Below are 144,179 nucleotides of genomic sequence, written 5' to 3' on the forward strand. Positions count from 1 at the left end.
GTGTCCGGGCCATTAAACAAATACAATGATAATAGTATAACTCGAACGCGCGCACGTCGCACACAATATAATATAATTATTATTATTAAACTCTGTTGAAAATTAAATGGAAATTCGTCGGGAAAATAAAATTTCTGATACAGCGGCGGCGTTATAATACTATTTTCTCTGTGCCCGCACAAATATTAATAATAACTAAATTGATAATTTTCCAAACGTGTTCAACCGCCAAAACAAACACGGTGACGGTGACGGATTAAGCCGACCGGGCCACACGTTTCATGGTCGGTCGCAGTGCATAAAATATAGGTAAGAGGTGCTCGTTTGGCGCAAGGACTGAATATTATTATTGCATCCAAGGGTGCGAGATAGCTATAATCAAACAATTTTTAGGGGTAAAGAATTAACTGATTCGCATTCGACTGTATAAAACGCAAACGCACGAGTCCCCGTCATTTATCCAGATCTATCCGTCTACACTTAATTTTTTTTTTTGGAAATAGTAGGTACATAACGCATATTATGAATTCCATCTACCTACTATGAATTGAAGAGTACAAGAAAAAAGAACACATTAAAAATCGCTTTAAAGGATTTTAGGAATTAACGATAATATAAGGATTTTTAATTATTATGAATAACAATTTTAAATCTTTTGCCTTGTCTTAGTACACTATTATCACATATGTTAATGTGTGGAAAACGTATTCGACGTCGTCTATTTCAACTACGACGAAGACTAGGGTGTAATTTGGTAATTCATAGAAAGACGTACTATGATACTATAATACTTATTATAATATATAATGTAATAATAGGCAATTACTAACTTGTATCTTTATCAGTCGTCATTTTTACTGTACGTTGACCTATCACTTTTGTTTCTTAGTTTTATAATCAGGTATTATGTGCATGCAATAATACATTTATAAACTCTATAATTGAAGAAAAATAATATAATATTTCGTATGTTTTTAGATATATTTTGTATTTGAGTTAATTAGTCATTTCAAGTATTTTTTTGAATTGTGGTGTGAGCCGATAAACGATTTATTCAACACGGCCTATAATAACGGTTCTAAACCGTTATTAACAATAGCTTTTGTTAAAACATAATAAAATAATGATGACAAAAACAATTTTGTAGTTTTTCTTATCGAAATTATTTTTATTGATGTTTTTTAATGTTACTATAAAGCTACCAATTTATTATTCCCCTTTTTAGTATTTCCACCAACTTTTAAAATTTTAATGAAAATTGTGTATTTAATTAACTTTGTAAATTAAGTTTATTTTCTACAAATGTTGACTGGTCGATAACCAGTCTTAAATTTTTATTTTTAAAGTTATTAAAGAATAAGACGAGTGAATGGGTAGAGTGTAGTATTATTTATATCTGCGTACACATATCTTTCCCGTACTAAATTTTAAACTGTAATAACTTTAAAAATAGTTTTCCAAAATTGATTATCGACCAGACAAAATTTAGTAAATTACCATTTAAGTTTCAAAAATTAATAGAGCTCTGTAATACTAAAAAAGATAAATATTTAATAATTGTATAATATTGTAAAATAACATAAACACACAGTTTTTCAAAAAGAAAAGATACCAAATTGGACCAACCTGTATAGTAGGTATACAGAAAATTATATTGAACTATTTTATTATGTGCATGTACTAAATTATATTTAATCCATTATTTCATCTAAATTTGTTTAAAAAATTACTGTAACGTATGTTTTGTTAATCATTTGTCCGGGTTTTAGTACTTTTAAAAAAAAAAGTAGTAGTTGATTCGTTATTATCGAAGTATTCTAAAATCATATATTATGTATTTTTTAAATTATTATATAATACATATTATATCAATTGCCTATGTTATATCGGATACAAACCGCGAAAGATTAAAACATTGGTAATTATAAATGTGTTTATTTATGACAGTTCACACTTCACACCCAAAGTTTCCAGTCAAACGGCTTCAGTGAGCGGAATGGCTAATTTTTTATTTTTATTTTATTGTCATCCCCAAAAGTACTGCGTGGTCGATTATGACAATTTCACTCTGTCGGCAAAATGGCCGAGGGCTCTCTAAACAATAGTCATCGAATACGACGTCAATCTAATCGATATTCAAGCGATGAATAGAAAAAGGGGACGCAGCCATTTTTATCCGCTTCCGGTTTAATATTTTAGCCGACAGCGTTGTGACCCACTGTAGAAAAAATAATGGCGCCGCACATGATTATTTTTGTTAAATAAGTTTAAAAAAAAAAAATTCTAAAAAAATAGTTTCAATTAAAAATACAAAATAACCGAAATCTTAATACAACCCGTACATAGTTATATTATTGTACATTAAATAGATTTTTCTTTTAAATAGTCATTAGAAAATGCCAAGTCAAATACAACGTAAACAAACATAAGTACTTATTAAAAACGTTATTTAACGACAATCACAATATTTCTGTATATTGATAGGCCAACATGGCAACATTGTACACACCTTGCTTTTGTTAAATGAAGCATTTTACATGTCTTCTAAAAAAATAATAACGCAGAGTGGCGATTTATTTGAGGAAATGTAAAATAATTGAAATTTAAGTCACTTCTAGTTTTCGAATTTCATAGTCCTAAAATGAGGAAAAATTGAATAATACATTTTTAGAACTCATAAATATAGATCTAGTGTATAAACAAATTACATTACAAAATAGTGAATGAATAAAAAACAAAACTATTTATTAAGTTGTTCTCATAATACATTTTAGTAGTGTGCTGTTGACGGGCGGGAGTGCTGCCATCTATCGACCCATGATGATGATAAATATGCAGAACAGTTGAGGGACCGCAGCGCTGATGACCGCCGTTCTAAGTACTATTTAATTTTTGTTCGTTAAAGTGTCCACTACGGTGCGTTAAGGGTGACAGTAGAAAGATAAAATATAAAGGGACAACAGCTAGGTATGTAAGAGTTTCTGTGTCTCTATTTTGAGTTTTTGTACAACTCAATTATATCATTGTGCCACGACGACTTTTAATAAAGATATTTTTTGTTTTTAATTGTATGATAAAAGAAGTAATTTTATAGAAGTTTACTTATTATCTCCAGTACTGAGTACATTAATCCCCCCTCTCCACACACTATTTAATTTTTTAGCTATACCTATTACTATGACAATAACAAAAACTCGAAAAAACAAAAAGGAATGAATAATTGTGACCTCACATCATACAATCACATGATATACCTAATATAAATATTATTTATAGAACATATTATTATAATTATAATTATTTTAAATAATTATTATTTATTTGTTGTTGCATTTATTAAATTTTAAGTTGATTTAAACTTGACACTTATAGACTATTGGAACTGTTGAGGCATAATATTGTTTAAATAAGGCTTAAAAACAACAAATTATAACTTAATAATTGTATTGTTTTTTTTTATTAGACTACAAAAGTTACTATTTTACTTGTAATAAAAAACGCAAAAGAAATGTTGTTAAACACATTTTATCCAAAAGATGATAATTTTATCTTCTCAGATTTAGCATACCAATATCAATTAGTATAGCTATTTTAAATTCTGCTTATGCTATGATTTGTGAGTCATTAATATGATTAGGCACTATTATTGCATAAAGATCACAACACATTTATACTAGAATAGAAATACTTAGCTTTTAGTGAAAAAAAACACAAGTTTAAAAATAATTATTATAAACGTGTAAAACCTAACCTAAGCTACCCTTCTAAAACCTTTTTTTTTTTTTTTTTCACATGCACCCATAGAATACTGGGGGGGACGCGCCCTGTGAGGAATTACTTCCCCCCAGTCTCCGATGCCATTTATTGGGTATACTAAACAATAAATACAATCATAAATTTAAAAACTAACACACCCACTTCGGGTGGTGGCCTAATAACAATATTCACATTAGGCCACAACGAAATTTAGTTACAAGTTTATTAGTCTATACAGGTTTATGTACAGTCGGTAGAATGTTTCCGGACCAGTGACTCGCGCACACGCCACCCTTGCACGCCGGGGCTCTCAATTGGCCGGCCGCTGTCTAGCCCTCTATGCTTCCTCCTTCTCTTTGAGGACCGACTCGGCAAAGCGGGCGACCGCGTTCCACGCATCAGAACTTGCATTCATGTTGGCGACCAGTGTCTCCGGGACAACTTCGCCGACGACGTCTTGGAGGTCCCGCCTTTGGGACTCCCAGGCCGAACACTCCACTAGCGTGTGATAGGCACTGTCCGCCATGCCTTCACAGTGTGAGCATGCTGGACTGGATGCTTTGCCGATCCTGTGGATGAATTCGTTGAAGCACCCATGCCCAGACAGCAACTGGGTTAGGCTGTAGCCCATCATCCCGTGCTTCCGTCCAACCCATTTCCGGAGGTCAGTGACGAGCGTTCTCGTCCACTCACCTCCTGTTGCTGTCCGAAGTCTGTCCTCCCACTTGCCGAGGGTAGCAGTCCTGAGGGGGGCCCGTTGTCCGGATCCTTCTTCTGCTTGCCGGCGGAGGCGGAACGCCTCTTCTCGCTCCCTCGCCAGCAGGTCGATCGGCGGTATCGCAGCCAGCACGTTGGCTGCGTCGTACGACACGGTGCGGTACGTGCAGACACTGCGGAGTACAGCTCTGCGCTGCACCTTCCTCAATTCCCCTACTCATGCTTGGTTTAGTCCGCTGGCCCAAACCGGTGCTCCGTAGAGGAGAATGGAGTGGACGACACTGACGAGTAGCCTCCGCCTACCCTTCTATAACCTGTTTTTATAGGAACTGTATTTTTCAAGGAGTAGACGATAGACAACAATACTACATGAATGAAATAGTAGTGACATACACACCGCCGTATAATGTTTAAGTAAGTATTTGTTCTCTGCGTTAAGGGTAATAAAAGCGGAAGATTTTTTTTAAGAGTTTTACATAGACATTATGTTCAGTGCTTGCAGATGAGTTATGAATGTGTGTGTATGCATAATAAATGATTCCTTCGATATTGTTTTTGTTTATAAATCTGCAAATCATAAATACTTATTGTATATCTGGCAACCCAGGTGAAATAAAACACTATGTATTTTGTTAGTTATTTCCTTATCATATTTGACGAGCACGGAGTATCTGGTCGGATACCGACAACTTCCCTAGTGATTGGCTACAGACTACAGTAAACTACTATGTAAGAGTAATTTTAGCAAAAAATAGTTGTGATTGAACCCTATAAGATCCAAACATTACTATTCTATTTTTAATATCTACTGTAATTTTTTTGGAAAAATCTGAACAATGTTGGCAAAAGTAGTATTTTTTTTTTTTGACAAAGTGAGCGAATTTAAGATGACGCTACATCGTCCATTATTAAGGAGTAAAGTATAAGCAATTTTTCGCAAAATCTTAATTTAAAGCTTGAACTATAGTGTGTACTTATTATTACTGAAATGAGGATTTTTTATTGGTTGTTATTTTTTTTGTCAGACTATCACAGCTATTTCTATAGGTTTAATTACGATCCTTTTCCCATCAAAACTGCTTTACTAGGAACAAACTTGGAGGGCAGTATTCACAGTAAATTTACCATATTATCTTCAAATAGATTACATAGAAGATAATTTTATCTGTATTGTAGCGTTTTTATTTTTGATATCAATACTCACTAATTTTTAATAAATAAGTAAAAAAAAAAACAAGTTTTACCAATAAATAATTTACATTGTGTTATGATCATCAAAAAAAAAAAAAAAACGTTATGACACAGGTTCTTATTTGAGGACTGTAAAAATCTTGTAGCTAATAATTCTTCTACGAATACAAACCCAAAAAACGTTGTCCCCTGCACAAAGAGTTTTGCGGCCAATATACGATCAGTGTGGCGTTCTCTTAAGAAGCATTTAGTATCTAATTAAATAACAGAAAACTGAGCTGTTTTCTAGTATAATCGCTGATGTACGACTTTTCATTTTAGGAAAAGATGCAATAGTTTTTTTCATAATGTTATTTTTCAAAGAAAATAAAATCAGTATATCATCGTGGGTGGTCTATATTATTTATTTCGATTATCGGAAATTGAATAATATTTATTTTCACGTAGACAACAATTCAATTGTAAGTTGATTGAAGAAAAATTTTAGATGTCTCCTTCTTAAATATTAATAAAATTGTTCTCTGTTTAGGTAATTTGAAACTCACGAACATTTATTCACAACATATCAAATTTTGTTACAGTTTTAATAGTTTATCGATTAGTATAATTTTTTTTTAATTTTGATCTTACATTTTTTAGAAAAGTTTATGTGGGTTTAAAAACAATTTTTCGGAATGTATATACGTGTTTCTCACAGCACAGGCTTTACTGATGTATCATAGATAAAATCTTATTTGGATATAATCGTACTTACTTTAATCGTATAAGGAGAGCAGAGAACAGAACGTTAAATATCCAAATCACAAGTATATTCTCATCATTAATACCTCAACTGTCAAACAGTAATATTATTTTTATTATTTTTATTAATTTAGTTATTTATAAAATATTAGTTTGTACACTTGGGTTGATTTAAAATACTTAACTTATTTTAGATAAAAGCAAAAAAAAAATCATTATTAGGCGAATTTAGTGTGGTTTACGACGTTTACCATAAAACAATTTGTTATGAACCATTTGTAAGTTGGTAAGTTATAGTGGGTATTATTAGAATCAATATGTGTGCTATCGTATAACATAATACAATGTTTGATTAAAACATTGTAGTAACTATAATTATTTTGTTATAGAAAAATCATCAAAATATGGAGTTTTCCAGGACGGCTAAATGCGTTTTGATTTACTAACAAATTTGCATGTGCTAACAACAGCTGAAACCCTATGCGAAGGACATCTTAAGAAGCGCGCGTGGACGTGCACAGAGAATGCAGTCAATCTTCTTTCTCCGCCGTGAATTGGAAACCTCTACACAAACTCACACACACACTTAGATTGCTTTTTTTTTTATAACCTTTCTAGCCGTGCCGTGTGTTTTATATTATTTTTTCTCCCTTCTCCCAACTCGCTCCTTCGTTCTTACATGCCTCATACACACTTAAACTTGTACATTTTTATTTCTCTTATTGTTTAGAAGCGATGTACACGTATTATACACTCGCACAAAGGCAATTGCGGTTGTGGTGTGTATGTGTGCTTTTTTTCTTTTACGATTATTTTTATTTATCGTCTACAATAATATGTGACCACCGCCGCTTCCGCCGCGAGTTTATTCTCGGTCACACCAAGGGAAGTCCGTCCGTAAAAAAGATTTAATATTCATTTTTACTTGTTCGCCATTCGACTAGTGTTACAGCAACGGGGCCCGAAGCCGACAAAGGCCGAAAATTGCAACCGCGTTTGCCAGCGTAACGCCAATTGTAAAATGTTTATTATTCAAAGTTATAAGAACATTATTATTATTTCCAAATATAATGTTGTATAAATACATTTTTTTTAATCGTTTTCCCTAGAGAAAGTTTATAGATTATTTTGACGTTTTTTTTTTTTTATATAATTGTGTCATTAACAGAAATTTAAAAACAAATTTTCGAATGAGCGAAGTTTGGTTTGGTCCGAGTAACTTCTGTAGAAATTCGTCAAAAAAGAAAACATAGACTTTGAACGCTGTCCTAGTGTTTTCAGAACAGATCATAGCCGTATACAAACACAGTTATATTATCAAAATATTAAAATAATATTACGACAATCTTCTTCTTTTTGTATTTAATCCTGAGATTGATTTGTAGCATTTCTCCACTCTTCCCTGGTACTTGCCTTCCTCTTTGTTTCTTCGTAAGAATTACACCCTTAGTCCTTCATTGTTTGTAATTGTGACCATATAATAATAATAATAATGATAAATATAATGAATGAAAATATTATAGTATTGACATAATATCGTATCATAAACTAAAAATATCTAATCATTTTTGGCGTAATATTTATTTTTGAAAGTAATTAATGCACTTTGCTTTACACCAAGCTAGTCAAAACTCTAAACTGCCTTAAGCATAGGTAAATTCAATGTTGATTTTAATGTTAGAAATATATTGTTAGTATAGTAATAAAAGGTGTTTTAGTAGTTCAACTTGAATTCTGTGTTAGAAATGGTTTTAACTAAGAAAGTTTTTGTTTCACAATGATGTGGCTTTTTGTGTCTATAAAGGCACAATAACATTTCTTATGTATATCGATGTATCCTTGTAAATCATTTAATGAAAGCTTATAACAGATCAAAAATCGTACCCGAAAAGTTCTTTGCAAATCCAAAAAAACATATTTGTTGTAACATTTTTTCCTTTTTGGAATACTACTAGGACTATGTTGCATAAGCGTTGCAATCGGGTACAAAAAAGCTTAGCACAAACAGGAGACATCTGTAATGATATTTTCCAAGGTGGAGAACGCACTTAAGAACACATAATCATATACATTTTTTACGATTGTAGTGGATTATCCATAAGAATTATTGAAAGGAATGGAAAACTCAATATTTCAATAAAAAAAGGTCGAAAAAAAATTATAGATAGTAGTTTTAAAAACTCCAAAAAAATAAAAAGCAATCAGTAAAAATGTGTTTTAAATGGGTTTAAAAAAAGTATATTTGCAACACTCGCTGAAAATTAAAATCTCATATTTATTTTTTAAAATGTATAATAAATTAGAAAACAGGACGTATTACTTATTAGATAAGGCTTATCAGGTAAGTTAGTCAAGGTAACTTTTTTACAATTTAGAAGAAAATGACTTACAATGTTTATTTATTCTGACTACCTATTGAAAATTACATTTCTATATGCTGTAATAAAAGTTTGAACATTACATTTATGCTTTGATGTGAAGTTATAATTTTAAAATTGTCTGTTTTTTATGTACATTTTATATTGTTTATAGTTTTTGGTGTTTAAATTAAATAATTTAAACGTTCCACATTCTAACCTCGATTTAGCCTTTAGGTATACTAAAAATATGCGTCAAAGCTCTAAAAATTAAACAAGTTAAGATAATGCTATACCACATCATATTATGTATAAAAGAGTAAACCTAATTGAAGAACTGAGCAGTTTTAATGTAAAAGTACATCATACAAAATATAAATTCTCCATTTATTTATGCTGATATTACATTTTAGTCAATTTTCTTTCACGTTTTCTTATACAAGTATAAGAAGTACTTAGTCTAGTTTATAAGTACTAACGGTAAAATGTCATACAATTTTGGTCGTAACAGAAAAATTTATATAAAACTGACAGTCGATACTTCTGACGTTGTACACTAATTTTGGTCTTGATCAGCTTTCGATAAAAATATCTAAAATCTAAGTATCTTGACAATTATCAATGACTGACAGAAATAATTTAAATTGTTTCGATGACATTTTTGTGTCTTACAGTTATTTTGTTTTTATAATAACTGAAAAAGTCATCGTAAAATTGTTATATAAAGGCAGTATTCGCAGTAAATTAATAATGATAATAATAATAGTCATAGTGTAGTTAAACGAGATCAGCTTTTATTCTAAATATATTTTGAATAAAAAAATTAAATATATGACGTGGAATACTTCATATAAACTCATTCCCATATAAAAATGTCAACCAATACGTTTTTACAATATGTTTTTTAAAATCTATTTGGAACCTATTTATAGGGTACTAACAAAGAGTAAAAAATACCGATCACCTTTAGTTTGTTTGCAACATAAATACAAAATTACCGATTAAACAGAACAACAAAAAATAATTTTAAAAGTAAAATACCCTCAATGCCCAACAACCCACCAAAAAGACTTAAAAGGAAGTGGTGCATAGACCTTCTCACTAATAATTAATTAAAAACGAAGTTAATAAGAGTGTCATCAGTGGACGGCTTTTCTTTTCATGCTTTCAATGTCTAAAATTTTACCTGTGCCATCATATATACTTATTGTACTAAAATTTTATATATTGTATATGTAAAATAAAGGAGAAAAAAAAGTAAATTATATTGTACTTATTTATTTTTTATTTTTTATTCCTCCCTTAAAGTATTTTTTTATAATTACATTTTTTAAAAGTTATTAATTAATTTAATAATTAATAATTAAAAAAATATTTGTCTTATATTTTTGTATTCAAATAATATAAGATGAATTTAAAATGTTAAGATTCGTATTTTTATAATAATAACCATAATTAATTTAGTTATTCAAGGCTTAAACTATCATAATAGAGTTAAAATAAATGTTTCATTACTCTTTTTCAAGTTTATGGGCCATTAAATGCTGTAACCCGTAATTAAAATGTATAAGTTTCCTCCAGCATTCCTTTTTGACGGATTACTTTTTTTCATCGCCTTAAGGTGAACCATAAATAAGTTGTAAAATAATAATATTTAAAAACCGCATGAACATGAACACGTTTATTTTAAACTCTAACACTTAGAAATTAATGAATACCGACCAAACTTGTTAAGGTCAAGATTGCTATGTTGTAACCAAACCTAATCCACTAAAGTACAACAATATCTAAAAAATAACGTTGCTTTATATTAACTAGCTGCTTGAGAATCGAACGTCTATATCCTAATGATAATCTTTTAAGGTTCTAAGATTTAATGGCCATTGTAAATTTTAATAAAATACGATTACATTGTACTGATTGTATTCTGTTATTCTCCTTTCTTAAAAATTACCAATATTATTATTCGTATTATAATTACTAATATTATGAAAATTGAAATATGACCACAATTTATTATCACAATAGTAATTATAATAATTTAAATAGTTTCCCTCATTGATGTTTTCATTGTTAAAAATGACATTTAAATCAATAATGTACAATGTATGGTTTTTTTATACATAAAAAGTTTATAGTGGTAGATGTAATATAAAAATTTAAATTAAATAGCATTGTGTTTTTAAAAATAGTATACATTCATAAAAAAAGCATGTATTGCTCGTGAATAGTAATTGTACGTGGAGATCAATAAATGTTTATCCGGTCATAATTATGCTTCCATAGCTAGTTCTTTTAGGTCAATACATTTATTCGGAAATTCACAATGTGGTTAATCATTGTAATTCTCGGGAGAACGATTTAACCTTTTTAAAGTAATATGAGAGGAACGCTTTGTATTGCAAATTCAATGCAATTATATTTCAATAAATCACGTAGAGCATTTTTTGCCTCAACATTTTTTAGTGCTTTGTCTTTGCTTACATCACAACACATTTTTAATCACAAAAGGTTTTTTCGAAGAACACGTTTTGCAAAATTAAGTTGTAAATCGGGCAAATTTAATTTGTTTTTTTGCCAATAAATTAAACAACTGGTATATAGGCTAAATATTTAATCACACAGTAATCGTGAAACCACTAAATTCTCAGCTCCACTTCAAAGCTAAAAGATACATTTTTGAATAAAGATTATTAAGATGTTTTATTATTCAGATTTTGTTCATCATAGGTGGTACGAAATGAATAATGTTTTTACAACTTCAACAATCCATTTTATAATGTTAAAAATATTTCATATTAACGTGCGTTAAAATAACAAACAATTTAATAACATTCAAAAAATGTATGCAACATTGATTGAAGCGCAGTGTATTTGTCATTACATGTTTAGTAATATCATAAACTTTCTAAAATTATTCAATTTTAATACTGAAATACAATAACTTTGAACTGTTGAAAGTGGAGGCCTCATAGATATATACCTACGGTATACATTTTACATATTTGCACTCTAGCAAAATAAAGATGTTAAAAGCTGAAACAAAAAACAGTTATTTGGAAACACTCGCCCAGTAGCGTGTGAGTACACTGAGAAGGGTCATTGTGCATTGCTGTGAAAATAAAAAATAAAATGGCTGCCGTCACCACCACTATCGCCACCCACTAACGGCTCCCCCGTGGACCTACACAGTATTGAAATCGCCCTCGTACGGACTTTGTGTGTACAAATACATCATAATATTCATACATTTATATTTAATATATATAATATACTACATGTCCAACGCAAAACGTATGTACATAATGGTATAAATTTATATTAATGTATTTACGAGCCCCAGTGTACATCGAAATGTTTTTATCGCCACTCGACACTCATCCTGGAAAATAATACGCCGGCCCTTAAATTATTTAATTTTAAAACTCGCGCCGGCTGTGATTTCTAGGCAGTTTTATTGGATAACGTCACATAAATCCCATTCATACAGTTGTTATTATCTGAGTCATAATAAATGATACAATATATTGTACCTAACGATATGGTGTACACGTAATCGATAGATGTTCAAACACAATCGCAAAAGGCAACCGCATATTTCATGGGGGTGAACTTTAACGATAATATTTCTTTTCCAATAAGGTTATAAAGCATTATCTATGACTAAAAATGTTTTCGGTGAAAAAATAATTTACAAAAAATAAAATGTATATTACTATCATAGAGGCTCAACTTAATCTCTTCTCTTACGTTTAACATCCGTTATTCCCACCGATCGAGACTTGGACGGTTTAGATTTGGCATATTTCGGCTTATAGCTGGCTGCCGACCTAACGCTACAACTTAAACGGCTCAACTTAATCTTAATAGTCTAAATATGACTAAATGTAATGTTATAATGACTTTGATTATTATGAAATTGAAGCTTTTCAAACCGAGCGTGCAGCCTCCAGGCACACTCTAGTTGAGTGGGTATGTTTTTGTTACACCGGTTTGAATTAAAATTATAAAATACAAAAATCATATCAATTCAGTACACAATTTTTAGATGATATGAATTGACGGTTGTAAATTATCTATATATATATATATATATATATATAAATGTCTGTTTGTCCTTTATGCATTAGTACACCATTCATCCGATCACCATGAAACTATAGGAAGTTGTTGAGTACACTCCCGCGAAGATAACTGGCATAGTATTTTTCGAAAATTTCACCCCTAAGGGTTGCCTCAAACACGAATTTTGTACTTAAAATACGAAATTTTTTTCGTTGCTAACCCAAAATAAACACTTGGTTTGTAACCATGGTAACCACGGTACTCGAGCGAATGATTATTAATTTTATGTTATACCCCCCAGTCGTCAATCGATTAGTCGATCTACACCTCAAGCACGAAAAAATAGGGCTTTTCAGAAACGACAATTCTATGTATTTCACAATTGAACCACATATTTGAGAAACAACGTAAGTCACCAAATATTGAAAAATGAGATAACACATGGGATACGTTTTATATTGATATACGCATCATGTGTAAAAGTTTTGGAGAGAAATATTTAATTTTAAGATAGTTTTTCATTGTTTTTAATTTTGTTTTCTCTTTTTCGAAATACTAAGTCTGTATATCAAATTTAAATTGAACAAAGCATTAATGATTTATATTATTTATCAATAAAAAATATTGTATTGCAGTAAATTAGTAGTTTTTTTTTACTCATCATTGGAATAAAGGTGAAAAATTATTAGCCTGTTTATGATTAACTACGTGTATTTCAGAGTGAACATAAGTCCAGAGTGTCCACTACAGTAATAAAACCACACATTTGCATGACGGAAAATCATGTATTTGAGAAATGACGTAAGTCCAGCAATTTCAAATGCATCCCCCAAGGCCAGAACGAGGTCAATATTTTTTTTTTGCCGATATATAACACTGGTAGCGTTAAAACAGTTTTTTGTTGTTTTCTCCTAATTACATTTTTTGGACTTACGTTGTTTCTCAAATATGTGGTTCAATTGGAACTAGATCTAGGACTGGGACTGGCACTAGGACCCTTGAGTAAGAGGGGGACTTAATCAATACAATGTAATGTACATATGTAGATCCAAAAAAAAAAGCCGAGACGGGGTATGGCTAAAGCTTTACAATTTACAGCCTGGAGAACTGACTTTTTTTTAATCTTACTTGTAATTATTTTACTCAGCCCTGGCAAACTAAATCTCGGGCAACGCCGGGTCTGGACAGCTTGTTAATGATAAATTTGTAAGGTAAGTTAAAATTGATGGGCAAAAAATTAAAAACTGCATTATTAGGTATATTATTTCCATAACACTTTATTATTGATAATTAAATTGAAATTTATATATAAAAATATATTAGCTGTTCTGTGTTATATTTCATATAATTTTGTTATCAAATTACATTAATATTGAATATTGATATTAGTGTGTACTTATCAGTTTTTATTGCAAATAAACCGTCATAGCTTTGCAATCAATGTTGATCTGAGAAAACTGAATACTTTAGCATCGTCCGGGATTCCATGAAATTTCGAAATTTCTATAAAGATGTATTTACGCTTCAGAAGTCAGAACGACTTACTTCATACGAGGTTAAACAGTTTTGAGATGGGAGCGCGTTTTGTTTATACGCGAAAACTCTATACATATAATATCATATCATCGTGGGTGTTCCAGCAAGAATAATATTATTATTATTATTATCACCCGTTAGGAATATTATAAGCATAGTATACGAATCGCATTTTGTTGACTCTTAAAATGTCGGTTTGAAACGTACATTTTAAATCAACAAAATATGTTCAGATTATAAAAACATGAACAGCTTATTAATTTAATGAACCAATCTACGGCGATTATTTAACGTTAAAAGGGTTATTAAACATTTTAAAATCAGTTAAAATCAAAGACGGGTTTGTCGATTGGTTTAAAACCTAATACGACAAATTAGCAATTAAATAATTTTAATTTAATTATACTATTACGTAATTTTCGAGCGTTATTCTCGAAAACTACTCTTTAAAATAACATTTTTTTGACAAAAAAATGTTAACACAAATTAATTAACAAACATTTTTCAACTAAAACAGTTATGTTATCGTATAAAGATATATGTTATTAGTACACGTCTAATCACCTATCATATTATGCGTAATTAAGGTGATTTAAATGTTCTTGGAAACCCTAGTTTGGGAATTAGAACCCCCAATTCCCCCCTAATATTGTTTGCCTTACTTATAAAAAGTTATTCGGGTGGGGTCTTTATAATATTTTCGGTGAATAAAGCCCCCACTACTTTTAGTGAAATTACGCCTCTGTCACTTTGTATAAATATATTAACATATATTATAATATTATACTATTTAAGTGTATATTTCGACTGTTTTTTTGTTGGATTTTCGGTAATTCACTTACGCTCTATCTAGTGCAGTATAAGTAGAATAAAACTCATAATAATCAACTGAATCAATACGAAAATTAGATTATCAAGTTGAAACTCCGATTAGAAGTTAATTTTGGTGCTTATAGTTTCTTCGACATCTTATTATAACGGCGAGTGCATTAAGTGGTATCCATTGATCTACAAATGTAAATGATCATATTAAATACATAAATAAAAGTTGCGTATAATAAGTGCTCAATGAAAGATAAGGAACGAACGGATAAAAATATTTTATCGATAATAGGCTTAAGGCGGTACTGGGAACAAACGACTTCGCGTGGAAGACGACGCTTGGACACTTTCATGAAAGCTTATAATGTATAGTATTATGAGATGTAATGTAGTGGGGGCAGATGCAACATCTACTAGACTGGAACATAGCAAAAGTAGCCGAAGGGTGAAAGGTTTCTTTTTTATAACATTAGGATGTCGACGTTAATAACCACCGCGGTATCCTGAGCGATATGCGCATGAGTGTCTCGACCCTATTAAAAACCTTTAACGCGCAGCAATATTTTATGATATTATGTTATGATAACATAGATGATACCTACGGAGGCCGAGATAAAAAAAACAATCCACGTTGTCCCGTTAAACGGAAAACGCCGTTATTGTCACCTCCACTGAATCATAAGAGGTTTATGAACTGAACGCTGCAATATCAGTTGTATGATGTATTCATGTATCGACTACAATTCGTGCTATTTAGGTATAGATCACAGTTACTTATAGTTTAGTATTATTGAACGGCGACGATGAAACATTAAGCCCCACTAAATATATTTACATAAATATATAAAAACATCTTTCTTAATAGAAAACCAATATGTTGCAAATTTTAACTAATTAATCAAAATTTATGATTTTTATTATGAGAGTATATAAATGTTTTTACGACACAATGCAAATGCAAAGATTGCATAGAAAATAATTGTACATTTATTGTATTAAAATATTGTATAAGTGTAATTATATAATATAAGTGTAATATATTATTAGGTACAATGCCTACATTATTAATCATCGAAGTAGCAAATTTTCAAACAAAAAAGCAGTTTTATCAACTGTTTATCAATTAGATTTGTTTTCAGAGGTATTATTATGAAATTGAAAACTAAAATGACCCCGAAACTCTATACACATTATGATTCATATACCGGAATAATAATTTCACGGTATCGTATATAAATATATCATATATTATATACAATTTCGGGGTAAACGATTTTGAATGATGACCGTTATTTTGCATACATATAAAGTTCAAGTATGTAATCAAACTAATATTATAATTTATTACATTGCTTGAACGATAACAAAAGTTTGCGGAAGTCGACGTTTCCAAATAATATCCATAGTCCGCACAACACACTGTCAAAATATTATCATTATAAATACATGCAGATATATTTCACAATAGATATTATATTAATGTACCACCATTGATGTGAGTTAATAATTTATTTTATACGTCAATAATGAATGAATGATTCAGTATAAAATAGCTTATATACAGATAAAGAAGTTACTCATCTGAGTATAAATAAATTTACGAAAATAAACAAAATATGCCGTTTGAAGCTTAGAAATCGTTAACCGAAAGTACATAATATAATGCCAATAATTTAAAAAATTACCCTTGCTCTTTAAAAATTTCGCTCCACAAAATGTATATATTTTTTATAAATTGAATCATACAAATATTGTATGAAAAAAAAACAAAATATAATAACTTATTTTGTTTGTTCACTAAATATAACTAGTCTACAGTCAAAAAGTAAGGAAAATATCTACAACACTTACTCTAACTTCCTTTATTTACATTCAGAGTTGTGCAAATTCTTATTCAAATAATTTTTCTACAATTTATTCAAAATAAAAATTATTTGAATTACTATTTTTTAAATTATTCGAATAACACACAACTCTGTTGAAATTTAATCATCTAGTAACAATTATTATACAATTCAATTAACTGAAATTCTTGGACACAATTTGTAAAAAGAAATGTTATAGATATTTATTTTATTAAAAAAATATATTGCAAAAAAATGATAGTTATAATTTTGGTAACTCGACTAACTAATTGACATTATTAGGTGCATATACTCTAATTCTATTGAGTATATATTGTACAATATATTATACTCAATGGTAATACTAAATATACATCAGTAGCAAATATTTAACCTTCTTATTACCCGATAAACATAAAAAAATGTACTGTTTGATAAACATATACATTTTTATTTATATGATTCCAAGAAATTAAATCGAGGGATAATATTTCAAATCCATAAAAGGACGTCAGTGATAAGGTTTCCATTTTCGTTTATCTCATTGACAGAATATCAAGTTCAGAAAAAAAAAATGGGAACTCTCATTGTTGGAAAAACGTTTACTGTACTATTTGTATCATTATTTATTTTGTATACCTAATAGCATAAATGAGGAAGAATTACATTTTAATACATAAAGTCACAATATAAAAACCAACATTTTTTTCCACATGCAGCCTTAGTTATATACTAAGACGTACAACTTAAATACTTCGTTTAATCATATTATGTTATAGAAAAAATATACGTTTTACCTTAAAGTCAATGTTGTTCTCTATAGTATGCTCAAAAAACAAAGAAAAAATGTTTATTATATAAATATTATTATACTATAAGTTATATAATATTATAGGGACACAATACTTGGACCAAATAATTGGAATAAATGAATTATAAGTAAATAATTATACTTGATACCTTATAATTAAATTGTAATTAAAAAAGAACCTAAGTCAAAACCATTTTGAAAACTCATATAAAAACTAAAGAGTTTTGAGTTATTCGAGTAGTTGTTGCCAGATTGTTGTTTGTTTACAAGTACAAAACCTATTTCATACCCGGATACCTCATTCTTAATCATACAATTTAATATCCTTGTATTTGTAGTTCTAAGTCGCTTAAAAATAACAAACGGTTTTGATACATATACACTGTGGGAAACAGGGGCCAAATAAAATGGTAAAAAAAAAATAACTAGCTACAGGCCACGTAGACGATGCGGCAAGTTTGATAATATATTATTAACCAGTTTTTGAAAAAAAAACTTGCTATTGAACTTCATCTGGTGAGGGTGAAACTATTTTCCAAGATTTCTTTTTTCCCGGCCGGTTACCGTCAAAATTCATTGAAGAATTCCCATGCACTCCAGTTCCCATGGAATTCGGAAAAAAATCGCGCTCCCCCACAATAAACGAGGGTGACCGCTACCGCCCCCGCACGACGGAGAACCGGTTTCAAGCGAGTCGCGCACGGCGGTAACACGTTACGACTGGGGTGAACTTTTTTTTGTTGAAAAAATTCCAGCTAAAATCGAAAAAATCCCCCCACGGCTCAAAGGGGGAACGGTCGCTGAGCGTCTTTTTGGCCACTCTCAAGTTTCACACGCGAGCCGCGAGAAAAAAAACTTTCGCCCACAACCGGTTCGGCGTTCCCGTCAAAGACAACGCATCCCTTAAACGCGCTCAACCAAACGAACGCGTAACGCAACAAAGACAGAAAAGCCAAAGGACCCCCCTTCCCCGTGCCCCCGGACAAGAATAGATGTATTGTTTTTTAGTTGCCGTAACCGCCGTGCGTGTGTGTGTGTGTGTGTTATTCAAATCGTCAAGAAAGAGAACTTACCCGCACACGGACACGGACACGCCGTTCTCCTCTTTCCCCGCGTCTGGTCCCCGCGTCTTTGTCTCGCTCTCCTACTTAGCCGCGGACCGACAAGCCCCCGCCGCGCCGTCTCCAGAGCACACCAGTCGCCGCGGTCCGCAATAACTGCATGTACACTCAAAACCCGGTCTGCGGCCGTCGCGTCTTATGCACAACAACTGCAGTGCATTGTGTATGCACCGCCGCCGTCGTCGAATTGCATCGCCGCCAAAAAGTGTCCGTTTGCCGCCGCCGCCGCCGCCGCCGAAGTTGCCTCCGTCGTTTTTAATAATATTATTTATTATAAAAATATTATACTCGGTCTATAAAATCGATAATCACAGTAATACAGTTCTGTTTTAGTGTGAATATATATTAGTGTAGGTAGGTACCCGCGTTTACCGTAAAACGCTGAGATCCGCGCGCACCTTCCCGGAAATCTATAATCTTCAAATACGGCCGACTGTATCAGTCAAAGAAGCCTGCAATAATCTATTACAAAGTCAGTGTCAGTGTCAAATAAAAAAAACGCACCCACGACTGGACATGGACTTGCGCCGTTTTCCCGCCATCGATACGCCAACATCGACGATCCCCGCAAAGGTACAAAGATTTTGCTTTCTTTTATTTTAACCCTTATAACTACACGCACTGGTGTATTTTGTACACTAAACTTTTATTAAACTTTTACCAAACTTTTATTTTACTTATTTTTTTAAAATTATTATTAGACAAACTAAATATAAAAACAAAAATCAGGTTCTTTTATAAGTGAATCATTAATAAATAAAACTACATTGGTGTATTAAATTATTAAACACACCACGCGTGTAACTTTTCATTAGTTTTCTATTAGTATTTAGGAATCGTCAAATATTACTGTTAAAGTCAATAAAAACCGTGTAACTATCTTTGTTATTATTTTGAACTTTCGTACACTTTTAAACAGCTGTTCTTTTTCTTTTTAACAGCTATACAGTGTAATATTATGTCATACAAATAAGACAAATAATAACTGATCTATAATAATGGGGGGAAAAGTTGTAAATAGACGCTTCGATAGTCCAAAAAAAAATTAGCTACTTGAAACTATACTCATTACCTAATGTTTTAAAAAAGCACACTAATGTTTTTGTTTCAGATTATTGAGAATCTGATAGCCAATCTTCAACACCTTAAGCGTGTGTGAAGGAGTGGCGTTTTAAATAAAAATAAAAGAGATATTGTTAATGCACTATTTTACTTAAATACTCGAGTTCAATTTAACCGTTTATAGAGAAAATAGCGTAGATCAAAATCAGAAAAAAGTACACTAGGTAGTAAAACAAAAAAACTCAAACAAATTTATCTGATTAGCTGTAATGTATTGTCTTAGAGTTGGACTATAACATTATTGACTTCAAATCTATATTTTGTTCTATACTATTTAAACAGTATAAGCATTTTTACACAATACTTAAACAGGTTACCCGTTGCATTTCTCAGCGGTTTAAAGAAACAGTCCAATTGTTAAAATTACCTGTTCTAAAATCAAGTGTTTTCGAGCATTAGGTATCAGTGTATTTCAATAATTGTGCTTAGTGAGAACTTATTGCACTTGGTTACACTGTGATTTGTTTTCATGATATTAGGTAACGATTAGCTATTATGGCGATAGTGAATATATTCTACATAACTATACTGTACATAAGTTTAGTATCATTACTTTAAATTTTATTATATACCATATTTTGCAGACAGTAGGTATATTTTTAATAATTTAATTGGAAACAGGCATCGTTGAATTTATTTGATAGCGTTTTCGCCTATCGATCATAGTAATAATAATAGTAATGGGATAACGGCCATTTTGAAATATACAAAAGGCAACAGCAGTAACATGTAAATAACAGTGAAATTTATATGCCCCCTACACATTGTCTGCCATGTGTGTGCGTTGGTAGGTCTCTGTGGATATTGATTAAAGCTCAGGGGGAGGTTTCTCACTAACTCATAAAACGCTGCAACCATCTAAATAATGAATACATTCCCATCAACGTACATTAATAATTGCATCATACACACATGTACATCCACCATATCAGCATTTTTTTAATGAATTGCCAAATTTGTATTATTATTATTGGTCAACATTTTTTGGTAATTTTGCGAGTTTTTAAATTAAATCAAACGACTTTTAAAAAAAATAGATTATCAAAAAAAATTTTTTTTTTTTAAGAAGGAATAATAATCCTATATTATTACAATCTGTATAATAAGCATATGTGTTAAGTGTATGAATAAGTACAAGAATATAATTTTGAAGAAAGAAAGCGCTCATTAGTAACCCTTCCCATGGTTTTAATTTTTATAATATTTAAAATAACTTATTTATATATATATATATATATATATATATATATATATATTTATTTATTTATTTATTTATTGATTTAATTTAATTATTAATATTATTAAGAAGAATTATTTAACCTTTAAAAATACAAAATATACTTAAAAAAATCGAACCCAATAATACAATAATTATAGATATTTTTTAAATAGGTACCCCGCAAAATATTTGCTTCACCTACTTGATGGTAAAATATGAAACATTGAAAATAAAAGGTTTTTTGTGTAATCTAAATTATCATTATCTTTCACTGTGAGTAGTGAATGTGGATTTATACATTAATTGTAGGAAAACCACCCTATACTCTCATTCTTCTTTAATATTAATCTAAGTATAAATACTCATTCGGTACTATATAATATTTATCATCTGCATTAGTTACCAATAAAATCATCAAATTCTTTAAACATTCGGACTTTATTTATTACTTCCTAATGATTAATTTATGTACAACCATTAATTTTATATTGTAGATACTATTTTCATATTGTAGATATTTGATATGTCATATTACTGTGTACCATCATTTTTAACCAGCATGCCTAAAATAAAAGAACTGAACAACAAGATTATTGAAAAATAGGCTTAACATTTTTAGAAGAGCTTAGTTTTATTTTTCATCGAGCGCTTTAATTAAAAATGTTAAGCAAATTATAATTAGTATTATTTTAACGACCCCAATAATAATTATATTAAAAAAGTTATTTTTATGTACCTATATTATATTTATTACATGACTAACCTTTACGATGCAATGTCCATTAACATAATTGTGAAGTAGTAAGTGCGTGTATAGATATTCCTTTTTTTTCAAAGAGCAAGATGATAAACTATATCTTGTAAATAAAGTTGCATAGATGTGTACTTGGTTGTTACATTTCAATACACATAAAGATAACATATTAAAGTGATCGATGCTCGAAGGTATAAATATATTATTATAGACCAATTGGCTATTAACGAGGCTGTTTTCATCAGCAGACCGAAGACTAAGAGTCATAAAACTATCTCGGAAATAACTAGTTGGCAATCCAATAATCGCACTTGATGTAATATAATGGAAACGTTATAAAATTCTGTGCATTTCACGAATCGCAAAAAGGATCATACCCCGACCGGTGTGTGCACTTAACACTCTGAAATGTTGAAAAACTGCAAAACGCATAATACATATAATATCTGATTTATAGCCAAACTCGTCTCCCGGCGGGGCAATAACTCGTTCATACGAAACACAGCGTATGCTTACATAATAATATTAGTATACCTACGGTGTGTTCAAAGTTAAAGGTAACCCCTAATTTATTGATTGTACACTAAAATTTTGAAAAATTAACCTACGTGAGACATTTTTCATTTTTATAATAAAATAATAACTGAAAGTTTTTGTATTTTTTTTTTCAGTCAGAAGTTAGATTTAGCGGAAGAAGGGTGGAGTGTAGTATTATTTTTATCATTATATCATTATTATTATTATTATATTATTATTATTATTTATACATTATATTCAGACTTTTATCGATATAATGCATAATATAATTTCTCGTCAGTGCTATAAGTAGAAAGTTCAATCACTTGTCTTCTTCTAAACATAATAAATTAAAAACGATATTTGTACGTAATTTTTGACGCCTCACAAATTGTTTTACTAAAATAGAAACACAAATCAATCTTATAGCTGTTTTTCTTTTTATTTCATCTGGTTATCCTCATGGGGAAATTAAAGCAAAAAGATAAATTTTAATTTAACAACAGGTCGTTGGTGTCAAACTTAAAAGGCTAGAAACAAAATATTAGCTATAAATTAAATTTTACAATTATTTTAATATTGTAGACTTATTTGTGCCACACCCATCCATGAACGGTTGGCCGAAACAGTGGGGTTTAATTACTATAACCGTCGTATTTTACTTTTCCACTTTTCGTTAATTAATCCTTTTAAGCAATGATACCTGTGTGCACGTCATGAATTAGTTATTTAAAATAATGTAGTAATAATTAATTAGACGGCAATGAAACACACTCAATTAGCAAGTGTTAGCACCGTAAGTGCATTATAACACACGTAGTAGTATACTAGGACTGTCATGCACGCAAATATAATATAACAAAAATTAATAAAGGACGCATACCATTTGACTATCTATTTTAAATTATACTATCATAATATGTTTGCATGGTAATTCGTATAATATGATGACTCTATTTTTGTCATAAATACCTAACTTCAAGTGGCATACGCTGAATGCTATAGTTTTTAATATCCCAAATTCGATACCAAGTAAATAAAAAATAATACAAATTTTGTATGTTACAGTTATTATAAAGTATACGATAACCGCATTGGCATATCACTTATGCATGGGTAGTGCAGACATTGATTTTGCATTACCTGCGGGGCCTACACGCAGTTCAGTGGCGGGCAATAGTTAAGCTCTGCACTAGTAAGTCATTCACCTTTCACATAATATATGTCCTCATAAATGTAATACCGTAGTTCTTTAATTTGGTATTAACATTTATCAAAATTATAAGGTACTTATTAATAATTATGTTATCCTACTAAAAATTAGCTACTGTCATGAAATGTGTTTTAAACGTACTTTCTTAAAATCACGGTTAATTGTGTTTGATTGTTTAATTTTTTTGTGTTGAGTTTAAAATTTTGTTGAATAGACTTAAGTAATTTTTTTTAATAGACATTGGCCACTTAGCATAGGCGTACATATAGGTAGGATACGCGGAGTATGCAAATACTGTGAGAGGTCCAATTATTATTGTTATGGAGCCGGTTTTCCTTAGCTCATGTTCAGTTTCTGTCTTCGATACGGAGTATTTTTTTTATATATATATATATATATATATAAAAGGATATGTTAAAAAATAACTGCACTCTTTATTAATAATAAAATGTCTATAGACGCTTGCACGCAAACCTTAGCTTAGCTCAACACATTGGCACAGCTTAATGTTGTACTGACAATTGTAGGTATACCTATAATGTACGTGTGGATTTATATTATATTCGTTTTGAATAAATAACGATTTTCTAACCATAATTAATAGTTCTAGTATAAAAATTAAAAGTATACAAACGCCAGTTCAAAAGTAAAATTCATATTAATTTATGTACTGCGGTCGACAGTGCAATCGTAACGGCTTTCAGTGGCTGTGCGATTCTCATTAACTGTCTTAAGACTGAAGCCTAATAATATGATTATTGCATGTTATCATTCGGGCCGATTGCGTGAGTATGTATACGCATTATATAAATTACTTGACGTTACGGCCCGGCCGTTTATGCAGAGTAAAAAAATAAAATAATAATATTGTTAATATTTGCCGCGAATCGTCTGGCGATGAGTTTTACCCGCACCCCGTTCACCGCCCAATGCCAACGCCGCCTCTTGTTCGGCCGTCAGACACGAGTGGTTTTATTTTTAACGCGAGTCGGGCCGTTGTAAAAAAAAAAAATAATAATAATAATTTGAAAGAAAAAAAGAAACGAACGAGACAAACTACACACGATATAGTCGACCGTCTGCTGCCGGCACGGCCGACGTCGCGTCTCTTCATTCCTGACCTAACCTAACCGTCACCTCATCGAGGCAGACCAAGTTAAAGTCTTGACGTGCTGGTAGAGGTGGAGATGATACGGGCACCTGGACACCTGCAGTCCGCGGCCACGCCTCCGCCACCTCCACGTCTCACCGCCCACGATTATTATTGATGACCGGTAAATTGAAATAAAATATTATAATACTGTATAAATGTTATAAATCGTTTCATGTAAAAAATTCACCACGACTCTATTGAGTTTTCTCGATCGGACTTATCTCAGCAGTTACAAATAGCTCGAACATTTTTTTTTACCGAGTAATATAATAATAATTATAAAAACAATATTTATAATAATATTATGTAATTCGGATATAAACTGGTACGTGCATACTGAAAACTATTAATGTGCCCACCAAAATTTTTTAGTTGCGACTTGGCTAATAAATAGTATTTTTGACTGAACATTTAGTTAAATCGTTAACTTAAACATTTAGTTAATTTAAGCTAATTTTAAATAGGGTCCCAACTATATGTGATATTCAATTTGCCAAATTCTTATCATTTACCACTTACATTTGGCATTTTTTTAATTGGATCGGTTTTTATAATAAATTATTGCTTTCTGTATTTATAACAATGAATTAAATTATTTTATTAATACCACTATACCAAAATCAATAAATACTGGCTGTATACATTGCGGTCACATTAACATGGAAGTAAAAGAGTTGGCTGTTATATAATTTTTATTATGCTTGGTTTATTTATACCATGTTAGATAAATTAAAATAGCATACTGCTTAGATAGTCCATTTATAAACTTCAATTCTACATATTATAAAGTTTGATGCAAAGAAAAAATTAAAATATGATAGTAAACGTGTAATTAACTTGAGTATTAACAATCGACAACATAATATTAATACAGGATGACCAACTTATTGCGAACCACTCAGTATCTCACTAGTTTTAATCAATAATTGAATTTTTAATTTCCATAATGTTTTTATACAATGTGATCTCAATTTCTCACAATTTTTTTTTTTTTACCTCCCTCCCAACTTAGTTTTTTTGATAGCAACTTTTGAAACTTAAATGGTAACGCATACATTTCATAACTTTTTAAATCTATGGGTATACTGATTTTATACTGCACAAAATGTACCTACATGGTTTATGATGTACTGGTAAATATTATAACGCCTGAATATTTTGCTAGAATTTTACTGTCCACATATTCGCGTCAAATCATTTTCCAGTGATTAAATCAGTTATAGATTTAATAAATGCTTTGAAAACTATCCAATAACTATCCATATATAGACGTATTCATATAAATTATTTGAAAAAATGTCAAGTGAAACTCTTGAAGTATTAATTTAACATGGTATATCTGTACAGATTTCATATTCGGTTGGCGGTACAAGTAGTGTATTTGGGAAGAGATAAAAAATGTAAAACAAATTATACTATTATTATCATTTACGCTTAATTTTGTTTTTGTAAATTAATTTTAGCTTCGGTTTTTATTCAATGCACTCATACTTGGAATAATGCAGTACTACTGCAGATATTTTTACACAACACAGAAATGGCCGAAAACCATTATCAAAATATTACTTTTTGTGTCACGCATCATCTGTCAAAGCCTTTGGCATCGAACGTTTAACTAAATTAATTGACAACAGAAATTGTTCTGACAGTCCTTTACCGTGCATTTATATAAACTAAAAAAATCTACAATAATTGGACGATACAACCAACGTTATAATTGTTAGAACTGTAATAATTATTGTGGAGTATTGTGTAGAATGTCTCGCTATATCATCACATTCTATACATACTATTTACAACAATGTAGGTGTATAATGTTGATAAATAATTGTAACTTGTAAACCAACAAGATTATTTTATTTGTTGCTGTATAGTTTTATCAGTGTAATATTATAGTTGAGAAACATTATTATTATTGTCATTATTACAGTCGTTATTACAACCCTTCCACTCACACAAACCGAGCTTTCTCGGGGTAGAATTAGAAATACTGTTGAATACACTGGAATAAATATGTATTTATGTATTCATAGGTTACTGCGTTCAAAGACTTGACTAAACCTACATATAGAAATGAAATAGGGGTAGACTTTTTTTTTTTATAAATTAAAAGAAAAGTGCAGTTTATAATATGTTTGCTTATATATTTTGATGCACTTTAACAAGTCCTAATTTTAACTAAATATAATATATATAACGTGGATATAGTTCTACTATTCAAAGACTTTTTCAAATTTTCATCAGACTAGTTGCCTATTTGACATAGTAGTCTGTATTTTTATGAGTTAACTTCACGTTCGTGAGTTGTGGGAATTTTGCGTACATAGCGAGTATGGGGTGAAACTACGCGGTAACATAAAATTCATCGACATTTAAAGCTGGCCTCTATGATTACAGTAAAAGCGAAATGGGACTTTGTGTTATTTTTGTAAATAGAGGGGAGAGAGATAAATAAATTAATCTCGGCGGTCCTATTATTCATAGAGATTAAAATATCGAATAACGGAAACTGACAGTAAATCGTATATTTTCGTTGAAATCGCCATTTTTTGACAAACGACTTGGATGTGTCGTGTGCCGCTAATATACGGTATTGGGCCACAATCGAATATATTATCCAGGCCGAACGCGTATGTTTCCTCCCTTTTTGGCCAACCCTTATCCTCAGCGGCGCGCATAATATCGCTAGGGTAAAGTTTGCCATTAGCTATCAAATGTGTGCGAACGCCTGTGTGTGTATTATATGGACGGCCGTGCTATATTGCGGAGAGCCATTTTGATCTCTCTCGTACTCACACCCAAACACACACTTTGATAAAACCCTCTGCTCGCTGATTGTGACGGTTTTCCCTGGGTCATCTCTCGCCGAGATGCGAGTGGAAACGACGGGGGCGTCATGGCGTGGCTTGCATAGATTAGGGGAGATTTTTTTATTATTATTTTTATTATAGTTTTGAACGAGCGCGTGTGTGCTCAGGCCTCTGAGAGTGCGCACAAACCGTCGCCCCGCCTACACTCCGTAAACCACCCTGGTGGCGGCGGCGCAATCCGGACGTGACTTATGGGAACATACACAGTCGGGGTGGAAACAAGGTGGTGGCTATTTTTTTCTCTCGTTTTTTTGTGCATGAATTTATACCTATTTTTTCCCCACACCACACACACATGGGCTGCGTTGCCAAAGTCCCCAGCAGTATATTTAGTACATTTTAACCGTATACCTGACTGATCTATACACATATTCACAGTACACATATGTATGTATATAGTATATACTTTGTATAACTAGACACCAAGCCGAGCGTTTGTATCGCTTCAGCAATTCTAATTATTACATTTAACTATTATCACACAATATGTTATAATAATGATTTAACATACAGTCAACATGTATCATTAAAAGAAAAAAATATTAAACCCAAACAATTGGACACTTAAAAGGTATTGCGCAACAACATTACGTTCAAGTTTTTTTTAGAAAGAGGAGAAACACGAAACAATTAGGTTCAACTATAAAAAAAAGTATAAAAGGAACAATAAATAATAATAATTTTTTCATTGATAAAAATATGTAATGAGGTAAATATTTTTTGTGTGTAACTATGAAGCTGTATTAAATATTTAAGAATTATAATAAATCAGATTTTACAAATTTTTCTCTTTGTGAGCAGCTGCACAGTATGGTGATTTGTAAAAATGATACGTACAATAAAAAATAATATTTATATAAACGTTTTAACTTTTCTTTAGAAATTCTGTCCCAATTATTGTTTTTTTTTTAAATTAATTATAATAATCAAATTTTACAGGGGAGTAAATTTATTAAATTAATTTTTATAATGAATATTTATGCAACATATTTACTATGCTTCACATAGTTCATTATATGGACATTTTCTTTTATGTAACGTTAAATTTATTTTTACTGCTTACTGTTTTCAGTGTTGTGCAAATTCTTATTCAAATAATTTTTTTACAGTTTTTTTGAATAAAAATTGTTTTTCTAAGAATTAGTATAACGGTTTTGTATATTTTGTAAATGTTTATACACACAATTTATTTGTATAGTATATATTAAATTCATACAAAATTATGTCTTAACATTTAATTAATTTAAAAAAACACTTACAAACTGTTTAAATAATATGTATAAAATGTATTTGAATCATGTTTACTTGAGTAATATGTTATCTGGCTGATTATTTAGATAGCGTTTTATTCGAATAATGCACAATTCTGACTGTATTATAAATTATTTTTTGTTTTCACTTCCTTTAACTTAAATAAAAGTAGACACAATAATATGATATTTTATGAAATTAAATTAAATGAAATTAATTTACTCTATATAAGCTAGCTAATACGTGAATTAGTGACCAAGTTTGTCACAAGCGAACTTAAGCACATCGTCGTTGCCTCGAAAACAACTCCTATGTGCTAAAACCTATTTTTTAAGGAGACACTAAAACGTGTAAGTAACACATAGGAGGTTTTATTTTTTTTATTTTTCATTTATTCTAAAATGGAGACAGCACGTTGGAGATTTTATCATATGATTGCTTATTATTTGTTTGTATCCAGGGATACCAACATCTCAAAATCATAAATTGGCACATAGGTTTTTTTGCGGCAACAACGACATAATATTGCTGTAATTTTTTTCACCATGAAACAAATAAATAAACCAAAGTAGAAATCAAATATACAGAACATTTTTACATTTGTACTTAAAACACGAGTAATCCTAAAAGACTTTTGTTTTCTTAACTATCTATATTAAGCTGTTGGTTTGGTAAAACAATATCGTAACACACGTAGAAGATATCAAATTAAAAAAAAAAACTCAGAACTCGAATATTACCGAGAACACGATATTGTCCACCCTTAGCATTTCTTTTCAAATTGAGAAGAAGTTTTTAAAAACCAATATAATATATAATTTGTTGTTGATGTCTTATGAAAAAATAATGGTTATAACTATATAATTATTAATTTTACACTTAAACTATACATTTATTATCCACGCACAAATGCGCGTTTCGTTTCTTGAAAGATAATCAAAATCGACAAATTATCAGGGGAAATATTTCAAGTTTTAAGACATGGATGTAAATGTCATTCAGTTCATTATTAAAGTTTGCATTTCATATTAATTGAAACATTTAGATAATTTGTTTGATTATTATTATTTACGGCACTAAGTTAAAATTTTGCGGCATAGTAAAAAAACTATAATATTGACTTTCGCATTTTAGTTTTAAGTGCGGGTGGAAAAAAATATTAATTATTGTTTCACATAAATTATATGGCATTGATATATTAATCATTTGTTGCAGTTTGGTTGCCTTGTTCACATTTTCAAATATTCACCCATCCACATAACGTATCATATTTGTATTATTTTTATTTGTTCTTAGGATCAATTTCAAACTACCTACTTTATTTTCAATTCCTGCGTTAAACCAGTTTATTGTCGAGGTCATTGATTTTTCTATATACAATACAGGTATCGTGGAAGCGGAATGAAAGAGTACCACTGTAGTGTATTATCAATTTTTTCACTTTCAGGGAAAGTAATTTTTAAATTTTCTTCACATATAAATCCTAATATAGAGCAAATATAGAGTGTACCTATAGAACCTTTTTATAATTTTATAAAAATCATCCAGTTAAAATTATTAATTAAAATTGTTTTATTAGAATAAAAATAATACTTTGTGTTGAAAAGTATTATTAAATAATTGGTAGAACTTATTTGGTTGTAGTATTTTTTTATTTTAATAAATTTCATTTTTCCAGTAATTATAGCTGTTATATTATTATAGGAAGCTAAAATAGTAAAATAAATATATTTTTTTTTTTTTTTGGTGAAGTATAGAACTATTATAATTTTCGTAACTGAATTTTTTAATTGTTTTATAAGCTTAAAAGCTTCTCAGTAAAATACTATGTATGTCAGCTGTGTAAACGAAAATCGGCATTTCGGTAGTAAGTAACTTATCCATTCCGAGTCCGACAACTTAACTGTTATAATTTGTAAACGTTTTAATTAACTTTAATAGGCATCTGAGAAATGAGTATCGGCGATAAATTTAAATGTAAGACATTCATTTTGTCGGAAAATAAGTAAAATTGTGTAGTTTTTCTTTTTTAAAACATTTTTTTATGTTATTACACAATAGTTATAGTTAATTAAGTTACCAAATGCTTACATTTTTAAGTATTTTCTAAACCATTATCAACTTTTGTAACGTAAATAGCTATTAAAATAGTTAATAGAACGTACATATTTATTTAGCTTTTTAAAAAAATAATTTATTGAACATTTTGACTAGTCAATAACCAGTTTTAAATAATTACTTTTAAAGTAATTTAAGTTTAAAATATGCGACTGGATGAAAGGAGGAGCGTAGTGAAGTGTTATTTTTATCTTTGCGCATTACTCAACCGCACTACATCTCCCGTCATACATTTTAACCTCAATACTTTAAAATTATTATTCAAAGCTGGTTATCGACCTATCAAAATTTGTAGTTAATTATTCTTAATTTAAAAATTTAATTGAATATATAAATCCCCATTTAAGTTTCAAAAGGTAATAGCACTTTGGAAAATACTTAAAATGGTAAATATTTTTTCCAGAAAATTAGTGTTTTATGTTAAAATGATAACCCTGTATACGTACAAGTACAAGTATTGTACTTATTGTATAAGTATTTTTACCACATGCCTAATATATTAATGTTAAAGTAAAACGTAAAACTTTATATATACATATATATATCTCTTTATATATAAATTTATTCTGTCCGTGTGTAAGTATGCAAACTCCTTCTAAACGGCTGCACAGATTTTTATGAAAGTTTGTGTGCGCGATTAAGTTGATTCGAGAAAGGTTTAGATTCACAATTTGATCCGACAGAACACGTTTTTAATTAATTAAAATGTTTAATTATGATTACCATTAGTATCAATAGTTATCAATACATCTCTATGGTTTTTCATACCACAGGGATAGAGTTATCCGATCAGCTGATTGTGTGTCTCTAAAATACATTTTTAATTCAAATTTTAGAGCTACAAGTAAAGTTGTTTCTAAAGTCATTATTTTACATAATATGTGTTTAAAACCATGTTTCATGTAACGAAGTTTTAAATCTTAATGAAATTCCAACTGATGGAAGTGCATTCCAGGTATCTCTAAAATATTGTTTATTACTATAAATGTCATAAATTAACGAGACAATTAAAAAAAAATACTAAACAATAATAAGTGTCAAATACAAATGCATTAAAATCAATTTAGTAGTTAGTGGAACTCGTTGAACTCTACGAGTTCTAGCCCATAGACATGATAAAGCATAAATCTCAGGACTCAGGGTGATAAATACACTTCAGCAATTGCTTTCTAGAAAATATTTCTCGGAAGGTGATGAATGATATTATAACCAAACATTCTTTATAAATTATATACTTCTGAATTATCAACACGTCGTGCTATAGTATAATTAACATGTTTAAAAACTAAAAAAATCTTCGAATGAAGAGTCTGTCTACTTATTTACATGAGCGAATATCAATATCTCTAAAAACTATGGTACCATAACCTTTTGAGATTAACCGTTGTAATGTTGCATTTACTAGTTGTTTACGAGTACAAATCACTTTTCAAATTAGGATTTTGACTGAAATTTGAGTTCAACGGCGACGGGGTGATAACAGAGCCCAAATTGCTTCAGTTCAGCTAAACAATGTTAAAAATGTAGTACTTAACAGCTGGTATCATCCACGAAAAAAAAAATAGGATTTACTGCTTTGTATGTATATATTACGGTATATTGACCGTGAAATATAAGTAAACAAAAATACATAATACATTTTACTATAATTTATATTATACATTCACTAACTAACTAATCAATGATAAAAATGTAGTAAATAAGTTTTCATTTATATTAAAGCTCAGCCTCTTTCATGGTTGTTGCTTTTATAAAATATATTAATGCTATAGTAACTGTTTTGAAAGTACACAGTTTAAATGTGCGTTGTCTACTTAATATTATGTATGGCCCAATTCTTAACGATATATGCATATAGTAAGTACGTATATTACATTATTTTAAAACCCTACAATATATTAATATATAATTTATAACACAAATTTATAAACTATACAACAGTACGCTGTATAATATACATATATGTTGATACACATATTAATTTTATTGCCGTATACTTACAAGATTTATGTTCAGAAAAAACAGTTCATAATATTTTTAAACATAACGTACAGTAGGTAGCTCATTCAAAAAGTCGTTACAGTGGCGAACACTACACACATTAAACTAATAATTTACAATGCTATACTTTTGGTTTCAAAGGGTAAATCTTAAAAGTGTATACAGAGTGATTGGTTAGTTACCCAGTCATTATCTTAAAATATATACTTTTGATGTTAAAAAATGTTAGCCTGATTTGATATATTTTTCAACAATATAATTATTTGTTTGTTTTAAAACCCTACGAACATACTATTTTTTATGATAAAGTATTCAGGGTGAAGGTGATCATTTTATTGTGAACCACTCAATATCTCATACGGTGTAATAAGACATTTTTTTTCTTCAAATTGTTTTTATACAATGTTATTTTAATTTTTCAAAATTTGTTTGTTTTTACCCTCTTCTAACTTAGTTTTTTTTTAATCGCAACTTTTAAAGCTTACATGATAAAGTATACATTTTATTAACTTTTTCAATTGAGAATAATATACTAAACATTTTAATTGGTTAATAACCAGTTTTGAACAACTAATTTTAATATTATAATAAAGGTTTAAAAGTTTGGCCAGGAGGGAAAGTGCGGTTGGGAAGTGCGCGCAAATAAAAATAATACTACACTCCACCTTCCCCCCTGCCTTAAACTTAAAACTTCAATAAAATAAAAAATGTTATCCAAAACTAGTTATCGACCAGTCAAAATGTTTAGTACATTTATTCTTAATTTAAAACCATTTAGTTTTAAAAGTTGCTATAGAAATAATAAGTTTAAGAGGAGGGTAGGAACATAAAAAATTGTGAGAAATTGAGATCACATCATATAAAAACACTATGAAAAACAAATGCAATTAATAATTAAACCCAATAAGATATTGACTGTTAAAAATTAATAATCACTCTGTAAATTGTCTTAACTTTCAACAAATTAAAATAATTTTCTAAAAATTTTAACTGTTCGATAACCAGTTTTGAGTAATTACTTTAAAAATTATTAAGTACAAATTTTAGGACGGGAGGTAGAGTGCATTTGAATAATAACGCGCTGATAACAATAACACTTCTCTCTTTCTTTCCTCTCGTCAAAATCTTTAACTTAAATAACTTTAAAAATAATTATCCAAAACTGATTATTCAAATCCAATTGAAAATTTCAGTAAATTGTTCTTCATTTAAAAAGTTATTAAACTATGAATTTTACCATTTCAAATCTTAAGTTCATAAGGTTATTATGAAAGATAGGTATATTTCACACTATGCATTTTTATTTCTATTAGTAAACTACAAACATGACATAAAATATATATTTTTTCTTCTCCTTCAATTATTATTATACGTAATTTTACATAATTTAGTATTCTGACACTACATTATAGTTGAACAATTTTTTTATATATGTATAAGTGTTAAGAAATCATTTTTAGCTTCTTTGTGGAGTTGAAAGGGTATTGGTTTTAGAGGGATGTGTTTTCACTTTTGATGTCTGAACTCACGATATCTTTCAAACCACTAAGCCGATTCATTCATGTAGCAATTCTAATGCTCGGAAATGGTATCTGAAAGATACTATTTTAGGATAACATTTTTAAAAAAACCGCCATTTGGAAACTATCCACTGTTTTAAATGTTTAACATTGACTATTAAGCAAGATTTATTGATTAATCAAATTTTAATTTTAAACGATTAAATTATAAACATACAATAAACAATGCTACCATGTATTGTGCTCTATCATTCTGTATAATTTCAATAATCCAAAAGTCTCTATAGCTCTACTAATAAGTTCTATCGTTTTTTAATTCATCGTATATTTTATTTGCAACAGCTAACGTCGGAATTGAAGTAAACAAATATTAAAACGCATGAAGCGCGTTTATAAGTCACTCATAAAACTATACACTTACGATTTGTTGTGCTAGGGAAACACACGATACCATTTTAGCTAAACACAATGCGTCCAATAAAAAAAACGAAACAATTTAAAGTAACAATAAAATATGTTTTTTCACCTTCCTTACTTTGCATTTTTCATTAATGGCGAAAAAAATAGACCTGTTTTTTCTGTTCGTTTTATTAGGCTACTATCTGTCAAAATTTTCAGCACGCACATTGTCTTACCGACACAATAATATTGTGGTAAAACCGTGTACCAGGAATAAAAACAGCGTGTATAGGCGAAAAACTGTTCGTGGGAGTTATCCAGAAACGGCTTACGATGAATATTTTTCAACTACTATTGTTTCGTATCGTACAAACAAAAATATCCTCTTTTTTCTTATTATTTTTTTTCTCATACTACCCAACACACGATTACAAAATTAATGCCACACACGATGCACTAAAACATTTCAACAACATTAGGATAAATTTACATTATATACATTTTGCATTATATTATAATATACTATCAGTATTATATTAACAATATTTACATTGATTTACATTTTTCTGTGATGTATAAAATATTAAATACGTTTTTTTTTAAATTAAGGTGAACGGAAATAGATTATATAATTAAAGGGTAAATGCAAAATCATCTTCAAAGATATGTAGGAAACGGATTTAATTTTTTTTTATTATATCTTATATACGGGGGCTAAACAGCTTACTTTTAATTTTTGTACTGAAAACTGCGTTTCTAGTTTTAAAATTGTTTTCCTTTTTTACAGTTAATCTAAAATAGTTAATCTAAACAAAATATTGGCCTTTTAGACCTCATCAAATCTGTTGTAAGCTTATATGTATAAAAAAAAATGAAATCCGTCTGAAAAGTGACTTCTACGAGAGTAAACTTTTAGGAAAAAGTAATTTCAATATAATTTCTTAATATGTTGATCAGTTTGTAACCTGTGTTCAAAATTTTGCAATATTTGTTGAAATGTTTTAAAACTAATATTAATCATTTAAGTAAATTTAAAATGGTGTATCACACTAGTTTATAATTATTTTAGTATTTCTTTAACTAAAGCTCACTTGTAGAAAACCGGAAAAACTTAAGTAGGTTATCTAATTTTGTAGGATAGAAAATTGATTTAATCAGAAATAGAAACATTTTTTTTTTTTTAAACAAGATATCCAACTACATTTTTTAGTTAACTTATTTATATAAGGTAATTAAATTATATGTTTCCTTTTAATTTGACAAATATAGGTACGCCATTTACCTATAATTTTTAATATTATACTAATTATACTTAATTACTAATAAATGAATTAGAAAAGTATTATAAAGTATTGTGTAGCCCAAAGGTTCTAAAACAAACGTTCTTCTCTTTAAATAACAAATATGTCATATAAATAATAAAGTTTGTAAACTAGCTTGGCCATAATACACATTTCAAGTTTTATAAAGTCTAATAATTACTAGTTACATATCATAAACTTTTATAGAAAAAAATAAAAGCAGGTGTTATAAAAATGATATAGATAATAGAACAATAGTAAAATGTTGTATTCATACATTTTGATAAACATGAAAGTTTTAACTCTAATTGTAAACCATTTTATGTACTTCATTGTTCGAGTAAAATTCAAATTACATTAAATGGAGTCCTAATACTATTAGCATAACAAAGTTATTTGGTTTTTAATTATTTAATTCTATATAAACTTGACGCGTATACAAAAATTACAACAGTTTAAAAAGTGTAAGGTTTTTACCGTGGATCAAATTTAAATCCTCAATTTTTAGTTAATGTAATAACATTATGACTCACTTCATGCAGGTTTTAATTCCCCAATTTTATGTACTTAACTCATATACATCAGGTTGATTATGATTTTAATCATGTGATGTGCAATGGTGAATTTATTAAAAACACAATTATCCATTGATATGTGTTTACAATCAGATATAGTTTCCAATTATGAGTCTGACAAAAAATCGCCTATATACTGAACCCCAATAAACTAATATTATAGCAAGTGTTGCGTCCTCTTATATGATACATTTCCTTTAAAAAACTTTTTTGAAAAAAATATTAAGTGCTAATATATGTATAATAGTGTATAGACTATGAAATATAAATATATATGTCAGTTGTTATTCATATTTTGTTTAATTATAATAACATTCATACATGAATCTCGTGTGCTTTTTAAATGTATTTAATTTAAATTTACTTTGTCCTTAATCTTCTCCTTCTTCTTCATCTTCGCCTTACCCTCCCAACTACATGTTCAATGGCGATAAATTTTAAATAATACCTGTTTGTATTCAAGTATTAATTATAATGGAAAATTACGCTTAAATAATTATTTGTTAAATAACATATTTTTTTCTTTTTTCAGGTCAGTATAATTTTAATACAGCGAAAAATGAATAATACAATTTACTAGAAAATACCTAACCTGATGCGTGAGTATCAAATACCAATATTTACAATTACGTAACACAAATAAAAACATATTATCTTCAATTTTTTTAATCATAATCTCTAAATATAAAATTAAAAAAACAGCACAGTGTGTTCGGAGAAGTCACAGGTTTTTAACTATTGTTATCACTGAAAGTGATAAAATCACAACTAAAAACTTCAATTTTGAAGGTTAAGGGGTGAACTTTTTTAATTTTTGGCCGAATTAAATATCTTTTAGAACCAAATCTGTTCTTAGATTACACGAAGTAATTGGTTTAGTGGTTTATATTGTATCCTGGGTTCAGCCACAAAAATAAAAAAACTTAATGCGAAGTATATCTTAGCAACTTTAACAATTGTAAATAATAATAATGAGCAACAAATGTTGGCCATATTTTTAATATTGACTATTATTACCTTATATTAAGTATCAAATGTGTATGGTCTATTTTCTGAGTCCTGATTAACTTTTTACTATTTTTAAACCCGGAACATTTTTGTAGCTAAAAAATTAACAAGTTATTGCATTAATTTTGTTACTTTGGCTATTATTCGATGTTTTGATCTACATCCTAACCATAAGAGAGTCTAAGGTATTCATTGATACTTAATAAGGCTTTAATCAATGTTTTGGCGTTTTTTTCGAAATCTACTTTTTCGACATAATGCCATTTTTTGCTTTCCGCATCACCTATTAGATATTTCATTAAAATAATTATTCTACTTTACCTGAAATATAATTTTTTAGCGCAACAACAAAAATAATCAATTTGTTTTCATTAGTGTAAATAGCCTAATAGTGATATAAAATAATGTGTTTGGGCGTGTTTACTCCCTTTGATCAATACGTACGTTCACATATAATCTTAACAACAAGTCTTTGTTAGTGGAACTAAAAATGTTTATTATCCTAATGGAAATATTTATGAGTATTTCTATAGAGTTCAATTCTATTCACTGTGACGGGCTGCAACCCCGTGTATGAAGTAAAATTATTTGTTCTGTATTATGAAAAAATACGAAGCTCTTTATCTCACAGCAGCATACATATATATATATGTATTCTATAGTTATCATTTTCCCGGTTAGTCACTAAATGATTTATGCATTGGTTTATCCTAATATTTTATGCATACAAATTCAAATTTGTACTCAATTTTTTGTATAGTTTATTTATGCTAATCACACGCTATCCAAAACTAGTTTAACTATTAATCTATATAAAGTTTCCAGTATAAACGACAGAGAGGAATACAAATTTCAACAAACCTATATGAATAGGTAGTATAACGATAATTTATAATTGCGAGCGGATGGTTTTCGATTATAGTTATTTTCCTATTTCTAAATTGATCCAACCAACAACGGCAGGCCATCGCATTGAAATGTAGCAAATTCATTAGTGCTGATCCACTTTTACATTTTGAGCCGAGCTTAAAATGTCAAAATAGAGAACTTGTATAACCTGTTGTGTATACATAATATTGAGATCGTATATATTCGTTTAATCAAACCATTCATCTATTATTCTATTTTAGGATTTAATGGATACTTTCTGCTTTACTAATACAGTCGCCATTCCATTTAGTATTCCGTGGTGACAGGGCTTTAGAGTCAAATAGGAATTTGAAATAAAGACATTCAATTATAAACCTTAGCGATTTTTCCCCAATAAAATTTAAAATTCTCATTCTAAACTGGAAAAAAATGTATTCATAATTTAGTGACAAGCAATAATTTGCAAGATTTCCAATCTTGAGTCTTCGGTTTACTTTACATTCTTGTTTAATGTATGTTTATACTTTATGATATAACTTTACAACGTGCAATTGCCATAATATCTCAAAAACGAGTGCACAATGTTTATAACATACTTTGAGTTTTTATTGATTTACGGCAAACATGTGTGTCTCGTATACAATCCATGTATCTTGGCAACTTGAATGAAAAATCGTTTTTACTCACAAAAAAAAAATATATTAAATTAATGTTCTTTAACTCAACAACTCCGGTGTTATCGTGTCGCACCGTATGTGTCACTGTATAGGTATGTACATATGTGTATTTGCTCCGGTCATGTACACGACCAAGTCGTACATGATACAAGTAGGCATATTTTAAAAAGTGGATAAAAAAAACTTATTTGTATACTGTTAAATAATGTATTTGTATACGATTAAAGGCTCTTCTATAAACGCAGACATGCGCAGGACGAATATAAGGAAACTGGTTCCACGTGTACGCTTTGGCTGTCGAGTCTAAGCGCGTGGGTAGGCTGTTCTTGGATGGGTGACCGCGTTTTTCTTACTGACGTGTGTCGTTTTTTACACACTGTAGGCACCTACATAATATTATAATCTGGTCGTTATTAATATCTAATGTGCAAACAACTTGACTTGAAATTGTTTGCAACAAATACACTATAAAGTATCAACAGCTGTCGCGATGCTATTTTGAATACAAAATTATCTTGAGTCAAGAATAAATTCGTAAGTCTAATATCTATAAAATTAACATTTTAAGTATAAAATGTTTATACTTAATCGTTAACAGTTACCAATACATCTTCGTTCTAAGTGACCAGTAATTGAATTCAGGGATAAAGTGGGTTGTTTGCTCCTTGCAAACACATTATGTAAGTAAGGTTAGTACTAACCTATCACATGTATTCAGAATCGTATCACACAGAAGAAACAATTATTATTATTTTTTATTAGAACTATTGTATTGTGTAGCTATGTGTGTTGCAATAATAATTTTAAAGATAATTAATATACTGTTCACTGTAGAACAGCTGTGTTTAGATTTATTTGTTAATATTTATAATAATTTAGATATTTCAAGTATTGTAATTTTCGATAAAGTTAGATATGAAAATACGTACTGTTTTGTTCCAAAAATATTTTACCGTGAATTGCATAATTTAAATAATAATATAAATTATGAATGAAATGAAAACCTTCCCAAAATAGATTAACATTAATTACTAGTATTTTTTATATTTTAACAATTTTACAATGCTTATAAAAGTAAGTTTTGTACCTTTTTTAACGAAGAAAAAATGTTGAAAATCATTAAAATAATTGTTTGTCTTTTGGGAGACATAATACACTATGATTATTGTATTATCCTTTTACAGATAAAAACATTTGTTTACTAAATAGTTCTTAAGTATTATCACTTCGTTTAATTGAGTATTTTCATGTTTTTCTTATATAATTTTTATTTTCCGGGTTGTGTTTAAAATAATAACTAAGCGTATTATATATTGTATGTTCATTTCAAAAACGTTCGAGCTATATTTTTCCTAATGAATTTCTTGTGTTTCTAATAATTTCGTTATTACGTTGGCACTCTTTATTTTTCGTTAGCCCAAACCCATTAGGATACATTGTAGTCAATCCGTCCTGGTATTTAAATGATGGCATATTACAATGTTTTACCAAAATTATTTTAACGTCTAAAATTACACAATTAAATGCATCGTCCGATCATCTATGACCGTACAACCACGAGTCACAACAGAATTGATGGATAGGCAACAGCACCGTTGTATGGTGCCAGATATTAGGGTATTATTAAAAACGTCCCTAGAGAAGACGAAAGGTACAAAGACGAATAGTGTTATTTTCACACGATATTGCCGCACAAGTCGTAACTCAACTTAGCCGCAATAAAAATAATAATAACAACAATTATTATAATTGATACTGACGGTTTTATGTGCTTGTGTGTGTATCTCTGTTTTATATAAAATGTGCAACACCCCAGCGACCGGCGAGACAGGAGAGAACACTGACCGTCGTCAACATTATAATTCTTGTGTGTGTATGTATGTATGACAGAGAGGAGATGACAAGACTCAAGAGCCTACACCGTCTGGCTCATTTTAAAAATAAAATAGCTATAAAACGAGCCAAAAACAAAAAAAAGATATATTAACAAGACTAGGACAATAACGGAAAAGCGGTTAAGCTCAAATAAAATATAGACTAGCAACAAGTACGGTGTTCGTCAAATGCCTTTACTTCGAGTCACCGTGAAAGTAGATTGTGGTTTTTGGCCAATTAATGGTATAAAAATATTTTCTATTTTTATATATTATCTAAGGAGTAAGGTTTAAAATTATGTAGTTATTACTTATTAGCACAATAAATAGTTTATATTTAAAACAGTAAATTGTATTTGATTACAATATAATTGTATTAATCATATAAATTAAGGGGCCTCATAGACGCAACTATGACATCATGAGATGGTTTAAGACAATGATACAAATATAATAACAAAGAAATAGGTTTACATTCTAACAATAGTATAGATTATGCCGCGCATAACAAACGAGTATTTAAACATTTTTTTGTATAGTTGTATTAAAATTATTTTATGAAAATTGATTTATCAAAAGCAATACGTACATTACGGCAAAACTGCCGTAGGATTTCAACACTTCATTTCCTTCCTTCCTTCCATTTTTTTAACGTGCTAGTCAAGAAAATCCCAAAAGGAAATTTTGGTACAGTAAGTAGCCGCATACCGATGTGTATTTGCACGTAGAAGGGCATTGTCTTATACAAAAAATGGGTTTACTACACACAATGGCCATATAAAATGTAATAATAGCTGACAATCAACACCTAAAAGAAGAAAAACATATACTTACGGCAAGCACTTCAAAACAAGGAATATACACTAGCGAACATTAGTAAATCAATACAAAAATTCGGAGATAATACATAAACAATCCAAAATCTGGCAATCACTATAGAAAATTAAATTTAAAAAAAAAGATATCAAGAAAATGAATAATATTGTTACCACCTATACGAAGGAGTTACAGATGACCGCGTCTTCAGAATGGTGAATTAACTCAAAATAATTAATAATATAGTATTTAAGCAAAGTATAATAATTGGATCAATATTTTGAAGTTCAAAGAATAAAATGCTGGAAATTCAAACACCAGATGTTTATAAAATACCAAATCATACATAGGACAAACTGGGAAAGCAATAAAAGAACAAATAAAAGAACACGAGAGGGATGTGGACTTCAAAAGAATAGACAAATCTGCGGTAGCCGCACACGGTAGCCTAACATCCAGTTCGACAAGGTAAAAATATTAAACAAATTTTGGAAAAAAAGATGTTCAAAGAAGCAGTAGAAAAATTAAAAATGCCAAGAAAGTATGGTTGGAAAATTAGTAGTACGTGGCAATCAATTATTCAACAGAAATAAGAAAGAAACAAATCTAACCAACTAATCACCATAAAACGATAGAAACATCTGTTGTCGAAATAAATAAAAATTGAAATTGTAGATAGGAAAGAGCAAAATTTAAAGAATGCTTAAAGAGTTCAATGGTCTTAATTAGTGAAAAGAAAATACAAACAAAACCACACGACACCATTTGGTCGAGAAAACACGGTTGCAACTACAGACATATGTATAAATACCGACAGGAAACAAACTATGAACTCAGTATAGTCGCGACAGTGGAACGGTGACTATTTTTTTGAAAATAATAGATCCCAAAATAATCTAACTAATAGTTTAATCAATAAAAGTTTTAACAAATTCATAGAGATAACAGTTAGAAACGATAAAACTGTATAAGAAAAGCTCTAAAAAAAAATTTAAAAGTCACATACATTTTTTAATTACAAAAAGAAAACGACTTATTGTTAAACGTTTTTTATAACACTGGCAGCACTTAAAAGTGTGTGATTTCGATTCACTTACAATTATTATAAGATTTCACCATTAAGAAACGAGATTTCCTTAAAAGTTTTATAATTATAAGGGGTAGAATCGATACTCGATGTCGGTCGATATTAGTGGTATCGTTTTTTTTTTTTTGGTAACCGATACTTGGACAGATACCAAAAAAATAATTATCAATGGTAGGTAATATAGTAGCATATTTAATCTATGTTAATATTAAAAAAAGCCGCATAATAGTATTAGTTACAAATTATTATACCTAATAAACACTGAGAATATTATATGGATCCGATGAAAACGTGTCTGAAAACAACTGTCAAGTGTTCTGAAAGTATCTACATTTATGAACAAATTATTAAATGTCCTGCGTTTGTATGTTCTTAATTTTTAATTTGCGTTTCCCGTATAAAACGTTCAAGATTATTTATCTGGATTGAAAAGAATCATTTAATACCATTTTAATAGTACATTCGTGCTGTAAGCAAATTGCAAAAATCGTTGTACACTACGGCAACAGCGAGTCAAATGATGTATGAAACTCTTATTCGCTAGACCTATATTGTACGCAGAGTCGTTATAAATAAACGTGCGAGTAGTTAATAATTTTTGTTTTTTTTTCTTCTATATTTTTGCCAACATAAAATAATATAATGTACACAACACGCTCGCAGTAGTTTTTAAATTCGTACACTCTCGGTATCAATTTAGCAAGACGTTATAATATTATGTATTATTTCACACTGGATGATAATAATATTATGTAACATTATAAAGAGCATCCAGACGCTCACGACACCAATTGATTAATGTTTAATGCGTTCTCAAGCTATTTTTTATTTTGTTATCTTAAATTTGTAAATAGAAAATGTTTCTCGCGTGTTGGCTGCGTTTATGTTATTAGCAACTCTTAAACATATGTAACGAAATTTATATTAATGTTTAAAAAGTAATTATTATAATAGTAATAATGCGGAAAATGTTGTGTATACAACTCAAATGGAACGCTCAATCAACATCGGTATCTTCTTCGCTTCTGTTTCTATTTGACAACAATTGCAATTTGATAAATCTACCCTAAAATATATTGTGCTGTACGCTATGGTTTACCGAAACAATTCATTTCTATTAAATTCCCATAGACGTGCGCTTCCGTACACACACACACACACACATACACAGGCAGAAGGTTCAAAATAGGGTAGTCGACCGTGTAGAATTATACCCTAATCATTTCAATGAGATTTAGAATCTGTACCGGAAAACGGGGATATTAGAGTTACCTAGGTGTATTTACTATTATTGAGTGTTGCCGTTCTAGAATTATTAGGCACTCGTACGCGGATTGGTCACAAGGGTCCGATCGAGTTTTAGGGTGCGGAACACGTATTGGCCGTAGATACAAATTATGTATCACTTATTTTGAAATGCCAGTCTGCGTCAACCGTTTACATAATATAGTAGGCTAAAAACCGAATTGAAGGGATTAAAGTCTTGCGACTAATCTAAATATTATAGTGCTATCAGCGTTGTCCGAGAAACTAGTAGAAAATAGTATAATACATTACTATAAATGCATAATGTGTATCTAACCAGGATATTATAACATTAGTTTTTCAAAATTTGAATTATATTTATTATATTATATTTAATAATTAAGAATGACAAGTTTTTGTATATTTGTGTGGCGACTTCTAATTAAAAAAAAATCTACTGGGAACGACATAAAATTAAAATCATTTTTAACCTTACGGTATTTTTATGTTAATTTTATTTTGTAATGTAAAATGTTTTTACATTATTATATTATGACTTTAAGATGTGGCAAGACTATGATTGGATTACAAATTTAGGAGTTTTACATTAAAAATAACTGAACAGTTTCAATTTGTGTGCGGATTAGAATTCACACTGACAATTTAATTGGTTCAAAAGCTATGAAGAATAGACTATGTGTACAACTTGAAAAATTGCCATATTCTAAAATATTCTCTAACATAACTCAATTTTGTCAGTTTAATTTTGTTTTTAAACTGAAAACATTTTTTCTTTGTATAATTGGTTTTGAAACCTGACGTAGCAATATTTTTAACTTCTTTCACCTTGAAAATAATTGCTCCTCACCTAGGCTTATTTTATTTTGTCAATGAAAATGTATAATATAAATCTGTGACAACTGTGAATAAGTGTGTTAGCCGATTTCAGCGATTTCATGATTGGCTTGCGTTTTTTCATCAAGTTTCTAAATGTACCTATTATTAATATCTATTATTTAATCAAATTTAGTAATATACATTATTATTAATACCTATTATTTAGTAAAATGTAGTAAATATATTTTTAACTGTTAACTAATGTTGTTCTTTGCCAGATTTTAATTAGGCCAATTTTTTTAAGAGGACGCTCCTCACCCGTAATTTTTCTACGAAAAATGGTTTTGCGAGGGACAAGAATGTGAGGGCGGTATTTAGAGTAGCCGTATACAATTTTTACAATGGATAGAACTTATCTACGGGGTAGCGTTTTTAGTTGTTTGATTACTTAATTTCAATCAAATACATTTATTTGTAAATATTCATTATTTTTTCTATTTTTTATTTTGTTTATAAAAAAATATGAAGTATAAAGATCGAAAAAATAAAAACGTTACCCCATAGATAAAGTTCTTCTCTATACATTGTGAAAATTTGATAAATTTACTGTTAATACTGGTTTCACATACTTGTCCCGCGCAAAGCAGTTTTGATGGGAAAAAAAATTGTAGTTTATCCTACAGAAGTGACTGTGATAGTCTGACGAAAAAAATTGCAATCAATTAAGTATCCTCATTACTGTACTAATAAGTATATATTATAGTTCAAACTCTAATTTAAGATTTTTCGAAAAATTGCCTATACTTTACTCCTTAGAAATGGCCTGGGTAGCGTCCTCGCTACGGCACTCATATTTATTAAGGAGTAAAGTATAGGGAACTTTTCGAAAAATCTTAATTTAGGGCTTTAACTGTAGTGTATACTTATTAATACAGTAAAAAGAATTCTTTATTTTTTGTTAGTTTTTTTGTCAGATCATCACATTATAGCATTAACACATTTAATTATATTAATAAATAAAACATTTTTTTTAAAAAAGACACATAAAAAGTCGCAGAATTGAAGATTTTATAAAAACCAATATACAAACACATATAATGTTATAATCTTTATGCTGAAAAAAATTGGTTTTTGTCTGATCACTGTAGCCCAAATGTGAGCGATTCCTTCAAAGTGTGTTTTAAGGTCTCAAAATGTAGCGTACGTCAAAGTAAGAATTAATTTACTTAGAAGTATTATTTCTTTTAAATCGTTTTTTATGAGCTATGGAAATTTTTGATAGTTATAATAAATACCAAAGTGAAAGGATCTCTCATCAAAAGAAAACTGATACGATTTCTATTTATTTGTACTTATTAAAACATTAAAATATTTCAAAAACTCTTAAAATGTTATCCTTTAGGATGATACTTGTTCTATTTAATCAGAGTAAAAAACCTTGCTGGGGTTTGAATGTGACAATAAATTAATGATAAAGAAACGGTACATAGTTTTCTGCTTGTATAAGTCTTCTAAATATCCGCAAAAGCCTTGCAAACATCTACCGTGGGTTAATTGCGCGAAAATATGTTAAACGCGTTAAAAGTCGAGTCGTCTCTTCTTTGGGTCTTACAAGTTTAACATCCGTAAGAAACCCGAGGGAGGAGAATCATTATGATATCGTTTTGATGGTTATCTTGTATACGAGTTGAATACCATTAAACAAAACGCATTTTTTTATACGGTCGTTTAAGAGGAAAACACATCATATGAATTCAACCAATCACAAAAACTGACTACATTTCAAACGTTTGGGTTCAATAAATCGAGAGAAAAAAATTCACTTGACAATGAAACCCAATCACTTTACCAAGCTTAACTTTAATCAGTTCATCAAGATAATCGAACAAACATACTGGGAAAATTATAGGGGACAATTCTAATCCGCATAGCCGCTATCGACAGACATATAAATTACACAGCCAAACACACGTCATACACATACGCAGATAGAATGCCAAATGTTTTGACTTTTAAAAAGAAAACATATGAAGGGCAGAAGGGAAAAACGGTAGTTGTCACAATATGAATATTTAAGAGTATAGCAAAAACAAAGTTCATGAATTCCTCTACCTCTACACAAGAACAAAAAAAACACATTAAATGATACTCTAATTATAAATGTATTTATTTAAACAATATTTTGACATAAATAAAAACAATTATTGGCATAAATCGAAAAAAACTATTTGAAAAAAAAAATTGTTCATGTGTGACTACTACCGTTTTTCCCCTGTGCCCTTCATATGCTCTTACTCCCATCACGAGATTCGAAAAACAAACTTTTCCGCTTCTTCTTTGATGGAGCAAAATTACTTACACACACGTGGGAGTTGCATAAATAACGGTTTTACAAAATTACTCAATTACTCGTGGCAACTTGTACTAAACTTAAAATTGAAGCACATAGTTGATGCAAACGGTCACATTATTTTTCTAACTATACATTATTGAAACCCGCTGCCTCTCACACTAATTTTAAGTACTGATATTTTCATAGTAATATTACGTTTGATATTCATATTTTTTCTTTACCCTAATCACTGTACTACCACAAACGCACATCTGTCACTAGACTGCAGCTCAACTTTTAAAATGAAAAATATAATTAAAAACCTTTTATTCGACTGTGCAGTAGTATTTCCCCCGACCTCGTTTTCTTTCAGTTTAATGTAGTCTCTGTCCGAAAAATTAATGGATTTAATTATCCCTTATCTCAATGGCGTCTGGCGTTGAGGAAAGGGCAGCGGCACGGGGGAGAATAAAGATGAGCTTTTCCGTCGCCCGTGTTTGCCGTCACCCATCATTATGTACGCCGCGTCTCCAACATAAGAAAAAGGCCGTCTGCAATTGAACGGGAAGCATTTGTTTGTAACCCACAATCCTTAAAATTAAGCAATACAATAATAATCAATAAAAATGATTAAAAAAATGTATAATAAAATTGAATGAAAAAGAAAAAAAGATCGGTATAATTGAGGTCTGGTATAGAAACACCAGCCGCGTGGTTGCCGTTATATTATAATATCCATAAAGTTAAATCTAGAGAATTTTTAAAGAATAGAATTAATTTAAATTAAACGTATTAGTCAATAAGCGATTTCCTCCCAAAAATAGATAAATAGTTGTATTCACCCAGTATTATTATTAGTCATTAAACATTTTTATTAAAATTTAAAAGTTTAGCTAGCAAAATATTCGCAGAACTCAATTGTCTTTAAACTTGTTACAATTTACTACATTTTCATAAAGCCTAGAGATTGAAAATTTCCGGATAAATTAAAATCAGGAAAAAATAGGTTTTTTTTAGCATTAAAAGAAAAATTGGGAGGAAAGAATAAACTGTATGGCAACATATACTACAATTTTACATTAATATTAACTAAGAACTACTTACCTTTTAGTTATTTTTATTTTAAATTCCAAACGGTGCGAGGAATATATTGGTTTTATTACATTTTTTTTTTTAATTTAATGTTTTTTATAATTTTTAAAAACTTTTATGAAACAAGCACCTAATTACGTTAAAGTAATTTTGGATTTAGCCTTCACTCATCTGGGATACTTCTTTTTTACAAAATATACAAGAAAATATGACATAATATATATATATATAAATATATTTCCAAAAATTAAAATTTTTATTTTGCATTCTCTGGTAAAACAATAGTAATAAAATAAATGTAAATAATATAACAATTGACCAAAATTGACATTTAACAACATATTTCAGTTTTATATCTTATTAATTATTATTATTATTATAATATAATAAATTATTCAGTATCAGTCTATTACAATTTTCTGTTCTTCGGTAAAATGAACTTATTTTTTTCTCTTTGGAATCCCATTATTAACTTGTTAGATTAACTATTGGATCATCTATGATTTAATTAGTGTTATAAAAATCAATTTGTTTTGATTATTATTTATACGGAAATATAACTTTCTACTTATTATATCAGATCTCAAAAAAATTGTGTTTTTCTGAAATTTATTATTTAAAAAAAAGTCCCAATTTTTACATTTTTTCTAAACCTTAAGAAAAAAACTGTTTTTCGGGAATTTTGATCTCTACTTAAGCCGCCTGTCAATTTTTTGATAGATCAAATAATTTTTTTCTGTGAGTTTTTAAAGTTTAGGATTTTTTCTGTATTATTCAATAAGTTATTTTTGAACTATGATGCAGGCATGTGGCGGAGTGAGATAATGCGGCAGTGTATCAACGCACAGTCGCTGGTTCTAATCTCAGCCACTAGCGGTTTGTTCCTTCAGGCGGGCAACTGTCTGGGGGAAGAAATGGCCACCTGTCTTAGGAAACTGTAAAAAGTAGAAACCCTATTTTTGTACAAAAAAGGGCCTGTATGCGTTATTGCAAATTAAATATCAAAGTAGATACCACTTTGCTGATAATATTATATGTTTATAAGTTTATTGAAAATTACCTATACAATGTGCCCTAATATATTATACTGTAAGGAGGCATCTTAACAATAAGTATACACTTTTAAACCTTATGCTATTATAAAAAAAGTAATTCAAATTATTTTACAATAATAATTAAAGCGCAAATTATAAATACCAAATTTTATATTATTAGTTTATACTGTTATCAAATAATAAAAATGAATGTATTTACTTTATATTATATTATAACAATAATTATAACTAATAACAAGTGAAGTGATGAGAATCAAAATGAAATCAGTGAGTGTTATGAGTGACGTTCATTAGTTTTCTTTGATATCCCTTTCAAAACTTGATGAAAAACCTTGTAATCAAACACAGTATCATTGATAAACATAAAAAAAATTTTTTTTTGAATAAAAAGTTACATTACCCTTTTGGTTCTCATCATTTCAAGTAGCTAATGACTAATGTTTATTAATAAATGTATCGTATTTATGTAAATTGCATAGACAAACGGCTGTTTGTCGTTGCGACCACCTCGTTTCAACAGGGTTTGTTGAGCATTTGCCCGAAAAGCATCCTCGTAGGCAACACAACGTGCACGCTAGCCAAAGGCAAGCCTTTGACCGGGTTGGTTAATATCATTATTATTATCGAATAAAGTTAAGTTTAAGATCACAATGTTTAATAAAATATGAGTTTTTTTTGTGCTATATATTTTAAACAAATGCACATCTGTGAATATTCGGAAGGATTAACTTGATGACGAGTTATAATCATTAAAAATTATTGTATGAAAACTTTATAAAAGATTTTCAATATTATAAAGTTTTGTTTTTCCGACGTTGGTATCTGAACCGCGAATAATCGACGTAATCCTTTAATATTGTTCTTATCTATACTTGACCGCGAACGGTTTCAAAAAAGTTCCTCAGTCGACCGTGGACCAATGGGACTATATAATTGAACATTTTTAGAGTCGAGGAAAATAAAATACCATAATGCGAATACCATTAAAGAAAAAAAGGCGGGACGTTTGCCAACTGAAGCTGTCACCCCGTTTTTTTTAATATTTATGTTTTTTTTTTACTCGGGAAAATCGTGCCAGCTGACGGTAAATAAAAACAACGTCCTCGTCAAAAACGCATTACTGCGTGCTGCCGCCAGGTTCAATATTATAATATAAGAATGCAAAGCGAAGACAATAGCGGCCGTGATGGTTATCGCGAAGATTTTTGTTGATTTTAATCCAGAAAAAAGACAGAGAGAGGAACGCCGGAAGAAGCCAATGTAAGTTGAGAATTGGCAATTTCAAGAGGGCGGCAAGGGGTGTGGTGATTCGAGAAGATAAATCGCGCTGTGGAATAATAACGTTTTTGGCGGAGAACAAAGATGTTATAGACTTAACTTTTTAACATTTACTCGTATAATAACAACAATAATAATAAAAGTACACAATATAAAAAGGACAATAGGTACAGAACCGTAAGCCGCCACTGTAATGTGTCTCTAAAAAAACCCAGTTTTAACGTGAAATCGTCCTTTTGTCCGACACCTAAATAATATTATCGCCTCGGTCAGCGTTGTACTTACCTCGTTTTTATTGTTATAGTGCGGGACATAATTACATTGCCCTACCAGCTTAAAGCAAACGCAAAACCAGTAACCACACGACAACGCTATTCAAATTTATGTTGCCTTAACTGAATATCGTACACTTTACATAATATGACTATATTCAAAAGTTGATATAAACTTTATTAAAACGTTTTAATTTTAAACATATAATGTCTAATGCAGTACGGTGGTGTGCTAGGTATATTTTAATAATATATTTTATTATTTCCTACAGTATTATTTTTATCAATCTTGATAATTATTAACCAGTCGATTAAAAAAATTATAATATTCAAAGAATTCATCAAAACTATTATTAATGCTTCTTAACTAAAATTATCCTATTCGTATGATCTATAATATAGTTTACAATTTTTATTACTTAACAACTAGTTTGGTCATAGACTATAGTAGTAGTAACCGTTACTTGGAACGTTGAACCATACTTATTGAGTAGCGATTTAGTCTAGACACTGTTTAAATATTTTACTTTTTTAATTATTTACTAAAATATTGTGTTTATTAAAAATAACAACTGAGTAGTCACTTGAACGAGAAGGTTAAATTTGTTGGCACGAGAAATAAACACTGAAACTAAAAAAAAACTTTGCTTAAAAACAAAGTTAATAAGAAAACGGTATTATTTTTAGTTCAATCGATACTTTTTAGTTTTTATAAAACTTTTTTTGTAGGTGCGTGAGTAAAACAATAGCTGTGTTTACTTAATTTACTTTTATTAAAATACAATAAACGTTGTTGTATAAATGCAAACTTTATCATTAAAAACTGGCAACGGACTAACCTCGTCCAGACGACAAAAAAAACCGTTAATATTTTTTTAATATTTCAAAATAAGTTTACAGAAAAACAATTTTTCAGAGCACTTAGTATTTATTATTAATTATTAATTTATTGAATATATTTTAACACTCGAATAAAATTTATACTAAATTACCTATATTTTTTTTCTTTTTTATACTTTATCATACAAATGAGATCAGTCAGCAAATTCTTTCATTTTCAGCCCGTCACCATTTTTTTGACTCACTCCACATATGTTTATATATCATTATTTCTAAAAATTCAGACAATTGACTAAAATAAATTTAAAAAATTACTTTTTCTCTTACTCATATATCTGTAACAACTGTGAATAAGTGTGCAAGTCGATTCTAGTGATTTTATAGGGGAGCGATTTTGAACTTGACCAGCTGCCATAAATCAGGATTTCATTTAAAACATTTGATTTTTTTATGATCCTCTTATACATTGATAAATATCTTAGAGGTACTCAAGTGGTTTCTTTCAAGCTTAAAATCGCTCAACAAAAAAAAAACCCCCATAAAATCACTGCAATCGACTTACACACTTATTCACAGTTGTTACAGATATTATATTTTATACTTGGAAAATGGACTTAATATTTTAATACTTGGAATGTCATGGGACTTTTAACATGTACTGTATAATTTATTTGAATCTGTCATTTCTGTCAAATAGTCAAAACTGTAAAACCGTATTGTACAAAAAAAAATGATTATTTTCCGTGAAGACTGTTACATGAACATTACAGTACCATATTATTTTGCACTTATCGATTATGCGTTGGGGTCTGTAAAAATATATAATATATTATTATGTGTATGATTTTAAATTTATGCCTCAACGTCGTATGTCGTATAGTGGCGGTCGCGGCGTCGAGTTTATGATATTTAATGTGACGTTAAGAAATAAAAATAAATAACTCGAGCGCGGTACACACACACACGCACACATAAGACGGATAATGGATACTTTGTGTTATGTATATCGCGCTCGCGCCAGACGTGTATATCAGGCCGGATGCGCAATTAATCCTCCGGTATCCGATAATCTTCTTCTTCGGTTATTTCTTTTTTTTTTTTTTTTACCTATCTTTTTGCTCGGTACGAAACTTACGACACACATGCATACACTATATATATATATATATATATATATATGATGCCGATACGTGCATATTGTACAAGCGAACAGGGTGAACGCAAAATACATAAATCACCGACAACCGAGTAGTTGACCCTCGGCGCAATAACCCGAGAAGATAAATAATAAATCGAATAAAAAAAAAATAATAGTAATAAAGTCAGTTTTCTTTGGTGTTACACAATTATAAATAAAAATGCATGACGTGTAATAATATAACCATTATTCATTATTATTCCTATTATTATCAACCATTATTTCGGACGATTGTCCTGAATTGAGCTTTTTACTTAAGTTGGTTTTAAAACATACCATCTTACGATGTCAGAACTGACCAGTCACAATGTTGTTGGTACCCATAATAATCATTTGAATATGTGAATAGCCCAAAACGTCATATATTTGCAGCTTGTGTCAGTAGCAGTAAACATTGGAAAATCTTAATTTTCGTATAATATATTATTCGAGTAATGTTTTCAAAGTATATTATACATTAGTTATCCACTGTAATTTTATTCTCTGTTAACTCCATGAATAAATTTAAAACGGTCTTACGCGCGACTCGTAGTACACGTGGTTAAGTACCGGAAAATTAAAAAAAAAAATTCAAAAGACAATTATTCAATACCAAAAAAAAAAAAGAGTATAAACAAATAAAAGCTTTTACCGCGACTCCGTTAATGCGTTTTTTCCTCGAGGGATATAAAATACCGAAATAGTAATTTCCACCAAGCTTTATTTCCTTTCTTTTTTTTTTTTTTTACCGTTTAATCCGTGTAGCCGATTTAATCCTTTAAGTAAAAAAACAGGCTTTTGCCTATAAGAAGCGTCTCGCGTCGTCGCGATCCCGAGCACGTTAATTTAATAAATTTATCCCTAAACGTTTTCTGTACAGACTGGAGTAGACTGTGTGTGGACGGACCCTTATAAATTGTAATATATTATAACGATTATGCTATTGTACGACGACGGTCCAGGTGTGTCCCTTGGCGGAGCCCTCGTGAAATGAAAAAATTAAAAATGGAGCGAACAATGGCCATTGGCCCTCCTATCGGTTTCGGGTCAGGACGGACGCACGCGATTTTTTCGTTTCGGTTTCCCCTCGGCAGTTTAATAGTCATCAAACGCACACACACGTTCATACTATTTCTATACATGTATATATATGTAGTATATATTATTGTATACTTGGCAGACGATTTTTTTAGCTCGTGTCCGCACTACGATAGGACGTTGGCGCGTCTAAAGGCCACGGGAAAAAGGTCAACCGCGACAACGAGTTCACAACCAAAATGTCCATACTAAAAAAAAAAAAAAAAAGTTATGCCAATATTGTATTTAACTGTACGCATGCGGACTGCAATATTTCACTATAGTATACTTAATTATTTTACATTATCGACTGTCGGTTATGTGAATAAAACTTAAATACAACTAAAAATTGAGAAGGCGTCTTACTTACAGTTAACCAATTATTTACTTAATTTATACACTTAAGCTGTTTGACAACATATTGATATATTTAATATAACCATAACTAATCATTTAAACAATTATTTGGAAAAAGGCTTATGTCGAAAACTACGATAATGTACAACATCGTGTAACATTATAACCAGCAAAAATAAATTATTATTAAAAATTTGCACAATATGTGGAATCGTGTAATTTGTTCGCAGCAAAAGGGTCGGTGTCGTGAAGTTAACAGTGTATGTTTGTAATATATTTAGTCGGTAATAATATTAACATATCGGGTATTAACTTTGTGAAGATTAGGGGTAAGTGTTGGAAAGACCATATATGACCGTGATAGGAGAACATTATATATAATATATTTATATACACCTATTATAACATTATAGGCACCGACGGCAGAACGTATCCGTCAATCAGGTCTCGAAGGTTTGCGGCTGGCCAAATGGGTTAACCGTGTCTTGCGGTTCCGGAGCACAAGCAGCGGCAACACCACCATTATAATATACCTACATAATATACATATATATAATTTAACATTATAGGTCTAAACGGCAGATATTCCGGTAGTTTTCATTTTTGTTTTCGTATCCTCTCGACTTCGACACACGCAATCGCATACTAGGTATATTATTTTATGTGTTTTAACTTTATTATCTACAATTGATTAGGTATTATTATTATCAGTGAATTCACCGTTTTCCGCCAAAATAAATTTAAAAGTATTTCTTAAATTTTGTTTAATAACGTAAAAAATATATTATCGTACATTTATTTAATATATTATAATGACTCTAGTGAATTAAAATGTATTGTGTTTATTATATAATTGTACATTTGAATTCGTTTGTGGAGGCGAAAGTATAAATCACGAAAGCTAGGTGGTTTGTATAAAAAAAAAAAAGGTTTCGGTTACGGTGGAATAAAGGGTAACGGTACATTTTTTGCATCACCTTGTTTTAACATGACCGAAGAAAAGAGAAAAAGTAACTTTTTTGTTATCGCCAAATAAAACAATGTTTTTTGAGGTTATGATGTAGACGTGGTAAATTATATCTTTATATAATAATAATAATTATTATTATAGTAATAATGAAATAACAGAGCAAAAACAACGAAAGAGAGAAAATTTATAGTGGCGGCGGTGGATAGAGGGGTGAGGGTGTAACGACGACCGGCGCGAAAAAAGGCACTAGGAAGAAAAACGACCGGAAAAGTTCTGCAGTAGAAAGTTTTTATTTACAACAAAATTATATACAAGAGAATAAGAAAGGAAAAAACTTTAACCGAAATTTATTGCAGCTTCTGAGAAAGGGTTGCGTTTTTCTCTCGTCTCCGAGAGATATTTTTTATTGTTTTACTTTGTTTTTTCATCTTGGGTTTTTATCACTCCGCCGAGTTAATACACATCGTCACCGCCGCAAAACCAAACGTTGTAAAACAAAATAATACATATGAAAAAAAATGATATTGGACTAACTATTTTATTGCACATATAAATGAAAAAACAATATATATATATTTATATATTTATCAATAAAAATAAAAAGTAAATTATGAAAATATTAGATAAATAATACAATTAATATAGTGAGCGTATTGGATAAGAAAACCGAACGTAGCCTATTATTAAGGAGGGAAATAGAATAGACGATTTTCATTAGAACTTCACTCAAAACTGATAATTGTATATTTGTATATTAAATACAAATTTTCTGAGCAACAAACGAGTTTTTTAATAAAAATCACTGTATAGACAAATTTGAGATCGAGACTATCTAAATTTTTACATTACCGATTTGTTTTATAAAATTACTATAATAAGTTATAACTATAACGGGATTAAGGTAATTTGTACAAATCGACTTATAACTTTGTATAACATATTTTTATATACGTGGCGTGCGCCTCTTAATGCTAACAATCATAAATATACAAATTTGACTATCAAACTAAAAAAAAAGTAGTGTTTATTAAGCACGGAAATAATCATATCGTTGCATTAGCAGCCATATTTTGTAGTAGTAATTACTGAATGGTGATTCTTTTAACACACATACCTATTCATTAGTAAGTCCGACAAAAACAAGGTAGCTTTAAGCAAATGTTAATTTGATGACAACAATGTTATTTGGTGCGTATAACTACAAAATCTAATTTTCAATGATGCAACTAAACTCATATTAATCAATAAAAAAAAAGGTTTTCCGTGTACTTGAAAATGTTTGCCATCTTCAACGCACTTCAAATTCTTATTAATAATAATCAGTTTTCGTCTGAATAATATGTATTTACTGTTTAGTGCATAAAAACCCCGAAGAAGAAAATCTTCGAATAAAATAATAGCTCTTTCAGTTTTAAGACTCGAACGCATTTTAGAAATATTGTTTTCAAGCTTTTATGCATATCACACAATACGTGCTTTTTGTGCAGTTGAAAATTGTATTATTTATTTAATTTACCGCTTAAGTATTATAATAATAATAATATATTATATTATGTACCCGTGTACCTTGAGCGCTTATTACCTATAACTACGCTGGGAACGCGGACGCATAGTGTGTTTTAAATTATGTAATGAAATCAGCCCGGAGAGGCTAGCGGGTGTATACACATGTTTTATTATTTAAATATATATACCGACGAAAACACAAAACAGAAGACTTTTTCGAGGTTATAAATCGCCGCGGGCGGAAACTAAGTGAATAATCGCCTCTGCCGAAGACAACCGCGACATTATCCAGGTGACCTCCGCACCGCATCTCGCGGCCTGCAGGATCGCACATGCCGCGTCTTCCCCTTTGGCTTGTCGTGCACAACGTAAACCACTGCGGGTTGTAATAATTTATACCGCCAAGACGTTGTATATACACTGACCGTACGGGTGCAAATGAAGATTAACAATGGGTTACCACCCCCGCACACACGGATGAAGCCCCAATTACCTTCAGTAGCGTGCGGGGGTGGTTGCCGCGCAGAAACAGGAAATCCGGTTTTTCCTGCGGCCGTTTTTTCGGCTTCTGCAGTGACCGTGAGAACTTCTTGTTGTTGCCGTGAATCGGCTTTTACACCTTTCTATTATACAGTCACGTTATATTGTTGTTGTGTGTGTGCGACAATAATTATATTTGTGTTTACAATAGTACGTATAGGCCGTACCAGCAGCTCGGCACTTTTACTCCTGCTGGGTGCTGTTCGCGTGCGTTTGTGAGGTCAACCGGTAGAGGTCAACTGTAAAGACTTTGTCCCGTGTCGCGACCGGCACGGCAGTGGTTTATAAACAGCACCCCGAACAAGGGATGTAAAGGGGCGCACTTGCCGTTTATTCCGGGACAACAATAACGACGAGCCGATGAAAGAAAGCGACAGACAGGTATTGGGATGGTCTCGTTTTCGGTGCTGGAACAGGTTTCATTATACCACAACGGGTCGCCCTAATTCGATATCGTTTGAATAATATATTGTAGTAACATATAATATAATTATTGTTACTATATGTCAAGAGGGTTACAGGTGAAGTTTTGTCTGGTGGCTTGTACCCCTTAAAGATTTAAGTGCTGTTGAGAAAATTAACTGCGAAATTATTAAAATAAAATAAACAATATCTCGTTGATACAAATATGAAAGTTTTATAATTATTATTTAATATTAATTATCATTATAAAAAATTCTAGAATTTGTCCTATACCTAAGTAGAAAAAATATATCCAATGGTCGCAACCAAAGAAGTTAACGTTATAAAGTAGAACAAATATTTTTAAATTACAACCTTAATAATTTCTCTTTGTTAATAAAATAATATCACAATGTAATCTTAGTGGTGTTCATAAACTATTTAAATTACATGAAATTAAATTTTTTTTTGCTTTTATTGCGAGAATATGGATAAAAGTAGTCTAGGGTTTATTGGCTAATAAGAAGATCCTAAAATATTTAACAAATTCTTTGGCATTACAGCTTTGTACAATGCAATTATTATTTATAACTAATTAAGCAGATTAAAACATTTAAATATAGACCACATTTAGTATCACGCTCAACCTTTTTTTATGTAGTACAATATAGAAAAAGTTCAACGGCAAGTGGAAGACAATGAGAAGGGAATAAACTGTGGACAGTTCTGAGTCTACACAATTATAAGGCTTACCTAGTGAAATTAAAATCAGATTTTTATTATCTATACTTAATATTTGATTTAAAAAGATAATACATTGTAATGGAAAATTTATGACATAACATTCTTATTTTAAAATAATGTCAACTACTTTGCTTTTTTCACTAGTTTACTACACTGCTATACATTTTAGTACCGTATTTATTGCGTTATATATAATTTATTGTAAATTTATTTTTCAAAGCTTGCAACCTATTCAATTATACAAATATATGAATATACAAAAGTTTGATTTGTCAAGAACGGCGTTTACTATTAATTAAGTACTAAAGTATGTACTTCAGGAAAATTATACAAATCATTATTTTTAAATAGGTCGAATAGATAAATGGTAGGCTTTACTGTTTATATATTTTGTCTTGGATCTACACTATACTATAGTTTTCCAATATTAGAACGATATAACATTTTAAAATAATAATTTGTTTTCTATTTCTATGGCTCATTAGTATCGAGTCTTATATTATGGTCATCGTTACTATACGAATTATTTTTGTCACATATCAAGATGGTCGACTAACGTTTTAGAGTTTTGTTTACTTTAGGCGCTTACTTAACTGTTGTCGGTGAACTTCGGTTACATCACACTACATTATGTCGATGAAGCCGCATCGTACGTTTTACTTAAGTCTGCCTCCGATAGCGTTTCCATAAATACAGAGTATACATCATGCACCATACAAGCATACATACACTTATATTTACAACGCGTACATCATGATTTATCATAATGTATGTTTCCAATAAAAATACATTTTTTTTCTGCTATTTTCAAAACAGTCTATTCCCATGCTGCACCCTGTATATCATTATCATACATAGTAATATTATGATATTTTGGTTCGAGCGGCTAAACGAGGTACCATGCGTATCTATGATAGAGATTACCTATACCCGACACCCAGTCATTACCAGGGTGATTATATTGGACTTTTTTTTTATAATTATTCGTTTTTATACCTTTGTAGTTATTAGTTAACCCAACTATTAACTAAATGGTGTTACGCAGAAAACAACCAACCCACAAAAAAAAATAATCGAGATTTTAGTTTAACTAGTTTAGTATACACTATACCACACTAGTTAAACTAAAATCTCGATTTTTTTTTTTTTTGTGGGTTAGTTGCTTTCTGCATAACACCATTCCTATGAAACTATAAAAAAGAATAACTTTTAAAAGTATTTTATCTTTTAAAATGTTCACTGGGTCCAATAGTCAACCAATTACCATGTACTGCACTATTATAATATAAACGGGTATAAAATAAGTCGTTTCGTTCGCTTCCGGATTATACTAAAGCAGCTAAATTTAATGCGACTCTTAACGACGTGCAACCGTCAATCGGCGCATTGTTTAACGTCGTTTATTTATTATTTGTTTGTTATGTGTAACATACCTCTACTCATAGTAAAAATAATAAAAACGACCGATCGTAACGGACGGCGGCACTTGCAGCGTTAGCATATACCGGTTTGTTGCAGCCGCGGAGCTATAGCGTGGGAAGTTTGCACGCGCCTTTTGTTTGGTTCGTGTACGTTCAAGATTTATGCTAATGTCCGCCCACGCACAGAAAACAAACCCTTTATTTCTCTGATATTGTATTTATTTTCGAAAACCGCGAGCGGCTATAAGAGCGGTACGATATCACATTCGGTTAAAGTGTTTGATTTTATTTTGACAATTGTGATCTTTTTGCGCTCGCCAAGACCATAATATTATACAGACTGCTGTACATCGCCCGCTGGCAGTGTTACCCCACTGGCCGGATATGGCCGACGGCAATAATAATGGCTGTAGTCGGACTCTGTAGGCAAGCGGCGGGGGATGGAAAAAAATATTTTTTTTTCGGGGGTGACACCCCAACTTTGGCGCTGAACGCGCGACCCCCGCGCCACGCCGTTTTTTCCTAGTTCGCGTCCGCAATCGATTAGTCCACCACCGCCGCCGCCGTCGCCTCATCCTTCCATATACTTCCATAAACTACCGCCGGATTGACGTGGTCCATGTATAAAGCTCTCTACTTCACCCTCTCGTTCTAGCTACCATCACACCCTTCGCGTAATGTGCTTTTGTCTAGGATAAATCCCCTCGTTCTAGTAGGGTATTATATTATTATATGTACACCCTATAAAGCTGCATATACGTGCCGGCAATGGCGTTGACGGTGCATCAGCCCAAAACGGAAGTGGACTGGTCTAGCGTGCACACACACTCGCGTATACAGTCATCTAGACGCGTACAAAACATGCATATATATATACAGTAACAGCCACGGGCACGTACACGTTTATATAATATAACTCGATAATCCAAAAACGGCTAAATCACCTCGGCAAACTTCCCTCTGCTGGCTTCGTTCCTATTGTACTATTATATTATAATATTTCAAATTCTACTACCCGGCCGCGGTCGGCTTCTTTATATGATAACATTTTAATTACATAATGTAGTAGGAGCGGGGAAAATATATACATACTTATGGACAACGCGAATCGGTCGCGAACCGAACACACCAATGTGTAATATTATATTATGTAGATGTGAATACATTAATAGCACGCGCTTGGCGGACGACCCAAGTCCTAAAGACTTCTGCGGCGGAGCAAGGGGAATCCGACGGCCAGCAGCACCCCATTTGGCCGACAACTCTTTTTTCATACGTGCTACGGTCTACGACGGTGACTGGGACACTGGGTCAATCACTTATCCATGTCTGTGCATGTGTTTCGGTATTACAATGCTGTGTACACGTATACAGTTCAGAGGTCACCGGTCTGCCTCGTCCCAGGACTGCATTCATCGGGCGACCCTCGGGCACGGGTCACCCCTGTGCAAACGTGTATACTCTCCCGTCTAAAAGTATAATTATAATAATAACAACAACACAATCGAGACGAATGCGAAGAGAACGCGGCCAGGTGACTGCTGTACCTAAATGCTAACACACGTTAACGCACGATGGGGATACCGGCAATATCCTTCGGCATAGCTATAGCGGTGCCAAAGGGTTGCTGTATATATATCGTCCTCCGCGATTTATCGGACAATGAGCGCATAATTATTATTTACACTCGACGGAGTATTTTAAAAACAATTATTATTCTCCCTGAACGCACGTTTCAGACTTTAGGGTTGAACGCTGTACCTAAACGAACTGTGACTATGGGTGCAAACCTGTAACCGAATACCTACTATAAAAATATACAACTTTGTAGAGTTTGTAGGACATCTCCATCGCCGAAAATAATATAATATAACTAGAAGCAGAGACCGGAGAACCATTGAAACGTATAACGTTTATTTTAAAAAGCAAAAAATTGTTATGTTAATATTTTCGTAATATAATATAATTAATTAATTATATAACATAATTAAAATTATGTTGCAATATTTCTAGAATAAAATAATCTAATTTTGACTATAAAAAATATATTTGTTCAAAAATAATTATATTTCTATGTTTACCTATCTACGTAAAATATAGAACCATGTAAAAACAAAATATAATTTTAGTTTGTTTTTTTTTACTTCTAACGCTTCACTTGATACCATCTAAACTTGTTGCGAGATGGAGATGAACATACAATAGTGATGCATTATTATTAGTTTTTCTCAAATCCAATATAAAATTTAATGAAAATACTTTTGTATTGTTCATTAAAACCTGTATGTAGGTACATATATTCAAGTTAAGTATACATAGTAATTAGTAAATTAACGGAATTTCATAAAAGATCAAATCGTTCATAATCCCTAACATTATAAAACATTTACCTGTATTGAGTTTTAATATAATTTGTATGCTAAATAATTGTTCTCGCTTCTTTATTCGTCGGTGGAAAATTTGCTGGTTTCTGCTCTATAAAAGGTCAGGGTTTGATTAATATACTATTCATTAATGGGCTTTTTTCATAAGGTTTTTATATTTTTCAGAATTCAGAGCGTTGGAAGTTTTTATTTATATTAATTATAAGTTTGCCTACTATTCAGGTACTATAATTATTATTATGTAATAAATCCGATTGATATTGTCAATAATTTAATCGGCTGACGCTTACATTGGTACTAGTTTTAGCAACATCTCTCTCTCCTCGATATGGTATCTCTTAACTTTTAACAACGAGCTCACATATACCAGCAGTGTGTATGTGTGTTTGCAAAAGTATTGACACTATATTAGACCTTACGGCGTCTGCATGGGCTTGTCAACGAAAGAAAAGTAAGTTGATCGTCCCAACGCGGTATTACTATCACAATGATTATACGCTTATAATACTATCGAGCTTAATGAAGTCGTACTACCGACCGACGAAGCAATCGTGACGCACAGTAATCGCATAGTACGATCGCGTATATAAAAGTACGGATTTGAATTTTTTTTTACCCGATACACACGGTTGGTATGAAAAAAACACAACACACACACACACTAACAAGTTCTACCGTTCATACTTGGGCCTCGGATAAACTCGGATTGTTTTGATTCAAATGCGCGGCAAGGCGATGCGTTCGTTTCCTGCGCTTCTCTCGCCAGAGCAACAGATGGCCGACCGGTAACCTGTATAAATATATACATTTATATTATATATATATATACTATATACATATAAAGTGCGCATAAATAATGCATGTAGAGTATTTGTTAGTAGGTACTTAATATTGACGCATAATTTATATTTTATAATTTTTATTAAAACTTTAAATTTTAAATTCATTTTTTTTTTTGACGTTAGCGGTACGAAAAATGTTTTCACCTAGTCACGTCGCCACGTTTTTACACGCCCAATCTATTAATGTTATTTTTTTTTATTCCAATCTCTCTTCTGCGCATTTCACACACACTCAGTGTCTATACGTACGCCAAATTTATATATATAGGGGTTCAATCGGCTGTACACATACACTACTGTACCGACGGCTATACATACAATAATATACACATATATAGCGCGCGGTGTGACGGTGCGTGGGTGGGGAGAATGTGATGACCGATGGTAAAGTGTCGGGGTGGCAGAGGGGGGTTGACGAGGTGGCGTGGGTGGTCGCACAATTTTGCAAAATGTTTTGCAACCTAGGGTCGGGGGTGACGGAGTGCGGGGGTGGTGAAATGCTACGGGAACGGAAAAGGTGTGGGAGGGTGTGCTAGAGCGAAGGGATGTTTTTGGACGGCGGTGTCGGGGGGTCGGGAGGGGGATGGTAGTAGGTGGGTGAATTGGACTGGTGTCGGCGGCGGTAGTGGCGGTTCGCTCTAGGTGTAATAGCCGACGAGTCGCCACGGCCTATATGTCTCGACCGTTCGCCGGTTTAAACTATATTCGGGACGCGACTAGATCAGGTCGACCGATGTTGAACTTTTTATACTTGTTGTGTTTAATTTTTTGTTATAGTTTTTCTACTTATTAAAATAATACATTTTACTTTCGGTTCGCTTTTTTTTTTTTTTTTTTAAAATAATAATAATCGTTTTTTATTTGTCTGTTTTGTTTATAATTTTTTGAAAATTATCAACGCCTGTAATGGTCAACGGATCGCTTCATGGTTTAGTTTATTTTTTTTAAAGTTTTTGTTTGTTCGTTTTCGGTATTGTTGTATTATTTTATTATTTCAAGTGTGACGGACAACACACACTAAGCGCATCGCCCGGATATACACAGGTACCCCGAGTTAAAAGTCAGTAGGTATGCATACGAAATTTTTTAACACGCTTATTATTTTTTGTCATTTCTATAACTTAATTGACATTTACTAAATGTGTCGTTACAATGACATTTCAAGAGCTGTACTTTTACACATCTCTCGTGTAATTAAAATTATAATTTATTTATTTGCTAAACTATTGCTTTTCTTGAACCTGTCAAGTGTACCGCGTGTCCTACTTGGCACACGCGGTATGTGCTCTGGTACATATTAACTGTCCACATAATATTATTATTACTTACACTTTAAGTAGTATTTCCCTTCAAAAAGCAAAATAGAAAAATTTATCTACACTTTTCTGTACATTGTTTGTTGATCAAAAGATGTTCAATCCAGCGATTTCATTAAAATCATACACATATTATGATTCTAAAATTCAATGGTAATTGACAACATATTTATGAAATAAAAGTATAATTTTATTTAGTCCCATACAATATGTAACATCTATATTTCTTTCTAACTAATTGTAGATTTCATTAATTTACACGTATAAGGACTTATCAAATCCCATTTTTAATCAGTTAAATATACATTATAGGATTTGTTTTTTCATAAAAATGTAGTATACCCACATAACAACAAGTATTTTTTGTTGGAATTTTTTTTGTCTAACACAGTTATATTAAAATTTAAAAAAAATTACATTATACATTAAAATCACAAACTGTGTTAAAAATCTTAAAATTTGAGGACATGGGCATTCATTTTAATGTCAAGATCTCTTTGATAAAAGCATGATTCAATTTAATTAATAATGTAATTTCGAAATTGTATGTGGTCTGTTCTAATTTCTTTAACTATAATAATAAGGCAGATAATCGGCTTTTCTGGTCCTCTTTGATTATTAGTTAAATCAGTGTCCTTTTTTCCGTGGCAATATCCTCCAAGCTTTTTAAGTGTTTAAGAATTAAAGAAAGCGAAGTCAAAACCTAAATATTGGTGTTCGCCACGCCACTGAGTAAGTTCTAAGTTCTGGTTTAGGTTTATTGTCCATAGAAATATTCTCAATTTTTTATTTTGAATGATTTATGAACCTTTATTAAATTGATACAAAATATTACTGATTTTCTTTTTGGCCTACAATCAGAACAGTAATCAAATAATAATAATTGTTTAAGTATTATTAATACAAATATTATTAACTATAATTCAAAATATAATTATCGTTGATACATAATCAATGATTATGTATTAATTATCATTAATCAAGTTTAATTACTGTAAAACTGACAAATTATATATGTTTGGTATCTTTAACGTACCTTATCAGTCATATCTTAATTAAAAATATACTGCGTCTTCATAAAGTTCAATCACTATTAGGTACAAATAGTTTTGTAAAACTGTACACTGTACTGTGTATATGTTTAAAACGCACTTTTTATCAATTTAGAAAAGTCCTGTTACCTGTTAATAATACAATATTGTGGTCACGATTAATAATTTTAGTATGTGTACAATGATTTTATCATTTTTTTTTATTAAACCACCTATACATAGATATCTTGAAAGCGTTAGTACTATACATAAGGTTTAAAAAGGGTATTTGGTGTCAAGGGTAGGTAAAACGACTAATTATTGCAATGACTGTATCGTTACCCTCAGGTACTCTTTTTAATGTACACACCGTTTATGAATCTCATTTAATCGTAAAATAATACTGTTACATCAATAACAACTTGCATTGCATACATTTTTAAAATAAAAAAATTGTGTAGTTTACACTCATTCGGTATTTACGATAGCTATAAAAGTTTTCATTGTACAATATTATTAAACATTTTGTTTTTAAATATACAGTTGCGCAGTACAATTTTTTTTATAAGATATGTACATATTTTTTTAAGTCCATTATTTTCGCTTAATGTTAAATGTTGGTAAAAAATTGCCTACACAATGCGCCTTAATAAATGCTAGTGTTACAAAGTACTTACTATTCTATTTCAAAGACACAAAAAGTAAATCTATTTAGCTATTAACACATACACAGTGTGTAGTCTAAAAATAAAAAAATGTATTCTCCCCGTTTGTTCAGATTATTCATAATACAATCATGTTAATATGCAACACTTTCTATGCCGCATTTTAGTCAATATATTTTAATGTCCAAAAGTAATTTCCTATAATTTATTTAAGTTTAATTGATATTTTAAAGTAAAAAAAAGTAAATAAAAAATTGTAGTATTTAACAATGTCATATGTACAAATAATCTCTTCCAAACGCAATGCACAAACTATTTTAAAATCTCGTGAAAAAAAGCAAAAAATGGGTAATCGAATTCGACCGCTATTTTATTTTATTTCACTGCAGGTAAACAATGCAAACTATATAAACTCAATTAACCGGCCAATACATTTATAATGATACCTTTCAATCTGACATTCGTGAAACTATGCGACCGGTATATAGTAGCAATCGAAGGCTTTGAAAATCAAAAGTTATATAGTCTAATAACAGCGATAGCACTCAATACCGCACGGGGGCGTCACATTATTATTATTATTATTATTATTTTCCACTCATTTATTTTCTCCAAAATGCTGATTGCCATCCCCAAATGTACAGGAGGTGGCAGCGGATTCCCCTGGGATATAATGTTTAATCAATACTATCACGCGAACGGACGTAGCGTATTTTTTTTTATATCTACATAAATATTTATATTTTTTATTTCCATTTTTTTTTTTTACAACGCACGCAGATTCCATTATGAATAATATAAGCGTATATCCGTTATTGGGAATTTCGGCGGCGGTAGGCCGAATCAAAACGTGTGGAACAAAAAAAAACAACAAACGTCATTGCCGCTGCTGCCCGTCGGACTGCGGACAAGGGGAGGAACCATTTTTTTTTTGTTTTGTTTTATGGCGACACGTGATTAATGGGAACTTTTTCCACCCCACCCGATCTCGAAAAAGTACACGCGAAACAAAAATTATACGCATGGGGTCGAAATCCGTCCCCAAATAAAAATACTCATAATAAAAAATAAAAAAGCGCTGCGCGTTATAGTAGGGCACTGTATATACGCTACAATGCTTCTCGAACAGGCAATAGCTTTTTACCCAATTTGGCGTTTTTTTTTTTAATCAATTTTTCTCTACTTCCATTTACCATGTATATATATATATACACCTGTGTATAAACATATATTATCAAACTATCCGTACACGGTCTAGTTGGTAATTATACTTTGCATTTGCATGTGTACAGAACGTATTGAGCTGATTTCAAAGCCAATCAATAAACACTTTCGGTTACTAATACTGGTGTATTATCAAAAAAAAAAAAACAAACTCATGCTTTTGGTTTGGGCAAAAAATAATCATTACAATGTACAGTATACGTGCATAGATTAAATGCGTAGATTTAACGTATTATATAGAGGATACGTGACCGCAATTGAATGCTCGGAAATTAATCCTACATAAATATATACACACATATTATTTGGTAATAATGTTTTCGGTTCAAATTCCGTTCAAGTTCACAAAGAGCTTATTTTAATATTATATCCAAGTAGAACACGGTTAAATACAATAGAACAACCATCAAGTTCAAATGTATTATTCAAATAGGTATTTATAAACCGACGATACTTAATTGCATATAATAATATAGATAATACTATATTTCAATGATACTATTATTCTATGTTACTTGCATTATGTATAGTAAATCTATTGATCAGACAATTAAACATTATAGATCATCTTATCGTGAGGAAATTCTACTGTTAATTATTTATACTGTAACTAAAGGAATTTCAAACCCAATACATTTTTCTCTAGACATCTGTATTTTTAGAGATGAAAACATAATGTTATTGACCAAAAATAGAACCGCGGTGCGTGCAAAACTCAAACATTATCCCACAAGGGACAAGATCATATCAAATGTTTAAAATTAAATTAAGTCCTCGAATGTCTTATTTATGGATTTTTGATTAGTAATTTTCAATTTTTTTTAAAAAACAAAACAAACAACTTGCGCCCGGCAGCAATCCTTGGTTTATATTTTACCGAGTACTGGGAGTTCAAACAAGGGGAGAGAAAAAAACCATTGGGGAGAGTTTTTTTCATTCTCAACGAGCACACAGTAAATTACCACTTATTGCAGTTGAATAATGGAAAAACAAAAAAAGAAAGGGTTGATATAATTTTGTTTTATTTTCTTATTCCATTACACGCATCCGGTACACGTTGTTTACTTATGACGACCAAAAATAATCATGATAATTCCATCAGAGCCCTTCACCTTTTTTTTGTAGAAAACGTATTGTTTATATATTTAATAACTTACTGGTTCGACCGCTTTAATAGTTCTAACATGGTTTTAGCAGAGTCTAACATGGTTGATTGATATGCAATATTTAGATTTTGAATCGATGATACTTTGTTAGTGATGTACCTCACTGTTGTGCCGTATAGTAAGTACATACCTAATACTTTTATCAGATTTCTTACAATTTGGTGACATTAATTAGTATAAGTATAAGTAGAATATTTTATTGGTATTGATAATTAAGCAAACTAATAAAGCTGTCAGGAGCTGAGTGGACAGGGGGCCATTGGACAATAAATATCCACTGGTCGCTCTCGATGTCATATGCAATTATTGCAATAATTGTATGATAAATACAATTTTTTTTTTTAAATTTTGCGGGCTATCTCGAAATTTCCCCTACTTTAGACTGGGGCCTGTTCATTCTGCACTTGGCGCAACAGCAGTTTAAGCAGTATTTTAAAACTGGGGCAAAACGGTTGATTACAGGATCGTCATCCGGTGGTGGTTTAGTCGACAAATGACTCGGCGGCACGACCCTGCAACCGAACGGCCAACCACTAAGACCATCACTTACTGCTACTTAGCGGCACAGAACAACCGCCGTACTTACAGACTTCACGTCACCAGCACTATCGTAGGCAACAAGTAACCGGACGGCATGACCGGACCGGGACAACAGCAATTATTCCAGTAGACACAAAGGAATACCGATTACATTCAACGTGAAAGACAATTTTTAAAACTCGCACCACGTAGTACAGCACAGTTTCCTTTACAGGCTCTATCCCGTTCCCTCTCAAAACAACAAAAATAATAATTTAAACATTTCTTAAAAAAAATTACATCAAAGTCTCATACACAACGTCCAAAAAATCCACTCAATACTTACAAATTTCAAAACCCCTCGACATAAATAATAATAGTAATACTATTAAACCAAAATTAATGTACCTAAAAACAATATAATATACAACATAATATAAATGTTATTGAAATCGAAATTCTAAATTTAAATCGCTCTAAGTTAATTCAAATAAAATAAAACTATTTTATTATAATATCATTGTCTATTTTCGGAGTATTTTAATATTACATGTTTAAACATTATTGATAATTTCGTTACACGGAATATTATATAGGTACAATATTTAAACTATTGAAAATAAAACAAAAATATTTATTACCCCTTCGAACGTTCCTGAAAATTGTGTGATAAGAAAATTAGAATATTATATGAAAATTCTTGTGATATTATTTTTATACGAGTTGTTTAGGAATTGACAAAATTAAATATGTACTAGAGGGGTTTTTAGTATAGGAAAGAGTTCAAATATTTGTTCTTCCATTTTTTCTTCATAATTTCCTTTCCTTTACCAAAATAGTCTTGGAACGAGTAGACCAATCTGAATTCAATCGGTAAGTTCATTATTTAACATACCTATATAGTTATATTTATTAGGCATTAGTATTTATAATAGAATTATATATAGTAATTGGAGAATTTAACCACTGACGTTAGTAAACGACTTAAACATGCTTACACTGAATCTAATTAACTCAAATAAAAATTTGGGCAATTAGTGCAATTTCGTTAAAACTAAAACAATTATTATTGAAAATACGATTATGGATAATACCGTATATTATGTTGCAAAAATTATAAACGAAACAACTATTAATTGGGTATAATAAATATAGAGACACAATACAATTATTTATAGTTGGACTAAATAGTAGACCAACTAAATTGCATAGTTGTTTTAATTAAATATTTACTGTAAAAATTGATATTATTTTATTAAATTTAATTGATTTAATTTCTATATGAGCGCGTGCATTTCTAAACTATTTACCGAGTACCGACCCAATAGTCTCAATAATTACCTGTGTAACCAGTCAAATTAACTATCAGCTAACTAAAATGGCTGCAAAACCTTTTCACTTCACCTACCTTGTCGACTCCTTCATACTTAATCTACATGAATTACATTTAAAATACCAAAATTACGAAATCCGCGATTGTACTCTGCCCTCTCGTCAGAGACTTCAACGACGGTCAATGCGTTCTTTGGTTTTTTTTCTTATATTCATACTGAGCCGTACTCATAAAGATGTGTACACTTTTCTAAATACCATGCAAAGTTCCGGATGACAAAATAGGTAACGGGTTTCGAAGAACAGAGTTTGGCAGGTATTATAAATCCTAGAAAACCGCCTCTACTCTCCCATTGTCGCACTGCCCTTATTTTGTTCTTTATCTCGCCGGCAGTCGACCGTATACAACATTACCGTAGATTTCCAAAATGGATCCGCGGGGTCCGGTGAATCATTTTGGCCGAGGGTCGCCTATATGGAGGTGGCGAAGGCGGTGGACGGCACAAGGGCGGTGCCATTGGCAGCCATCCCCCGAACTAGTCTAGCTCCGCCTTTTGTACGTCCACGCAATAGATAAATAGACGCGCTTAGCCCCCCTAGATCTGTACGTTATATACATACATATGTAGAGAAATGTCCACGCATGTGCCATTAGCCTTCGCGTCGCTCGACCCTCAGCAGCCGAAAATCCCCAAAGCTCGGTCAGTCTCCCTTCAATAATAATAAAAAAAACATTTAACAAACTTCTTTTGTCCGACGAATCCGCCATCTGCGGCAACCGACTGGACGTGCAAAAATGCGAATTTTATTTTGACAAAACATAATTAAAACCATCGAAATCGTCGTTTGTACTCGCTTGCGCGGGTGGGCGATATACGTGTATTGGCCAACGCGCGGCCAAAGCCATATTGCTGAAAATTTGAATATTTATCGCCCGCAACTTGTAGGGGATAAATAAAAATGTATCCGCGTGTACGTATTATGGTTGATATATATATTTGTGTATGTGTATGACGGTTTTGTGTAATCCCTTTTGAAAATATAATACCGCTAAACTGAACGCGCGCACAAACGAAATAATGGTTTTAGGAATTCCGACGCATAAATCACCAAGAAAAACACCAGCCCTGTAAATATTATGTAGTGTTATACTGTGTTTTGAAAACGGGGGACGCAATAATATTTTGTCCGCAACGACCGTCTATATTATACACCGGGGCGTATCGCGAATACAAAATAATACATAAATACATTGGACAGATAAATAAAATAATATAATATATGATACACATTATACGTCCGGCTGCTGGAGCGCCCCTCATTTAACGTTTGTCGATTCTGCTGTCCGGGTGCAAATTCCTAGCGGTACTACAGTTTATAAAAAGTAAGTCTTATAATATGTGTAAGAAAAAATAAACGCGACGAGTTTTATTTAAATTTTTTTTTATCGTTAATATTATGTCTGATTCGGTTATATTATACATTCAACGTCATCGGAGCGCGCGAAAACCGTAAGTCAAGTGCAAACCCGTTTATCATTTTGGCTTTCTTCGTTAATGTTTTCATTTTTTTTTTCATTCCTGCTATTGCTATTACCTCGCGCCTTCGAGCCGACTGTCTGTCTGTCAGTGTTGTTATAACCTTTGAAAAAAAAATTACATTGAAAGTACAGCGAAGAAGTCAGGAAATCATAAATATATCAATGGCACGCGTACGGTTGCGCATGCAGCAGCTGCGCCGGCAGTGCAATTTTTCAGACATATTATCATGTGTGCACTTTTTTTTTACATTCTATTAGAAATATTTCTCTTAGAGTACATTTAGATGTTTTTTTTCATCTAAAGATATTTCATATCACATACCTTGTTTGTCATCGGAACTCGGAAATATTCTTTATCGGATTTATCGTTTGTACGTATCGTCGCTGCGTTAACATAATATTATTACATAGGCAGATACCGCCGAAGTCTGAACGACAACAACTTACCTGATACACGCAGCCAAAGACCTATGGAACGCTCACCGCCTAATAACGTACAGCCGGTAATAATAATTCTCAAACTATATTTCCTCGGGCCGCCAATTTATTGCCATTACTACATATAATAAGAAAGACGTGGGAATCGAACAATAAGGCGACGATCGGCTCGGGTTACACCGGCAGTTGTCTCTTCTCGCACAGCGGGCATCAGAACATAATATTATTGTAATACTATATTATATTACAGTACACTATGTACTGTTTTTTTATTAGTATTATTATTTTAGCCAATTGAACTTTGTTAAATGCACAAGTTATCGCACTCTACCTTCGCGACCGGAATCGATTCCGTGATATTAGGTATAACGTATGCGTGTTGCCCCTATCTTGATAAAGCCCTGTCAACTCAACCCATTACAGCGGTATAAAAAAAAGGGTAATTCTCGTTGACTTTTTTTGCCGGAATATACCGTGTATATCAAACACTAGAATATAATACAACGGATTTGTTATGCGAGTCGTTCGTGCCACAAATAATTTCAATCAAACTTCCCTTTGACCAAGAATAAAAGTACGGGTTTTAGTTTTATGTTTTAATTGTCATATTGTAGAGATAAAATTACGTACAATAACGTAGATAAATGTATACTTTGACGAATGGTCCAATAAATAGTTGTAGGGTTTAAACTAAAATTAACCAATTATAATTTATATACACTATTATTAAATCCAAAAAAGATTCAGCTCCGCACCGAAACTAAGATGGCTTTTCAAAATATGTCGAGTATATTGTTATTATTGAGAATATAGATTTATTATGTTGACAACGTGATTTGTTATTCTTATAAAATTTAAATTAAAACATTATTTTATCTAATTATTATGTACTAAATATTTATAAGCTTCAACTACAACAAATGTTAAATTATTATTAACAAATTTGTTTTATAGCTAATGAGTTAATAATATACGCGTTTATCTTCAATGTTTTACCATTTTAGTACTTCCATTTTTATATTGCGTAAGCGAACATTTATTATATTATAGTACAAACGAAAACACATTATTTTGTGCAAGAACGTTGTGGTTAAAAACTTAGTGTTTTTTTTTTGGTCACACTGCTAATTTCTTCTTTTAGCTGAACAAATTAAATTATTATAAGCTGTCTAATTAATTTTACTCGTACGAATTGAACGCCAAACACGAAATGGAAAGAGTTAAGCGTGCACTATATTATTATACCTATTACTTATTTTTTATAATAATTTAAACAATTTTAAAGTTGCACTTACTGTATCGCAAAAAGCAGAGCTTAGAATTACTTAACTTTGATTCTGTCTAAGACAATATTTGTTTAACAAGATAAAATGTTTTCCTATCTAAAACCAAATTATATTTTATATCGTCGACAAAATATAGGCCGGTGTCGGTCATGTTGATAATAATCATACCACAACACCCGCCCTATTCAAAGTACCTACCCATATTATTTTGTCGGACCTATATAATTTCATAAACATACTCATGTATACAATTGTATGTCGTGTGTACACATAACGTTTTGTTTTGTACTTAAAAACATGTCACATGGACCGCCTTGTTTTCACGCGCAACAAGCTCGAGGGGTTTTTTAAGAAACGCTTCCGAAACCGATAAAGTTATAACATAAACAAATCGACAAAAATTTTAAAACGGTATAAAATCCGAAGATACATAAAAATTAACGGCACGAAAACGAGCGTTTGACGTAGCGTTTAGCCTTTCGAAGTGGTCAGCCCTTGTTATTGAGGGCTTCACGCTATATACCTAAGTAAGTTATAGGATGGTCGTATAGTAATATTTGATATTGTGTACCTAACCACGAGGCACGTTAACTGACGCTTTTGTTTCAATCGCTGTTGCACACAACGCGCAAAGGTAGGTTGGATTCGGACATACCGGACAATAGACGAGACGGGATTAAGGGGAACACGCAGCTGGACTTGACGATCGCGTGAGTCTAAGCAACACCTGCCTTTAAGGCTATTTTTTTAAAAAAAATTTCCCTCTTCGAAAAACAAGGGGACTCAGACACGAGCCTAACGGTACGCCAAGGGATTGCCCCAAGGTCACCGTGTCGCGTACAACACAACAATATATTGCTAGGGTATTACGACTAGCCAACCGTTTTTTATTTTATCTAAAAAACCCTCTCTCTCTCGCTGTAATGTTTAATTTATACTATTATTATTTCGGCGGAACAAAAGAACGGGTCATCGCCGCGGCCGCTGTCGCCGTCGTCGCGGTCTCCGGTGCAGATGCGACCCGCGAATTTATTCATAAATGCCCGCGGCCCAGCTGCCTTTGACGACCGTTGTCCTGCGCGTGTCGAGGGGGCAATCCTTTATATGCGCCCTGATCCGATGACCCCCTTGTCGACCCGTAAAGGCGCTCAGGACACGCGCCGTCCCCCCCAACAAACCGTAGAAGGTAATATTTAATAATCATCGTTATGCACAACCGTTAGCCGTATTATTTTACTTGTCTCCGGCGCGACCACCTGGCTACCGCGTGTCCCGGGTGCGGCCAGTTTTTGAATCGAGAAAATCCAAAAATATTTCAACGTTTATAATCATGGCGAACAGCTCAATCGGACTTCGGGTCCGTCCGTACACCGATAGACACTATAATATGACATAGAGCCAGATTATTTTTATAAGACTTATACGATCTTGCAATACTTTTCTATGTTATTTCTAAAAGTGTCAAACTTACTTTTTTACCTGAATCTGTAGAAAATCTGTGGAAAGACTAAAACGGTACTTTTTTAATTCTGTTTTCAGAGTTGCCGCTAATCGTTGATCATATACATTTTATGTATAAAAATATGCAATATGGCTAATGTTATGTGTATGTATAATTATTTAGCTAAAAATAAAAAATGTTATAGTACAGAGTCTGAGAGTCCAAACGACTTCTATAGATTATCGAGCCGCACGCTTGTTTGGTATAAAAATAAAACATTGTGACAACATTATTAGCATAATATTTGTTCATAATATACTTCCTTAAATATTACATAATGTAGTTTGCGAATTATCTGCCTAGAAAAACGCAAATAAGAATAATTAACATTATCGCATCAAATCAACTAGTTAGTATATGGTTAAGTTACAATAACAAATAATTATGTTTTTTTTTAAGAGTCTGTCTAATTTATTTATTTAAAAAAAAAGGAAGTTTTTATCAAATCAAGGGGAACGAAATGAAAATCACTTTTTCAAACCAATTAATTTACCCCCGTTAGTTAGTTAGTTCTATAACTTTCTCAGTAATAGATAGATAAATGGCAATAGACCTTTATACTATATTATTATGTAGGTATGCATTATACATTTCATTTGCTTTTAGAAATCCTATTTCAGTAGGCATTTAACTAACTCAAGGGAAAAATTATAAACGCATTCTATCAATGGGTTAGGTACTAATAGAAAATATTCGTTATTTGCACTGTGTCCAGTACAAATAGCTTTTATTCAAACACAAAACAACGCATAAGAAATGGCGAAGTGCACATAGTGATTGTTTTAAAATCGAATTCAAACTAATCTTATCTTACGGTTATGCCCTAATTCATCAACCTATGTAATAAGTCATAACCCTATTATTTTCTTCAATTAATAATAATTGTATTTACTTATAATACTACATAAATATCAGCAGTAGACATGCATAATAAACCGCATATTAAATACATTGGAGAAAGCTAATTTGCAAACAATCGGAATTGAATATTTAAATGTCCAAAAACGTTCGCACTTTAGGATATCCGGCGATGGCTCGGGAAAATGTCTGTAAACGTTCAAATCGAATACAACAATCGTTCGACCGGTAAAGTCAACTTCGGAAATACCTAAATAAGATAATTTTTATCTTCCGTTGTTTCATCCGGTCAACGCGCATTAACAGTAAAGCTACACGGTGATCATTAAAACAAGAAAAACCCAATCAAAGGAGTCGTTTCAATGAGAAAATTAAAATTTTCTTAAAATCTAGCAATGCGCCGTTTCTTTTTTTAAAACCAAACCAGGCCAATATTGTTTTTACAGGAAAAAGACTTTAACCGCTCACTTTATCAGTACCAATTTTATTTATTTATTTTTTACCAAGAACAAACACAAAACGATTGCACATAAATATATTATTTAGATCGCGTGGGTTAATTTATTAAATGTTAACCAATGTTTTTAGGTCAAGACTCGGATACAAAATACACAGTATAGCGGCTATTGAGCGCGTAAAATCATAACAAGATAAAAATAAATATCTGATTTTTTATTAATAATAAATTAATAAGATATATAAAACGAATATAATATTTTATTCACACTAAGCGTTTATTTTTTTTTTAATTTTACTGTTCATCATTAAAAGTTATAATAGTAATGTGTATTACTAAGATAATACAATTCTTTAATTATTTATCGTTTATCGCGTAGTATGGTTTTGTAACAATGTTGTACCGCCGACCGCGTATACTATATTATGGTCCATTGCAAATGGTGTAATTTTTTTTCAAATATTTACTCTATTTACAGTTCACATGAACCATAGACATTGTGTTATTGCAAATTTCGCTTGTTACACTACGTTTCATTATATTAATTATCATAGTTCATTCGAGTGTCAGTCGTGAACGGTTCCGATGACGTATACGTAGGTGTTTTGTCGACTTCATTTTGTAACAACACAATAATAATATAGTTTTCATCATGAACGGCTGATGAGCCACTCAACGAAATCTCTCGGGCTACGCGCGAAACGAGACAACCCTTTCTGAACGAAAGGGTTGAAACGCAGTTGGGGTGTCCGTCAGGCGGCGCCACGGATGATGGATAATGTACAGAAACGTCCGGATTAGGACCCGTAGGACTCGTTGACGGCATTCGGTCGAAGCGTTAAGTAATTTTCATTATAAAGAAAAATAAAAAGCAACAATCGAGGAAAACGACTATATGCTTGGCACTTTCGAAAAACGTTTTTTGGAATTTTTTTAAAAAGGATAACACAAACGATCAGGTCTATTTCTAGTATATCGACTAATACGTTTAAACAGACCGAGCTTTTAGAAAAGAGGAAAACGTTGGATTACTTATGATAAATATTAGTAAGAGTATCGTTGGAATACAACGATATGGTTATAGCCAGAACATGTGTGTGCGGTGCCGGCGAATCGGATGTGAAACGGAACGGGAGAAAAAAAGCTCGGCGGTCGGTAAAAAAAACACGGGGAGAAAAGAATTAGAAAAAAAGGAAAGTAAGAAGAGCGCGTAAAAAGAATGAGGAGGAGCTGGCGGAGAAAAAAGGCCGAAAGCGCTATACCGTACCGAGGGTAGCCGCAGTGGTGGGGGATGACGGGGGCGGCCCGCGGACGCCGGCGCAGAAAAGGGACGTAAGGAAAACGTCTGGCGCGCGCGGCGGTACCGCTTCCTAAGAGGGAAAACCCGACCCCTTTGCTTACGTGCACTAGACAAGGACGGCGCGCGGCCGCCCGCACACGGTGTCGACAAGGACGGCGATATGTCCGCGACTCCAAGACATCTTGGCCGCGTATCTCCTCAGTCGCGCCGCGACGCCGACACAAGACGCCGCCACCGCCGCCGCCGACGCCGCCACCGTGCGTACGACCGAAGTACGACGACGACGTTTTTCCGGCGCGCCGCCGTCTTGAGACGCCGTTCAGTCTCAAGACTACTCCGGTACCGCGAACACCTAAGGTGCCAGCCTTAAAGTACTGCACCGAACTTGTATTTTCTTCACGTTGTTATTGTTAGAATTTCGATATCGTCGTTAATGAAACACCGCTATTTTCAAAGTTCGAATTTAAAAAATTTTATTTTATCACGAGATGTTTTTTTATTTAAAATTTTTATTTATTTTACAGATTCAAGAAAACATAATCGCACCAACCGCCGGTCGTTTACCGCCACGTGCGTCGCAAAGTGTAAACGAATATACCACGCGGATTTAACGCGGAAAAAAATTTAAAATTCGCGGCCGCCGCTCGCAGTAAAATTTTTTTTACCGCCGACTTCACACTCCCGCAGCCAAGACGATCTCTTCGGCCCCGCTGGATCTTCGCGCCTCGCCCGGCCACGAACATCAGCAGCTGCTGGGCGACGACACCATGTCGGCGGACATACAGCAACAACAGCAGTCGGTGCTGTTGCAGCGGCCCGTGTTCAAGATGAACCCGGCCGCTGATTTTTGGCAACAGCAACGTCAACAATACCAACAGCAACAACAGCAGCAGCAGCAGCAACTTCAACAGCACCAGCAACAGCAACAACAGGCGGTCTCTTCGCCGTCACCTCAACCGGCCCAACAGTCGTCCGTACAGCAGCAGCCGCCCGCGCCGTCCCAGAACGGTATGCAGCTCAACCATGACGGGTCAGTCGTCGGCGGTGCTGACCAACAGCAAGTGCCGGCCGCTTCGGCGATCCGTACGCAATCCGATAACCTCAGCGTCACCGACGACGAGGCGATCACCATGGTCGCACAACAAGTGCAGCGCCAACACCAGCAAATGCAAGACCAGAACAACGTGGAAATGACAGACGAACTGGATGTGAAACCGTCGGCGGCCGCCACCGCCGCCGCTGTGGCCGCGGCCGTCAGGTCGGCCGTCGATCCTACCGGTGCGGTCACCGTGGGCGGACAGCCGGGCGGCGGCGGTGACGTTCAGGCCGTCGCTGCCGCGGCCGCAGCGGCTGCCGCAGCCCTCGGTCAGAACAACCAGCTAGTTTTGTCCGATCCAAAAATGATGACAGAAAAATTGGTCAGCGAATTGCAGGTGAGTTTTTTTTTTTATTTTGTACTCGTAATGTTTAAAAAAATGTCTTTTTTATTTTATAAAACAAAAAAAATTATACTCCATATCTTCTAACACGTTATAAATCGTAACATTTTAAGTTGTTGTCTAATATAACACATAATTTTTTCTTCTAACAACTAAGAAATATAATAATAATATAATATAGTATAAGTTTAAATAATAATTAAATGTTATATTTAAAACCCGATTGACGTTCAAATTAATAAATCACTAGTAACGCTAGTTTAGGGCAAATCAAAATAATAGTTAATAATAAAAAACAATTTTTAAATTATAAGTTCTAACGATAGTTTAAAATTAAATGCTTGAGAGTGTATAACGACACAGTTTGTTTTATTTTTTAGTACAATATTTTACGAACAACTCAATAGTCATATTATTTTTAACGTATATATTTTTTTAAGCAAAAATATTTTTCGATAAAAAAAATAAATACTAAACTGTCGAGGATATTTATCTAATAAGTATTTTAAGGTCTAGTGTTAAAAATTATAAAAACCTCGTTCTTCGATCTTATTTTTTTCATTCCGCAAAATATCAAAGGGGAGATTTATTTTAGTTATTAAAAATGTTTATTCATTTGCCAAGCGTACCGTTTTGAAATCTATTAATGTGATTTAAAAAAGAAATATTGTCATTTTAATAAAATGATGCATGTGTATTAATACCCAATGAAAAGAGCAAAACAAAAATATTATTTTATTTTTAAAATAAAAATATCCGGAGGTAATAAGATGTATACTAAAATAATAATAAAACTAATATACAGCTCATATTGTTGGCTCAATATCAAACAAAACTCGGACAACAGAAAAAAAAAACTATAAAATAACTTAATTAAATATGACAGTTTACTATTTAAAAAATTAAATCATGGTGAAAAATGTTGTACTAAAAGTTTAAACAAATAACTCAAACAATCTGTTTAAACATGTTTAAAAAAAAATCTTGATAATACATATTATCACAATTATCCATAAAAAACCTATTAGTATTTAATATCTTTTTTTATTAAAATTACCGTATTTAAACAAATATACTATTCACAAAAAGCTGGTCAGTTTTCAATTAAACAATAATTATACTCGTGTTTCGGTGCGTGTTGCGTGCAGAACGTGATAAGATGTATTTTTATAACGCTTTTATATAATATTATATTTTACTTGAAGCTCGTAAAAAAAAACGTCCACAAACGCTCTCAAACTGATAATGTGTAAACATAAGCAATACAAAATACAACTATGTAGTGTAATAAAGCGTTTCAATGAAAATATTTTGCCATTTTACTTCTTAAAGTGTACTTTAGAACTTACGGAAAACACTTGTGCGGGGTCCAGTAACAAAATGTATAATAATATTATTATAAAATATCCGAGCTAAATTAAATAAATATCTAAGTTAACGGTGGTCGTCGCGGTTGTTGTTGAATTGAGAAATTAAACTGATCGACTGGACACGGCGTCCTGCTCGTTGTCCGTTCGAAAAACACCGGGAATTTTGGGGGGGTAGTTTTTTATTATTATTTACATTATGACCTAACCTTTTTTGGAAAAAAAAATAAGTCGACCGGTTTGGGCACGGGCTAAATACAAGCGGATGGTGGTGGTGGTTGTATGGCAAAGGTGTTGCGCAACGTCAGCCGACCCCCATTAACATACTATTATAGTATTGTACGTCCAACGAACACACACATACATACTAGACCGGTGTGCTCATTTCGAAAGCGGGGTAGTTAGCGGTCCTGGTCGCCGTTTTTTATTTTTGGATATCCGGTTTTTTATGCCGTTTGTTCCGATTTCATCACCAGACGGATTTCAGCGTTACCGGTAGCTTGAAAGATCATATGTACATACGGTTCTATAAGGACATTTCTACGACCTGAGGCGAAAAATTCATAAATTTCTCTATGAAACAATAATAATAGGCGTATCCCGGCCGTCTGCCGTCCGGTGGAAACAGACTTTCGGCCATTCGGAGGATTGGTGGTGGGGCGGTGCAGGGTTTAAGGACACGAACGAGAAAAGGAACGGTCGAGGACATGCGCGTTATCCTGTTTAGACGCCGAAACCGCCAGTCGTTTGGTGGCGCGCTCTTCGTTGCCGTCGTCGTATCTTTTTGCCGCCTAAACAGCCGACCAGTGACCACGTGAACACAACCCGGGTAGCAACCCCTTCGGCCTGTTAGTCTTTCAAATCGCATCGGCTAACCGTCGACGTAAACTTAAGAAAAGAAAAAACAAAAACCATCAAGCATTATTTTTACTAAAAAAATAATAATAAAATAAACAAACTATAGCAATACAAAATCCAATAATAATGAAAAAATATACGTATAACAGATAATATTATACCATCCAAAAGAAACTACTTGCATATTGTATTTTGTTTATATTTCAATAAACACTAGTCCTTATTGACATACTAAGTCTTCGTTATAAAGTCTACGTACCTCACATATATTCTTAGGTATATAGATACTTCAACAAAACCTTAATAGTCTTTATTGACTTACAATTGTATTGCCTATGCATAATAGCGGTACATTTTTTTTTTTAAAGCTACGGTTAATAAGTTAGCATCGAGAAAATAAGTTTTTTACAACATTTATGTAAACAAATAAAATTGTGATAAAAATTATATTATAAATACAATATTATATCAATTGAATTGTATTGTTGGATTAATCATTATTCATTACATAACTGTTGTGTTTATTTTGATAATAAGTAAATCATGCTAACTCAAATTATTTTACAAATGGTTTCATTATCTATGTATAAATAACTAAACAAAATATGTTGTTTTTTTTCTAACGCTGCTTATTGTCTCTGTGGATTTCTTTGGACGTGCAGAACCGATCGATATCAGACCGCACTCTTGAAGAATGCTGGTCCACACTACAGCGAGTCAGCTGGAACGTCTTTCGTTCAGTACGCACTTACACCATAATAATGTTTAATAGATTTATTCGTTTTCATTATTATTTTGTATGCGTTTTATTATTATTTTTTGTGTGAACGTTTTGATTTAGTGTGGTTATATTATACATTATGATTTTGCTTAAGTATGTTTTTTTCGAGTAACCCGCATGCCTTTTATATTATACTTTTATACCGTCGAGTTGTATATTGCGCTTTTTATTCGTTGTTCTACCCCATTTTTGCTAACTATGTTACGATATTCAAACAAAAAGGTGAATCGAGTTCCCTACACACGATACACGTACGCAATATAAGACGGTAAAAAATGTACAAGCGACCAACAAAATAATAATAATATAAAGAACTTAATAGTCGTTTGCTGGAGTCGTCACGCGATCGTTCTACCTACACCGGCGTCTCCTGTCGATACGATATTTGTATAAATGTGTGTGTGTGTATGCACGCGCCTTTTGCAGGCGATCAGACAAAAACATATTATAACAACCGATTAATTGATCATTTTTATCGTATTGCGAGTGATGGTTTTATACACACATAGTTGATTTCGCTTCACAGTTAAAATGTATAGACAAGTAATATAATCAATTCACACTTTACCCTACTTTTTTGTCTCTAGTTAAATTCCAGACTCCATTTTTAGTCAAAATGTTTAGTTACCAACACATTTCTAATCATAATCGTAGTATAATTTATATAAATTTATTTGTTTATTCATTGAAATCAGTTAGCTTACAATAATTTTTTATTTCCACAGTCAACTTACGTTTTAAATCTCTAGATAAGCTCAGTGATTAACGGCTTATCACTGAGCCAATGTATTCTTTACATATATAAAAACAATATACTTTCTAGAACCAAATAAACAATTATTTTTTACCAAGCGTATGGGATAAAAGAGGCATACCTATCTCTAAAAATTCTGTAGTTACATATCTACAATAGTTTTATACTAGTGGATTATTCATAATTAACTATCAGTAGTATCTAACCATTTAATTAATTTATCATCACGTAATTAATCATAATATATTAATAATATCAATAATGATACAATTATATTTATCCTTAAACACATTTTCATTAGCAACCATATTACGTGCATCATTTCGTTTTATTCCAAGTTTTATACAAATACATATTTATATATTTTGTTTGTATGCTTTTGTTTTTTGAAGCGCATAATTTTCATTTCGACATATCATATTTATTTATCACTGATAATGGTTTAATTTAAAATTAAAATTATATAGCGTTATGATTATAACTTCTGAACGCAATTATTCGACATCCCGATTCCCGTGTAACCCTTAGGACTATTTACTTGTGTGGGCATACCTAAATTATCCATCAGGTCGATAGATAGCTTTTTCAGTAACTATGAACAATTTTTTTGCCTTTAAATGTTTACACAACAGCTGCACTATCACCGTGCACATTGCAATAGATTTTACATATTATGCTTTACTTAGGCGGGGGCTTGTCAATATCGCGTTGCGGTCGTATGACCAACCGAGAGAGATGCCTATCTTCTCGGCGCGGTATAATACTCGTATAAAACATTCCATTTTTCCAACGTCCCTCGTGGATCGATGACCGGCACGGTATATATTATATTATACGGTTTTTTGCATTACGTCAATTAAAAACATTATGTCGCAACAAAGGATTTATATATGTATAAATTGTATCCGTCTCCATTCGATTGTGGTTTTGTATGTAAATTCACCGCATTTGATAGCTATAAACCCCACGTCTTGATCCGTCGGACCTCAATTATTATAATTATTAACGTATACTTATTTACCTACTTACTTATACAATATAAACTATTATTGTTATTATTATTAGTATTACTCGTTATATTATTATTTTTGTTTCCGCCTACCCACATTTTATACATATATATATATATATATATAATATATTATATTGTTATACTTCAAAACACATTATTATAACATATAACACGCGCCAAGTCACCTTCCACGAAACATTTATTCCCGAACTCTTGTTAAATACTAAATTCGTACGGCGGTTATTACAATGATATAACGCGTGAGAAAATCAACCATCATCTAAGTGTACTCCGTTCTAACTGCAGCTGCCGTCAGTTGTGTATGTATTCGAGTTTGTATTTTTTTTTAACATCGTATTGTTTTAAATGAAAAAGAAACCCCGGCAGCTTTGTTATCATCACATGCACATAGTATAGGTGCAAGGGACAATCCGGTTCTGGTACGTTTTTTTTGCTTTATAAATGGGACGTTAAAAAAATAAACGTTTTTACATTTTGATCGTTAGAGTGCAACGGTCGAAAGTAATTTTCATTTTTCACATCACAAAATAAATAAACGAAAAAAATACATTATGTACATTGTAAATATTATTAATTGAAAGTCAAATTTAGAAATACAATAAATACATTTGTTTGATGTTTTCACAATATTATTTTCTGGTCAACATATTTTTAATCGTATATTAATTGTAGTACATGTATTTTGTTAGTTAGATCTCATATCATCGATCAGGAGTTTTGTCAACGTTAACAATAATAATTTTTAAAACGTAAATATTTTAAAACTTAAAAAAATGATATTTTTCAAGTCCGGTTTATCGAAGCGTATCACTTAAAAATACAGTAAAAGACACGCGTTGGCTTATTAACAAAAATATATTACAATATAAATTATTATTTACATTCGAATCACGTCTGAGGCGACGGCTATGGCGGCTGCGGCGGCGGAAGCCGATCCGCGTTCAGACCCGAAGGCTTCGCGTTTAACCTATTATTGCCGTCAAAAACAATGAAAAATGTATCGAACGAAAATAATTTAAAAATTACAAAAAAACAATGGCCCAAAGCCGTCGGACCGCGAAGCGACGGCTATTAATTATGTTGTATACACACACACACACGTATACACACAAAACCTAGCGATACTAATAGGAGCTTGGCGGTAGTGGCCTCCCGTTTGTCTCCCACCCCCCCTTCATTTACCCACCCCTAAGCAATCGTGTACCCACTGCTTGCGGAGAGCCGCCTGAAAAATACAAAAAAAAAATCAACAATGGCCGCGGCGGCGGTCCGGACAGTCAATTTCATACGCAAATACACACACACGATTGTAACAATAATAATAATAATAATAGTAATGGCAATAATACTAGTAGTAATAGTAGTAGTACCTAGTAGTGTACAAAACGAAAAACGTCGTCGAGGCTTCCGAAAGAAATAAATTCGAACGGAGCACGCGAGAAATGCGAACTCATAAATTAAACGCCTTCTTCACCGTCGTCGTTGTCCGAGTGGTTTTCGCCTCGCCGCCGGTTTTTCTCGTGTTACTATTATTATTATCCCTCTGTAAGGCGCCCGGAGCGGTAGGGTAAACAGAAGAAAAAAAAATGCCAAAAATATAGCCGTTATATTGTATATTATTAGTTCATAAAATATTATCATTATTATCTGATTTCGGTGCACTCTCGCGGCTACGTTTTTATTAATATCGGCAAAACACGAACAATATTAAAATAATATTATTGTTATTTCGTAATAGAGAAAACGCAAAATTCCTCGACAATTTTTTACCACTCTCGTGTATGGCCCGGAGGCGGTTTTCATTATTTTTCAATTCTCCGTAAAAATATATTACAAAAATATATACAGTCCTATCGAGACTAACGTGCTAACGAGACAGAGACAAGAAAAGACGGAACGCTCGTGTTTGCAAATTTTTCGTTTTGAACATGATTTCATTTCGTACGGTTATAAATTGTTCTGCGCGCGATCGTTATGATACATTGTATTAATATTATGTATAATATATATATATGTTACATATGTTTACTCCGAGCGTTTGGCGGCGAGGTCGTTAAACGTCTGGTGACGTATGCGAGCGCGATAAAGAAAGAACACACACACTCGCACAATGTATAGCCGTTGTATATACATATGTATATATATATATATATAAAAAACACATGTACATGTATGCCTCAAGTTCCTGACCTAAGTCAACGTTGCGCTGGGCCGATGTTGCCCGGCGTCGGCGGCGGCAAGCAGTACGGTTTTCGTCTTCGTCGGGTCTGTCCAACGGTGGCTTACGCTAAAATATAACAATATAAAACCGACGTCGTATCAATCTCACACACAAACACAACATTGTACACTCACGCTCGGCTTTTGCGGTAATTATAACGCGAATAATTACACATGGTCATAGTCGTTATCACGATTGCGGTTGCATTTTTTAATTCTATTTTATTATACACTACAAGTTAAACGGTGTGAATGACGCGCCAACGTAATCGCACGGTATACTGTTATTGTAAATCACACCTATTGTGTTCAGTGCGACCATGAAGTTCAGCTTACCGGAGATTCAAACCAAAGTGAGTAGACGCGGCCGATGTGCACGCGACCCGCGCCTCGCCCAACCAACGACGGGGCGCCGGCTCGAGGGCGATTTGAACACCTAAGTGGGTTAAATGCGCGTCACGACGATAATGCACTTGTACGGGTATTTCCCGGAATAGTATGTGTGTGAGTGTGTATTGCAAAGCTATAATTCATAGTGCCGGATAACACGGGGATACAAAGGACCGAGGTTTCACAATACTTAGCAACGGTATTTCGCGACATTGATGATGTCAAAGACCAAAAATAATTGAGTAATCGTACCGCATATCGATTGTTTAGACCCTGCCGTTAATGTTAAAATATTACTCGGAAGTTATGGGAGTTATTTTCATTAGCAGCGAATAATTATAAAAATTGCTCTTTTTTTACATCCCTATTTGAGCGGAAAAGGCTAAGGGATCCACTAACCATGATTCGAACACGCTATATTGTATTTGTATCCTTCGAAAAATCATTGTCAACAATGCGTGTATTACAAGACGTATAGTTCAGCGATATTTACTGAATAACATGTTATTCGACTTGAATCTTTTTGTAGAAGCGATTAATATTTTGAGTTGGCTCGACAGCTCGTTTTTTGTGCATCGCACGGTTTCTTTTTATAACATTTCTAGTGACTACACTTTTTCACTAACGTGTCTAACACATTATCATTGAACCTCGATACTCCCTTATACGCGAATGTAAATAAGACAACGGTAGCAATAACATTGACAACACCTAGAGGGAAATCAGAACCGAAATATGGAACATAATGCCGCGTATTACCGCGCTCTTGTCCTTGCCTGAGTATTTTTAGATAAATTCTATAATTATTACAAACACAAACACTTGCACACACACACACACACACACATCGTTGGCAGTGGTCAGCCCGCGGATCGCGCCTTACGCCCACTCTCGCCCGTCGGTACTTATAGATTCGCGTTTCTGACCTGCCTCAACGCGATAAGCGCTATCTTATTTTTACAGCGAAAAAAATAATATGAACAAAATATGTTACACAAGGCGCGTTGACCCCGGCGCGGCGGTACGGCCGTGTATACACAACGTTTATAAATGTGTCTGCTGCGCGTGAAGACGATGCGAGTCACGACCAATGTGACACACAGCCGCCCACGCGGTTTTATTCTATTACTGTGGTTATTTGTTTTTTTTAAATGTCTGTTTACATTTGTCTGGGGACCCCCGAACATTGTTGTAGGCTATTAGCGTTCTCGCCTTCCTCCCTGCTCCTATATCGTTTCGTAGTACCTACTTATATACACAAGAACAAAATTTGAGTACATACAGCCAAAAGAGGGAGAAAAGTGCGCGGGTTTGATGGATCGCAGTCTGTCGGGTCGCATCATTAGTGTTCATTAAGGGTCCGGCGGCGGCGACGGCGTTTGGTTATCATCTGACGTGTCCTAATAATATTTGTCCGAAAGGGTTGTTTGTTTAATTTTTTTCCGGTGTCGGCAATCACCTGGCGTCGGGGCGCGCGCACCCCCTCCTCCGCGTGTTAACAATTATTTGTATATACCTATATATATATAGCTATACGAGCTACGAGCAATGTAGGTTAAGATGCCCCGCGCCACCGTATATACCTTATGCCGTGGCGTGGGTGTGTTGGTGCAGGTGACTATCGCCGCCGTCCGTTATCTTTCGATTGTAAATTAAAATTAATATAAGTAATTCGATTTTTCCACGACGTTTCCAAACGTTCCGGTTATCAGTCATCGCGCGCCCGCGAGGGAGAATAAAATATTATTATTGTAGCGCGACGCCGACGAAAAAATAGGTTGTTAATCACCGTTGGAATCCATAAAAATCAAACCGCGTTCACTAAGTGTGTCCCGTAATGGATTTACCCCTTTACCGCCAACCCCCGTGTACAAATTGGTTTAAGAGCGGCGAAATTAAATATTATAAAAAAAAAGTACACGAGAACGCGCCGTATAGCCGACGCTTTGCAAAACATTTTAATCATTGTTAAGTGGTTTATTGTTGAAAAAAAAAATACCAAAGCGTAGTAGGTACCTGGCAATTCTTGTTATTATTTTTTTTTATCTCTCGAAAATATTTATTTGCCAGCAATAAGTCAATGTTTTTAAATGGCACGATACGTGTATAAGTAGTAGTTACAAGTTTGTAATTACTCAATCGTTTAATTATATTAATCATACGTGGATGAAGGCGGGCGGAGCGTTATAAAGAAGGGACGTTTCAATTAATAATAACAACACGATGTATAAACACGACGGTGCGGACGAAGGAAAAGTTTTATATTATCCTACTAAGTAATTTAACACTCATCACATAAAATAATCATATTTTTATCCTCGTCGTTTTTAGTTTTATTTTTTTATAACTAATCCCTCATTTCAACACATTCAACCCCTGTCAAACAGGTGGACCAACCCTTCCGCGATACAGACTTGTTTCGGACCACTTTTTTTTTTTTATCTCTTTTTCGATTCTTTAACCCTTTGCTGCTGTATTGTATCATAGTGTTGTGGCAGTAGGGTCCTCTTTTCTTTTTTTTTTTTTTAGTGTTATACAACAAACTACACAGCCGTCGCAGTATCAGCGGTGCGTTTGATCGCGAAGCATGCAGCGACTCACCCGGTACTTCGGCGGCTGTGGCCCGAATAGTTGTATCATATTATATTTTAAAGAACCGTCATTGTGCGCCTTATTTGACCGCCGGCATTCATTATGGACCTTTACAGATATTCATGCAGAAGTCGGCGGCCATGCAAATGCAAGCCCGAGATTTCGGCAGACCCGGCAGCATCGGCGGCAGTTCGCTGAGCGGCAGTGGCCTGGAAGTGAGCAAACCGCACCAGTGCCAGCAATGTCTCAAGTCGTTCAGCTCCAACCATCAGCTGGTCCAGCACATCAGGGTGCACACCGGCGAAAAACCTTACAAGTGTTCCTACTGCGAGCGCCGGTTTAAGCAGCTCAGTCACGTACAGCAGCACACCAGATTGCATACAGGTAAGCCTCAGATCAGATATAATAGTATTATAATAGTTTACATATATTTTCGTTGTTCTTGGTTTCTTAAAAACTATATTAATAGTCAATCGTAAATAAAAAGGGCCCGAAAGGAATGGAGGGTTTGAAAATATGTACAAACAAATGTGAACGGTTAACGGTAAGCTGACAGAAGAGAAAACTTTTTATATTCTCTGCACAGCTTGAGATGCGTAGAGATAGCGGGGGAATACTGTGTTATCACAGCGAACACAACTTTAGTCATCGACGGCTACAACTTTGCAATCGTACCCGTCCAATTTAACCCTTTTCAGCCACACTACCCCCAGTCGCACCTATTATTATTTCGCAAAACTTTTCGGTCCGGCCATTTGAATAAAAAAAGATAATGTATATATAAATACGTTAAAAAGAGTGCACACACACAAAAGAAGCCGACTAAAAGCCCAATCGGCGAGGCTTTTTATTATATTATTATATTACTATTGCTTATAGAGAAGCTGTTGCCAATCACTTATTATCATTGAAATTCACAACGCCGAACCGTAAAGTAACAAGATAAAATATTGGCCTGGGCAAATTATAATAAATTATACAATAAGGTCGGCTATTGGGAAAAAACAGGCGTCGCTAGTTAAATTATCTAGAAATAATAGATCTCACAGACTCAAGAGGCCTAAAATCATAGCGGCGATCGCCTTCCGGCCAGCCCGCCACTGTCTAAGTTTTGTTATTCTATTGGTACTTAAATGTTATAATAAGTCGTCGGCCCTACTTATTGTACACTTACAGGTTGTAATTACACTATCGTTGTTGTAACGCGGTCGAGATAAGCAAAACCCGATCATAGGTAAATAATATGATTAAGATGTCCTCGATATAAAAATAATAACTAATAACGTGAACGCATACATAGATAACTTAACGGCAATGTTAACCTTACACACTACATAATATGAACAATGTCGATGAACTGAGAGGCTTTCGTCTCAGCTTTAGTGTATGAGCGTGTATACTAAGTATATCGGTTGAGATAAACGCAACGTGCTTGTAACGTGAGCATTCTGTTTGCGAATTGTAATAAGTTCATCGAAAATTCGTTTCACTTGAGATGCAACCGCGATGACGGTGCGGTGCAATTAAGTGCATCGATGTGAGATAAGCGGCGTAACTAACGGTTAATACAAAAACCGCTGCTTATTATAATATTATTATTGAATACAAAATAAATGAGGTCGGTTCGACGAAGTTACATGTCGGGTTAGTCTTATGGATTGTTTATCTATTCCGTGTATGAAGGGTACCAAGAAAGTAGCTTTTTTCACTCTAAAAATAACATGGTTCAAAAATATTTTAAACTGCAATTCTTCAAATCAAATTTGATGACACCAAAATTGCCATTTTTCTAGGTTTTTTCTTGTACCTTTGATGTGTATACATGTTAAATGACTGACACGTGCAGAGAAATACATTTTTATTTATTTTATTTACCACAATCATCTTTTTTTTTTACGGATAGTGAAACTCCCGCGTTAGGCGATTCGAGAAAGGGGGGGGGGGGATTAAACGAACAGAAAAGATGTAATTTTTCGAGAATTAATCACGTTTTGAAAAATGGTCCATCATTAACGGACCATTCATTCGGCCGTTAATTTTCTTCCCTTCAATATTCGCTGCAGCCGCCACCCGGGAAAAGTGTCGCTTATTTGTAGTATTTTTTTATTTTTTCAATGCGAATAAAAAGAGCGTCGCTACAGTGTAAAAAAAAGTGTGTTTAAAACGTTTCTCGCGAATTTTGATTTTGCACCGCTCACCCTTAGCGGCGGCGGACCCTTGTCAACTCATTGGTCGTTTTATTGTTATTTACTTTTAACAGATATTGACGATGAAAAAAAAGGGCGTTTCGTGCTCTCCCTCGTAACCCACAGCCTCGGTACCGGAGAGCGGAGTGACATAAAAAAACTAAAAGTTTCCAATTATTCCCGATAAATCCAATACCATCAACAAGTATAACCTCGAGAGACGACGCGACGCTGCTTATTTTTCACTCCATTTAATCCCGTGACGTTTATAAGAAAAAAAACAAAAATTAAAGAATTTTCCAACGTTAAAGCATTTTAATTTTTTTTTCTTTTTATTTACATAAGATAATATTTCAATTTCCATTAAATAAATTGCGACCGATGCCGAGGCGCAGTTACCAAAACGTTATTTGTTATTGTAATATTGAATTAATTATGCGTGGTCAAATATTTGTCAAACTCTTGCAATAAACGATTGCGCATACAGCTTTGCATACAAATTAATAGTAATAAAAATAATATTTTCAAACCATACCGATTTGATTAAAAAACTATTTAGGATAGGTGTTACCCGAGTTCATGTATAATGTTTAAGAAGTAAAATAACCAAGGAATAAAAATATGTTCAAAACACCTGGTTTGTTGTCATCAACTATATTGTAATATCTTAAAGCATATTTTCAAAGTCTTAAAGAAAATGTGGCATGTCATTGAAGTTAGTTAGGTAGGTAGCTAGTCAGCAGCCAGTATCACAAAACGGTCTATTATACTCGTACATACACTAACTCGGCAATAATAATATTATATTATACTATTTACATGCGTTTACGTTTACATTTGAGTCGATTGAATAGTTGTTCGTTGTTCCCGGTTAACTTATTCGATCCCGAGATGAAAATGTCAGGTAAAGCCTCCCCCCTCCGAGGGTACGAAATTCATGTTCCATTAATTATAACCTGACCACTGCAACGGTGTGCAATTAATAGGTTATTATTAGTTAAACGACGCAACAGATACAATTTGAAAGATATTTTTTTTCAACGTATTTCACCCTCTGTGTTAAATTTTTAATACATTTTTTTATCAAATATTTGGCCATTCCATTGCTACCACTGTGTTGTCACGGTAAACTCAGTTGTGTCAAATTCAATTCATACGAAATTCATAATAATATTATCATCCCCTCTGGGTGGAGTTTGGCACAAACGTATGTGGGCGTGTGCGTCAGAGCGGAATCAAATATGGCTGAAGCAGTTGTCCAGCATATTTTGTTGTGTGTATGTATATTGTATACACGCACATAATACTAAATGTTATGCTGATAAGATTGTGTTTGCCTACTTGCGTTACTAGGTTTTAACTGTGGCAGGAATAGCTAAGAGATCGGCCGCAAACCGATGATGAAAAGGCCAAATTTAAGATATATTTATTAATACCCTCTGCCAAATAAACGTTAAAATACGATATTTTAAATTACAAAAAATTATTGGACTCTCGGAACGTAATATAATTGTTGAGATATTTATATATAAAAAACCATCCGTATTTAGCCACCGTGTTGACTACACTGCAATATAATATTCGAATATGACGTCAATAATTAAAAAATAGTAATAATGGATTTTCGAATTCATGTCGGTCATATATTTAAAGTTCGACAGAATCAAATTGGGAGGGAAAAATCGATTTCCGGACCAAATCACATAATTTCCGGATAACATTAAAAAAACACGGGGTCGGGTAGGGCAAAGAAAAGTCAGAATATTGATAAAATTACATTAATTCTTTGGCACCATAAAAATATTTTAATGGCGGGTGGCCAATATTACAGTATGACCTATAACGACTGTTACAGTGTATTCGTAATAAAATGTAAGCTAATCTTATATGTTTTTCTAAAATATTTGTCGAAATCATACAATTTTAGAATAAAAAAAAGTAATTTAAATTTATTTTGTGTTTCTTTAAAAAAAAAAAAAAGTTGAATTTTTTAATATTCGTTGAGTTATTATCAATTCACTAGGTAACAGATAATTTATAGATTGTGTATAATTACATATTATACACAATGGTACATTACATCATAAGAGAGTAGTGCAAGAACGTCAAAGGCTTTACATTTTTTTAACTTTGGTAAATCCGGCGCAATAGTTTTTTATTGACAGTATAGTCAACCCTCTGAATTAATATCTAATGAGAACTATTCCTGCTACTAGTTTACCTATAGCTATAGCCTATAAGTTATCATGTGGAATAACTTGTGTAAGCAAGCAGTTTGTTCTTTTTTTCTGCTTTTTTTTTTTTACTTACATCGGAAAATATTATAATAAAGAAATGTTATGGTGAAAGGTCACGAACGACGACGTTTCGTGTGTGCTATTGTATTTATTTATATATGTATTATTATGGTTACACAGAATAGCGACGTGCCCCTGACGTTTTTATATTTAAAGCCGATACAGTACGAGTGTAGATATATATATATATATAAATGTAGGTACAGTATAGTATGTGCGGTACACTGCAATAATAATAATAATAATAATACTGTATATTTTTATAAGTATACTTATGGGTAGCTTTTACTGTTGTACATGCATGGCAGTAGTTAGTAGATATAACAGCCGTTCGCTACCGCGTCCGTCGCGGTAGCACAGCGACTTAAAACTTTGTGTTTGTGCTATCCCGACGAAAAATTCAACTATGTACAGGTATACCCGGTCACGGGGAAGGGGATCGGCAAGGTAATTTATTCGCGCCGGAAGAGTGAAAACGTAGGGAACGACACGCGTAGGTACCTGTGCCAAATGATAATAATATTAGTAATATATTATTATAATAAAAAGAACGGGCTGCTAGCGTGCACGATTGATTGGCGGCGAATCGGTTTCCGAGGAACTCTCATCGTGAATTCCGAGAAGCAAAAATCTACTTTGCAAAGAGCCAACAGCAGCACAATAGTCGTTATTACATTATTGCACACACGATCTATGGAAGTATCGGAATAAAATAGAAATATGACAACGGGAACAACACTATATAAAATATACCTATACTAAATAATTTACAACTATTTATCTACTCAAGCCGGATAAGCTCTCTTCTTCTTATTATTTCATTGGTTATCTTCTAGGTACCGCATTAAGCAATGAACGAAAATTTGTTCCACAATCATACATCCATCATTTGATGTGAATAGTGCACTATGACGTATAATACACGGTGTTATTGATTTTTTTCGCGTTGGACCTCTCGTATATGCCGTTATATAATACATTTATAGTGCATTTTATTGAGTGGGGCTAGGAAACTGTGTGATTGCCATAGGGTGCAGGCGTCGATCCCTCTTTTTGTGCAATCGTCAGGGGTGTCGGTGGTATTAGTTTCGGCAACGGCGGCGGTAGAGGGGTATAATTTGCTAGCGATGGCCGCGCCAAAATGGGTTTGGTCTAGCCGTCACTATTGGTCAATCGTATGCTATATTATAATGCGGCGGGTGGTAGCTCGAATTTTACATAAAATAATTACTATTAAATAGCCGCTGCTCGCGGTCAAAATTAGTACTTTCATTAGCGTCACGAAAAAAAAATACAGTGAATAGTTCGTTAACACTGAAAAAAGATAGGGAGGTTTAAAAAAAAAACCATTTTCGTTCAATTTAGACCCGGAAACGGGCGAAGACATTACCTGAGCCTTAGTCATAATATAACAGCGAAACGGGGAGAAAAAACGTGTACAGGTCGGCGGCACGCACTTTAATATCCGAGGAAGGGTTAAAAGAAGAATCGAGATTTTTTTTGATTTTATAGCCCCGTAGTGCATGCCCACCACGATCATTAGCATACAAACGGAGCAAAAAAAAAAATACACCATCACCACTATTGCTAATATACTTTAATCGGCGACTTACATGCTAATTTTGCGACAATATACTTGCCAAACGGCCAAGCGTTATTATAATTATTGTTATTTATTATCTAAAAAACCTGGCAAGCTTTTTTTCGTACAATAATAATAATATTTCCTCTTTGCAAACGTCGAGTACTTTGTAATGGGATTCCGGTCACGTATTTCAAGAGGTGCGAAAACCACTCTGTTAAAAATTACCCTACTTAAACCTACTGTACAGGCCGCCCGTTCGCCGAGACCGCAAAATAACCGATCGCTACCCCGTTCGAAAATTTATTGTCGGTATTAATTTGGACAACGAAAAAAAACCCTCTTCTCTCTAAGTTTTTATTTATGTATTACACGTTTCTGTGTAATAAACGTTGTAAACCATAAAACAAAAACATTGAACAAGGGTGTTTTTTATTGTAATGTATTTTGGTCGGGCTTACATAGTCGATACGCGGGCAATAAAAAATCGCGGTCTAGTAAAAATAAATACATAATCAAGTTCAAATTTCTTAAAAAAAAAGGGCTTGGGTATATTTAGATGCTCTGACGTCAATTTAGCTTATTAAGTTTTTATCTTAACGACCACAATTGATGGAAAAACAAAAAAATATATAATGGTTCTGTAATGATAATTTTTTCATTAAACGAAAGATATTATATCCCATATGTATTCATAAGGCAAATTTAAAAATGTTGCATGCTATACGTTTTTTTGAAGTTAACAAAAACACGATTTTGGCAATTTAAAACACACAAATTGATCACGTTTTAGGATTTAATACTTCAAACAATGACCTTGTGTAAAAAAAATTATTATTATTATTATTTGATAAATAAAATGTTGTTTCATTATAATGAAATGACCCGAATACTATTGAAAGCCCGGTAACACGTTTCAATTATTATACCTAGATGTGCAAAAAATAATTGATTACAATGTAATCAATAATGCTATTATTATACTAATTCTAATTAGTGACATCAATGTCTCGTTATTATACTTAAGCTCAACGTTCGATTTCAAAGAAAATGTGCTTACAACTTTTAATTATTAGAATTAGGTAAAACATGGTTAGATATATGTAAATAAATGTATTAGAGATGTTGTTTAACTTTAACACGAGTGCAATTTTACTATTAAAATAAACGAACACCGCCTCATACAGTCCCCGAACCAACTGTGTGGCAAGTATTTCTCGGGCTAGGTTAGATTTCCTCTATACTGGTACTGTATCTATTCTAAATCCGTTCCTTGTCATACTTTAGACCTGCGTATATCTGTTAGTGAGCCTGTACTGTCACTATAAAATACTAATAATTATTATAACTTGTAATATAATATTAGGGCGGTCGGTCACTGCTATGCGTCGTCGAGTTAAACCGTGTATTATATGTACAACTATATACTTATATGTATAAATATATAATAATATACAAGTCGAGATGGACAGAGACGGCAAAAGTGGGCAGAGTTCCAAGTCACCCGATGCACAACCGCGTGTACTTGTGACACAACCCAAGCGTAGAAAGTCTGCTGCCGTCGTACGAACAGGGTCACATTAAAGGTCTATGTCTTACGTCGAAGTATTCTACGTAGTCTTAAGGCAGGTCGTCTGTTAAGTCTGTGCGCGCAGATGTATGAGGTTATAGAGCAGTTGAGAAACGATGATTTACAACGGAATTTATCAACACACACACACAGAGGCGCGTTTAGTTAATGAAAACCGAACAAAGTTCATTAAGTATGTAGATTTAACTATATACACCCGCCGAGGCAATAAATTATCAGTCACGTTCCAAACGGATTAAATCGACACATTTTTCTTTCTTTATTTTATCGACGAGAATTTTTTTTGCAATTTATACATTTACATATTATATATTATATGTATTTTTTGTATTACCTTTTTTCTACTACTTGTCGACACTCGTATAACGTGCTTACTCTACAGACCGGATAGGATGTTAACGGAAAAACAAGTCGTTTATGGGCACAACCGACATTTATCAGATACAGGCGCTTTCCGACAGGAGAAATAAATAAATATTATGTTTGTGTACATTATTGTTAATAATAATTATTTAATTTATCAAATACATAACATGTGCAATAATAATTGGTGATGAGCAACATAATACTTTCAGGGACTATAAAATAATGGACACCACAACAGATGTTTATACTAAACAATTATAATGCCCCTAAAGCTAAATTAATTAATTTTTTTCTTAAGAGTCGACATCTTCCCCGCCGAAGAATACTCCTCAAACGATAACACTTTTAAAACATTTGTAAATAAATTAATGTAACTATGTAAACCTATAACAAACTCATAAAAAATGTTCATTAAATACATAATTTAATTTAGTTCTAAGACTTTAGATAAAAACATTGAATTGTTGAAACATTTTAAATACAAATAATAAATTATGATTTTAAACAATAGTTTTTTGTGTTGTAGTGTTCAAAAATAAAAGCACTTTAAAACAATAATTAATTTCTATTGTGATTAGTTATTTAGTATCGCTACATTTGTTAAAATTCGTGATAAAGTGAACCTCTCTCCAGTTAAGTTTATGTAAGCAAACCTATTACCTAGTCGTTATATAATTAGCGGGTATACATTACATGGTATCCACTTGTATACACAGACGTCTTTTAAAGTTTGACGTCGAAGACATCGAAAAGATTGTACTGGATAATCGTAAATGTATTTCTTATTATACTGTAAAGTAGAACAATTTTATTTTTGTGTAGTAGCGCGCATTTTAAAACGATTATACGCTAAACGAGTTCATTATACTTGCATAGTATAAAACGGATAACTCTTTATCGAATAATGCATAAACGTCTAAAAGGTTTGTTCAGAAAAAAACCTCAAAAAGTAAAAAAAAAAAAAACCATTAAAAATTAAAAACACGGGTTATGAAGTTTACATAAATTATATGGGCGGCCGCCGTTTAAACGGGGTTGCCCGCTGCCGTTTAACGACGGCGGTAACGTCCACTGAGATTTAAACGGTTTACACTCGAGTTGGAAAAAAAAAGGTTACCGGCAGTTTTTTTTTTACCGTTAAAAAGTGAGAAGTGTAACACGTCGGGTTAAATACACGCGGTAACAGAACCGCGAATAAAAATAATAATAAAAGGTCTTCGGACCTTTTTTTTCCTCGACATTTTAACGCTGTGCCATCAACGGGTTGTTGTAGGGAAAGAAAAAAAAGTGCGACTAAATTCAATTATTTATCGTTCTCGGTCGCATTGGTTTCCTGTTCAAACAATTATTGTTATTTTTGCTGCCGCCGCTGGATTCTCTTAGCGTGGGGAAACTTTATTGGAGAAAAAAATCTATCCAAACACCCCACTCGTTCTTATCAAGCATATTGGACGCCCTAAGTCCTTGTGCTATAATATGATATCTACCGCAAAACGTTCACTGGCAGTGTGTATAACAAAACTGTCGAGCACGGTTATAATACAATGACAAAAAAAACAAACAAATACAACATTTGCCAAGCCAATCGACAGAATGACGTATGAAATTTCGAACGCGAGTCCCGTGTTGTTTTAAATCACTCGGGCGAATCCGAATTATTAGTTTTTTGCCGTCCAAAAAAACACACTGAAATGCGTCGGAGGGCTGTAAATAATATAAAATAATAATAATACCAGTAAAAAACTGACGGTGGACCATGCTTGTGTGTGGTTTTATGTTACATACACAAAAATGACATACCGGCGAAAAATATACGAATTTTATGCGATTTATGTGTGTCCGACGTATATAAATCTCGTTTTTCAACCCTCCCACTCCCCCAGCTTCCATACCCTCCACTCTCCCGGTAGACCTGTCCCGCTCGGACGACATATTATTATTATTCGTTTTTCCGAAAATCGTACTGGCAAAAACTCATTCGTTGTAAACGTTTTTATGTATAGAGCTTTACGCCGCAGCAAGTATAGAGGGAAAGGGTTATTTTTTCATTATTATTGTCGAATAATACAAAAATAATATATTTCACCCCCTCTCAATCCGAACGCGTATATTATTTTCTGCATGCGTGTGATTCTCGTGTCATTTTCAACTAGATTAAGTTTAGGGATGGCAGAAATTACAGAGGGGAATAATCATGTATATATACATACAATATTCTCATACAGACTGGTCCATCGTTCTAAATATCTCGGCCAGGTTCCCACGGTTTATGGTTATATATTAGCTGTACAGAGTACAATGTGTTGGTACGGAGAAGACACGACGAAAAAGAAGTAAAACAAAAAAATATTAAAAATTACAATATTATACGGTGACTACAGTATACTAGTATTATAATAAAAGCGTTAAAACAATAGCATGGACGGGGATCGCTGCAGTGCGAAAAAGGGTTAAGGGTGGTTACGAATGAAGGGCATGTATATAGGAGTGGTGGAAAAAAAACGCATCCGGGTGAAAATTACCATAACGTGTCGTCGACGTCGTTGATAGACACAGCGGCAAAAAAAACAATACAAAAGAATATCTAATTGGATACGTTTTTACTTATTTCTCAAGGCGTATGTATGTGTGTGAGTTGGATATCATTATAGAAGTGGAAGATGAAAAAAAAAATGCCGACCAGGTATACGTAATACGTGTTAAAACAATAGGACGTGCCCTCTCTCGTTTCCTTCCGCAAAAGACCGCTTGCATATATTATTATTATTATTACTATTATTATTACTACTATTATTATATTACTGTACCATTATTTACAAGGGCCCGATTTACATATGAAAAACTCTATGCCGGTAACCGGTTATTGTGTTGTGTTTGTATAGTAGGTCGATAACACCCGTAAACTCTGTAACCGGTCATTTTATTTATGCTTATCAACAATTATTTTTTTTATAACTGCAGTCCCAACCGACTCTATCGTTTAAATATTTAAGCCTCAACGTGTAAAGCTAAAAGACAATTGTTGTTTTTTAAATTTCCGCAAAAATGGTCTTCTCAGATAGTGAACATCAACATGATTGGGCTGCCTTTTCAATCATTACAAGTTACACCTGGTGTTATTTTTTCGACTTTATACAGATAAATGCTGAAGCTTAACTTTTTTTTTTATTATTATTATTTACAGGCGAACGACCCTACAGGTGTCACTTGGCCGAGTGCGGTCGAGCTTTTATACAATTGTCCAACCTGCAACAACACCTCCGTAATCATGACGCCCAAGTGGAACGAGCCAAGAACCGGCCGTTCCACTGCACCATCTGCGGCAAGGGTTTCGCCACCGAGTCCAGTCTGCGCACCCACACGGCAAAGGTATGTTAACCACATTAACGACAATTTTATAATATCGTAACAGGTTCGGTCCACACCGAGGGCAACGCGTGTGCCGCTATATAGTGACTTTGAGTGTGTCGCAATAGTAAATAGTAGCTGTTTGTTCTAACGCGGTTCGACGAAAAGCGAAAACATGATGTGTGATATCTGTAAAGCGTTGTTCTTAGCGTAAACCTGGACTAAGGTTAAGGTCTGCGATCAAAAATTTAAAAAAAAATGCCATCATTTTGTAAAAACACTTTAACGGTACACCGTTTTTATTTTAATCGAGTTCTCCTGCAATACCGTCTCGCTTACCAAATGGTCGCCGAGGAAGTGCATGTGTTGCACGCGCATAACATACACGAGGAGGCGGCGACATTGACCTAGTTTTCGGGGTAAAAGGGTTTTTGGGTTCTCGCCGAGGCCACCTTACGGGTTTCTGTTGAAATGTATAATTTTATGACCGCAGTGACGTCGCCTTGCAGTGCTGTTTGATGACGACGACGTCACTTAAACGATCACGACGATAAAACCTAATCTCGAGATGAAAAAAAATAATTCAGGCCAGTCGTTCGTTGCGGTGTACATTTTTTTTCCTTAACACTTCCGTCTTTTTTATTGTATAGGTAGTTTTAACAGGTACAGGCTACAGCAATGGAAAACACCACCACGGCTGTAATGCAACGTCAAATTGTAGTGCACCGTCACGTACGGAAACGCACCAAAAATGTAAATCATAATAAATATAAATACATTAATTTTTTATTATCATTACACTGGCAGCGACGACGATACGGGCGCGTTTAGTAAAGTTAATAGGAAAAACTAAAAGGGTTTCTTCAAGACGTGTCTCGATATTATTATACACGTAAACAATTTTAGTTAATTTTGTTATTTCTTCAAATATGCTATATAGCAGCCGCGTTGCTGCTAAGATCGCGACTGTAATTAAAACTGGGAAAAATGGACTTTCTTCTTATTACCTCCCCCGACCACCACCACCATCACCACCACCAACGTTATAGGTGGCCATCGCTCTTCGCCCTGGAGCACCAGCGCCGCACGAGTAATACAATTTTTTTTCACTCTTTCGTGTAACTCTCTTCGAAGGCGCGGTAATGACCTGCCAAGATGCAGAGAGTTTACGCGCAATTCGATTTCCTTCATTATAATTTCGAGATTCGTCGGCGGCTCGCGTGTTATTACTAGGCACAGTACCCGTTCAAGCACTCTGAAAAACACCGACTCGGCGCTATACAAAGGCTTGCAAAACAAATTTTTCATCAAATATTTTTACCCAGAACCACATTTTTGAAAATCCGTTTGCCCCACTCTGGCACATTCTATTGAGGAGGATCTAAAAATAAATCTATGCATTTTTTTTTTTTAGAAATGATTTTTTTAGGAATGATGATGATGTGCTGTGATATTAAAATAATTTTAAAGAACATCAATGCCTATACTTCCTTTTAGAGTTAGACGAAAACACAATTGATGCTTTTATCGATAATCTGCTTATGTTGATCATTTGTTTTATAACAATTGTAAAGGCGTTAGTGAAATTAATTGATTTTATAATTGTTATAAGCCACCGTAGGACAAATAGCGCATAGAAGGTTTTTATGTTTATATCGACACTCATCTCTGTGTCATGCCACAGTCAATTGTTCCTACACTTGATGTATACCTTTGTAAAAATAATATATGTATTTTTTTTTTATTTTCCGAAATAATTCTTCAACCACGTCTACGCAATTTATAAGTATAGATAAATCACAATTACACATTATATTTTTGTTTGCGCCTTTTTTTTTCCACCGCAAACGTCCAGACGCGTTAATAAATATTATTTATCGCTAATTTATGCGGCTGACGGCTACGATTTTGTCGCCACCGAGAAAGGGTGATCTGCGGTAAATATGAAATTATTTTTGGTTTTTTTTTTTTGTCTGCATTTTCCTCACGCAAACTCAAGACGTTGTGGTAATTTTTTTCCAACGTTTTCTATTCGAGTTCACACGCACTGATTTCGCTTCTCTGTTTATTATTTATATTACAAGTCGGACTGTCTTCGCTATAATATTAATAAGTATACCGTATGTACCGGGTGCACTTTTTGCTATTCCATGTACAACGCATACGATTTCCGCCAATCGCAGATGTATACAAAACAAAAATAGAAACGCACAACGCGCGGCTTATGCCGCCTGTAACATCATAATAATATCGTGCAGGCGGGTCGTTAAACTTTGCGCCGTGTTCCGTTTGGATTTTAGCGCGCAATTATTTTTTTCGGATTTACTGCCCGAGTCGTTCAATTATTATAATACTATATGATGATGTTAACAGCGAGGATATCATAATGGACACGCTCGAGCGAAGTACTCTCATTTAAATGTATTTTATATTATAAAAATATTATGTTGTTTTTTTTATCCCTCGAGTGCGTTAATAGAAGAAAAAAAAACCGTAAGACCAATGTAAAAACCAGAGTATAAAAGGGTTGGTAGAAAAAAATGTGTATATATATGAAAAAAAGACTACTACGCGATATTCATTAAAAAACGGTGAAAAGGGTAAAGATACAGTGTTGTTCATCTTTATTGTTGTATTATTGACCCTTCTTATGATTTTGTTTAACGTTATTCCGCAATATAATATACATATTTTTTGTATGGAGAGCCGCAGCACAATTGCCTATATGCCGCATGAGCTGGCTTTAACTTTAACATTCTTTTCAACCCTTTCGATTAAAAAAAAAATACAAGAGGATTATACCGCCGCTCGTCGGCTTGTTTTTTTTATGTGTCTTAGTAAATCTTACTGTAGATCAGCGAGCGTTCCTCCCAACTCCCAAGGCGGTGGTACCCACAATTATTGTTATACACACAAGCAGGTGTACCACTATCGTTTACATAGTGACGATTAATATTTCCATGATTAACACTTGTCCGTAAAACAATACCGACAGCGAAGGCTGTTGATTTGTATCAAATGCTAGGGAAAAAAACAGGAAAAAAAAACGATGACTGTTGATTTTCAAATGCGTACAGGTGGTGTTTTTTTATCCATCGTGTGGGCGTGTTATTTATTTTGAATTCGTCCGACAGTTATTTAAATTTTTTCACATACGGATGCACTTCCCTAAGTATATACAGTTGTCCGGTTTCGTTGCGACCGATGCAACTGCAGGTGTCGAAACGTTTTGTTGTACATTAAATATAACATGTACACTGGCACTGGACGGCCGGCACGCTCTTAAGCATTTGCATTTTTTTATTCAATAATAATACAGTGCTCGAGACGTGTTGGAGATAATTATATGTGGACTGTTCGCGTTCGCTTCGTACGGCGCGTTCTCTGGTTATATTATTATGTTGTAATTATCCATGTATGACAAATAAACTGGCTTTGGACCACATTTATCTTATACCGCTTTCGTGACATGCATATCTCATATTTTGAGGTCGACAAAAATTACAATTAGCAAAGTAATTCCAGCCCGCATTTGTATACTTTGTACAATAAAGACTTTATAAGCGAATCACTCTATTAGTATTGATTACAACCAATATATTACATTATAATCTATAATTATAGATTTATTGAAAAACTGCTTATCGAGTTTGGTACACCCTGTAGATACTACACATGTTATTATTGTATCGATTTTTATCCTTTACTTATTTTATAAAAACGACTCGTTATTTTCTCGTACTATGGCTGCGTTACGTTAGATATAATTCAACGGCGCGTATTATAATGTTGACAAAAAAAAAAAAAAAATTCTATCGATCTCTTGTTGTAAACGACCGCGCCGCACCGCATAGGATAGGTCGCTGAGACTGTACGGGCCACGTGTTATTCTAATAGGAGGCTATAAATTTGCCGCGTGGATAGGAGGCTACTTGCCATAAATGGAACAAAATGTTGTCGACGGTGTGTATAGAGACGACCACGGAGAGGGAGGGCAGCTGTAAGTGCAGTGCCTATCAGAAAGTTTGAGTCACAATTTTTATAACCAACAAGAATCCCGGACGAGATGATGACCGTCGATCAGCGTACCTAATCAAATAGAAACAACACAGTTCAAAGGGCAGAAATAATATAAGCCTTGATGATTGTATCCCAGCGATTATGTTAATTTATATTCATTTTTATTGAATCGACCAGTTATGTCCCGAGGAAACCGTTTTGTGATAAATATATATTGTTGGTGTAAATTTCAAGGCTGTATCGACTAAATATACTAATAAAAATAATTAAAACTAAAAATGTAATATAATTATTAAGTATAAAAATTACTGAAAACTATAGAAGAACAACTAATATATTTTTAATTAAAAAAAAAAGCATATATTTTGAAATCACTTTTTTTTAACCTAAGGCCTATGAGTGATTTGAAAGTTACACTTGATCTTCGACATTATAATACTATATTTTTAGAATGCTTATCTTAATGATTACTAATGAATTTTTATGAGTAAAATAATTTCAAAACTTCTCTATCTCGTCTTCAGCGAGTTTATAAGTAAAATTGTACAATTAATCGCGTTATATATTACAGCATATGATTATATTAACTGAGCACTTAACGCCAGAGCGATTTTTTTGTAAATTCAAAAACATACAGTAATAATAAAGATAAAAAATAATATCAGTGACCGAGTGTTGCGCAATCCGAGAAGTCCATAAATCGTTTCGAGTAAAAGTACTACCGCCGCAATAGTAATAAGTAATAACTATAGTGGCTGCACAAAGTTTATATTGGAAAATATATTATGGCACTTTTAATACGGCCACGGAGCATAAATCCAAAGTATATTATTTTTCGTTTATGTATATTATCAGCAAATAGTGAACAAAAAAATAAACAAATATAACACTGTGCCAATCCGTACGGTGCGGCGGTGGTGGCGGTGATGACTTTGGTTATATAACCACAGCGCGTAATGGTATTTATACAGAACCGAAAGGGTAAAAAAAAAAATTAGGGATTTTTCCTGTGTAGATACAAATGGCATTGCGCGGTGCGGAAAAACCGGGCGGCAACAATTATTATTGCGAACGTTTCTCGGGCGTCGAGTGCCATCGCCGATATAAATTATACTTTGTTTATAAAATATTTTAATAAAAAATGTAAATCTCCGCTTTTCTCGACCGCGGCAGACGGACTTTTAATATAAAAGTCACCGGGCCGCGAGTATATAACTACTGCTACTGCGGCCGTAAGTACGCTGGTTGCCTCGTCGGCGCTTGGAGGAGCTTTTAAAAATTAAAATTACGTTTGTTTTATTGCTGTTCCCCTCCCCCTATGCCTTCCCCGCCGAGGACCGTTTCCTCTCTGCGCGTTTGTGTGTATTTTTCGCTTCTCGGACACATCTCCCCAGGCGCCGATATCGTACACTAGTCGCCAGTCACGGCTGGCGGCGGCGGCAGATGAAATATTTTTCACTGTACTTACACGATTTTTGAAACTAACAAAAAGAAAAACGAGCTGGAAATAAAGAAACCCACTACTCCGGCGCAATAAACTCCGGTCGGTAAATTTCGGGCTCGTAAAAAACGTCCGGTACATGGTTTTTTGTTACCCACATTGCCCCTGCAGACGACTCGCGTTCTACGACAACAATATCATAAGGCTGTTATAATTTTTATTAATACCAATATACGTACATACTGCCGTACATACTAAACCAGTAAGCTGTTTTTCGTCGTATCCTCAACTTTAATGTTTGTGTACATGCATATAGTATTATATATCTTAATGTTTAAAATACAATAACGTTGCCGGCGGCACCGCCTCTTATTGCCGCGCCGTTACATACGTTGGTCTGATGACTGTTTTTTTATTTGTGGATTTCAGGAACATTTTTTTTATTTTCAGGAAGCCGAACTCCGAATGGACGTGCTCCAACAACACGCCGCGCTAATGGGCGGTGCCAGCACCACGTCGTGTCCGCTGTGCCACAAACTTTTCTTGGGCAGCGACTCCTTAGTTGAACACATGAAGACACACCACAACGAGCCGACCCCCATGTCGCCGGCCGTCGTACCGAATGAGTGGAAAATGCAGGAGAAGAAATTCAGTCATTTAGGTATTTATCATGACTTCGATGATTTTACTGCTTAACTTTTTACCCCGTCATAAAAAAATATTATTTCGATATACGTATGTTGTTGGTTAGTTAGTTGGGGATTGTTAAAAAGGAAGTATAGCGGCTTATGTTTATCGGTTTTTCGTTGTACTCGATAGTGTATACTGCTGGGTTCGAGGTTGAACCCTAATTCATTTTTTTACATATTTGTTTCGTTAAACGTTATTATTTATGCGCTTTTAGGCTACTCGGACATCGGAACTGGTCCTTACATGGCCAAACGCCGAACGGCCAACCATCCGTGTCCCGTATGCGGCAAGCACTACGTGAACGAAGGCAGCCTTCGAAAGCATTTGGCTTGCCACCCGGAAACCGCTCAGTTTGCCCAGCTCAGGATGTGGCCGTGTTCGGTGTGCCAAGCGGTGTTCACCCACGAATCAGGTGAGCGCATATTACATTTAAAATATAATAACCACTATATTGCCGTACTGCAACTTTATAAAGGTATACGTCCACTACGTATCGTCGCAAGTTGACATTTCTGACTTAAACGATGACATATTAAATATATCACATGTCGTTTGAAATAATAACAAAATTATTATAGTGTCCTGTTTAAGTAAATATTGTATTCACTGTTTTTATCAATATCAATCTATCGTTTGCGATATAGTATTTACAATCCAAGTACCAATAATTTCGTATACGCACACTGCGTTTTCATCTGCATATAATAACAAAAATAATGATAACCACGATCGTGTTTTTAAGTTCGTGGCCTGGGTAACCATCCGAGTATTCTGATATCAACAGTGTTGAAAAACTATATTATTACTATTATACAGCCACGATCGTATAACGCACGATGTATATAATGAGTCAATATTATTACCATTATCATTATTATTATTATTGCTTATGGCTTTATTGACCGAGCATAAGACCTAGTTCGGTTGCCTATTGGGAGAATGGTAGTCTCTCTCTCTCTCTCTAGACATTTACCGGACCAAAGAGAGACCGCCGATGTCGAACCGGTGACTGTAAGCCCTAACACACTGTGCCTTACTACCCAATTCTTTCACTCGTCTTTCACATTATTATCGTTGGTCTTTTGATTTATGAATAATTTACAATTTCAAAATCGTTTCTCAGGTCTTTTGACTCACATGGAACACATGCGCATGGACCCTAAACATCAGTTTGCCGCACAGTACGTTCTGAGCAGAGCGGCCGCAGAACGCCGAGAACGCGAGAACTTCTTGGCCGCAGTGACGGCTACCAACAGCATGGGCGGGCCCATCTCACCGCATTCCGTACACTCGGACTCGTCGTCGTCTAATAACGGCGACGTCGACGGCACCGGCAGCGGCGATCCGGGTTCCGTCGGCGGTACCGCCTTGAGTGCCGGCGCGCTCCAGAGCAGTTTGTCCACATCCGGCAACGGCGGTCGCTTGACCGCGTCTCCCGCCGACAACCAAATACCGTTGGTGTTGCACCACAACAACAATAATAGTACCACCAATAACAATAACAATAACAACAACCCAACGGCCGTCAAACTCGCTGAGCTAATGGCTGCCAGCAGGACCGGTGGCATGAGTGAGTGTCCGATAATAGTTTATTCGCGTTGAATCAAGTTCGATAAACGTATTTATACCGAGAAATGCTTATTTTCAGTGGGAAACGGAGGGCACCAGTACATGAACCAGCAGCCCCAGTACAACGCCAACGACTTACAGCGAGCGGCCGCTTTATTTATGAGCCAACAGCAAGCTCATGCGGCCGTCTCACAAGTGGCGCAACAGAACCCGCCGTCTCCTCCGCATTCGCCGCGTACCGTACCTCCAACGCCGGCGTCCGTCGTCCAGGCCGCGGCCGCTAACTTGGCGGCCGCCGCTATGCGCATCACCCAATCCAACGCCATGCATCAAAACCCGTTAGTGACCACTTCAAGGTATTGTATACTTATTACGTTGTTTCATATCATCGACTTGTTTTACGGTTTTTCGAATAACGATGTCGTTTTGTTATAGCAGCGGATCCGCATCCAATTCGTCCGTCAACTCCATGCAATCGGCCGTCCAGTTGGCCATGAACGCGGCCGTCAGGGCGTCCATGTCGTCTATGGTGGACGGACTCAGCGGACACCACCAACCGACGACTCATCAGTCTATGTTGCACCACCAGCAGTCCAACCATGACCAGTCGTCGCCAACGTTGCGCATGCAAGAGGCCATCCTTCGGTCGCAAGCCGAGGCGGCGCTCCGGTTGGCGGTCACTCAGGCCGTTGCCGCGTCGTCCGGCCAACAGCAGCAGCAACAGCAGCAACAACAGCACCAGCAGCAACAACAACATCAACAACAACAACAGCAGCTCCAACAGCAGCAACAACAGCAACAGCAGCAGCAACAGCAACAACAGGTCGCCGAACAGGCCAGGCAAACTACCGCGTCGGCCCAACAAAACGCCGCACATCAGACGCAAAACGCAATCAACTATAACTCCATGACCGCACAGGGCCAGCTGATGAACGGACAATACCACCAGGGACAAGTATCTCCCGACTTGTCCGAAGCTCTGCGTCTCCAAGAACAGCGTCTGGAACAAGCACTTCGGTTGCACGGTGATCCCAGGGCTCTGGGTTTCGCTTTCGGTAACACCCAACAGGGTCACCTAAATCCATGAGGGTTCAGTTACTATTGAAATAATCGGGTCTCGGCGCGTATGCGCTAACTTCCTATATCGATACTCGACAGCCTGAACTTGTGTTCTTTCACAATAATAATTAGATTCACCGGTTTCGTTTTTTTTTACCAAAACCCAATAAACGTCGTACGTTTATTGAGAAAAAATTCTCGGCTGTTTCGTGTAAATATTGTATAATATCATTTTTTTTTAAATTAACTATCTATAAGTATAAATTTAATGTCGTCGCGTTTAAAAAACTAAACAAAATTAACCAAAAGTATATTTTATTTCCCATTTGAAGTTTAGCAAATTTTTGTTGTACAGTAATTTATATATATATTTGTGGTTATTTTTATTAGCATGAGATGTACAAACATATTGATCAATCTACATTAATATAATAATAATAGTGTTATAAAATATATGTGAGGATCGCCCCTAATTGCTATAAGAATAAATAAATATTGCGGGACAATTTTTAAATCAAGAACTCAATTTTCATTTTTACGAAAAAAAATAATTATCGTTTTTACGAAATACTTGTTTATGTTAACTTTTTGTTATTTTGTTTCGGTTATTATCTTTGTTTTATTATTTTGTTTTATTTAGGGGATTTTGCAATTTTTTCCATCATTATTTCGTTGGATGACATTTTTTTAGAAATAATCGTAAACTTTTTTAATACATTGTTCACAAACACTCTATAAAACTTCTCTCAGATCGCGTTCATGTCACTGTTTTTTAATGATTAGGGCAAGTTTGTAAATAAACACGAAACAAATACAAGTTCACTCAAATTCTTAACACATTATGGACAACACGACAGAACGCATAACTTGTACATAATAATAATAATCAGTAGACAGTACTTTTCATCCGTTTATTATTTTGTAAATAATACAAATTAGTTTCATTTTCTTCTTTCAGTAATCGCCGCCTTGTACATAATATAATATACTTCAATTTTTTCACCGAGGTTGCAACTAAGTCCTACCATTACAATTTCACCGATAACAATTGGTGCACCACTTCTTTTTGCATTCGCGATTAGATTGACACGCGGTTGAAGTATAGAAGTTAAGTGGCCAATTATTACACACACACAGCGGCTGTCGTGTTAGTCCTATAAAATTAACCATAGATTGTTATCGAAGGAAAAATCAATTTTTCGTTTTTGTTTCATTAATACCAATCGAACGCTCTGATGATGATAATAATATTAATGTCGTGCAATAAAAGAGTTTGTTGTAAATGTTTTCTTTTAATTTTCTGAAACCAATTAGCCGCGGTACACGTTTATTTATTATAATTATTTATCGAAATAGATATTATATAACAATGTATAATATACATGACAATTAATTATCGATCTCACAGTACCATTTGACGGATGACAGTTAACATTTCTCAATGACAGAATACGCGATCCGGACTACAACGAGCCGGCACAACGTCTCTTGACCAAATAATTATTATATTGTATATACGAATATCTTCATTATTTCTATACTCGTTTATTATATTGGTCATTCGATAACCACTTATTCGTTTATCGCGTATTGCATACACATACACATACATGTAAGAATATCGCAATAGCCCAAGCATGCAGCGAGCATGTAAATACACAACAATACTATATTATTAAATACTATACAGAAGGATTTCCGCTAGATCAAAAATCGGCCCCTAAACGGGCGTAAACGCATCTGTATAGTAGATTTTTTTTCTTGTAATCGCAATAGCCCAAACCGGAACGTCGACGATTCTATAGATGAATCATTTTATTCGACTTCTGGTCCACACACAAACACTTTTACACTCATAATCAAAACAGTAGATAGAACAGATTTACGGTACACAAAACGTAAAATGTTTAATTTTGGGATCGAATGATACTGTTTCAAAAGAAATAATAAAAATAAAATACTACATTCTTCTACCTATTACTCCCTTTCTTATATGTCCCACCGTAGTATTGCGGACCCGACAAAGAAGGTTAATGGGTTTCAATTCCTTTCAACGAGAAGGAAGCAGCAATTTCCAGGGTTAGGTATTAAATCCGACCGCAATCGTCGCCGCTTATACTATACTCTTTTTTTCGCTTATATGTTTTCTATAATATAATACATACATTAATAATTATCCTACTTCCGTATTTTGTGTTTTTTATTATTCGATTTTGTTTTTTCATTATTATAATTCCGATAAGATTTCATTTAATTATTAATAGTTTTCATATTTATTGTCTCATCCGTTGGATACAACAATACCCAATAATAATATAATTGTAATTCATAAGTAGCTTATACATACATATACAATAGTCGATAGGATAGTGCCGTTTATATAGTAATGATAAATAAAATAATTTTTAATAACTTACAGTTTTCCATGACCAAAACGGTTTTTTTTCATCGCAGTGTGATGCTTACAACAAAATACTTTACACGGCGTTTTCTTTTAGGTTTTTTTTGTCCGTTCGTTGAATTATTATTTGGTTTGGTCGACGATGAGTCGTCCGAAAATCTATTTCTTTGTTCAGTTATTTTTTTTCGTTCCAGTTATACAACCTCTTTATTATTACTTATTATTTAATATTTACTTATGTTTTTTTTTGTTCATGTTTTAACTATATTTTCAGTTGACCGTTTTAGCCTATGAACTCACTAGTAATAATAATTATATTTATTACATTGCAGTTGACAATTTTCTTTCTCTTACAGTAATAACTAAAACAATTGTTATTACAAGTATAGTGTTGATTCGTTGCAATAACTTATGTTTTTTTAGCTTTCCGTGTTCTGATGCATATTTACGTTACAATAGTCGCAGTATAATATTATAAAATAAAGTACACAGTTTGTTTTAATAATTTGTAATAATACTATTATAACTTTTACGCAATTCAATACAATAGTTACATAACAATAAATAATATTAATCGTATATTCATAATAACAATAATAATAATACAATAGAAATAATCTTATACATGTAGTTTGATTTGTAGTCATTGAATACGGTAATAATAAAAATATCATAAATATGATTAATAACGATTTACAGTTTTCGGTTTTACAAACTTACAAACATATTATACACAAAGACAGTTTTTAATATGGATTATGTTTTTATTGTTACATACAAAATCAGCTCTGTTTTTTTTTATAATTATAATGTTCTTAATTGTGTTCCTTTTTTTATTTTTGGTGTTAAGTTTGTGTTATACCTACGCTTAATATTTGTTCAATTTTTTTCCGTGTGGTATTTGTTTTTATAATACATATATTAACATTTTACTCTAACAATATAATATATTAATACATACGCTCTTCCCAAACACGATTATTATTATTATTATTATTTTAAGTTGCTCAAAAAAAAAGATAACAATAAAAAAAAATGAAATTGTTTTAAACAAAAATTGTAATTAAAAACAAATTGATATTTATTATATTATATTTAAACCGTGTAAATTGTAAAATTTCGGTAAACGATTGTTTTTTTTTTTAATTTTAGCCATTTTAATGTTAATAATTATTCTTCATTTCGGTTCCTCAGAAATATTATAATGTATTTATACTAATATAATATTATATTTTGTGTAAACCAAAATTCATTGTCCAGACGTCGGAACCAAATGCGCGTGTAATAATAATATTATATTGTGTACGCATTTGGTTCGACGGCATATATTATTATTTAATAAAATAAGTATAAAAAAAATTATGTTTGTGTAGTAAAAACGATATTTAATTATATTATATTGTACTAAAATTTAGTTAATATGAAATATACGTTAAAGTCATACTTAAAATTCGTTTTTTTTTTATACTTTCTTTTTCTCTTTTTATACAGCAATTATACACATTGTTATATTGTCGTTGGTCTTCTCATTCACATTTCCAATAACAACAATAAAGCAAACCGTGCTCTGCCACTAACCCGTTTTCCACGGTTATGAGTCGAGCAAATAACGCTCACCATACAATTTCTTGAGTTCTGTAGATGGACCGCAAAAAAAACGTTTTCCGTTCGATTATCTCCGGCCAATCAATAAAACATCAACGCGAACACATAACCTATACGTTTGCTGTTCGTTTATATGTAGGTAAATTTATCATCGGTGATCACGACCTTGCACGCCATTCCTAGAAACCGCCGGACTGAATCAGGTCACGATACCAGAAAGACTGTCTTATGCAGAATCTATTACAGGTATATTATAACGATTTTGTTTGCCGCCGGAGTAAAATCGAATAGATATATTTTACAAACATCTAAACTAACGATAAAAAAATATCCTAAGCTTAAAAGTTCCAAATGTCAGTATTAAAGCCTGTATACCGTTAAAAAAAAGTATTATTAAGTTCAACACTTCATACGACTTGTGCAAAATCTTATCTAGCAACAAAATATACCCTAGATTAATAATAATCTAGGCCAATTTATACAGTTTTTTTATACACAATATTGTACACACCAAAAATATAATATTAAATCATCCGCCGTCTTCGATACGGATATCAATATTACAGAATGTTTTATGTCTGAAATGGTAAATGTCTATCAGCTGTCGAATTGTTATATCTTAAGTATCAAATGGTAAATCGCAATCATGAAAAAAAAGTATAACATACATATTTAACATGTTCTAACTTATAGACTCATGGGAAATTCGAACAAGTTATCATCAAAGCAATTGTGCTATGTAAAAAGAAATCCTGATTTTAAATAATATTGTTGACTTACATGAATAGAACACCATACGTCCATAATATTAGGTGTAAAACTCACTTATTCCTTTAACTATCTTATTTTTTAGAGTTATGAAATTTTGGAATCACATAGAACACAATATTATACATCTCAAGTCGTCGGTTTTAGTCAAAATGCTTGATTTTTATAAACTGTTTAAAATGTACTTTTTTCTGTGTTTAATACCTCTAGTTTAATTTTAACACCTTAAGTAAAGTCAGACCATTTGGCAGATGGATTTCCTCTTAAAATAAACGTATTTTGATGAAGATATAATTACAATAAATTAAGTAATTTTGTTTAACATCAAGTAATAAATGGGGAAAATGACTGCCTAATGGGAAAAAGTTTTCTTGAAGACGACCAACTCTTAAAATACAATTTATGATATGCTTAAAATTGTATTTTAAGGACTTTTTTACGTTGAGTAGTCTATTTGCGATCTTCCTCATATCCTTTTTAATTGTCCCCCCCGTCCCCTAAACGGGTTATTTTAGCTAATTTCCTTACATCCTTAAACATTTCTTTTAATATCCATTCTATGCTCAATTCCAATTCCGAACCTTCCATCCTACACATTATTTCCTTCATTACCTACTACCGAGGCTGGTTTTACTATGTAATGTATTTTGTTTTAATTTTGTATACATCTATTAGCCATTTTTCTATTGTTTAAATATATGTAATTGTTAAGATATATTGTATATATGCAGAATCTCAAAAAAAAAAAAGGATTTTAATGATTTTTATGATATTTGTACCATCTACAGATTCGCGTCAAAGCGTTTTATTTGTAAATTATTTTATCTTTCTGAGTTATGAAAATGCTTACACTTTTGTAAAAGCACATACCTGACTATGCTCACTACACTACGTCCATACTAAGCCTCAAATCGACTTTTCTTTACTTTTTGAAATTATAATAAAGAATGAAAACAAATTTTTAAAGTAATATATCCTGGCTATAAGCGAGTAAATAATAAACAAAATGTGGGGTTATCTGTTTTATGTTTAATATACGAAATCGCAGAAATTTGTCTCTTCCGTGTAAACATCAGTTAAAATATAATAATACCTACAGTTAATAAATAATAATACAATGATAACTGCCGGATAATAAAAAAAAACAGATTTGTTTCGGTTGTTTTCCACGGCATACCCTATCGATGAAAACGATCCTACAAATGTAATATTATAAGTTATAACCGCAATCCACATGTATACAGGGTGACGTCACGTCGAGTCCAACATATTACATACATAAATAATGTAATTGAAATATTACAATGATTTTAAAATAATATGACGATGATTTAATTAAATGCAAATTATAATAGCTGGTCAGCAATTTTCGGTACGCCGAGAACTTACACGGGTTTATTTAAAAACATGAGTTCATAATAGATTATAAATTAGTGCGATAACGTGACCATTATAACAGTGAAATGGTTGCATTTTTTCTTTTCAATTTTCTTTCTAATTAAATAACTTTGATAACATTAACGACGGTAACGTGGGTACTATTATATATTTAACTTTAATCCACTTAAATCCACAAGTTTTAACTAGCGGAGACCATAGATAATGAAATAATGGCTAAGACAAAGTTTTATTACATGGAAATTTAGGGATGACCCATGGGATATTGTAAATAAGGATTATAAACACTTCTACTAGACCGTCTCTCTCGTATAGTAAATCGATTTTATACCTTTCTATCTTCCTCAAGTGTACCGCGACTCTTTGCCAGCATAATAGGTACGTAATATCAATTTTTTTTTTTGCTATCTAAAATATACAAAAAATAAAAGGTACTATTTGTCTAGTTATTTACCTAAATTTTTAAATATTTGTCTTAGTCAAATACAGGGGCGTAGCCAGTAGGTAGACCTGGTTGGCCCGGGCCTACCCAAAATTTTCTATATATATTATAGAAAAAAAATTAATTATTAATAAGAATAATCACGTTAATCATGTTAATCAATAATCATGTTAATGACTTTGTTTATCAATGGTTTATAGTGGGCCTCCCCAAAAAAAAAATCCTAGCTACGCCTCTGATCAAATAAATAAAAAAGTAACTTTTTAAGTATTGACACGAAAACTTTATGATCTCACAGCTAAAATAGTTTCCACCGTTCCAATAGGTCTGTTCGGTATTTTTCTTTTAATTCCGCAACTAATACAGTATAAATTATGAATTGTCATTATAAAGAATACAAAGTGGCATTCGGATTATTTTCTATCTAAGGTGTCTACAAATGTCGGTGTAGCATACTATGCTCAATGCTAACACAGTAATATATACTATATAGGTTTGAGGTTTATTAAGATACCCTGTATGTATATAATATATATTTTAGTAGTCAGACTACGAAACGGCATCATCGCACTGGTGGTCCGTAGAAAATTGCAAGGATCCGACGTCAATAAAAAAAACCGATAATAATATTTTCACGGTTATTCACGGTAGCAATCGGATCTCGCGCATGGTCTGCTAATATCATAATACTGTACGTACAGTGGCCTCACGTGAAAACTATATGGGCCGCATTAAGCTACATCTTCCCGTGCCGACAGGTAGTCTTAAGTGTACAATAGTCGCGCACCTTCTAAATAGCACGGTCGACGTGTTAATGTTCCGGATTTCCGTGTTGCGGAATGGAATTAGCCACTCCGGTGCAATTTCGTCATCAGTTTTTAATGTTCGTTCACGTGCGAGGTGCTTTGTGGTTATCGCGTAAAAGTGTCGTTTTGCCGTGTCCCGACCCTTCGCTACTGCTATAAGTATAATTATCAGTATAGTATGTGCTTATGGAAAATTTTACAACTCGGTCGGTGGCGTACGTCCGGTGCGCCGTTAGCCGCCGAGAAGTCTAGTCAGCACACAGCCAAACGTCCTTCTTCCGCTTGCGACGATTGCAGTCTATCCGATAGCGGTATATCCAGCGAATTCAGTTTGGAAAATGTTTGCAATGATCATCCGGTACCGCAGCCCAACATTACCGAAACAACGGCCGACCGCGACAAGAGGTAATTTTATTAACGAATAATATGGCATATTGTAGCCAATAGAAATTATAGCTTAATCATCAAATATATAATTAATATATCTCTCATATAAGAATAAACGAACGTTTCTTTTTTAGTTATAGTGCGAAATTGATTAAAAAGTTAAAATTAACTGAACTTTTGGAGTTAGTAAATAATAATGCATAACTATAACTGGCTAACAAGTTAATATTCAGCCTAAATATCAAAGAGTCACTTGATCATATTCAACGAACTAATTGAATTCTACCCGAGTATTAGAACATTTTTGACAACTCCCGGTTCAAAGGTCCCGTTCGATTTCCTCGTTATTAAAATATGTTGGTGTTTTTTTTAATAGCCGTCTCTTTATAATTTTAATAACGTAACGGCCACCTATGCGCCAAGAAGGACTATAGTTTGGACGACTAACTGAAAGCGTTTAAAGTGTAGTGGAGAATTGTTGTTGTTGGTTATTTCTGGCGTTGAGCACGATAGCGACACGCATGCTCGTCGTCAAAGTACGTGGACCGCAAAAGGCGAATGCGCTGATCCGTCAACTGTTACAAAATCGTTTCGAAATCTTTCGGCCGATATCCATCTCGTGTGATCCTCAAGGCATAATTGATGACGATTCCTGTGTGCGTGTATACCGAGTGCAATAACCAACAATAGAGCACTGCAATATTGTGAATTCAATGAAATCGGCAGCGAACAATTATTATTATTGTTCTTCTCGTAGTCGCGGTTCGTAGCCATGGCCGAAGTGTTGTGCGTGCAAGACAAACAAGTGTTGTTGATCAGTACCAGACAGTTGGATAGGGAGGTGTTAAGGGCCTGTCGGGTGGGCGATTTCAATTTTCTTAAGTTCATCGCCGGCTACGACGCGACGCGGTTTTCGGCACAGGACTCGCGTGATGCTACGGTATGGCATTACGCGGCCCGGACTGGTCAGTTGTCGGTAATGAGGTACAAATCGCCAATAAATCAATGTTATTTGAGCGGGCACTCTCCTTTATTCTTATTTTTTTTTTTGACTGTACAATTTTTAAAGAATGTGATGTACTTCATCGACGTGGTGCATTTTGTTTGCTTCAAGGTTTCTGAAAATCCACGGTGTACGGAAACTGAACAAGAAGTCATGCGTCGGTCACACCGCCCTTCACGAGGCTTCAGTCAGCGGACATACGGCTTCCGTGGAATGGCTCACCAGGTACTCGGGATGCAAACCTACCGAAAAGGATATGGAAGGATGCAACGCTCTTCATTTGGCGTCCAAGTGAGTACTAAGTGCACTCGTTAAGTGTTTTGCTAAGTGAACAACAATAGCAACAGTATGGCCCGATACCTAAAAGAAATCTGTTCGTTTAACAAACTGTGTACAGCGTGTAAAACATCAAGATTGCGAACTGCGAGTAGGTAATAATGTTATAGACGAACTGCGGTTTCGAATTAGCATAGTTTATTAATAAATTTGTGGATTTGCCTGTGGCGTTACGAAAAAAGTCCTTTAATTTTTTATAGTAATTGACCGATGGAATATTGAGTGTGTAAAAAATAGTTAATAATATATCGAGAATAATTATAAAAAAAAAACCCAAGTGTTATAAACTGTGTTAATCAACTTACATAAAAATTTACAATTGCCAAACGTAGGTGTAACCGTCAACCATGTAAATATTTCTAGTTTTATTATATTTTCGTGTGTAGGTATATTTATTATGTTTAATTAAGAAATTTGGAAATTGCGTGGACATTATGTCAATGCTAAAAAACCACTTAAAATGTTTAAAACTAAAACGTGATGGTAAAACTATAATATTACGATGTCTGGACATGCTACATCGTATTTTAATGCCTAAAATTGCATGGTAACATAGTGATAATAAGTTAAAGAGACTGGTATTTTATGTAGGTTAACAGTAGGGCGATGAAAAATCTTGATTAATCATACTACTGTATTTTATTCAAAATTATGTTTATACGTTTTTTATTTATATGCGCTAAATCATAGTCATTTGAAAATTATCTATATCCCGTATGATCACGCAATTTATTATAATTAAAATGTTCAGTGTAAGAATCACATTAAGGACTTATAGTTATTTTAAACAAAGGACTTTATTGAATTAGTAATACTTTATTAAATCAATTTTAAATCATTAAAAAAAGGACGGTGTAATAATTAATGATAAAAGGTTAAAAAAAAACAGTTATAACTTTTTACTTGCATTACTTACTTTATAAATATTGGATGGATAAAGGTCTATAATAAGGGAGAAAACTCTGCCGTTATAAATTAAAAAGAGGGAAAGTTATATGTGAACGTATTTTCAATTATAATATTACGAAGTTTTAACCTTTTTATTTAGAATTATAAGGTAGGGTGAAGAAAAAAGGCAGTTGCTTTTAACATGTTAATCTCTTTTCATAAATTATTCACTCCTGGTTTACTTGTTGGAAAACTCTAAAATATACAGAAAACAGAATTGGTAACGCACTCTAGTAGTAGTCATGATTACTTGCGTTGCACAAGTCGACTACACGGGCGCTCACTACTACAATATAATGTTGAAGTCTATATACAGCAGATGGAGTTAGACACAAAATAATATAATACTCTTTTTCAAAGAAGTACTTTCATAGTATCCTTACGAATATAATAAGTTTTAAATACAATTCACAGCACTAAAAGTCACATGGAATTCATTTACACATAATTTATAAATATTTAAAAATAACCCGTTGTTGGTAAAAGTACCTTTTTCAAAGATATCACGTTATTATGTGATATTGCCTAAGTATAAGCTCTTAAGAGGACGCTACCCACCCGTAATTTATCCACGAAAAATGGTTTTGCGGGGGAAAAGAACGTGAGGGCGGTATTTAGAATAGCCATGTACAATAATTACAATATATAGAGAAAAACTTTATCTACGGGGTAGCGTTTTTAGTTTTTTGGTAACTTAAGCACAATCAAATATCTTCATTCGTAAATATTCATTATTTTTTTCTTTTTTAATTTGCTTATAAAAAAATTTTAAGTAGAGATATCGAAAAAATTAAAACGCTACCCCATGGGTAAAGTTCTTCTCTATACATTGTGAAAATTTAATAAATTTACAGTTAATACTGGCCTCACATACTTGTCCCGCGCAAAGCAGTTTTGATGGGGGAAAAATGTAATTTATCCTATAGAAGTGACAAAAATAGTCTGACAAAAATAATTACAATCAACAAAGTATCCTCATTATTGTTTTAATAAGTACACATTATAGTTCCAACTCTAATTTAAGATTTTTCCAAAAATTGCCTATACTTTACTCCTTAGAAATGGTCTGGGTCCTCTTAACGAATTATATTTAAGCTCAAAAACAGGAAACGTGATAATTTTAAAATCGACAAATATAAAACGAAGCATGGCATTTTCGTTGAAATTATATCTGTGTAATTATTTGATTTGATAATAATTATCATAGTTATTTAATCTTGTAAAATTCGAACTCTAAGGCGTTGTGTTTAGACAACTAGTATTTCTTTTCTGTTTGAGTATTGTATTTACATAGATTTTATACCTATATCTTAGCTATTTTTTATTCAAATTAGAAATAGGTAAATTAACGATGACGCCCTAGCCAACGAGTATTATTTAACCGCAAACCGTATGCCGGCCGGCTGCGGCTGAGGATTAGGTTAGATTACAATAGTGACACTATATCATTTTAACTTTTATTCTGGTTAAATTTAGTCATCGGAAACAAATTTTTGTTTTTTTTCATTCTATATAGATGTATTCTACATGTATAGATAAGCATCCATACTTTTAAATAAAAACAAAAATTAGCACCTATTGTAGCAGAAATTCAACATTTTGATTACATAATATTATTTTGTTAGAAAAAATACATTTCCAATCTACCAGATGGTTTAAACGTTATGTTTTTAGATATATAAATACAGTTTTTAAAGTTCCATATAATTTTATCTATTTCAAAAATTGTACATTATAAAATTAAAATTATGGAGGAATGTAAGCAGCGAAAGTCATTCAAGGACCGTAAAAGCTTGAGAAGAAGAAGACATTTTTTTTTAAAAAATCGGCATTTAAGGGTTAAATACATTTAATATCATATTTAACAAAACCTATTTAATTAGAATATTAGAATATGGCCATTTATAATTATTTTTTTTACGATTACGTTATAAGTCGTGCTATGGTCTTATAAGTTTCCCCCATTTTAGACATTTACAACTAGATACAACAAACAAAATTGGTTAGTTTAAGAGTTGGCTATTTTTTTTGTCACAAAAATAAGTTTTAACAAATTACCGAGTTATGATTTATTTAAATTGTTTATTGAAAAGCTATTATTAAGTTTACTGTCCATGATATTGGGTTTTAGAAAATGTTGAACAAAAATAATGGTATTTTTTATGATTTTGTGGGAGAAACAAAAATATATGAACCCTATTATTAAGATAATAAAAATAATATTATGAAAAATAATAAATAACGCATTTCGATGTAGACAAAATACATAATATAATGTTGATTTGTCTACCTAAAGTCTACCTTAAGTAGCCTTTAATAAATACCAGAACAAAGAGTCTTTAAATATCAGAAAATTTGAAAACAAGAATAATTTATACTCTTAGTTTATTATAATTATTTTAATATCTTTATTAGGATAAAGTACTAAATACATAATCATTTTTTTAAAAACTTTCAAGTATGTACAATCTTATTAATCACTTTTCTGCATCACTGTCAATAGAAATATTAATCAATTATTATATAATTCAAAATTAATTTAATATTTTTCTAATCTGTTTTATTCTGACTTGACTACTGCACACAAAATATGTCCGTTGTGTGTTATTATAGATTATTTACTTACAGCTAACTAATCGGTATACTTAAACGGAAGCTTACAATTAGATACTATTTTATAATTTACATGATGAATATTATTATCTTATTATAATTATTTAATTATAATACAAGCAACACTAAAAAAGATTTTATAAAATCAGACATATGTGTGATTCGGTTGACAATGTGAAATACTGTTATTGTGGATATTTTTTTTTGTAACTATACAGTAATTTTCAAACCCAGTGATTAGCGCGATAAAGTAGAGCGGTACAAGCATCCATTACCTACTACGCCCTAAGAAATATTTTGAAATTGGTTCCTCTAAGCTAGATATGTCGGTGACTAGGTTAAAACTGTATTATTCATACTCGAGTCAACAATCATAGCAATTATATCATGAAATTCGACACATGATTATAATTGCAACTTTCTCGTTGTTATAATACAATTAAAAAGCTTTTCTGAATTTTGTGTAAAAAACTGATTTTTAATACAGTTTTTATAATATATTGGTCAAAACATCTAACGTTTGGACCGTGCTTTGTCGATTTTTTTGGAAATTACACTGCATGTCTGTTACAATGAAAGAATGTTCTTAAATTTCATTTTTAACGAGAAAAACGACCATAGTACCTATTCAAAATAAATAAAATAATTATGAGTAAAAGTAAGATAATTTTCCATTTTTTCAACTTATCTATGAGTTTTTACCTCTTTTTTTTTTTGTTTCAAGCGTTTTTATCGAGATCCCAATTTTAAATTTACATATTTAATGTAAAATTTTCTCAGCTTTCAGAAAAAAGTATTGAACGGTTCTTAAATGTTGGGCATCACGAAAAAAGCTATTTTTTAGATTATGAATTCAATTTTAATGGCGTATTATTTTTTCTTTTTATTATTAATTGCTTTTGTGATTACACATTATAGCATTTTTTTATAGTTTATATACGCTTTTTATAATAATTATTTATAAAAACGATTGTTACTTATTATTTATATTGTATTAAGCAATAGCATGACAAAGCTAAAAATAGAACACCTAGAATAATTTATAAATCTGAATTGTTAAGTCATGGGTAATTACAATAGTTAATATTCAAACAAAAATTACACATATACAGGACTTCGAACAATTCCTGGTCTTAGTTATATTTATAGTGAAATAATATAATCTTGAAGTTTTGGCTTAAAAATTTTCAAATGAGATGTTTAATCCATCATGTGAAAAAAAAGTTAAAATTTATTTTTTTAAAGATCGTAACTTTTCAATCTGAAATAGTAATAATATTAGTATTAATATTATAATAGCAATGATATTATGACCACAATGACTGGTCAGTTACTTGTTTTATATAATACTGTATACAAATTATTATAATAAATATGTTTTGCACCCCCTCAGTGACTAGTTTCTATTCTAACATGTCACCTGGCTCATCCCTTACAAGCTAAGTGCCAGGGGTCGAATGAACCATGTATGAACTATAAATTCAATTTAAATTTTACGCAGTCGAGTAGTAGGGTTGGTATATTTTAACTAACTATTATAATTTATACTGAATATTGCAATTAGTCAAGGAGAAAAATTAACATAATGTCATACTGATATATTGAATGACTCAATAGTGTTATAGCTAATAAATTGTCGCATTGTGTCGTTAATATACATTGTTCTTTATTGAAATGTATTTTATTATTAATATAAACGATTTTGTATAATACGTATCAATTACTGATTATAAATCATAATAGCAACTAGGCTGTTGCTATTATGCCGCCCGCGCATTCACGATTGGGCATTATTATCCTAAGGTACAGCCATAAATATCATTCTTATCGAGTTGACTAACACACTTAATTGTTTGTGTACACACCGGTTTTAAATCTCGGGAGACGACATACAACTAATAAAATTAATGGATAGGGAAATTTTTCCGGTTTTATTTAAACAAACACTGTGTTGATAAAAATAAAATACTTATTCCATGAACTGCACAGTATTAGATTTACCAAGAAAAATTACGGAAACCTCACTTTTATTTGAATGTAAGCCAATAGTTATAGGAATCAATATACGTATATTTGATTACTATATTATTATAAACTATCTCTTTTAGTATACATGTAATGTATTAATATGTTATTTAGCGTCGTGTAGTGAGTGTTCAATAAAATAACAGATATCTAAATTTGTTCTTTCTCTAATAAAAATGTACAATTAAATGACTTAAATAATTTAGTCACATTATATTTTACTTATATTGAAAAATTGAACGGTGTGTAATCAAAGAAAGTTAGGTATTATGAATAAATATATTCGTTGCAATTTCCAGTAACATAAGAAAAACCACTTTCTAAAATAAAAATATATTTTAAATTGTTTAATTTTTCGGAAATGGAATTGATTAAGAGGACGCTAACCACCCGTAATTTATCCACGAAAAATGGTTTTGCGGGGGACAAGATTGTGAGGGCGGTATTTAGAGTAGCCGTATACAATTATTACAATAGATAGAGAAGAACTTTATCTACGGGGTAGCGTTTTTAGTTTTTTGATAACTTTCTTTTCTCTTTCCGCTACAACAACAAAAAAAAATAATAATAATAATAGAAATGGACTACTCTACGAGGTAAAACATTTTGCCCGTAAATTAATTTTTTACCACTAAAATTATTATTCATTATTGGTCATAGAAAAAATTGTATACGTTAAAATATTATACCTACGGTTTACCTGAATATAAATTGAAATAATAGACATTTTTTAAAACCACTTTTTTTTTTTACAAATATTGCTTTTATCTTTCTCCCATAAGGCCCGGGATCTTCCTTTTTTTCAAACATCTCTTACCACTTTATTACTAATTGATCGGTTGCATAAAATGTGTTTTACATTTTCTAAAAAAGCGCTGCGAATTTTCCATGAATACTCAGTACGGCTAGGTTTGTACACCCGGAACAGTCCTAAGTCGGTAAAGTTCTGCATCCTTGATTTTTCATGTTCACTCGCGTAAATGGCGGTAACGTTTGCGTACCGATTATGGTTTTGGCGTTTAACGATCCTTAAAGGAAACCCTATTTTTAAGATCGTATTACAATATTTGAACGTTTTATGACTTGATATTTGTGTAGGTACACAAATACTTTATACCGTTTATCTGTTAATAATTATTACATTACCGTCTAAATTGGACATCACGTAAAATTATAATAAACGCTTACGAATGAATATTATCTTAGTTGTCGTTTCAACTCGATTTCAAGCGGTTTAATTGTTTCATTTAGTCGCCGTAATCAGTCTATGAAATGAAAAAAAAAAAAGAAAGACAAACCATTCGAGCCGGTTATTAATTTCATTACTTAACGACCTCAACCTTAACCGTCAGAGTGAGAGGAACCGCAGCCGCCGAGAGAAACGTACTCCGTAGTCACACAAACATACACACACTGGAGCTCCGCCTTCTCTTGTGTATTATGATTGTCTTTGCCTCTGACACACTTATCCGTTAACTACGATTGCGCTCGGTCGTCGATTTCGGTGGTTGTTATTTTTTATTACACATTTTTTTTTTCAAGCAGTGTCATTACGTATCTGTCAGTTTGACGTTATTTAAAAAAAATATATTCATTGGTTTTGTTTTTTGTTTAAATACATATAACTTTTCCGCGAAGTGCTTCCGTGCGCCAGCCCATTGTCACCATAACAAACTGGACTAAAACAATATTATCCATTCTGCGGCATCATCGGATCCTCGTTTAACGGCAATTAAGCTGAACATCATAATAAATGTAAGTCACGTTTTCGAAATGTTTGACCAAAGCACAAAGGGTTGGAACTTTTTTTAATTGATTTACTAAAACCGACCAATACAAACATAACAAACAAATTTAGATTCGTATTCATATTTAATACAATCAGATTAGACCCACGTGACAAAACAAATCACTCTTTACACTATGTATTATAACTAATGATAATAATAATATAATCATATTAACTATTAAGCAATAATTATTTTTACTATGTCTAATCATGCTAACTCCAGTTCTTTAGGTTTTATAGTATGCCGGTTTTTTCGTTAGCAATAATCAATAATTGATTTAGATTCTGAAAACAACCTAACTTGTAATGTTAATGAACACGTTATGAATAACACGTCACATCATAATATTTAATATTTGAAGGTCACAGAACAAAGTATTGATTTATAGTTAAAAGAGCTGTCCCGACCCGGCGTTGCTCGGGAATTAGTTTGCCAGGGATGAGTAAAATAATTACAAATAAGATTAAAAAAAGTCAGTACTCTAGGCTGTATGTTGTAAAGTTTTAGCTTTTTTTTTTTAATCTACATATGTACATTACATTATATTGATTATGTCACCGTCTTACTCAAGGGTCCCAGTCCCGGTCCCGTCCCAGTATCAGATCCAGTTCTAATCGTGAAAATGTTTAATAGCGTCTCTAGAATCGTGGTACATAGAATCGGCCTGTTCTTTTAAACATCACCTACCATTCGCTCGAGTACCGTGGTTACCATGGTTACAAACAAAGTGTTTATTTAGGGTTAGCAACGAAAAATATTTCGAATTTAAAGTACAAAATTCGTGTTTAAGGCCACCCTTAGGGGGAATTTTCGAAAAGTACTATGCCAGTTACCTTCACGAGAATATACTCAACAACTTCCCAAAGTTTTATGGCGATCGGATGAATGGTGTATTAATGCATAAAGGACAAACATTAATTTATATATAAAAATAGATAAATAAATATAAACGCATTATATATAGCTGTTTTAATTTAAAACCCGTATGGCCGTAAAACGTAAAAATTGAAATTTACAAACTTATAAAATCGTTATTTGAGTTTGATCGTTTTACCATGAGCCCAGTATCGTTTTTCTGCATATAATTATGACATAAACTCATCTTCTCAAATTTTTAACTTGGACAGTATTTACGGAGTATCGTCGATATTTTCATTCTGTTTTAAAACGACAGTTGCGCTATTAGATATGGGATGGGTAATATTTATCAGCTGATATGTATTACTAATGATTGATAAATATGATAGTATAAAATATTCTCCTATAAATGGAAATAATAAGGTTAAACAAACATTTTATTTCTTTTATTAACTCTTTAAGAAGTAACTATTTTACTTAGATAAAAAATAAATATTTTTAAAACATCCCGTATTTATATTCTGTAATTTTTTAACCAAAGCAAAATAATTGTGCCAAATATGTTATAAAACATTATGATCTAAATATTTTATAATAAATAAATTATGCTATTATTAATACAACTTGAGTATTTAAAGTAATGCTTTAAACACGATTAATATGACGAAAAACAATTGACAAAATGTTTAATACCTCATAAATAAATTTGTTTATTTTTATTATTTATCTCAGTTGGTACGAATATGTGTGTAAAGGTTAAAATGTTTTCTCTTTATTCCATAAGAATTTAAATTTTTTTTTACTCGATGACAGTATTATACGTATATAAGTGTGTATACTGGTTTGGCGATACATAACACCTTATTGGCCGTTATGGTTTTAATCTGTTTATAAATAAACTATATTAAAAAATGTTTTCAAGATATTAACTATGAAGAATTAATGTTATACTTTACTCTCTTGGATATTATATTAGTTATATCTATTGTATTTTTTTGCCCCATAATTTAAATAGAAAATTTAACATATTACTCGTTTTGCAAGTATATTAAAATGCAAATTATAATTAGTAATATATTAATCATAATTATTATTATTTTATGTTTAATGGAAAATAATTTTAACTAGTTATAGTGCTTTACGATATTTTTAAAATTGTATAATATATATATATACATATATATGACTAATATGACAGTAATATGATAGTAATATATAAGTAGCTCCTATTTTGATTAGCTATTTAATTTACAGTTAATATACTTAATTAGTTGGATCATTAAATGCCTAAATTTGTAGCTAATTTAAACTAAAACTTAGAAAAAAATACAACTAGTAGGTACTTTTTGGTTTATTTGTTAAAATTATTTTATCAAAAAGCCATACAACCATAATTAGAAAACAGTAAAAAATAATCATATTAAGATAATAAGCATATCACTACAGTTAATACTATTCAACAAAATAGCAGGTGTGATTATGATAAGCTTCTGTATATTCTATATTATTGGTCTCAGAAACGAAACCATCTCATGATGGTAGCGTTGGGACTTCAAAATCTGTTATGTTAACTTAACCAAATTAACTAAGTAAAATGTATCACCATTGATCGATTATTATTATTTTGATTTATTTATACGTTTTCTCTTATAAAAGTTTTACAATCTAGCCATTTAATCCATGAAATATTACCATCTTAGGAACCCATATGCCTTTAGAAGACGCTTGTGCGAGCAACGTTATTATTATAGTTTTTTACATAGCAATCATTGAAGTAGTGCGGTGGTAGCGGTCATTGCGTTTTGTGCATTTTGAAGGTCATCATTATAATATAAATTCAATTATCTCATTATTACAAGGATAAAGTATATATTATTATAGTACCTACGCGGGAAAGTCTCGTTGGCGGGGTGATGCTGCTGCTGCTATGACCCCGAGGCAAAATGTGTGCGTCTACCAGGACCGCTTTCTTCGTCGGTCGGCTGATGACACAAATTTCACTCATATTCAAGGGAACACTAAAATGCATCCCCGCTCTGACGTTGATAAGTAAAAAAAAAAAAAAAACACATGCACACTTCATAAAAGTCAACAGCTTTCTACATGAAGAGTCACTCGAACAGATTTATTACTTATGCCGGAAAGAAGATTTTTTCAAAATATACCACAAACGTTTTTTATTAGAAAACCGGAAAGTATTTATACGTTTTAGTATGGGAAAAAATAAGTGTGACTTTATGGTCTAATTGACACCGGAAATCGAATACGGAATTCCGCGTTGTTTTTTTTATCAACAAGCATCGTAAACATCGTCGTGGATAACGATTATTACGTTAAAACTTCGGTGCTTTAGATTATTAACTACTTAAATAAAAATTATAACTGTGTATAATTATTGTGAGTATAGGTACCTGTGCGCACGCCAAGCCACTGCCTCATATACCACTCATAACGGCACCAGTATAGGGTTACATCACACATACTGTATACACAGGAACCACGGTCGAACGATATATGTTCCCTTTGAACGTTAAACAAACACTATTAACAATATAGGTAGAAGATAAAAAAAACTATACGCATGTGTTACTTAATACTTAGTTTTAGACATTTTTTTCCCCGTAATTATAGAAATTTGAGAATATTCTGTCATTGTGCTTCTCTATTAACGTTCAATTTTAAAATAAAATACACCCTATCGCTTGTATTAATATTAATTATGGACGTCATAAGTTATTTTATGAAAATTAGTAATTTCCCATATATCGTACGCATACCGTAATACAAGATCACCAAAACAAAAAAAGCACGTTAGATTAAATACTAAAAATGCTAGAAGATTTTTATTTAAAAACGGTACTTAAAAAAATATTCTGCAAATACACAGTAATCAACTCGGCAATCATTTTCAAACGAGAATATTTAATTAACTTACAATTTGTACGTTCACCTAATAAAGTAAGCAAGTACAATAATATAGTAATTAAATCTTGAGGAAAGAAGAAATCGCCAATTGGCTAATCTAATTGGTAAGGTTAGTAAACATGATTAAAACAATAAAAATATATTAGATAACCTAATAAACTACGAGCAATTAAACCTGGTATAGAAAATATTATTTTTGCTTATAAAGCTGTAAAGTAATGATAAAAAGAGGTTCAATAGTTATTAATAGAAGTTAATCGGGACAATAACCTAGGTCCTAGATAATATAATTTTGACATACTTAATCAGTTATGTATTTAAAAACTGAAAGTGTTGGAAACGATAATGGTTGATTCTAGAATTAGGAATTACAGTCATAGTATATTTCAATAAATTTGTATACGAATGATTATACATTTTTTTTTGGAGAATTGTCTTGTACAATATTATTAATCATGAAATGTAAATAATGCAAAAAAAGCAAAAAAAGCTTAATACTATTAATGCGACGTTATAGGTTCTGTAAAGATCATTGGTATACAATCTTCGGAGTTATCCGAGTCCATGTATATAGAATAAATAATAAACAACGATCGAGAACGTCCGCTGAAATCTACAAGCATATTTACAACAAATTGCAATTATTTACTCGTTTACGACCAGTTAAAAGAAAGTTTATTTACTCAGGAAACAACTAGAATAATATCGGACTAAGCCCCCAGATTCATTCTAGCAGATTCTCCTGACGTACGGAGAAGAGTGATTTAGTTGTTATAAAAATAATAAACAAATGGACAATGTCCTTTAAAAAATAGTTGTTTTTTACGGTTACGCCGTGATTAGCAATATAACAAATTGTCGAATACCGGAAGCCACAGTTAACAAAATGTGTGACAAGTACATAATCAACCAAATGTGCTGAAACCTCCGGTTCCGTACCGTAATAATCATATTATTCGTCGGCTCATAAATCCATACTTGTTTGTCGGCCAAATAAATACATTGTTATCAAAAAGCATTTCATTAACCCCGTAAAAACCCGTTTCAGCGACAATACACCGGCTTCCCCCTCCTTCACTACGGAATGACGGACGTGAAATTGTGGGTACGCCAACTCTCTATGCCGGGTCGCAATAATAAGTATAAAGCTTCAGTAGGGGTTGACGCACTCAACGATATAAATCGCAGTAAATATTGAAGATTCCGGTGTCAAAATCGAATGGTAATATTGTAAGTAGATAATATACTATAGTAGTAAAAATTCACTATTACCCACCGTACGGCGTAGGCTATAGAAATTCAAAACGGTATGTACAATACTGCGTTTTATACTTAAATACGATATCGTATCTATTATCGCACAGGAGGACATAGGTTATAACTTGAAATCACTATAGTCACGTAAAGTATATAATATACATTCCCCACGACTTGTCGTTAATAGCTGTGGTGACGTGGCAAAGTATCTTGTTTATAATAGTGATATTATTATTCACAATTCAGTTAATAGTTAATCAGCCAGATGTAGGCTTTTTAAGCATGAAATGGCATTTTAAAATTACCTTCTTGGCCTCAATAAATCACTAAACTCTTAAATTTTTTTAAGTATTTTAAGTGATTTTTAAAAAAACTGAATTAATTTTAAAAAAAGTCTGCCTTAGGTAACCTACCTGTGCTGCCTGTCCATACATCTGCCGCTGGTTGGCTTCCAAAGCGTGCCCAATTACAAAATAATATGTACAATAAAGCAAAATAGGCGTTGTGCGTCTACGTGCACAACGTCATAAGTCATATTAGCCCCTCGGAGAAAGCGGCAAGAAGGAAATACTAACAATCCACACCGGGAACGTGCAATTATTAACGAGGCCGGTGGTCTTTGAGGATATTTAGTGCAACTTAGATGTAGTATATACCAATAATAATCGTTCGTGCAACTAATCGCTCACAGTCCACGCATCTAATCGGTGAAATCATCCGTTGTATCAAAAACTAGTAAAAAACTCAAAGGCGATTTACCAAAGCGAACCGTCCACGTCGATCAATTTTGATTTTGCTTTTTTGGTGGTCGTCACTGCACTTTCTTTATCGTGAGCTTCGTTGGAAAGCATTAGAATATTATAGAAGCGAGCCGATCGAGTTTAAAATCGAGACACTACAACCAAAATAATACTGGTTTTGAATTAACGCACGGCTACTACCATGAGCCATACCGTCTAATGTATTATATATTAACTAATCAACATCCGTTGGCAGCAATCAATTATAATTTACCCACCCTATAGAAGCAGCATTCCAAATAATATGCGCAAATCCTACACCAGAACAAGTCAAGTGGCCTGTCATGATTCACGGCCAGTCATTACTTGTGCATAAAATTAAACATTAAACGATTGATTTATTGAAACATTTAACGGTTCATTTAATATTGAACATACGAACGATCAACTAAGATTAATCTAGCGAGTTAAGTTCCCGAGATTTGTCTCCTCGGGCCGGTACTATAAAGTATAGGCACAATATAGCCTAATGGTTATCCAATGTTTTGTGGACATATTGATATATAAAATTAATTTCGAAAGAGTATTATTATGTTATATCATTAGGCTGATCAAAACCCATAGTGCGCCTTTAACGACAATTATAATTTATCGGACTAAATAAATAACGAGTCCACTATTTTTCTGTTAAATATATGTTTGTGAATTTTTTTTAAATGAAGGTTTAGGATGTGCGTTACATGATGATCGTGGCGTTTCCGCAAAGACATTATTTGATGTACGCGAATGATCGCAATGCAGTTGATTGCGAGCTATCAGCAATTAATAAGTATTAACATTTAAAAGCGAATAATTTGTACTTGCATAATAATAATAATTATTTCAGTAAAAGTGATTACGAATTCGTGCTTCCGTACGACGAAAACCTGTAATAATCATAGACACAGGCCACAGCACAGAGTCGCGTAACTCCCATCGATGGTGTGACAGTGCTAAAATCGATCGGATGGAAACGTCAGGAAAAAAAATTACTCTATATAATATATATATATATATATATTATTCGATATGGTGACAAGCCGGCGCTTTGAAGATTTCTTGTTTATAATAATTAACCGGGAATGTTATTCAAGTAAAAATAATTTGTGCTCTCGACGGCGCGGCGCGACAGGCAGTTGTTTGGTATGTAAGAAGTATAACATTATGATATTATAAAAGTACCTTAGGGATATGTAGGTCACAGAAATCGAATTGTGTATTTAAACATCTAAAAAACAAAACCGGAATACTGCATCGGAGACGAAACGAGGTATTTTATCATAATATATTATACGTTTAAGTGATAAAAAAAAACACCTACGCTCGCCCACAGAAATTGAAATCGCTTAGGTAGCGAATTTTCGTCAGTTTTCACTAATATTGCTATGTTACCTGTTCGAACAATAATAATGTACTAGTCAGTGGAAATTTTGAAAAATTATTCAATGAGATACCAACGTCCGGATTGTTTAAAAATTGTTTTCCGGAGAAGAAGAAAAAAGTAACAAATTTTGCCACTCTCGCCGGAGAACGACTCATTTCTCCTTAATTACGAACTCTCAAAAACTAACTCGGATATGCATACACACTTATATTATGAGCAAAATATAATAATACAACAACGTTAATCAGCGCGCCCGCGTTTAAAAGACTGCAGACACGGTCTCGTGGTCCGACATAACGAACAGGCGATCTGGTCAACGCACTCGGTGCCGGGACACGCATACTAAGTTTCATATATTGTATACATGTATGTATGAAAAGTAGTAATATATTTGTATATACATTTAATAGGCACATATGCACACAAACGCATAAACACCATAGATGCCCGAGTGTAAGGATTCAGAAAATTAACGCGAGTAAAGTGAACGGTGTTAATAATGCGATAGTTTAGAAAGTGTCTAATGCCCACTTAAATTTGAAATAATAATATAATAAGACCCATCTTGACGAGTACATATGATTGTATTTTAGTTGCCATTGCCTTTATATTGTTGAATTTCTATGTTGATTTTTTGCCAAATGGGTAGTATTGTTGTAACATAAATGTTTAGGCACAACATTGACATTTTATCTATACGTGCACAAGCGAAACTATGGTAGTTGCTTAAGGAAGTATTAAGCTTTGTCAGATTCATAATAAAAGCATCAATGAAAGTCTCTTATCATCCTTTTATTAATAGTTAAAATCAAACATAGTCCCAAGCATTAGTAATAAACTATATTGCTAATTAATAATTATTGTTATAAACATTGGTCAAAAAACTAATTAAAACTGCTAAAATTGTAGAATTATCTCATACATTTTCAATGATATCATTAAATACCATTAACTACTTTTTATTAAAATAATAATAATTGATAACACATTTATTATATACATTTTATTTTATTAATCGATTGTCCTCGTACAAAAGTTGGTATACTATATTCTTATCACAAAATAGCAATTTAGACTTTAGTTTATTATCTATATCGGTTAATTACCCATTATATAATAATCTGTGGTCTAGTCAATAGGTTTAATCTCACTTATTATAACTTTTAGCAAATGAGCTTTAACGATTTTATTTTTCATAAGATTATGTGTACAAAATTCTTCATTTTTTAATTTTGTCCTAAAAGTGCTATTTTTTTAACTCAGTACATGAAAGTGTCTTTAAAAAATATTTCCTACAAAGGAAAGACATTGGGTCTTGCATGGATATGTCTTATGATCAGCTTATTTTCTGTCTCTTATTAATTATCTCATGATCTTCCGCGCAAATTTTGGATTGATCCCCAGCCAAAAGATATTTCGTTTAGTCTTAAACTCATTTTTGAGCAAATATTGACGTTGGCCCATCTTGATCCAATCAACAGTATAATACATTGTAACATTATGTTTTTGGATGGTTTTATACCGAACTAATATGTTAGGGCTAAGTTTCGTTTCACCTATACTTCTTTTGATTTCCTACCGTATCCACTACAAACAAATCTGGGAATTCCTAAGACGTTGACTACCTACCTAAGAGATAAAACATTAAGAAACTAGAACGGTAGATCATCAACAGCTTCTTCATGCGAAAAATGCATGTACTATAGTACAGTGACCGCGGCTATACGAGTAAAAGTAATATTAATACTCTGGCACCATATGCCGGGGTCAACCACTAGTGAACCGATCGCGGTTTTCTCACAAGCCCCGAAGCCAAGTTCATTTCTGCGTTTCACTTTTTGACGGTTGCGGCCGTGACTTAGCACCTGCAATATTATTATACTTTCATCAATTTTTGACCAACGTCACTTAACCTTCATTTTCTTCATACCTGTGCGTTTCTATATCCAATCGATAAATTAAAAAAAAACGCATCCTTAATGATGTTTTAATGACAGTATTTAAGAAAAAGTGACTTTTAATAAAATTTGACCCTGTTAATTTAATAATTAATATTTGTTTAAGGTTCAGGATACTTTTTTTGAAGTATACAATTTTTTTATGAGTAAAAGCTATTTTTGATGAAAAAATGCTTTGGCTGTAACAAAATTAGAAGATTGGTTGACGCAATTCTGTAAAAATATAAGGATTTTTCGGCATTTTTAGTAAGTTATGTTGGAAGCCGATTTTCATTTCAAAAATCAATTTTATGTAATTAAATAAAATTAAATTAAAAAATGTTTCGGTTTTAAACGCAATTTTTTTCATAAAAAAAATTTTAAAATCCGATTTTAACATAATCTAGTATAGTAGTCCCTGAACTCGAAAAAGTATGTTACAATTTGAAATCGAAACATCATAAGACAGTCAACATTTTAACAGTATTTCTGGTCTAAACCTATGTACTTTAAAAATACTGACCGCTTTCAGTCCCTTTTTTTAAATTCTAAGGATTTATTGGAGTGAAGAAGTAATACACGAGGGAGTGCCGGGGGAATATATGATAAAGAATAAATTTGGCGAGTTATAAACAGCTATCATTATTATAATATTATATAAGGGTACACTCATATACTATCTAGTGCAATCCGATTTCGTTAAATGTACAAAAATGACTTTTTTAATATACCGGTTTTTTAAAAATATTTTCTGTAGCTCGCGGTCACTCTCACTGGGCAATCCGCTAAAAATGTGGAAACATGAATACCGACGACTACTCCAATAACATTGAGTGTCCACTTTATTGTATCGCATCGCTTATACCGTAAGTTATTGATCCCGTCCAAGCCTGAAGCGTTGCAATCTTGCCATGCATTCCTCGCGTGCTTCCACAGAGCAACTATACATGTTCTACCCGTACACTTTCGGGCCGGCAAAAGAATTATTAAATCGTACAAACTCACTCGTATAGTCGTATCCAGGACGCGGGCGAAAGTGTATTATTAGGCGATAATGCGGCGCTCACACATTATCTATAAATCGGTGGCGTATATCGATCGGAGTTGTACCTACGCCATTAAAAATGGAAAAAAATAATAACAGCTCTCTGACGGTCAGTCGTGTGCACGCCGTATTGAAAATCTATTAAGCCGTATTGAAAATTTTAACTTTTCCTTTCGACCAATCCGTCTCAAGTCTCGGTTCTCATGCAAACGCTATGCAGATAGACACAATATTATACGGGCTAGAACAACAATCCAACCGAGTTTTACGGATCAAATTATATTCAAACGCCGAACGCACAATACAAGTCACGAGATAACGGTGTTTATGATTATTATAATTTATATAATATACGAGAGTTCAACGACAGTGGGTTTGACGTTGAATTCATCAAAAACGATTTCCGTCCACGATGGATTTATGTTTTTTTAGTTTTTACTAAATCCAATTTGTCTCTTTGTGTTAATAATATATAATGATTGTCATTGCGGTCGCCGAAAACCGTCGTACCATAAATACTCGACCGAACCTCTGTTATTACACTTTATAACAACATGTTGTTTATCCTCATCGCCCCCCCCCCCCCCGGAAGAGGACGAGGAGATCGCACTGCGATCATGACTTCTAGTAATATCCGTAATAATATAAGAACCGACGTAAACACTGTGTTTATTATTCAGGCACGGGTTAAATTTCACGGAGGACAGACTTGCGTTACGGATTTTTTGTACACACGGTAGCAATAGAGGCCGTTGCTGCAGTCATGCAAATATGCGTACGAACAGAAGTGTTATTTAATTAAATATTACTATATTACGATTGCGGCCTACAGCGTTGTTTTTGCTTTTGTTTTTATACCGGGCCACCCGCCGACTTAAAATTCTGATAAGTAAATTATCCCAAAGCCAATGTGTTAATTGTGCCACAGCTATATGACGAGCGGAATGGCCACAGCGAATAAATACAAATGATTCCATTCAAGTCATGCCATTGTCCGCGTCAAAAATTGCCGTTTGATCGCGTCTTTTGGCGGCCGACTCGGTATTTTTTTTCCTTGTTTTGTTAACGGTAGCATAACATATTATTTTGGAAATCAATTAAAGTACGCCACATGCGAACCGGTGCCGTGCTATTGTTTCAAATGGCCGATCGCCCCGGCACCGCGTCTCTGTGGAATGCGCTAATGATTGTCGGTGTGGGTCGGGGTCGACGCGCCAATAATATCAGTCCATCGTGGACAATACAATATTTTTTTTTTTAAAAAATGTAGACTCCCGAAAGCTGATGACCTTTGTGAGTTGTGCAGGTGTTAAACGGTATAAAGAAAAAGAACACCAGACCCGCTTGTCGCCTCGTTAGCGCGGTCTATACGATCGTCGTTGTGTATGTACACATAATATTTAGGGTGGGTTTGTTATCCCTGCTTGTACCACAACTGTATTAATAGTGATTTATAGATGGCGGAGTCGAACGGCTTGGGTTTTTTTGTATATTGTATAACATACGAAAATTAAAAATTAAAATATATTATTATGTAGAAAAATACCTGTGACGGTCGTAATGAACGTAAACGAGATACCGGACAGAGTGTAGTAGCGCACGCACGGTGGCTGTTATTGTGCGGTTGTATTGTTCTGGCTTCCGGTGACCCTGTGATCGCTTGTGATGGCTGTGGGCTGGCAGATATATTGTCGTGGCATTAGGCCGGCAGTTGGGGTCGCGTACGCTCATGAGTTCTCCTCCGTCCACGTTATTGCAACGGTTCCGGTGCAGTCTCATGTCGATGGTGACATGGACGACTGTGCCCGTTGACGGCGAACCGGGCCACGACAAAGGAGGCGGCAATAGAGGTTACAGGAACGGCGGATCCCGTCGCAGGAAACGCAGGAAGAACGGCAGTATGTCAGACAGGGCAGCGGTCCGTGTACACAGGATCAGCTCCAGGTATCCGACGGTGCAAGTACGTACCCGGATGGATTCTTACGGGGTGATTCCCGGCTTGGAGTCTCGCGATCAAGAACAGCGACCGCAGCCAGACGCTACCAGCAAGACAGACACCGGCTGCTCGTCGACCACTACCGACACGGATTTCTATTACGTGGCCCAGAGCGCGGCCAGCAGCGTTCACACTACGGTGGTGCAAGTCCAAGGAGATGACCAGACCGAACTACAGTGCGAGCAAGAAGAATTCGACGACAGTCTGATGATAGTGACCCGGGTAGACCGCGAAAATGACCTCAATGTGCAAACCGACCATCGCCACGTTTTGTCTGAATCCTGTCGCGTTAAAGTGGAAAACTTGAGGTGACCAGCTTAATTACTATTAGCTTAAACTACTTTACACGTAAAGATATAAAATCTACTTGAACCCTAAACCATAAAAATTATACACTTCTTGCGTACACGTGTTACGACAACGATGTTGTCATCTTCAGCGCTAACAACAGACTTTACACGGTTAGAATACGTGGAAAATCGGGAGCTAAATGGGGATTAGCCCTCATAAAAAATGTAAGGCATTGCAATATGATGACTGCACCTTTGACGACCATCGATTTCGTTTATACCTATTTATTTTTATTTTTTTAACTCAAATTCTTTATAATCAGTCTCTCAATACAATTTACATATAAGCATCTAGGGGCAGGCTCGTGGCAGAGTAAGGTAATGCGTCAGTGTACCAACACACAGTCGCCGGTTCGAATCTCGGCCACTGACGTTTTGTTCCTCCGGGCGGGCAACTGTCTGGGAGATAAATGGCCACCTGCATCTCTCTCCAGGACCAACATGTTTGGTAGAGTTAGGTCGGCAACCTACTATAAGCCCAAAAATGCATTATCACCGATCGGTGGGCTTCGATCTCTTATTTCGATTGATTTTAAAATAATTAAGGCCGACATTTTTTCAGTAATCATTAAGGTATAAATCACCATTTCTATACAACTTTTTACTACAATGTGTGCTGTACACTAGCCTCAACACGGTTACCTAAACCTAAATTTACTTTTATTGTATTATTTTACAATGGATATTTTTTGGTAAAATCAACATATTTTCGTTCCTGATATTCCTACCATCAATCGCCCATCGCGTGTTTTTGACACATAATACATTGCCCAAACAATAAACAATACTTTTCAATTAATTTGTTTACTAATCACAATAGGAGAAAATAAGTTCAATAAATTATGAAAAATAAGGATTAGCAATCTGTAATTAAGTCTTAAATTATAGCTTGTACAAAAGACGTCGTTTCATCATATTATCTATTGCACGCTAATGTACAATATGCTTTGCCGATACTATGCCAGTAACATGCGGTAACTTGATAGCGGTAACGTGATTTATATTACTACCACCGTGGAAATTCAATTTTTAAAAAAAAACTCAGATAGTGTTTATTATTTTAATAAGCAATCACCTAAATTTATATCATATACGCTCTAAAAATATTGTAATTAAGGGCATTGTGCGAAAAATTAAATCTATATCTTGACCATTTGATGGTAGTTAGTAATAATGTTACATTTTTTTGTAACACTATTCCCAGGTATTTCGGGGCGTCTTCTCCTTGTATATTAACTCCCTGAGCCATGATTTAAAATAGTTTTCAACAATGGATAGATCTTCGTTCAGTATCTCCTCCAGTTTTTCAAACGACAGCCTGAGCTACTAATCCCACATCATCTGCATACATACATTTTCACGATGTTGTGTTTACGAGATCAGATGTGTAATCATTTTACAATACTTTATAATAAATACAACTAAGTGATTCCACACCGTTGCGCTCCGATTAAAATCTAAATTTACTGAAAACATTATTCCTTGTTGGATTGACACATGGAAATTATCAAGAAGAAATTTAAACCGTAACGGATCTCTGATTGAGTGAAAGTAAATAAATTATTTTGAATGCTTAATTTTTAATTTAAATATAATGCGAAATAAAAAATTCTTCATAAACATAATAATATGCAAATGCACGCAAGATAGTGTAATAAAAATTCACTTTATTATAAATGATGTGTAATCATTATACTTGGCGGTTGATAACCGAAACCGTTCTACTTTCATAATTAGTAAAGACTATACAAAGTTTACGGTTATAAGATTCACAATATAATCTAAACAATAATTACTATACTATTGCAATAATAAATTAATTAAGCAGGCTTGACAAAACACGTATGTTTTCTTTATTAAAATATCAAAAAGCATAAAGTTGAAAAGCTTCTATTGCTTTTATTCATCAAAAACAAATTTAATTATCCAATTACCGGCATTAGACTAAATTTTTTAAATACATTTATGCACTATAAAATGGTACAAAAATATGCGAATATATTGTATTAAAAATACACATTAAATTATTGTACTGCACTAGTTTTGCTTAGCATGATTACTCAAATATAACCATGTTCTGTTTTGTGCGCTCTGTTTGGCAAACATTATCGTGGACCTGTGCAGTATGTGTATAGCAGGTCTATTATTGTTATTATGATTATAGTTATTACTATGAGGACGCATTGGCATTGAGTAAAAAAAAAATGAACCGCATTCGTTACGGGTTATGCGCACACAAAACGTAAAATAGCAATTGTATATAATAATGATATTAAGGCGCTCGCAATATTCGCCGATGTTGTTTATGTTGCCGTATAGTGCCATCGTCAGGGGCATTGTCGGGTTTGCGAGGCAGCAGCAGTTACCATGTCTATTAAAAACAACAACGTTGCGCCTTGTTAGGACATAGTGTGTATTTAAGGAGAAAACATAATTCATACAATTAAGAACTTGTTTTCTACGCTAAATTCTAGATAATCATTTGTTTACACATTTATTAAACCATTTATTACTTACAAAAAAAAAAGTTTATTTTCATTACTTTGTTAGGCTTAGGCTTTCTTTTTATTGTCGAGTTCCATTATTACTGTCAAAAATAAACTTAACTATTCAAAAATTTATTTTAATCAATTTAAAGTATCATCAAGTTAATCTGATGATACAATTCATAAATATACATATAAAATTAAAATAGTAAGAAATTATGTGTTATTTATAACACCTCGTATAAATGAATGAATATTTATCTATTTGATAGAAAACACCTGTTTATATTATCATAATTAGGAGTTTAGGTTAATATGAATAAGCCAACAAAACGATTATAAAATTAAATAGTTGACTATTAAATTATACTTTGCAGTATATAAGTATTTTCACCGAACTGGTAGACTTGTGTCCATGAAAAATAATGATAATGACTTATTAGTAGAATTGAGTTATACTGAGGGACAGAGGCTCCTTAAAGTTTTACAATACAGTTATATATTATAATAATAATATGGTATTTAGTGTCAAGTTTGATGTTTAATTATAATCCATAAATATATGATTGTAATTATTGCTAACATGATATAGTAATAAATATAATGTTAAATTGATTGTATGATGATTGATAACTGTATGATATTATAATACACATATGACGGTTTAGATAAAACGATACCCAGTACCCTTTAGGTTATACAGTAAAAACCTAATATGGGTAGGTAATAAAGTTTTGTACAGTATTATAGTCACTAAACCGACTTGCGTATTAATCGTGTCAAAACTCGATTTCATATTATGCTCGACTGTTAATCCGGCACGACATACGCATTATAAAAGTTTAACTGCCACTCGAATTGAACGATTCTAATTAACAGATACAATGCGATACTATATTATTATGGTGTGTCTAAAGGTACGGTGTTGTCAATAGTAAACACGTTATTCGGTGGCATTTACAACAATAATATAATAATATAATAAGCAATAACGAATACATACGCGAAAAGTAAAAGTTTGACCGACAGACGGTCGATTAGCGTTTGATTATAAACGGTGTATTATTGTTCAACGCCTCTATAATATTGCAATCAACCGTTTTAATTCCAAAAGATATAGGTACAAAACAAAAACCATATTGTTTTACGGTCTACTAAACGCGCCCGGGCGGTATTACATAAATCATATTAAACTTTCATTAAAGCGATAACTATGTGTGTATTATAATTTTTTATTGTCACCTTATGTAGTACGTTCAGAGGTGGTTTTACAATTTACATGCACTTGAATAAGTCGCGCAATTCACAGCGATTAACGGATTATTTGTTTTTTTTCTCCTGTAACAGATATGGTCGAGTGAACGTGGTCAGGTGGCTGTTGTGGGAAGCGGACATGCCGGTGTTAGAGAAGTCCAACAACGGGGCACTGGCGCTGCACTACGCGTCCGCCCGGGGTTGCCTGGACTGCGTTAAGTTGCTATGTAAATCTACTAGCGAGATATGGTGAGTAATCAAAACATCATTTATAAAAAAAACCCATAGTTTTCGTTAAAACTATAAATTATAACACCAAAAATAAAATGAGCTTACATAAAAAAAAATGTCAGCCTTACGAATGAGGGTTTAACTATCTCCATATATACATAATAACTATGTAATGTAAAAGGGATTCAGTTGCATGCCGTGAAATTCTGCACGTCCCAACAATTCATTTGCATTAGACAGCTGATTCCGTAATAATATGATAAACAAAATTTGCATTTTAAACGTTAGAAAATAGTAAGTACGTACCTAAACTAAAATAATGCAATATAGAGAGTAAACCCGTATTCGACTCACAACAAACTCTTAACAAAAATAAGACATTAATACATTTGAGGATGCCGGAAATACACGTTTAGTGTAACATTGAAATAAACATATATATCCGCTTAGACTTTCGACCCATTGCTAGAACGGAACGGGTTTTACTAATATTACTTATTATAATGAAGATCTCCGGTTTTGAATTTATCAGATATAATAAATTAACACACATTAATGTTTTCCAATAAAATCTAAATTAAAGTAACGTATTATAATGAAATATAATTGACGATTCAGTAATCGATGGTTCGGCAAATAGGAAGTTTGAATAGGTAGTCTTTACATTAGTATTTTAGAAATTAGTTTAACGTATCAAGAGAGTTATAATAATAAGAGAGACAATAATATTTGGTTTAGAAGTTTAATTATACAATACACGTATATAACAATAAATAATAATAAATCAATTTATATGTATTTTTAGTATCGATAAAACCCACGATTATGTACATTAAATGTATATTAAAACTAACATTAAATACATTGATATATTATTAAAACCTTGTAGTAAATAACAGACCCCCGTGGATCTAATGAATTTAACTAACTGGACGCAATTACCAGCTTAAGAGTACATCAGCCATATACAGAACCGACAGTATGAAGAAAAACAATCTCGGAGTAGGCCAACGAATTTTAAATGTTATCTACTTGATTCTTTAGTAAGAAGGAATAATTGTCTTAAGTGTGTTTACAATTTTATTTAAGTCTCGAGAAACGTTTTTTATGAGTAAATCGAAAATGTTTATGCTAGTATGTTATTATAAACCTATGTTGCCCGAGCAGTAAAATAATTTTGTGTTCACAAATTTATTGAAACAACATTTTTGTGGTTTATTCAATGAAAATGAAATACCCCTGGTTGGATTTCTATTTTCTAAA

General features: G+C 32.6%; 2 protein-coding genes across 9 annotated transcripts in view; both read left to right on the plus strand.

The window, feature by feature from the left end:
• The first annotated feature begins 19,058 nt into the window (after positions 1-19,058).
• On the plus strand, positions 19,059-112,832 carry LOC126835490 (zinc finger protein 236-like). 7 transcript variants are annotated; one of them, XM_050568118.1, is made up of 12 exons: positions 19,059-19,534; positions 23,641-23,767; positions 37,506-37,572; positions 78,834-79,742; positions 82,636-82,713; positions 89,860-90,127; positions 100,950-101,134; positions 107,004-107,235; positions 107,479-107,676; positions 108,388-108,834; positions 108,913-109,189; positions 109,269-112,832. In XM_050568118.1, exons 4-12 carry the CDS (start codon positions 79,077-79,079, stop codon positions 109,918-109,920), a joined length of 3,003 nt encoding a protein of 1,000 aa, XP_050424075.1. In that variant the 5' UTR covers positions 19,059-19,534; positions 23,641-23,767; positions 37,506-37,572; positions 78,834-79,076; the 3' UTR covers positions 109,921-112,832. The 7 variants fall into 7 exon arrangements, with proteins under 7 accessions (XP_050424075.1, XP_050424077.1, XP_050424076.1 ...); XM_050568120.1 differs by lacking the exons at positions 23,641-23,767; positions 37,506-37,572; XM_050568119.1 differs by lacking the exons at positions 19,059-19,534; positions 23,641-23,767; positions 37,506-37,572 and adding an exon at positions 70,215-70,470.
• A 13,227-nt stretch (positions 112,833-126,059) lies between these two features.
• LOC126835294 (espin) overlaps positions 126,060-144,179 on the plus strand; it is a 55,175-nt gene continuing 37,055 nt past the window's right edge. The window contains exons 1-2 of one of the 2 annotated variants that reach the window (XM_050567787.1): positions 126,060-126,379; positions 142,779-142,934. In XM_050567787.1, coding sequence (XP_050423744.1) covers positions 142,825-142,934 — 110 coding nt within the window. In that variant the 5' untranslated portion in view covers positions 126,060-126,379; positions 142,779-142,824. Of the gene's footprint in view, positions 126,380-131,401; positions 131,428-142,778; positions 142,935-144,179 lie in introns of those variants that run through there. The other variant, XM_050567785.1, reaches the window with a different exon arrangement.

This window comes from Adelges cooleyi, unplaced genomic scaffold (genome assembly GCF_023614345.1).
Source record: "Adelges cooleyi isolate 19-005CV unplaced genomic scaffold, UGA_ACOO_1.1 ACOO_flye_CR_arks_rails_tigmint_CR_PRNA_23, whole genome shotgun sequence".
NCBI classification, from domain to species: Eukaryota; Metazoa; Arthropoda; class Insecta; order Hemiptera; family Adelgidae; genus Adelges; species Adelges cooleyi.

Coding starts and splice junctions, on each gene's coding strand:
- LOC126835490 (XM_050568118.1), top strand. CDS start 79,077: ATGTCGGCGGACATACAGCAACAACAGCAGTCGGTGCTGTTGCAGCGG. Junction 82,714..89,859: donor GCTGGAACGTCTTTCGTTCA/GTACGCACTTAC, acceptor GGACCTTTACAG/ATATTCATGCAGAAGTCGGC. Junction 90,128..100,949: donor GCACACCAGATTGCATACAG/GTAAGCCTCAGA, acceptor TATTATTTACAG/GCGAACGACCCTACAGGTGT.